This window comes from Sorghum bicolor, chromosome 8 (genome assembly GCF_000003195.3).
Source record: "Sorghum bicolor cultivar BTx623 chromosome 8, Sorghum_bicolor_NCBIv3, whole genome shotgun sequence".
Lineage (NCBI taxonomy): Eukaryota > Viridiplantae > Streptophyta > Magnoliopsida > Poales > Poaceae > Sorghum > Sorghum bicolor.
In genome coordinates this window covers 54,442,162-54,571,312 of record NC_012877.2, presented here as the reverse complement: position 1 = coordinate 54,571,312, position 129,151 = coordinate 54,442,162, and the positions used below count along the sequence as shown (strand labels likewise).

General features: G+C 43.4%; 6 protein-coding genes and 2 long non-coding RNA genes across 37 annotated transcripts; 2 read left to right on the top strand and 6 right to left on the bottom strand.

The window, feature by feature from the left end:
- On the top strand, positions 17,299–19,401 carry LOC8068807 (cytochrome P450 716B1). Of its 2 annotated transcripts, none has more exons than XM_021445840.1 (2): positions 17,299–18,616; positions 18,686–19,401. In XM_021445840.1, the coding sequence occupies exons 1-2, from the start codon at positions 17,620–17,622 to the stop codon at positions 19,216–19,218; spliced, it is 1,530 nt and encodes a 509-aa protein (XP_021301515.1). In that variant the 5' UTR covers positions 17,299–17,619; the 3' UTR covers positions 19,219–19,401. The 2 variants fall into 2 exon arrangements, with proteins under 2 accessions (XP_021301515.1, XP_002443327.1); XM_002443282.2 differs by having other exon boundaries at positions 17,311–18,616; positions 18,722–19,401.
- Positions 39,420–40,814, top strand: LOC110437611 (uncharacterized mitochondrial protein AtMg00810-like). Its single transcript, XM_021466092.1, has 2 exons — positions 39,420–39,737; positions 39,825–40,814. Exons 1-2 carry the CDS (start codon positions 39,420–39,422, stop codon positions 40,812–40,814), a joined length of 1,308 nt encoding a protein of 435 aa, XP_021321767.1.
- LOC8066334 lies at positions 50,835–57,637 on the bottom strand. The gene is made up of 9 exons (XM_021466091.1): positions 57,461–57,637; positions 56,053–56,533; positions 52,508–52,572; positions 52,306–52,378; positions 52,126–52,199; positions 51,941–52,010; positions 51,514–51,677; positions 51,370–51,442; positions 50,835–50,980 (listed from the first exon to the last, which is right to left on the bottom strand). The coding sequence occupies exons 1-9, from the start codon at positions 57,635–57,637 to the stop codon at positions 50,835–50,837; spliced, it is 1,323 nt and encodes a 440-aa protein (XP_021321766.1).
- LOC110429772 lies at positions 75,079–81,100 on the bottom strand. 28 transcript variants are annotated; one of them, XR_002446880.1, is made up of 7 exons: positions 80,665–81,099; positions 80,207–80,311; positions 79,839–80,076; positions 79,100–79,245; positions 75,967–78,790; positions 75,823–75,873; positions 75,079–75,322 (listed from the first exon to the last, which is right to left on the bottom strand). It is a non-coding gene; the product is annotated as an uncharacterized LOC110429772 (long non-coding RNA). The 28 variants fall into 28 exon arrangements; XR_002446881.1 differs by having other exon boundaries at positions 75,084–75,873; positions 75,967–76,056; positions 76,243–78,790; XR_002446873.1 differs by having other exon boundaries at positions 75,084–76,056; positions 76,243–76,351; positions 77,187–78,790.
- On the bottom strand, positions 92,052–94,641 carry LOC110429886. The gene is made up of 4 exons (XM_021446596.1): positions 92,582–94,641; positions 92,436–92,501; positions 92,289–92,362; positions 92,052–92,211 (listed from the first exon to the last, which is right to left on the bottom strand). Exon 1 carries the CDS (start codon positions 94,423–94,425, stop codon positions 92,764–92,766), a length of 1,662 nt encoding a protein of 553 aa, XP_021302271.1. The 5' UTR covers positions 94,426–94,641; the 3' UTR covers positions 92,052–92,211; positions 92,289–92,362; positions 92,436–92,501; positions 92,582–92,763.
- On the bottom strand, positions 97,491–102,349 carry LOC8066332. 2 transcript variants are annotated; one of them, XM_021446519.1, is made up of 9 exons: positions 101,933–102,105; positions 99,880–100,045; positions 99,715–99,785; positions 99,487–99,559; positions 99,315–99,379; positions 99,133–99,202; positions 98,566–98,729; positions 98,421–98,493; positions 97,491–97,885 (listed from the first exon to the last, which is right to left on the bottom strand). In XM_021446519.1, the coding sequence occupies exons 1-9, from the start codon at positions 102,086–102,088 to the stop codon at positions 97,740–97,742; spliced, it is 984 nt and encodes a 327-aa protein (XP_021302194.1). In that variant the 5' UTR covers positions 102,089–102,105; the 3' UTR covers positions 97,491–97,739. The 2 variants fall into 2 exon arrangements, with proteins under 2 accessions (XP_021302194.1, XP_002442288.2); XM_002442243.2 differs by having other exon boundaries at positions 97,495–97,885; positions 99,880–100,048; positions 101,933–102,349.
- Positions 120,306–121,350, bottom strand: LOC8068806. The gene is made up of 2 exons (XR_002455551.1): positions 121,275–121,350; positions 120,306–120,739 (listed from the first exon to the last, which is right to left on the bottom strand). It is a non-coding gene; the product is annotated as an uncharacterized LOC8068806 (long non-coding RNA).
- Positions 121,387–125,324, bottom strand: LOC110437610. Its single transcript, XM_021466090.1, has 7 exons — positions 125,078–125,324; positions 122,747–122,918; positions 122,582–122,652; positions 122,351–122,423; positions 122,169–122,242; positions 121,987–122,056; positions 121,387–121,583 (listed from the first exon to the last, which is right to left on the bottom strand). Exons 1-7 carry the CDS (start codon positions 125,234–125,236, stop codon positions 121,387–121,389), a joined length of 816 nt encoding a protein of 271 aa, XP_021321765.1. The 5' UTR covers positions 125,237–125,324.

Genomic DNA, 129,151 nt, shown 5'->3' with positions numbered 1-129,151 from the left:
ATATTCCTTTATTCTACTCTAAACCATTCTTTTGGGTATACCTTCCACCAATCGATCTTTTAAAACTTCTCGGGAATTTTTCCTGGTCTTTTCTGGAACTTGTTCCCACTTGACCGTGAGTATAATCTAATTTTTAGATGGTCTAAATCATCTTATCATGAGCTCCAAATACTTTATTTGATTTCCTCATATTCCATAATATCTCCAAGATTTTTCCCTTAATTTTCGGAGGCTTCGGAGTATTTTTGGTGACTCATATAGTAATTCTAAATTTCTTAGAATTATTTTTAGTCGTCAAATTCATTAACTCCGAAAATAATTAACCTTAATCCTAAATCAGCTTTGGCGAAGCATTTTTGCTATTTCATTAATGGATGGAAGAAAGCCTGTGGAATCTTCTTTACAATTGATGCTCGTCCGTTGTTCTCTGGGTTATGCTTTGACGACCTAATCCACGAAGCAAATAACGAGCTAGGCCAATGCTCATACCTCATCTTTGCGTGTCATGCGCAGGCCAAGAACTCCCGGCCGGCCCCTCACGTCGTATGTGTCCATTTATAAATAGCGAGCTCGTACCGCCCTAGACGTCCTTCAGATCATATATATGCGCCGCCGCCTTCATCTCTGCAATTAATGCCGAGCTGCATGCTGACCCTTCTTTGAGCCACGCTCACCAGATCTGCCAAGAGGAGAGCCACCGTCATAAGAAGAAGATAATAAAGTCATTGCCGCATCCTTCGTCATCTCCGGCAGAGCTGGTCATTAGTCTTTTCGGTTCCGTCGCTGTCCAGCCTGCAGCCAATCCTCTCGCTCGTCGCACTACACGCTGCTATGTGTATTTTATTAAGAGCCGTGGATCAATCAACAAGATTGAACAGTACAGAGAGAGAAGCAAGGATCGAAGCCAATGATGTGGTCGTTGGAGGCATCAACAAAGAAGGCATGCAAGCTCTGCGCATCGTGTAAATAAAACTGGAACAGACCGACCAATGCCGGCTCGCTCAAGTTCGGAACGGCGCAGATCGGATCGAGTCAGCCAGCTACATATATATAAGCCACAATCTATTGTCGTTCTCTTTATCCACAAAAACAGCAGCATGGAGCCCTAGCTCTCGTCATGTGCTGCCGTCTCAATCTGCCGCCGCCGCCGCTGAGTTCTTCGTCGATCTGCCATTGGAGTGTTCTCTGCCCACGCATAAAAGCCAAGCCTCTACGTTCTTTTCCTGATCAAGAATCGTATCCTCTTGCTCCCCGCCACAGAAACGTGCAGCGCCCAAGCCCTAGGCGCCGCTCAAATCTCCGCCGCCGCCTCACTTCGCATTGTCGTCCCCAGGAGAAATTTTGCCAAGCAGGTACAAAATTGATGTTGATCCATGGTTCAATCGTCATCTACTCGCCATGGGAGTTTATGGCTCAAGCGAAGATGCGTGGCCGCCTCAATTTTGTGGTGCCTCAGGTTTGCGTGGAGGTGAGATCACGCTAAGAAATCAGCAGCTGTTCCTCTCCCAATGGCGCACTTGATTTTTCTCCCTCTCACACGTGCTCTATTCCTTCAGGAATCACCGAGCGATTTCTGCCATCCACTGTCAGAGTGTGCAAAGCCAAAGTACCAGCCAGCCGTCCCTGGCCCCTCCCTTCCTTCGGCGCAACCAGTAGTAACCTCTATGGCTGCTATGGCCACGTTACAGAGAAGGAGATGAAGACGATCAAAGGTAGAAGACAACATATTAACGATTTTGCCACCCGATAGTATTTTTGTTGTCACTAATTTGTTTTACGTACTTTTTGAGTGATTCAAGTTGTGTTAGCTTCGTGTCGCCGTGCTCTACGCAGTAATGCCAATGCTTTTCATGTCACATATTTTCTATATATGGTTGATTATTAAATTAATTAATGTATGCGTCTAATTTTGTAATTAAAAGTGACTTAGGTTTATAATTTCAATCTTTATAAATAAATAAATAAATAAGTGTGAACCTAATTAATAAAAAAACTTAAATGTTTATTAATTAGTTGTTTAGTTAGATATACAAATGTGTAACTAATATGATTAATATTTATCTTCTGTCTTTTAATTTATCAAGAGCAACTTAAGTCTAGTATTTCATAAATAAATATTAATATGGTTAATATCAATAGAAAAACCTTTTATTTATGACCTACTAAATTCAATCTTGAATGATAAATGTTCTCGTTTAGCTTTTATTCATGTTCTAAGTTTTCTAAACTATAAATATTTATATCGCCTAAATGATATATAATTATTTATAATACAATGTAATTAAGTTTTAACTCTGACTTTACAAACAATCCAATTTGATTAATTCCACTTTAGAATATTTCTCTGAAGTATCCATCACTTTGTTTTAAAAATAAAATAAGTACACCCCGTAGTCTTCTATCTCTTTTTATAGCCAGTCACGATAGTCGCATCCTTTTTAACGGTAGTTTCGTTATGAGCGTTTCTTGTGATCTTGTAGCATTAGCTATCTATTAATACGCTCTTTTATATTGTATGGTGTATTGTTCTTAGTTGCTTTTATTTTTGCTTGTATGTTTGTCTATGTGTGGTGCTTGCTACGAGTAGACGAGAACTGATTGTGAGCGCTGAAGAAGGTCATGACCAAAAGCTGATGATGTGAGAATTGAGCAAGTGTTCAGGGCAAGTATAACTTGGGATCATCCTTGTTACCTATTCACTTATAAATACATATATATATATATCATATGCATGCTTTCACCTTGTCGACCTTAGCAAAATCATAGATGATTGTTACCTGGATTCCTTGCTACCTACTTGATATGCATTTGGTGTAGATGTGCTAGTGCTTGATATAATCTATGATCTTGTAAAATAATTAATAGCTGTGCCATGAACATAAAAGAATGACAAATAACTGTATGAGATCTTGTCTGTACGTGATCACCCGGGATAACAGTGCAACCATGGGGGCTATAATGGCTCTGGCTTTAGCTCAGTATGGAGACCTTTTCTAGCTTGTTAGAGGTTACCCGAAAGGGCGGAGGGGCTGAACCGACACGGGTATAGTGCGAGCCCCTGTCCCTATGTGTATAGGCTGCGCGTCATTGTGCCATTCGGAAGGGGGGTATCTATATCTGCTCGCAAAGGAAACCTTACGGCCCTAACATGTTAGACGAACTTTTGAAATGCTTCATAGTGATCCCTGCCGACCTTCCTTGGTAGTGGGTTAAGAGGCTGATCACCTCGGGCGAAAAGGTAAATCATGACTCATGGGTAAAGATGTACAACCTCTGCAGAGTGTTAAAACTAGTATACTAGCCGAGCTCACGGTCAGGAGCGGCCTTGGGGACATCTACATTAAGATGATGAGCTTATTATGTTATTATGTTCATTTGATTATCGTTTATGCTAATAATTAATTATACTTACATTTGATCATGAGATTATTGGATTATCTATGCTACCTTGACATTTGCTATCTAATTATGAACATGCTATCCACTATTAAAAGCTAAATGCAGTCAAACCAGTGTCAGCTATTTGAGCTTCATGAACCCCTAGTTATACTTGTTGAGTACGATATGTGCTCACTCTTGCTATTTTCCACCACTCCAGTCCACTAGAAAGAGTTGATTAGAAGGATGGAGTCATAAATGATGTTCTCAGGATACAAGAAGTGCTAGGCATATGTTAACCCCAGTCAACCGTCCCTGTGAAGATTGAGCCTGAAGAATAGTTACCGTTCCGCGATACTCTGATGTAAGTGTTAATTATAAGTATGTTTTCGCTATATAACATTGTTTTTGATACTATTGCTTCTGTTCTTGTATGTGTGGACTTCCTGGGCACACATATGGCTAGCCTGGTTTTGTTCTTTAAAACCAGGTGTGACATTAAATGACCTGAATATGAATCCTAATCCTAATTCAAATCTAAATAGATTATCTGGATCTTAAGTACCTGAATAGGGATCCTAATCAAAATATTGGTGTGTAAGTGTGAAGATAGAAATATTGCGTTGACCAAACAGAAATGAACAGGATTCTCATAGGGTTGATCAAACAGAAAAAGTAAAGATACGCACAGAATAACCAAACAAAAATAGGATGTACAAACATGGAAAAAAAATCCGAGTGAGACTCCTAGGGTACATGGATACATCTTTTTTTTATTTTCAATCCTAGGGTACACGAATACACCTCTTTTTATTTATTTATTTATTTATTACTTTCCAAATTCTCTTATAAAAGCCAAAAGATATCTAATCTATCTATATCTTCTTCTAGAAGTTTGTACTACAAGTGTCCTATGCTAGCAATGGCCATTTGCTTGGCATCACATGATCACGACGATGGCTCAAAGGGGAGTAGCAGGAATAAGAGAGCTCATGGAGAGCTAGCTCAAAAAAAAAAGATCAGGGAAGAGAAAGGCCTACATATCTTAGTATATCATTATTTTGTTTCTCCCTCCATGATATTATAATAATGTTTCAACTTTAGTCAATACTAGCCTATAAAATTTTATGTCATGAATTCATGATGAATCTTGGTCAGTAACTATAGCCCTTTTTACAATTAAAATTAATTTAAAAACTATGGTTGTATTCTTACTGAAATGGTTTACATAATAATAAATTTAAAAGAATAAATTTTTTTCTCCTATTGCAACTCACGAGCATATTTACTAGTATATCTATCTTTAATAATAAAAAGATAAAATTTTAGTTTTTTTCATCTAGGCCATTTTTCGTTCGGCCCATTCTACAAACCAAAAGCACATTCATAGTCATCCTGGCCCCATTCGCGTAGACTCCCTCCGCACGGCCCATCCTTACACAGAATGGCCATCAGCATCTCACGTGTGGATATGTTTTCTCCACCGTAAAAAAAAAAACCGCAGCCAAGCCGCAGCACAAAGCGCCGCCATTCGTCGCCCACACTACGTGCGCTCGCCGTCCGCTCGCCCAAGCTTTCGCCGTCCGCTCGCCAAGTTTTAGCCTATTTTTTTTGGTACGTACCCATTTTTTTGTATGGCTTCCTCGCTCACTCCATATAATTACATCTCAGATCGGAGTAGATACTCAGAGTATAGAATATGATTACGGGCTTATTTGGCATAGCTGTTTTTTTAGAAAAAATAGCTTCATAGATGAAGTTTTGTTTTGAAAAAAGTATTTGATAAAATATCTTCACCAACTACTTCATGCATAGTTGAGAGAGAGAAATGAGAGAGTTGTAATAAGCTATTTTTTTCAGCTTCATCCCAACTTATGTCTTTATAAGAGACACTACTATAGAATGAGACATTCGTCGACGCCTAAAATGGCCAAAAACCTCGGTCTTTTTGCGGCCCGGGGTTAAAGGCCCCTTTAACACGGGTTCATAACACGAACCGGTGCTAAAGGTCCTGCCCAACGGCTACTGACAGGTATGTCGGGGCAGGGACCCTTTAGCACCGGTCAGTGCCACGGGCCGAGGCAAAGCCTTTAGCACCGGTTTTTGCCCTGAACTAGTGCTAAAGGTCCGGTTTATAGGCCGGCTCCCTCCTCCCCTCTGCCCATTTGAAACCGAGAGCACCATTGTTGTTCTTGGAGCTTCTTCTTGCTTGTTCTTCATTTGTTCTTCATCTACAACGCCCATCGTTGATCTTCTTCGACTCCGTCATCGTTTCTTCGTGCTTGTAGGTGACTAACTTCAGCCTTTCTTGTCTTTTTCATGTTGTTTTTGGCTTGTGATGTTCCCATCATTTTTTAGCTCAAATCCACTTTGTTATTTTGAATCATTCACATGAATTAGTATCCATATATATATATATATCATATTTCATGGTTGACCTAGTATTAATGTAGTTTGCAAGAATGAATTATAGTATATTTTTATGATCTTAGACAGTAGAATAGTTCAAATTAATTGGTTTGTTAATATCACTTGATTTATTTTTATTACTACATAATGTCCATTGTATCATACATGTTTACTAGTAAATGTAGAATTTATAATTGTTTAAAAATTGAGTGTAGATAGTAGATGGCAACCGTGACCGGGTCTTCGGTCTCCCTCTCATTACTCGTGGCAAGTGTGGGCAGAAGATTTTGATGGAGTACAAAGTGTCGAAAGAGGGAGTAAACAAGGGTCGTATATTCTACAAGTGTCCGGATCGTAATGTAAGTTATTTCCAGACATTTGTTTATATATGTGCATATTTTTTTAAATGATATTAATTGAACTTTTGATTCTCTCTTTTAATTTCAGTTGGACGGTACCGGCGGATGTACAGGTTGGTACTGGGAGGAAGAATACATTGAACACATTAAGATATCTTTTGCACAGGTGGTTGAGGCTGAAGGTGGTGAGGCAGTGAGCCGACGAAAGGAGTTCAATGATGTTGATCAAGCGAATGATCTATCTATTATAGTTGGGATCGGACGCGAACTATTGCTTAAGTGCATTTTAGTTTTGGTTTTTTTAGTGCTAGTTACAATTGTATTTGTTGTAGCCAAGCTTTCCTGAATTAATCAACTATGTATCTTAGACATGTTGTGCAATAAGATGAGAAACTATATGTGTACATGGTTTTCATAATATATATGTTATATTTAATGCAGATGGTAACACGTAATTGGATGTATAATGCCGATCGGCGCTCCGAAGAGTTCATTAATGGCGTGCACTATTTCTTAAGTGTGGCCGAGACAAATAAGAGGGTCCCCCTTAACACCAGCGCGTACACCAGCCGGTGTTAAAGGCTCTTTAGCACCGGTTCTAGCCACGGACCGGTGCTAAAGGGTCCGCCCCTATTTAAGTCATGGGCGCCCTGGATCTGAGCAGTTCATCTTCGTCTTCGTCGAGTTCATCGTCTCCAGCGCCGCCGCCCGTTCATCTGCCCGCGCGCGACCTCGCCGATCTCCAGCGCCGCCGTCCCCAGCGCCGCCGCGGCCAGCTCCGGCCACCAGCGCCGCCGCGCCGTCTCCAGCGCCGGCCGCCACCATCTCCGGCTACCGATCGAACTCCGGCCACGTCGATCTACATCCTCTACGTATACTAAATCGATCTCCAACAGTTTATATATATAATCTGCACAATGATGAATGAATGTATATTAGTTTTTAGTATAATATATATATATATATATATATATATATATATATATATATATATATATATATATATATATATATATACTGCAGAATGAAATGTATATTAGTTTTTAGTATATTATATATATATATATATTAGTTGTTAATTAGTATATTAGTATAAGTGTAGTGTTGACCTGTTATTATAAATTATATTATGCTAGTATATATTTGTAATATATTAATATTATTCTTGTATTATTATGTAGTATTATTTTTTTAGTATATTATTTGTAGTATTATTTTTTAGTATATATTTGTAGTATATTATTCTTGTATCATATTTTATTTTCTAGTGTTTTGTATATATTATTGTTTGTACTATTATTCTAGTATTATTCTTTTAGTATATTATTCTATTGTATTACTTGGCTTAAAAGATTCTAGTATTATTTTTGGAGCACTCCAGCACTTTCATTTGTAGTAGTACTAGTAGTATATAAGTCTCTAATATATATTTTATTTTTTAGTGTTTTGTATATATTATTGTTTGTACTATTATTCTAGTATTATTCTTTTAGTATATTATTCTAGTGTATTACTAGGCTTAAGATTCTAGTATTATTTTTGGAGAACTCCAACACTTTCATTTGTAGTAGTACTAGTAGTATATAAGTCTCTAATATATATTTTATTTTCTAGTGTTTTGTATATATTATTGTTTGTACTATTATTTTTGTATTATTCTTTTAGTATATTATTCTAGTGTATTACTAGGCTTAAGATTCTAGTATTATTTTTTAGAGCACTCCAACACTTTTATTATTCTTGTAGTATTCTTGTAATATATATTCTTGTAGTATTTTTAGTATATATTTGTAGTATATTATTCTTGTATTATTCTTGTATCATATTTTATTTTCTAGTGTGTTGTATATATTATTGTTTGTACTATTATTCTAGTATTGTTTTTTGTACTATTATTCTAGTATTATTTTTTAGAGCACTCCAACATTTTCATTTGTAGTAGTATATAAGTCTCTAATATATATTCTAGTAGTGTTTACCCACCAAATTTATTCTAGTAGTGTTTTGTATATATTATTGTTTGTACCATTATTCTAGTATTGTTTTTTAGTATATTATTCTAGTGTATTTCTTATCTTATATAGAATATATATATATATATGTATGGTTGCAGATATAGAAATGGCTGACCGTCCTCATGATGATCATGATTATATGGAAGCTGCCATTCAAAATATGATCGACGACGGTAGTCAGTACTTTATTGATTACCACGAGATCATACAAGGCAGTCCGACTGAGCAACAAGAGGGCAATGCCCCTGAGCAACAAGAGAGGGCAATGCGCCTGAGCAACAACTTGTCGTGCAACAAGAAGAAAATACTGGCGAGGTATATGTAAATGTAAACATATATAATTAATGCATCTCTTACATTAGGTTTTAGACTTATTACTTGGTTATTAATTTAGTATTTTTGTTTCTATATCTACGTGTAGCCTTCTAGATCGACCTCTACGGGGAGAAGCGTAACTCCACGAGGGCCAAAGAAGCCGTTGGAGGGCCGCTATGTAATGTCTGAGTTTGAGATAGCTACAGGCAGACCACTTGGTGAACATGCAAATAAATATGTTAGTCACTGTAGATATCTTGTGAGAGATCAAATACCGATCAGTGCTCGTGAATGGAGAGAGAAGCGAGGTGCTCCTGAGATCAGTTTTGTCTCTGATCGTGACAAGGAGTTAGTTTAGAAAGCCGTCACAGACGTTTTCACCTTCGACACCAACGATGAAGAGTTGAAGGTGCGAATTTATGACTGGACTATGAAGAAGATGGCAGTACTCTTCAAGAATTGGAAGAAGACTTTGTACAATAAATATGTCAAGAAAAACGAGACTCCAAATTTCAACCTCAAGCAATACGTAAAGCTGAGGGACTTCTGGGATGACTTCATGCAGTACAAAACATCAGAAAGAGGGCGAGGAACGAGCCATTAGAAACAAAGAGAATGCAAGTAAAAAGACATACCACCATCATATGGGATCAGGTGGTTATAAGAGTGCTGTTCCCAAGTGGGACCGAATGGAACAGGAGATGCTTGCTAGGGGGTCACACCCGAGACAATAGCAAAGAATTGGAGCGAGCGCTCCAAGCATTGCTTCTACGGTCATGGGGGAAGCGTGGACCTAGACACCGGGGCGCTAGTTTGGGGCCAAGAAATCTCTAGAGCAGCAGAGAGACTAGTCCGTGCACGAGAGGCGGTTCAGTCTGGTGAGTTCAGGCCTAACAGGGAGAAGGATGAACTCACCTATGCGCTTGAAAATCCTGAGCACGGTGGGCGTACGAGAGGCTATGGGGCAGTTCTGTGGCTGCAATCATTCCAAGCCGATCAAGATACCTACAGAAGCCACCAGAGAAAGAAGGATGAGGAGGCAGAGCGGATCCGCCGCCTAGAAGCTTTTGTTCTGCTGTCAGAAGAGCGCGAGAAAGCTCATGAAGAATGGATGCAGGCAGAGATTCAAAGGCAAGTGCAAGCAGCACTTAGTCAAATGATGAAAGGGCAAGGTACATCACAGCCTGAGATCAATGTTAGCCCCCTAGGCCAGTTGAAAAGCAGCTGGGTATCCATGGAAGTACCAACCATTCAGGATGACACGAAGCTACACTTCCCCGTGGATGATGTCACAGAGGCTTTTACTACCTGTGAGCTGCATGTACCAGATGGGAATGCAAGCAAAAGGTGGCTATCGCTGTTGTCAACCCTATCGACCGAACGAGAACTCCAAGAATCCATAGTCGACCAGTACCTGGTGGATATGCTAGCGTCTCGGTTGATAGGGTTGAGAAAGGTTGTGGCAATGTGCCTCTAGACATAGAAGGGGGAGACGGAGAGAAGACCTTAGGTGAAGCTGAGAAGACATTTATTTGTTGGCGCAAGCGCTTCATAATTATTCCTCAACATAGGTTTGTGTGTGATTTTACTTTTTATATTATTTATTATTTATTGAAATTAAAAAAAAGTTTGCTCACAAAACTTGTAATTGTTTTCTTTGCAGGGACTCCTCCAACCTAAGTCCAGTTCTCTCCCCAGCGCATCATAGTGCTGCGGGCGGTGACAATGCTGGATCTCCTCCAATACCTGCGGCGGCCACACCGACCCCGCCACCGCCTCCACCACGGTCTCCACCTCCTCCACCGAGGTCTCCAACTCCTCCACCGCGTTCTCCAACGCCGAAAAGATCGGCCCCACCACCTCCACCGCCTGCACCGCCCTCTCCAAAGAGTGCACGGTCGGTCCCCTCGCCTCCAAAGCGAGGTAGTCAGAAGCGGTCCGCCCAAGAAGGACCGAAGTCATCGGTCCCACCTCCAAAGAAGGCTGCCTCAGCAAAGAGAGCTAAGACGCCAGAAAAATTACCTTACCAAAAGAGTGAAGAGGAGGTAATTGCTGCATCCAAAGCTGAGGTCAAATAATTTTTTGATAAATTGAAGGAGGATAGGAAAAAACAGCTTAACCCAGAAAAGCCGTACTTTTATGTAAAGCCATTGGAACTAAGGCAGAAGGTGGCGGACCATCAAAAGAAGCAACGCGAAGCTCAGAAAAAGCCAGCACTTTCGGACTATGAGCGGTCTCTGGTCAAGTCTTCACAGCCTAAGAAGAGAGTAGGAAAGGGGGTCCCACAGCTCGGAGAAGTATCAAAACCGGTGTCCCCTTTGATTGTGGCAAATCAATACGGCTCAAACAAAGACTTGATGCCAAAGAAATCCTTAGCGTTGTCTGAGCTAGACTCGCTTGAGCGTTACTTTGGACAGAGCGGTTTAAATATGGAAGAAACTACCGCCATTCTTGGATGCCAAACATTTGAAAAAGCCGAGGTAGTTGATCAATGGAGGGCAAGATATGAACCGGACAGGAGTCTATTCGACCCTAAGCATTTACACGAGCTCGGCACACAAATGTTTGCAATAAACAAATGGTGCATTGAGGCGTCTAAAAGGGAAGAGAATTGGATTTCTGTTCGTATTAGACAACATCACTACTTCCGTGGAGATGACCTTATATACGTGCAGTTCGAAGAATTGCACCAATTATGTCACCTCGACGCTCTCGACAAATCTCTTGTCAGCTGCTTTTGTCTGTAAGTATTTTTTTCTTTTTATTATACTTCTAACTTCTTTAATTACATGTATATAATCCTTACACACTTAGGATTTGTATGTATATATGCAGGCACCAAATGAGAGAGCTCAAAATGAGAAATGACAATAGTATTGGGTTCGTTGACCCTTATATTGTTTTCGGCTCCGCAGGCAGTGTGGACAGCAGCTCATGAGACAGAAGTTTGCACCAATCTTATGAGGTTCTTTGTGAACCAAAAAGAAAAATAAAAAATACTCTTCCCCTTCAACTTCGAGTGAGTTATATAGTTATTAAGTGCATGCATATTTTATTTTACATTATAGGACTGACTATATATATGTGTGTAAACAGCTTTCACTGGATACTCATGGTCATTGAAATTTCCAAGAACCGGTTGATAATCTTTGACTCAATGAGAAAACCACAAAAAAATTATAAAAAAATGGTAAACATTATTCAAAGGTACGTAATGTCGATCTCAGCTACAAAAATATCATAATTTGACTCTGTAATTATTAGTTCACGATCCATAATGGTTGTGTATAGGGTTTGGGAAAGATTCATTGACCGTGAACATCTCAGTGGATGTAAAGCGCCGCTTAACATAATACATCCACAAGTAAGTTCTACTAGCTAACAAACTTTCGCTAACTTTTAGCCTTCTTATTGTCGTGGTCGTGAATATTTTTATATATATATATATCGTACAATGGTGTTTAAGACAAGAAGGGGGGAACAATCTATGTGCATATTACGTGTGCAAATTCATGATGGCACAAGTCAATCAAACACCCACAGACGCTCAGAGTACGTTACATGTCTCTTTTCATTATCTCCTAAATTATATTGAATAACTTAGATAACTAATATCTTTTTTATTTATTTCAAATTAAAGACGGAATGGTTGAGGAAAAAGGTCCTACAACAAGACCGAATCAAAGCTATCCAAGAGACGATAGCAGAATTTCTCCGCGACCAAGGGATCAATCCAAACGGCGAGTTTCACTTCAACGGCAACGAAACTCTTATTCCAAACAACGATGATCATTTGTATCGTTTGTAGACATTGGGAGAAAAAACTCTATGTATATATGTGTTACGAATTTTGTACATATAAAACTATATATATATAAAGATTTTTACATATCTATTTAATTTTTGATGTGGCCTATTCATTTTATTATAGGCAAAGCTTAATTATTAAGCTAAGCCTATAATTTTCATTTATATATGCTTAATATGCGTGTAATATAAATATATTATTGTATCAGCAAAAACATATATTGAAAAATCTATTATTATATATTATATAAAAACAATAAACAAAACCGAAGAAGTGAAAAAAAGAAACTCTTTAACACCGGTTGGTAATATCAACCGGTGTTAAAAGGTCCTGCAACGTGGCAGTCCTGGCAGGATTACCAACCGGTGTTAAAGGGGGCTTTAGCCCCGGTTACCCGAACCGGGACTAAAGGGTGGGCCTTTAGTTCCGGAAGGGCAGCACCGGCTCGGGAACCGGGGCAACAGGCCCTTCCCGACCGGTGCTAATGCCCGAACGTGTGGCAGTGAGGAGGGGAAAAACAACTTCACCCATCAAACTATTTTGAAAATAAGTGTTTGTAAAAAAAAAACAGCTCTGTACTATGTAGGCGGTACGAATCCAAATCATAATCCATAGATCCTTTAAAACTTGAGTAAGCTGGGTCCTGATCCTATCCTACTTTTCTATACAGAACGAATCGTTTCTTCAAGCCGCTTTTTTCCCCGAATATACAATACCCTCGTTTTCATCGGTCTCCCTATGGTCCTAAACGAAAAAGAAATCCAAAACAAACAAAAAAAAATAGAAGCGAACGATGAAAAAAGGACCGACCAAAAAAATATAATAAACACGGAACCACCAGGCCTTGTTTAGTTGCTTGGATGAAAAGTTTTTGGATACTATAATACTTTCGTTTTATTTATTAATTATTGTTCAACCATAGACTAACTAGACTCAAAAAATTTGTCTTGCCAATTACAAATAAACTGTACAATTAGTTATGTTTTTATCTATATTAAATGCTTTATGCATGTGTCGTAAGATTTGATGTGATGAAAAATTTTAAAAAGTTTTTAAATTTTTAGGTGTAACTAAATAAGGCCTGAATGAAAAAAAAAAGATTGAGAAAAGAGATTGAAACAAACAATGGGCAAAAGAGGGACCCAACAAAAAACGGACACACGGACCTACCCAACAAAAAAAGTAGATGAAATTGCGCATCAAGCCTTGTTTAGTTCCAAAAAAATTTGTAAAATCTTATAGATTTTCTATCACATCGAATCTTGCGACACATACATAAAGTATTAAATATAGATAAAAAATAATCTGTAATTTGTGAGATGAATCTTTGAGTCTAATTAGTTTATAATTAGACAATATTTATCGAATACAAACGAAAGTGTTACAGTGTCTATTTTCTAAAAAAAAAAATTTAGAACTAAACAAGGGCCAAAGCAAAGTAGAAACTTGTTCCGCCGCCGAGGAGCTCAGCTTCGGCGCTACATGGCCATGTACGTGCTCACCATTGAGATGCGGCCAGCAACAATAGTGCAGCGTCAAGTTGAAGAAGTTCACCGATCGACCTTCAGCCATGGGCCGCCATTATACAACTCTTGTCCATGTTGTGGTACAAACGTACAGCAGATCGGCGACAAGCAAATGTCATACAAACTATTTATTTATTTAAGTTTATCTGCTAAATCTGTCAACCGTTCAGGCCTTATTAGCTAAGTGAACTCCGTTAGACATCTGTCCACACCTTCCATGGCGTTTATTGAAGCCGGTTTCCTATAAAAACAGTAGCGTATATAGGGATGTTGGTTTCTTGAAGAAAATCTAGAGGAGCACGTGTGTGGACTAGATGGAGAGACGTTGATCGAGATCGGAAGCAGGGGCGCTGGAGAGGATCGGAGAACCGAGGCGACAGACCAACGTGTAGGTATTTTGAGTTGAGAATAAAAAAAAAACGTCTTACGTTTACTAGTTGTAACTAGCAAAATATGCCCGTGCGTTGCAACGGGAGAAAAATATCAAATAGATGTTACATATCTATTTGTATTTATTTTTTTATAAAATTTAAAGTCTATAATTTATTTTATTAATAACCATGACATCTATGGTATTAGATAGTTAATATTTACAATAATATGTAAGTCGGAGACATATTTATTTAATAGTTAATAATAAAAATAGGAGTTAATCAATCCATATCTTACTCTAATATTACCTCTTAATATATCTTAGTATTATATGTATGTAGATTATGAACACATAGGCTTATGAAGTGTTCATATAACATAATAAAACATCGTGCAAAGGTAGCGGAAGCATCCTCAAGCATAAATTTAGGTAAATTAGTAAATCAGTGAGATATGCAGGAATGATGCTAAAATTTTTACGACAAATCAAGCATCACATTAAATAGACTACCATAAAATTTTGATAATAATCGGAGCAGATAACTACAATTTTAATTTTACACTAAAAAACGTAGACAAGCATCTCCAGCAAAAAAATGTACTAAAATTTATGATATTTTTTGTTTACTCCATGGATCTACATATGTGGAGCTGAAAAATTTGATTTGTAATTTTTACATTTTTCTATAAATTACTACGCATTTATCAATTTACAACCGATCAATTTTACACTAAAAAGCACAGGTAAGCATCTCCAATAAAAAATATACTAAAATTTATGATATTTTTTATTTACTACATGGATATATATATGTGGAGCTGAACAAAATTTGTTTTATAATTTTTAGATTTTTCTATAAATTACTACATATTTATCAATTTTCAACCGTAAAGAATAAAAGAAAAGTAAACTAATAGAGCAAATACTTATAAAAGATTTTGTATTTGAAATTCTAGAAAATTTTTTATTTTGTTTTTTCTCTTCCACGTTGCGGAAGGAGGGGAACGGTTCCAGCCCTTTGGATGCCGCTCGGACAGAAGCAGAGGAGGTTTTGCACCTAGGCCCTTATAGTTTTTTTATTTAATGTGTATTTAAGATTTTATATTAGAAACCCTAAAAAAAATTTATTTTATTTTTTTCTTCATGGAACGGAGGCGGATGAGGAGGCAGAAGATTCCTGCGACAGACTGAAACTTTGGTGATTTAGTAGTAGGGATAGATGATATGGTATTGCATGGGCCATGGTTGAGCTTTCTTCTGAAAATTGCTACTGGTTATGGGCTTGGCCACCTAGTATTTCTGGGCCTTTAGGCAGGCCAGCTCGTTAGAGCAAGTGTATGCATTCTTGGCTAGACATAGCCTACATGTTGAAGCAAAATTTGCAAATGGTCACCAGTATCATCTCAAATTAATTATCGTTATTGGTTTTTGTGCTACAAGTTTAACTTAATTTATAAAAATAGATGTAATATTTGTATCTTCAAATAATGTTAAAAAGTTAGATTCAAAGATTTTTCTAATGATACTAATTACATATCATAAATATTAATATTTTTTAATATATATTTAGGTAAAGTTGTTTCTCAGGAAGTGCAAATGATGATTATTTTGAGACGGAGAGAGTACCTCTAGTCATGATTCGATCACAATGCATGACCCCATATATAACTGCATGTCCTCCTACTAATTCCGCTGATGTACAAGTTCGTTTCAGGGTATAATTATGACATGTTCATTACCAAGGTTAGTGAACCAAAAACAAGCTTCTTCCTTTGTTTAAATTCACAACCAGACACCAAATATACTTACAGTCCTAGCGAGATGGATGTACAGTTCTCAGAGAAGCTGCTTCCTTTGTTTGAATTCACAATGGACACAAAATGTTACACGTTTCGAGAACGTCTACGTTCTGAAAACGCGAATGTTCCTATTCCCACGTTATAAAATGACACCCTAAGTTATCGTTTCCGGAGACAAGAACATGCATGGCTGATATGGGTCAAACCACACGATCCAATAAAGCTCCTAATCTAGTCTATTTCAGCAAAAGAATCGAGCGGTGCCCCTTATATCTTTGCATGGCTTGGTGGATAGTTTCTCCATGGATCAACCACTCCCATTTTGATTAGGCAGCCTCTCCCTTGACGTCTCGACGCGCCTCGCGGTCACGGCGTTAGGGCCCCTAGCCCCTTGCTTTGCGCATGCGCGGCTTGGGTCCCTAGCTAAGCCCTAGCGCCCTGCGCCCGGCAGCGGTAGCGGCGGTGACATTGCGATGGCCAAAACACAACACATTCATGAAAAACTTGCAAAAACGATTATTATGTTTAAATTTTCACTATCCTTGCGCACAAAGGCCTTGTTTAGTTCACCCCAAAAATCAAAAACTTTTCAAGATTTTCCGTCACATCGAATCTTGCGGCACATGCATGAAGCACAAAATATAGACGAAAATAAAAACTAATTACACAGTTTACCTATAAATCACGAGATGAATCTTTTAAGTCTAATTACTTTATGATTGGACAATGTTTATCAAATAAAAACAAAAGTGTTACGGTCTCGAAAATCAAAAAAATTTCGAAACTAAACAAGGCCAAAGACGTAGACTCATGCATACCACCGTACAAGTAATAATAATTTAGATTCTTATAAAGTCGTCCAGTTTGACGCAATTCATAATTAATTTCTAAGTCCTGACACGGAGCAAATACATGTTAAAAAATCATCTCATCCCATCTCCCAACTCGCAAATACAAGGTTTGTCTTATGCACCTGCGGCATCTGCGCATGGCGCATGCGATGATGCTCTTGACCTTTTTTTTTCTACACAAGATGCTCTTGACTTTCGTAATTAACGCATCCGACAGACAGCCAGCGTCAGCACTGAACTTTGTAAGCAGCTGTGGAAACCTGGCACCGACCAGGCATAAACAAACAGAGCAGGCGTGTTTGTTTGCCTGGACCTAGGCGCCGTTCCCTCCAACCAGGTCCCAAATAGCCAGACCCAGATGATGCAGTGCACTTTGTTTGTTTTCACTTCCCAATTAGGCCTGACTGAATTGAGCTAGATGTTTATTTGTCTGCATTGCGTGACAGTACAGCAAACTCCCTTCTAACCAGAGAGCCAAATGAAGCTTGTGCCTACACACGATTGGCCTGGGCTCGCCAGAAACGGTGGAAGTGACCTTTGCGGGTGCACCAACCGGGACTAAAGATGTTTTTGTCCCGGAAGCTGATTGGGCCGAGATTATTATTCGTTTTGGCCAAGTGACCAAAGACCTGTTTTGTAGTAGTGGTGTGTAGTAGTGGTGGTCCAGTTAAACAAAACATCTTTACCTGCATGCCCAGGACCCACCCCCTTGTTCAGACAAACAAACAAGCCCTATATCACCCTCCTGCACCTGTGGACTCCTGATGAGCTGAGCATGCATCCTCCATGCACATTCCTCTTGTTGAGGAGCTGAGGTTAGCATCACCAATGGATTCCTCTCTTATCCTAGCGCTGATACTCGCCGTCGCTTTGGCCCTGCTCCTCCATCTCCTAACGAGTGCAAATAATAAGCCACGGCGGGCCAAGCAGGTGCCCCCGGGCTCCCTGGGCCTGCCGGTGATCGGCCAGAGCCTGAGCCTTCTCCGCGCCATGCGCGCCAACTCCGGCGAGCGGTGGATCCAGGACCGGATCCACCGGTACGGCCCGGTGTCCAAGCTATCGCTGTTCGGTGCGCCGACGGTGCTCCTTGCGGGGCCCGCCGCCAACAAGTTCACCTTCTTCAGCAGGGCCCTAGCGATGCAGCAGCCCCGGTCGGTGCAGAGGATCCTCGGGGAGAAGAGCATCCTGGAGCTCGTCGGCGCCGACCACAAGCGGATCCGCGGCGCGCTGGCCGAGTTCCTCAAGCCGGACATGCTGAGGCTGTACGTGGGCAAGATCGACGGCGAGGTGCGGCGCCACCTCGACGAGCGCTGGGCCGGCCGCACCACCGTCACGGTGATGCCGCTCATGAAGCGGCTCACGTTCGACATCATCTCCCTGCTGCTCTTCGGCCTCCAGCGGGGCGCCCCGCTCCAGGACGCGCTCGCCGCCGACTTCGCGCGCGTCATGGATGGCATCTGGGCCGTCCCGGTGAACCTGCCCTTCACGGCCTTCAGCCGGAGCCTCAGGGCCAGCGCCAGGGCTCGCCGGCTCATCGCCGGGATCCTGCGGGAGACCAGGGCCAAGCTGGAAACCGGCGAGGCCTCCCGGAGCAGCGACCTCATCGCGTGCCTGCTCAGCCTGACCGACCACCACAGCGGCGCGCCGCTGCTGAGCGACAAGGAGATCGTCGACAACTCCGTCGTCGCCCTCGTCGCCGGCCACGACACGTCGTCCATCCTCATGACGTTCATGGTCCGCCAGCTCGCCAACGACCCGGACACCCTCGCCGCCATGGTCCAAGGTGAGAATTATATTCACCGTCACCGCCGCTTATATATATCCTTTATTTGCTCGGCGATCTGTTGATGAGGTGACGGCCGGTGTCGACGGCTCGATCGCGACGCAGAGCACGACGACATCGCAAAGAGCAAGGGCGACGGCGAGGCCCTGGACTGGGAGGACCTGGCGAAGATGAAGTACACGTGGCGCGTCGCGCTGGAGACGCTTCGCCTGGTGCCTCCCATGTTCGGCGACTTCCGGCGAGCGTTACAGGACGTCGAGTTCGACGGCTACCTGATCCCGAAAGGATGGCAGGTGTTCTGGGTGGCGAGCGTGACGCACATGGACCCGGGCATCTTCCCGGAGCCGGCCAGGTTTGAGCCGTCTCGGTTCGAGAACCAATCGCCGCCGTGCTCGTTCGTCGCGTTCGGCGGGGGTCCGAGGATCTGCGTCGGCATGGAGTTCGCCAGGATCGAGACGCTGGTGACGATGCATTACCTCGTCAGGCGATTTAGGTGGAAACTCTGCTGCAAGAAGGACACGTATGCCAGGGACCCCATGCCATTGCCGCTGCACGGACTGCCCATACAACTTGAGCACAAGGTATCGCCATGTGTCATGTGATTATTCTCTCGTACGTAGCAGATCAGATCCGCATATATATAACTACTGTGGTACGCTATAGCAATCAAATCAGTGAGTTCAACAGTGTACAAAAATAGTTTTTTCTTTTCTTGTGGCGTCTATGCTGTACAATTCAATAATTGATGGGCATCATCACCGCTATAATTAATCTTGTTTGGTACAGTGTTTGCCTCACTAAAATAAACCTGATAAAATTGATGATTTTGTTGTCTTCACATTTAATGTAACTAGGAGAATACCCGCGCGTTGCTGCGAGAATTTCAGATAATTTAAGAAGAAATTAGACTATTTATATTTATATTTATATTTATATTTATATTTATATTTATATTTATATTTATATTTATATTTATATTTATATTTATATTTATATTTATATTTATATGAATAAAATTATCTTAAATTAATTTTATTGAATGATTTGACACATCAATATGAACAGCTAAATGTATATTAGTAGATAAAGAGATGACTATCATAATTACATGTTCTAGTTCGCTATAATTGTAAGTTTTAGTGGATTGTTGATGTGGATAGCTTGCATGTTGAGAGAAATCTCTAGTAGGGTTTAGCTTTATAAGAGTATAAGATTGCTATAGAAACAGCATCTACGACCCAAGCTCCAGCAGACTCACTCGGCACGTCATTCAGTTAGAGAATGCGATAGGCGTATGCAATTGCTCATATATATTATATATAGTGAATTATTTAATTTGTCAATCGGACTTTTGTATTACCGAATCATCTCTCTCAGTCTATGCTTTTCGTTGCTTATATTTCTAAAAGCTTCTTTTTTATGCGTCCCTTTGTAGGCCAACGATTTCATGCTAATATAATACAAAAGGAACATATTTTTTTTTCAGTGAAGGAACATATTTTTTCAGTGAGAAGGGAACTCTGAATAGGCTATAGTCGAACTTTGCATACACCATCTTTTGGTCTCAAATTTGACAAAGAGACAAAAAAAGAGTGGTCTGGCCGCATCCAGAATGAGAATATGTTTTTGATGTAGTGTGGTCCAGAAAGAGTGGTCGGGCTCCCCTCTTTACTGACAGTCTGACACGCATCACAGGAACAGAGCTAATGTATGATCCCATTGGCAGGCACCATCTCTCCCCTAAATCATATCTGCATAAGCTCCACCTGAAAGAAAAATCTGAGGGTTATATACACAAATAGTATCTAAGATGGTACATTTGTGAATCAGAAGGAGCATTTGAGAACAGAGCGAGAAAATATAATCCAACACAGCAGACAAGAGAGCTCCCATGGTATGGCATTGAGATAAAAGCTTGTAATGCAGGCAGCCAGATCATGATAACCCCGCATTACACAAACTAAAATAAAATGGATTCTCTCACAGTCACAGATGAGATGCCAGGAAACTTTCACGACCAAAAAATCTGCAATGCATTACTCTGATTCCAAAGATACCTATCACTAGCATGGTTCACACATCACCTTATCCAGCTTGTAAGCTACTCCATCCATTCCAAACTGTTAGACGTTTTGGCTTTTCTAGATATATAGCTTTTGCTATGCACTTAGATATATATTGTCTAGATACATAGCAAAAGTAGAGCTCGGGTTGGTGGTACCTCTCGGTTCCGAAGCAATTAGCTAACACAAATTAATTTGTGAGTAGAAGGTTAATATGGTAATTGAGGCTCCCCCATACCCCCACCACCTGTCCCCACGTGCACCCAAACCCATGAGCGCCTGAAGGACGTATGCGAGCAGGTCTGCGATCACGAGGATGTCTTTTTTTTTTCGAAAGATCCGTTACCGACTTTCATTGAGATAGATAAGAGCAATTTACAACTTGGGACAGTGGCACAAGAGGCGCCACTATCACTGTTTTGCCCAGGACGCATAAGGTTGGTCCCAAGCCACCCCTGAGAAACTAATGATGATTTACATTAAAAGTAAAAGACAACAAAAACCACAATAAGTAAAAGGAAAGGACAGCGCCAGCACCGAGGTCGACCGCTTGTACGTGCCGGTGTCATAACAGCCGTTACACTAGGGCCTTGTTTAGATGCGATTTTTTTTTGGATTTCGCTAATGTAGCACTTTCGTTTGTTTGTGGCAAATATTTTCCAATCATAGACTAATAGGGTCAAAAGATTCGTCTCACGATTTACAGGCAAACTGTGTAATTAGTTTTTGTTTTCGTCTATATTTAGTGCTTCATGCATGTGCCGCAAGATTCGATGTGACGGGGAATCTTGAAAACTTTTTGGATTTTGGTGGGAACTAAACAAGGCCTAGGTGTGAGATACTTCCTGTCCTTGTTTGTCAGGGTTATTGCTAGTGCTTGCTGCTGTGTTCCTGTCAGTTGTCATGCTGTTGTAGGAGCACAAATATTGTTGCCCATTGTGTATTCCCCAAAATCATGATTGATACTTAGCTGTGTTTTGAATATTGATGTTTGCTAATGAAGAAGATACAGGTCTTATCTGCTTGGAGCTGCACTCCTTCTCTGTATGGTTAATGGCAAGATGGGTTTTATTTGTTATGATTCAACTGATCAATTTCTGCTTGGCATTGAGAATTTTCTGATTGACTTGCTACAGTCCAATATGATAGTTCTCTCTTGACAGTACTCATTGCAATCTGAACGTTGCGTGCCTTAAAGTGATCCTAAATCATGATGTGACACATGTGACTTGATGTGCCACTGCTAAAAATCTCTTGACAGCTCTCAATGTTTCTGGGTATTAACTCTGAAAATCTCACCCTAATGGGCCACTAGCAGCTGACAGTGACTGGTCATTAGAGTAATAGCCAACTACGATTTGAGTTTGGACTCTGAATAATTGCATGTACCTTTTAGTGAAAGCACTGCTTTATGGTGGTTGCCTGGTTGGTGATCGTGTGATACTCTTCCTAAGACCACAGCCTCATCAATCATAATTCTGTACTAATTAAATATATTTGAGCTTACTAAACATGTGGTGGTAACACATTATAGGTAGCCTATTTATGCCCTGACATATAAATCTACAACTTCATACGTGCAGTTTTACAAATAATTGATATTATTCTTGAAGCTGGTATATTTTTAAATCTACAACTTCATATGTGTAGTTTTACAAAGAATTGATATTATTCTTGAAGCTGATATATTTTTATATTTTTTTGGTAAGGGCAGTCCTTAAACTTGTACTTATTCTACAACATTAGTCCATATGCTTGATAGGAGCCATGTCTTTCTTCAATTAGTCTAATTTGTTGTGTGGAATTTTAATTTGTTTAATGTTATTGATGACACATGAGGAAATGCCTGATCTTGAGTCTTTGCTGGAGTACAAATGAAATTTTTAGGGAGATGTTTGCTAATGAAGAGGATGGATTTCAGTTCTACAACAACAATAGTTTTGAGAACAGATTTAGTGTGAGGAGAAGCTATCGTGAGTGGGGCAGTGGCCACAACGAGATGACCCTTCGAAACACTAGCACAATAAAGCTCTGTACTGGCGGTTCCAAACATATTTCTACAGCCGTATTTCAGACCCGCCAGCGTTGGAGGCCAGTGGAAATACTATCTGAGAACCGCCAGTGGAAATGGATTTGCACAGGCAGTTAACTAAGACAACCGCCTATGCAATGGCGGTTTTATTAAGAGTACCACCTGTGGAAATATATTTCCACTGGCAGTTTTCTTTATAAAACCGTTTATGGAAATTTTTCAAATATTCCCGCCCTTTTTCAAATATTCCTGCCCTTTTTCAAATGTTCCCCCCAAACCCTATTATCATCAACCACATGTCCTCGAAGGTAACAACGACCGTTTGACGGCCACTAACAAAAGTTGTTGGTGTTATAGACACGTTGATCGTGTCGATGCCAACAACAGAAGCTCTCATATACCAGTCATGCAACCTTTCTATACCAACTGGGATCATTTTCAGTTTATCCCAAGTGAGTAGAGGCCTGCCAGCACATACGTATTAGGCACATTTTGGTAATCCTCCCACGTTGGCTTCCTCATGTTTACGGTAATTGTCGCAGGCTTTTGCATTGACTTCTCGTGCTCACCCAAGTCAATGGTACGTACCGTGCGGTTCCGTGCAATTCCTGACAAAAATTTGACCGTGCCAGCACTCTTTTTCTTTGGCTTGAAAGGGGAAACCAATTATGGTACGAAAAATTTCTTCTTTGGCTGCGCGGGCAGCTGAGTCGTCTATTCAGGATCTTTATGTGGTGGGGAAGCTGGATAATTGAATGGCTGTGGTGGCGAAGATAGCGGGGTAGGTGATGATGGTGGGTCGAGAGGGGGCAAGATTGGTGATGATGGCAACGATGGTGGGGTAGGAAGCGACTGGGTAGGTGATGATGGTGGGTTAGGAACAGACTTGATTTGAGAGGGTGGTGGTGGCAGCTCACACAATTGGACGTCCCGTCGAGGCCAAAGGATGAAATTCTTGATAGCTTGTCCAAGTTTCTCAATACCCTCATGATGGGGGATTTCTAGCATGTCGTCCTCGTATCCTTGGACGACTGTCGACACATCCACAGCATGGTACTGACGTCCTAGGGTGGCAAAGCCTATGGCTACTTCCCTTGTATGAATATTGTTAATACCATATCTTATGACTAGGGAGCAAGGCACAGACATATCGATGTCGTCAATTGGATAGTGATCCTTGTGACCCATAGATGCGACACTACTAGGAACGACAATAGTCTGTGTGACCATTGTTGGAACTAGCTGTAGCTGGGGAGCCTGAGCAGTCATCTGTTGAACAGACATCGCACTCACCAATTGCTGCATCAATTCAGGTGGAGGATTCGATAGCATTTGAGACATCATGTCTTTGAAGTCTTTCTTAGCCTCCTCCTTAAAATAATCTACCATTGCTTCTTGTATCGATCGCGTTTCTTGTACATACCTACCCACTCTTCACCGAATCCTTCTTTCCATCCTTCTTTGGATGAGATGCCTCGTACACGACCAGGATGCTTGGGGTTACCCGACCAGCTGTAAGGATGTCTCTCTCCCTTTGTGGCTTGAACGATCCTTCGTGCTTCTTAGATGCCACTACAAAAATGTTCTTTGCAGCTTTTTCGACCATTGGGTCAGCAAAAGACACAACGGTCTCAGTTTCTCTTGGTTTTCATGCACAAATCCAATTTGTGGTCCTTTCGCTAAGTTCCTCAGACAACATAGGCAACCCTAACACCTTCTTCGCAGCCTCTTCTTCCCTCCATTTAGGAACCTGACGGTGGTAACCACCTGTGCCAGTTGTGGTACTTGTTCTTCTTTGCGAGCTGGGAATTGGCTTCACTTAGAGCTAAGAAGTCTGGGTCACTCCTCTGCTCCAGAAAAACCGCCCATTGACCTAGTGTAATTTTATATCTTTTTGTCGGGTCCAACCCTTTCTTTGCCCACTTGGTATTCATCTCAGACCTCTAGTTTCTAAACATGATTGCACACTGTTTTAGTGCATTTTCTTTTACGAGTTTCTCTGAACCCTAAGGCAAAACGAACCTCGTCTTCAGTAGATTCCACAAATTTAACTTGGCATCATCTGACACATCTTTCCACTGCCGGATTGTTAAGTCAAGATTGTCCCTAACTAAGAAACCTCTGAAACTTAGGTAGGGTCACTGCTGAAGCTAGGGGCTGTCGTTTCGGACTCACTTTTGTGACTCTATATATGTTATCGGGCCACTGGTTCAATCCTCTATCACCTCGTTTTCGATCACTCCGATTCCTTTTCCTTGAACTATGAGTGATCGTCATCTTGGTCGCTTCCGGTGTGTTTTCTTGTGGCACTTCTTCAGCTAATATCTCGCGCACCTGAGACTACACCTCCTATTCATGAAGAAAGGCACACATATATATGAAATCATGGATGAGTATATATAGACATTGTGAAATCATGTAATTAGATACAAACATGAAATCATGGATTTGTTACCTCATCTTCTTGTGGATTGTAATCAGGGTCACATCCCAATTCCCGACGAGTCTTCCTATCTATGCTAGGCGCAGGGTCGCTAGGGGTATGATATGAATGAGTGGATCCTTGTACTTGGTCCTATTGGTGGGACCTTAGTGATTGGTCCGTATGGTGGGACCCTAGTGCTTGGTCCGTGTAGTGAGACACTGGTGCTTTATCCTTACTTGGAGAACTCATCGCGGTAATAATCTGACATATACATATACATTGTACATTTGTACCAAAGAAATAAAAAACATATACATTATATACCCATTTACATAATTATACAAATATAATATACGAATACTTAATACAAATATATTACACAAAATAATACAAATAACTATACAAATAATTATTACAAATATAGTATATAACATAATTATACAAATAATAATTAACACATTTATAAAACATATAATTATATAAATAATTATTACATAAATATATTACACAACATAATTATACAAATATATTATAACATAATAAATAAAACATTTATACAACATATAATTATACAAATAAAAATATATAATTATTTTTAAAAACAACTAGATTACATATATTAATATATTTTTAGAAAACATAATAAAAAAAGAGTCTGGACCGGCCCATGAAGCCCCAGCATGCCCCCGCGCCGCCGCTGCCGCAACTGTCCACGCGTCAACGACGCCAACGCCATGGCGGTGCCCGCACGCGCTGCCCCACGCCACCATCGCTGGCGCTGCTGCCGCCGAGAGGAGAGAGAGAGAGAGGAGGGAGCGCCACACGCCACCGCTGCCGCTGCCGCGCTGAGAGCCACGACCGCCGCTGCCGTGCGTCACCGAAGGGAGAGAGAGAGAGGCTTACCCGCGTGCGGCAAAGCTCGGTGAAGACACGTGGGGAGGACGACGCGGCGGAAAAGAACCAGCAGCCTGACAGCGCTATGGGAGACAGTGGCGCCTTTGTCAAACTTAGAATATTTTCATCCAAAAACTTAGTGGGATATATAGGATATATTTCTACAGGCGGTGCTAGGAGCACCACGTGTAGAAACATTTCTACAAGTGATTGGCAAAGAGCATTTGCCTGTAGAAATCTATTTCTACTAGCGGTCAATATTAACTACCGCATGTAGACATATATTTCTACACGTGGTTGTCATTATGGGCCACGAGTAGAAATCTACAGGCGGTTGGCATTGGCCACCGTCTGTAGAATAATTTTTTATTTTCTGTTTTGATTTTCTTTGTTTATATATGTTGTATATAATTTATATCTTATTTTTATATTGCGTCTATCTTATTTTTATATATTGTTTCTATATTATTTGTGTATTGCATTTTGTGTATTTTGTGCATATTGTTTCTATACATTGTTTTATTATTATTTTTATATTGTTTCTATTATTTTGTTTATGAAAAATCCAAGATTTGACTTGGTCAAACTAGGTCAAACGAGGCACTAAACGACCTCAAATAAAAAGCTTTTGAATAAAAAGAGTTAGAGCTCATCAAGGTCTACCTTTGATACATAGTCCATTTTTGCATTTGGAAAAGTTTCAATAAACTCTAGTTGTATGTTTTAAAAATCTAAGGCGTGGCTTGGTCAAACCTGGTCAAACGAGGCACTAAATGACGTCAAATAAAAAACTTTGAATACAAGGGTGTTAGAGCTCATCAAGATACACATTTCATACATAGGTCATTTTTGTGTTTGAGAAAGTGTTGGTAAACTCTAGTCACAAAATCTTGAATCTCACAGACTTTATGAAACTATGTGTGAGACTTGTGGATTTAGAACTACACTTTCGTAACACTTTTGTCAAATGCAAAAATATCCTATGTATCAATGTAGATCTTGATGAGTGGAACAAACTTTCTATTTATGACTTTTCGAGTTGGGGCCGCCTAGAGTTTCGAAAACGTGCGTGTAGGTGTGAAAATTTGAAATTTCAAAATTTGAGTGGTCCAAACTCTCTCAGATGAGAAGTTGTCCATTACACCAAATATGTATCTTGATGAGTTGGACAAACTTTGTATTCATGACTCTTGTAGCTGAGACCATCTATGGTCCGGTTAAAGTGTCTTTTCTGAAAAATCCAAGATTTGACTTGGTCAAACGAGACACTAAATGACCTGAAATGAAAAAAATTTGAATACAAAGGAGTTAGAGCTCATTAAGGTCTACCTTTGATACATAGTCCATTTTTGCATTTGGAAAAGTTTCAGTAAACTCTAGTCACATGTTTTAAAAATCCAAGGCGTCACTTGGTCAAACCTGGTCAAACGAGGCACTAAATGACCTTAAATGAAAAACTTTTGAATACAAGGGTGTTAGGGCTCATCAAGATAAACATTCCATACATTTGACATTTTTGCGTTTGAAAATGTGTTGGTAAACTCTTGTCACATAGTCTTCAATCTCACACAGACTTTATGAAACTATATGTGAGACCTGTGGATTTAGAATTACACTTTCGTAACACTTTTGTCAAATGTCCTATATATAAAATTTAGATCTTGGTGAGTGGAACATACTTGCTATTCATGACTTTTTGAGTTGGGGCTGTCTAGGGTTTTGAAAACGTGCGTGTAGGTGTGAAAATTTGAAATTTCAAAATTTGAGTGGTCCAAACTCTCTCAAATGAAAACTTGACCATTACACCAAATGTGTATCTTGATGAGCTGGACAAACTTTGTATTCATGACTTTCGTAGCTGAGACCATCTAGGGTCCAGTCAAAATGTCTGTTGTGAAAAATCCAAGATTTAACTTGGTCAAACGAGGTCAAACGAGGTACTAAATGACCTCAAATGAGAAACTTTTGAATACAAAGGAGTTAGAGCTCATCAAGGTCTACCTCTGATACATATTCCATTTTTTCATTTGGAAAATTTTCGATAAACTCTAGTCACATGAGTAGGTACACATTACAACATGAATAGATTACATGAGAAATGACAAACATAATCTAGCCACCTACTATTCGTCCTTGTATATTTGGGCGGAACCAAAGTAAGGAATTGTGTGGGATTCTATGCTCAACATTCCTTATCTTCACTGGATGATCTATAAAGAGAGACATGCCACTGAACTAGTTAAAATCCTCTAGATAAGATACACCATCAATTCCTATAGCATGTTGCTTTCTAGGAAAAACCACATGCTTCGGCTTATCTGTACTTTTCTTCTCATTCTTAGAAAGGATCTATTTAGCATAGAAGACCTAAGCAATATAGTTAGCAAGGATCCACGAGTCATCTTTGTAATCTACCTTACTTAGATCAAGAACTCTGACCCCATAGTTATACACCGTGACATGTTTGTCTTCGACTGATTGACATCGAAACACGGGGATCTAAAATGCACCATAGTCTAGTTCCCATATGTCCTCAATGAAGCCAAAGTATGTACTGATCTCACTAGTTTCATCGTCTATGGCCTCGCACCGAACACCACTATTTTGTGCCATGCTCTTTTTGTCTTTGGACTTGGTACAAAACATGAAGCCACTAATGTCATAGGTCTGCCATGTCGAGACCTAGCATGATGGTCTAAATGCCAACACCTTGATGGTTTGTTCCTCAATTGTTTCCCGAGGTGGAATGTCCTGCTCCATTAGCCATGTGTTGAACCGAGTCTTATGTTCCTTCATTAACCAATTGTTCGTGTGCCCATGATTATGTTCACAAAGCTCATTCATGTGTTGCTCGATCAAAGGCTCCATTATCGAGAACTGATGTAGAATGCTGTGATGTGCCTCGAGGACTGTACTATAATCTGGCGGGATGAATGATTTGCGTCCCATTCTCCCACTTCCATGTAGCCTACCCTTGTGTCATAACGGAGACAGACCTTTTGCAACTTGGTCTTTTAGGACACTATTGCAGAATGGACCTCTGGACTCAATGGCCTCTTCAGTACAGTACCCCTCTACCATAGACGCCTTAGGATGAGCACGAGTTGATACATAGCTATTTAGTATTGACATGAAACACTCATACGCCCACATTTCATGCAAGTACATGGGACCCAATGTATGTTTTTGTGGAACCAAGTGCACCACAAGGTGCACCATGATGTCGAATAATGATGGGGGAAACATATCTCAAATTGTGACACTGTCTCCATAGACAATTCCTAAAGAGACACCAACTTATCTCTGTGAATTCCATAGCGAATTCCTAAAGTAGCACAACCGTGTGACTGCAATCTTTAAGAACACTAGATTTATAGCCCTGATGGCAATAGGGAGGAAAGTAGTCAGCATGACATGATAATCATGTGAGTTGTAGTTGGTGAGTGTAAGGTCTTTTATTGACACAATACTCCGTAGGTTGGAGCAGAATCCAGATGGGACTTTCAAATTCTTTAACCACACACACATTGCATGTTTCTCATCTATGTTGAGGTTGTAGCTTGCTGCCGGAAGATGGTAATTCCCATTTTCTAGAAGAACAGGGTGGAGCTCTTTTTTATGCCTAACTGTACCATGTCCATACATGAATTGAGTCCTTCCTTTGTCTTGCCCTTACGTGCATACCATCGATTGCGTGGCGTACATCTCACTCTTTCCAATATGGCAAATACTCAAAGAAAATAGACTACTTTTTGAATGTGTAGCCCCTGGAATTGGTTTCATATCTTTTCTTGGTTTTTCGTCTTTTGTCTTCTTCCCAAAAACAAATTTGATTTTGCTAACTATTTGGAAAGCTCTTTGTCCTTTACTATTACCTATGGTGTAGTAGAGTAGTTCTTCATTATTGTCGAAGTACTTATCCATCTTTTTCAGGTGGTACCTATGCATTTCGATAAGAAGTGTTTGTTCCTCATGTACATAACTTCATAGATGCATCAACGGACACATAAGCAGTTCGATCTATGCATACTACACAACCAACCTTTCCCTTAAATTATCTTGATAATGTGAAGAGAGCAGGGTAATCGTTGATTGTAACAAAAATAATTGCTCTTATCATGGATGAATCTTTGGAGTACTCGTTCAACATTTGAACACCTGTTTCCCACAGTATTTTTATGTCCTCCATCAACGGCTCCAAAAAAACATCCATGTCAACTCTAGGTTGTGTAGGTCTAGAAATAAGAGTGGTTAGCAAAGCTTTTGCATCAACCATGGAGGAAGGTTGTAGATGGTGAGGATCACTGGCTATGTGGTGTGCTTGCTGTTCTTCTCATCAAATGGATTCATTCCGTCAGTACTCAGTGTGAACCTAACATTCCTTGGTTCATCAGCAAAGTCTCGGTGGTTGTCATTAAAATCTTGCCACTGCTTGCCATCGACTGGATTCCTTAGCTTCGTATTATTTTTGTGCTCATCAGAAGCATGCTAGCTCATAAGTTTAACATCCTCTAGGCTAGCAAACAAACACCTCAATCGATTGACTAAAGGAAGGTACCACATCACCAAAGTAGGAATCTTTTTCTATGCATAACAGTCTACTTCTTTTTCTTTGCTGCTGGGTTTTGAACTCTATTGGTTGTTCTTTTGGGTCTTCTTTTGCGTCTTTCCAGAGGCAGCACAGTCTTTATTCGTCTTGTACCTACATGCACCACACTTTGGACAACTCTCCAAGTCCTTATAATCATCACCATGATATAGAATACAGTGATTTCTATACGTGTGGATCTTCTCGACACCCATAGTGAGCGGTCTGATTACTTTCTTTGCATAGTACGTGTTAGCAGGCACTTTGTTCTCTTTTGGAAGCATGTCAGTGATATTACTCAAGAAGGCATCAAAGCCAACATCAGACAGACCATATATAGCTTTCAATACCAACAACTTTAGCATAGACCGCACCGTCGTGAACTCTTTGGTACAACCCTTAGAGTCATCATATAAAGGCTCTTCTGCAGCCTTTATTAGGGCCTCCATACCTTTCATTAACAACATATCAGGATTAGTATGACGACGCAATATTGCCTCTAAGAATTCTACATCTTCCACAACCGTAACATTTGGCACAACATGTTTGCTATGGCGAAGAGGTTGTTGTGTCTCGTGTACGAATGAAAATATGTTAGCAATCATATTTGGACCATCAGCGTTGATGTTCTCAGGGTTTCCAGTAATATAAGGCGCAGAGCTACCCTCACCATGCTTTGTCCAAATCAAGTAATCCTTCATAATCCTTGACAGACCAGATGAGAAGTGATTTGTTCAGTATCGTCAAATACAACAATATTTTTGCAGTCTATGCTTGGACAATATATGTGCTTCATCTTTGTTCTCCAAGCATGGTTCTTAGCAGCATCAATAAACCTATGCACCTCAGATATATATGATGGATCTAGTCTTACATCCATAATAACCTCTCCATCATTAACTAAATAAATATAATGAATTAATTATAATCAATGCAAAACAAGTACGATCGTCCAGAGATATTTATTATGTAATCTTTTGATCACCATCCTCCTTCGAAGAAATCAAGATGAAAACCTCTCAACTGTATATTTTCCAATTTGAAGACCTGAAAGCAATGTTCGCTAAAAGGTAGATATTAACACAAAATCTCTTTCATATTTTTCATTAAATAAACACTAAATCTATTTCATACATAAATACATAGTGGATAATTAAATAATGGATAATTATATTAAAATGAGAAATGAAAACACAAACTACATAATTTTAAAAACATAAAAATTTTAAAATATAGATAAAAACTACATTTAAAAATTTAGATAAAAACAAAAAAATTTAAAAATTTAACAATGATAACAGCTATTTTTCTCTCCATATAAATACGCAAGAACACACAATCATGGAAATACCTACATTAATCTTGGATAAAATAAAGTGAGAAGCAAAAATGAAAAGGGAGAGGAGAGACATCATCTAACCATCTTAAGCAACCTCATTTGAGCAAATAAAGATATTAACCTAGCTACTCTTCTCTCTAACACATGGTGAAACCCTAGATCCAAAAGTGGCTCAAATTGAGCTACAATGAAAAAAAAGAGGCAAAAGAGACATAAACTAACCTTTCTTAGCAACATTCTTCTAAGAAATGAAGATCAAAATCTCTCCCCTTGTATTTAGTGAGAACTAGACCTCCAAATGGCCTCCTATGGAAGGTGGCTGTGAGAAACAGCTCTGCTCGTGGAGGAAGAAGGGATATTTATAATAAAGATTTCACTGGCGGCTTGCTTAAACAACCGCCTGTAGAAACCCTTTTAAACTGACTTTTCTTAACATAACCGCCAGTGGAAATGTGATTTCCACTAGTGGTTCAGCTAAGTCAACTGCCAGTGTAAATAAATTTCCACAGGGAGTTCACTTAACTAAACCGCCAGTGAAAATCAGGCCAATTTCCATTGGCAGTTATGTTAAGAAAACCTCCTGCAGAAAGTGATTTACACCGGCGGTTATGAGTCGGGCCGGTTGTTTTCTTTGCACTGGTGCATGATAACAGAAACCGCCTGTACAAATTAGACACAATCGCCACCGTTGAGCTTTTTTGTACTAGTCGAAGTTCGTTTGCAGCCGTCAAGGTTTCCATGAAGAGAAGCAGCTGAAGAGGGTGATTAAAAAGCGGAAGCCACATAATGTTACCTGTGATGGTTGCCTTGCTAAATTTGTGATTGCACTAGATCAGATCGTAGGACTGGTATGTGAAAGGTTTCATCGATGAACATAACCATCTCATGGCACCACCAGAGCTTACTTGTCTGATGCGTTCATATAGAAGAGTCAGTACAAGCACAAAGCTAAGATTGTGGAGATGGAGAGTTCTGGGATCCACAAGCACAAGATAATGGATGTTTTAAAAATGCAGTATGGTGGTATTTAAGGTTGGGTGTGCAATAAGGGATTGACTTGTATAATTTGTGCCATCGCTATAAGGTGGAGACAATTGCTGCCAGCGACGCTCAAATAGTCATAAGTTGCCTGACAAAACTTTGGCATAGAGATCCAGATTTCTTATTCTAGTACATGGTTGAAGGGGAAGGACACCTGGAGAGACTAACCTAGTGTGATAGTCAATGTCTACTTAATTATGAAGCATTTGGTGATGTCATTGTATTTGATAGCACCTACAAAACTAATTGGTACAACCTCCCCCTTCTTTTGTTGGGGTGAATCACCATCGAAGTATAGTTATTTTTGGATGTGAAATTATTTCTTATGATAACATTGAGTCATATGTGTGGATGCTGAGTACATTTTCTGAGGCGATGATTCAGGAGCATCTGGTCTCCATGATCACTGATGGAGACCTTGCTATGCAGAGAGCAATTAGGCTGGTATGAACAAATTCATCGCATAGGCTCTTCATATGGTATATTGAGCAGAACATTGTGCATAATCTTAAGGATGATGTTGTCGAAGATGAATTTAGGAGTTTCCTTTATGATTGTTGGTCCATAGAAGAGACTAAGGCAAAATGGCTGCATTTTTTGGATAAGCATAAGGTTACAAATAAGGAACCATGGTTGTATCAGATGTATGATGCGACGCGTCTCGTAAAATGACAGTGGTTGACATGGTAAAGCACGTGCAGCATTGCCTTTCAGGGCTGCACGCAAATAAGGCAAAGTTGGACCTTGATGCATTACAATCTAAGGCATGCATAGAACCAGATGCTTCAATTATTGAGATAGAAACCATGAAATCATTCACTCCAACAGTTCTTGTCACGTTGCAGTTCAGCATAAAAGCAGCGAAGAAGTGTTTTTCGGTTGACATTCTAAATGGCGATAATATGAGTGAGTATATTGTTGTTAGGAAGGATAAAGGAGACATAATGTATTTTGTCAAATTTGAATTTGGTGATGAAGGCAATCTCAAGGGAATTTCTTGTTCTTGTCATAAGTTACAACCCATTGGAACCCCATGTCACACATGTTCTTTGTATTGGGCTATCGGCATGTAGACAAACTTCTAGACTATTGTGTTTTGAAAAGGTGGACAACATATGGGGACGAAGAGTGCATTTCCTCCGAAAAGGAACAACACTATGTTTGACTACTCCGATAGCCTACATAGGTACCGTGAGCTACGCAATATTGGTCTTGCTCTGCATCCTTCGTAGCACTTCACTCACCTAAATCATATGAGCGGCTGAAGCGTGTTCTGGAAGACGAAGCTTTTATGAACTTACCAAATGGAGAAGATGATAGAGCCAAGAGGTATGGTCCAATGCTGCCACAAGCCCTGGATGTTGCCCTGGATGTTAATTCTATAGCGTTCAATAATATGCTGGATCCCTTGCATGTTCTTGGAAAATGGGTCCTGAAGAAAAATTTGAAGTCGATTTCAAATACGAAGAAATCTAAGGTGAAATGTAGCCTGTGTAAGGGTGAACGCCACAATCGGCGAACATGCTCCATGAGAAAAGAGGTAGTTCATTGAAGCTGAAAACACATGCCCTCTGTGAGGCATGTGTAGTATGACTGATGTTTGTCCTCTTTATTTGTGGAACCAAAGCTCCCTGAAGATGTGTTGGATATATGATTTGCCAATGATGAGTTTGTTGTTGCCTAATGTCTATAGATATGCTGGTGAACAACTTATCTTTTTCCATCATCTTTGGAAATTGACATGCTGCTATTTTGCACAGCTGAAAACTGATAGCTTTATTTGTAGTGCCTGCCTGATGTTCGGATATATGTAGAGATGTGCTTCGTAGTAGCCTGTGTTAATTATGTTGTGGTGGCAGGGTGAGGTAGCGGTTTATCATTTGTTTGGAACTTTAGATCTGCAATTTTGGAGTGGTAGTTTGTGCTGCTTGTGTAAACGAGATTTACAGTAGAGGTTTTCTGATCTGTCAGTAGACTTTGGGCGTCACAAGTTATTCTGCTCTACCCTTTGTGCGCTTAGTTTAATTACGTCTGATTTGCGGATTTTTAGCATTTTCTTGGTAGCAAATGGCTGTCTTTCTTTGCTGGAGCTGCACCTATGTAAAATTCCAGTGAATCCATGCTTGTGGAGGCTTAAAAAACCTCAACGTGCAGGTTATCCTGGTGATTTTTCTCCCTTTCTGCATAATTAGGAGAATGAACTGGAATGCCTTTGGTTTAACATATCTTGGACTGAATGCATCTTTCTGTTAGTAAACTGTGTACAGTACATGAAAGATGAAGCAAAACCTACAAGTTGTTATAAGGAAAGGATAGAAATATAGAACACTTTTATTGAATCCTGCAGCCGTTGATGTGCAATTTCATACCATATGACACTCTACTTTGACCAAGATTTAGTCGCCCCACATTAGTCGACATTGTCTGTGTTGCTGGGCTGGGCACAACAGAATTTTTTGAGCTGCACAATTATACAACTGAGTCAAATATATTGTTGCCATCTTGAGCACACCAAGGTTTTAGAATCATGTGATTTGCCATGTTGTGCCGGTAACTCAGGTAACTCAGTTTCTGCAAGAATCACCAAGAAGAGGTCCTTGTGTTTGCTTCATCTTGTGCCAGTGACTCAAGTCTTGATATGTGCCAACCCAAAGGTCTGGAATTGGAAGTGAATACCTATTTTGTTCAGTTTCTAGTGATATTCATGAAATGTTAGAGCTTATATGTCTGTGCACAAAATAGAAGCTCCTAACTGTTAGAATTAATTGTTTTCTACTTTAATTACCTAGTTACTTGTGCAATCTCCTAGCTTTAATCCCCTAGCTAGTTGTGCAGAGTTAATGCCCAGCTGGCCCCTTAGATGTGCAGAGTTAATGCCCAGCTGGCCCCTTGGGACTCGGCTGGCCCTTTGGGCCACCCTCATCCTCTCTATTTATATGTAAACTCACATGTAATCTCGTCCTTAAGCAATACAGAGCCTGTTTGGCTATTGTCTATCATGGTATCAGACTAAACTACGATCTATCTGCTTCCGCTCCCACTCCACCCGATACAGGCTGCGCGCGCGCCCTCTGCTGCTGCTGCTGCTGCGCGCGCCCATGGCCACCTCCAGCTCCTCCGCCATGGCTGCCGCGGCCAAGCTCCGTGATGAAGCCCTCTCTGCTGCCAAGCGCCTGGAGGATGAGGCCTCATCTCTGCGCTCCACCAACACCGAGCGCAGCCAGCAGCTCAAGGAAGAAGCTGCCCTTCTCAAGTCCGCTGCCGCTGCCCAGGAGCGTGTCCGCGTCGCTGCTGTTGCTCTTGACAAAGAGCGCGCAGAGGCGGATAGCCTGGAGCAGCAGGCTGCGGCCCTTCAGGATCGCCTCCGGACCGAGCTTCTGGATGATGACGCTGAGGACGACGACGTCCACTCCGCTTCCTCTGAAGCCGCGGCCATCGCCCACCTCCACAGTCAAGCTCCAGAACATCAAGAACTTAATCCCCATAGTTCTTGATCTTCAATCTTCCAACTACTCCAAGTGGCACGGCTACGTCCTCCTCATCCTCGGCCGCTTTGCCTTGAAGGATCACGTCCTCACCAAGGACTCCCGCCCCTATGATCCAGCGTGCTCGCGCATGGACTGCGTCGTCCTCTCTTGGCTCTTCAACACCATATCTGCCGATCTCCTGGACGTCATCCACGAGCACGACGGCCTCACCGCTCGGGCAGCATGGCTCGGGATTGAACAACAGTTCCTCAACAATCGCGAGTCCCGCGCCATGCTCCTCGACGCCGAGTTTCGCACTCTCAGCCAAGGTGCCCTCTCCATCGATGATTACTGCCGCAAGATGAAGAGCATGGCGGATGACCTTGCCGACCTCGGTGAGCCCATCCAGGACCGAACTCTGGTGCTGAACGTTCTACGGGGTCTCAATGAACGCTTCCAGTTCATGTCCCAGCTCGTCACCCGCCAGAGGCCATTCCCGTCCTTCGCCGATGTTCGTGCCGACCTCCGTTTGGCCGAGCTCAACATGGGGACACCCTCTCCTTCGGCTCTCGTCACTGCACCCTCCTTCATGCCGCCTTCAACACCTGCGCCGGCGCCTCCACGCCACCATCAGGCCACTGCTGGCCAACAGGCTGCTGCTGGACATCATGCTGCTGCTGGACAGCAATCCAGTAGCAACCGTGGCCGACGCCGCCGCGGTGGGCGCGGCTCTGGTGGCTCCCAAAGCAGTACACAGGGCAGTACTGCACCAGCCACACTACGGTGGCCATCGCTGCTCAACCCCTGGACTGGCTCTATCCACATGTGGCCAGGATCTACCGCCGGCGGTGCCCGTGGCCCTCCACCACGCGCAGCCCAGCCTGCACCTTTGCAGCAGGCTCTGGTGGCCGGCGTGCCACCGGCATACTTCACTCCACCGCCGGCTTCCGGGTCCTACTACCCGCAGCCCCCTCAAGCACCCCCTGCTTGGGCTCCCTGGACACCCGAGGGTCTCGCCAACGCCTTCAGCACCGTCTCCCTCACCCCACCACCGAGTTCCTCGGATTGGGTGATCGACTCAGGTGCCTCCTCCCACATCACCGCCAACCCTGGTATGGTCACCGCTACACCATCTTCTTCTTTTCCTTCCTCCATTGTCGTAGGAAACGGTGCCACCCTTCTTGTAATTGGCACTGGCTACTCCGTCCTTCCTGGACCCTTTCTCCTCGACAATGTCCTTGTCGCTCCTGATATTATCAGAAATCTGCTTTCAGTTCGAAAATTCACTACTGACAATTCTGTTTCTGTCGAATTTGACCCTCTTGGTGTTTCTGTGAAGGATCTACATACCCAGAACACCCTCCTCAGATGTAACAGCATGGGGCCTCTCTACACCCTTCAGCTACCTTCATCCACCACCGGCTCATGTGCCCTTGTCGCCACTCCTTCACCGACTACTTGGCACAGGCGCCTTGGTCACCCCGGCAAGGCCACTCTTCAGTCCCTCGCGCAGTCCTCCTCCATTGTCTGCAGCAAGCTTGAAGATGACTCCCTCTGCCACGCCTGTCAGCTTGGGCGTCATATTCGTCTCCCTTTTTCTACTTCGCTATCTAGAGCATCCAAGAATTTTGATCTAATCCATTGTGACCTCTGGACATCTCCTGTTGTTAGTGTCTCTGGTTTCAAATATTATTTAGTCATTCTTGATGATTGCTCTCATTTTCTTTGGACTTTTCCCCTCCGCGCTAAGTCTGATACATTTCCCACGATTTCTAATTTCTTCGCTCATGTGTCTACCCAATTTGGCTGCACCATTAAATCAGTCCAATGTGACAACGGCCGCGAGTTTGACAACTTTGCCTCTCGTACTTTCTTCCTTGCTCATGGCACCACCCTCCGCATGTCGTGCCCCTATACTTCCCAGCAAAATGGGAAAGCCGAGGGCATGATCCACACCATCAATAATGTCACACGCACCCTCCTCTTCCAAGTTTCCATGCCCCCCTCTTACTGGGCTGATGCTCTAGCCACTGCCACCTATCTCATCAATCGCCTTCCCACCAAAACTCTAAACATGAGCACCCCTTTTTTCGCCCTCCATGGCACCCTTCCCTCCTATCATGATCTTCGTGCTTTCAGGCGCACATGCTACCCCAACCTTTCTGCCACCAGCCCTCACAAACTTGCCCCCCGTTCCACCCTCTGTGCATTCCTTGGTTACTCACCAGATCACAAGGGCTATCGGTGTCTCGACCTCAACACCAACCGTGTCATCATTTCCCGCCACGTTGTCTTCGACGAAACGACGTTTCCCTTCTCCCTCCACCGGTCATCCCCACCTCCGCAGGACCTTGATTTTCTAACTGACGATGACACTATTCCAGTGTGTCCTCTTCCTGCAGGTACACCAGGCGCTGCTGCCCCCTACCAGCCGGTGCCTCTGGCACGCGCAGGCATGCCGGCGTCCAAGGCACCGGTGCTGGCAGCACCGTCCACTCCGGCGCCACTGGCTGTGTGCAGGGGGTCCCTCGACGTCCTCTGTCCATGAGCAGGCGTCCCCTGTGCAGGAATCCCCTGCACCGGTCTTCCTGGCTCCACCCGTCGTCCACGTCTACAGCAGGCACGCTCCCCTCCCTGTTATTGCGCTTCAGAAGCCTCCTATAATTCATGTCTACAACAGACGCGCTCTTGCTCCTGCCCCACCACTGGAGCGCCTGACAGGAGCCCCTCCTCGACGCTCCAGCATGGTCCCCTCTCCACCTCGCTATGTCAAGAGCGACCCTCCGGTCCCTGCTGGTGCTGTTTCCATTCCGCCGGTCGCCAACTCCCACGGCATGGCGACCCGTGGAAAAATAGGCTACCGGTAGCCTCGCCTCGCCTTGCATACCGAGGCCTTGTCACCACTACCGCGGTCCTGTCGTGATGCTCTTGCTGATCCTCATTGGCGCCAGGCCATGGAAGATGAATATGCAGCTCTTCAGGACAACCACACTTGGGACCTCATCCCCCGCCCTGCCAAGGCTAACGTTGTTACTGGAAAATGGATTTTCAAGCACAAGTTCCATGCAGATGGCTCATTGGAGAGATACAAGGCTCGTTGGGTACTTTGGGGATTCACTCAACGCCCCGGTGTTGACTACGATGAAACCTTCAGCCCGATTGTTAAGCCGGCCACTGTTCGCACAGTCATCACGGTGGCACACTCTAGGGATTGGCCGATTCATCAACTTGATGTGAAGAACGCTTTCCTCCATGGGACGCTCTCAGAAACAGTATACTGCTCTTAGCCTACTGGGTTCGCTGATCCTGCACTACCAGATCATGTCTGCAGACTCAACAAATCCCTCTACGGCTTGAAGCAAGCTCCGCGGGCCTTGTACAGTCGCTTTGCCTCTTTTCTGATCTCACTGGGATTCACTGAGGCCAAGTCGGACACTTCTCTCTTCATATTCAACCGTGGCACCGAGAAAGTCTACTTGCTGTTATATGTGGATGACATTGTGCTCACAGCCTCATCTCAGCAGCTCCTGCACCGTGTCATTGCTGCACTGAAAAAGGTGTTTGCCATGAAGGATCTTGGACCTCTACATCACTTTCTTGGCATTACTGTTCAGTGCCACAGGGATTCTATTCTTCTTTCACAGCGTCAGTACACTCTGGACATACTTGCTCGCCTTGGCATGAGTGACTGCAAGCCTTGCTCCACTCCAGTTGACACTTGTGCAAAAGTACCACCTGATGCCGGCCCATGTGTTGCTGATCCCACTACTTATCGCAGCCTTGTGGGTGCCCTCCAGTACCTCACCTTCACTCGGCCTGACATTGCTTACGCCGTCCAACAAGTATGCCTTCATATGCATGATCCGCGAGAGACTCACCTTGTCGCTGCCAAGCGGATCCTTCGCTATCTTCAGGGCACCCTCAGCCATGGTCTGGTCATTCCCCGAACAGCCCCAACACAGCTCCGTGTGTACACCGATGCTGATTGGGCCGGTTGTCCAGACACCCGCCGCTCCACCTCCGGCTACGCCGTCTACCTCGGGGGCAACCTGGTCTCCTGGTCATCCAAGCGGCAGCCCACTGTCTCCCAATCCAGTGCCGAAGCTGAATACCGGGCTGTTGCTAACGGCGTCGCTGAAGCCACTTGGCTGCGGCAACTGCTCCAGGAACTTCACCATCCCCTGGACTCCGCATGCCTCATCTACTGCGACAATGTCAGCGCCTGCTACCTCTCCACCAACCCCGTTCAACATCAGCGCACCAAGCATGTGGAAATCGATCTCCACTTCGTCCGTGAACGTGTCGCCATGGGTGCAGTCCGTGTCCTTCATGTGCCCACCACGTCGTAGTTCGCAGATGTCTTCACCAAGGGGCTCCCTTCCTCTATCTTCATGGATTTTCGCTCCAGTCTAAACGTCCGCTCCACCGACGATCAGACTGCGCGGGGGGGGGGGGGTTGTTAGAATTAATTGTTTTCTACTTTAATTACCTAGTTACTTGTGTAATCTCCTAGCTAGTTGTGCAGAGTTAATGCCCAGCTGGCCCCTTGGGACTTGGCTGACCCCTTAGATGTGCAGAGTTAATGCCCAGCTGGCCCCTTGGGACTTGGCTAGCCCCTTGGGACTCGGCTGGCCCTTTGGGCCACCCTCCTCCTCTCTATTTATATGTAAACTCACATGTAATATCGTCCTTAAGCAATACAGAGCCTGTTTGGCTATTGTCTATCACTAACATAGAAGAAATGTGTAGTGTGCTTAGTCCTTGTGGTTTTTTATTTTCTAGTTTTTGATAGTGCTCTAGACCATAGATGTGCTTTTGTTAATGAATCTGAAGGATAACTCATTTAGTTTCTGATAAAGGTGGTTGATGGTTCCCTTCCCATGGAGATTGTTGAAGATAAGCTGAGAGAAATAGCTACGAGCTGAGGAGTGCTGATGGAAGCATTTGTCTTTGCCATTCGCCCTATTTGTGTTCTATGTTCAATACATTTTTATAATTTCAAAGTATTTAGATAACATTTTGCATTTATTATTTTTTCTTGAACTAAGACAATTCGCATGGACAAATGTAACAGCTGGATGGAGAAACAACATGGATCTGGCTACATGATCTTTTTAAGTATTTATCATTTTCTTAAATCAAATCAAAATAACTTGGTTGTATGTGCGTCTTTGTGCTACTAGTAGCACTGGATTTCCCAGTGTATGAAGCATTGTACCTCTACAAGGACAGTGGCAGATTAATTACCAGCCTTTTTCAGTCGTTCTGCATTGTATTACCATTTGGCATACGGGCAACCATCTCGTAGATGTGAAGCTGCTGAAAGATTAGGCATATGACACGCAGTACTATCATATGTCTTGTGTGGACTGGTGGTGATGCTGGATTTCAAGTGGATGTGCCTCTGCAAAAACATGGACGTGCCTCTGCAAAAACCTGATCCACTTCACTTGGCCGTGGATCAGCATCAGGCCAAAGCAGCTCGCTAAAAAAAACACATGACCATGACCAACACATGGCTAAAATTACAAGCATGTGCTTGATCTGAAAAGAATAATTACAAGCAGACGTCAACTAGAACTGAAGGTATACATGGCTAAAATTTCCAAAGAAAATTTTCTAACTGCATGTGCTTGATCTGAAAATGTCACTCATCGTGATTCTGCGAGCTATAGAGCAACACATAACCATGACCAACACATAACCATGACCAACACATAACCATGACAGAATAACACCAAGCCGTAGCATTGCACAGCTCATTAGCTTCCTTAAGATTGCAACAGACGTAGAGTTCTAACACACACATCTTTAATTAATATAATCAAATTTCCAACCTAACTTTTAAAAAAATATAACACATTGAGTCTAACTTCGAACCAAAACATAATACAACCTAAAAGGACGAAGTGCAGAGGGACTGTCACCATGTTCTTCTTCCTTGGAGTATGGAGAGAACGTGTCTTCATGGCATGGGACTGTCGCCTTGTCCTTCTTCCTTATAGTAGCCTTTGTTCTTCTTCCTTACAGTAGTCTGTTTCCATGTCCGACATGTCCTGCATTAAGTTGATTCTATGTTATAACATCTATAGTTATTACTGAACATATCACTTACATATCTATGGTTATGATGGATTGCGTGCCCTAGCTGCCGCAGCCTGCCCTTGTGCTCGCCGGGCCCTCGCCCTAGCAGCCAGTGCCACCGCAGCACGGACTCGGTGAGAACCGAGAATAGAGAGACGAGAGAGTGGCTAGGTTGGTGTAGTCTGGATCTGAGAAATACATATCACAAACTATACTACTTCAATCGTCCCTAAAGTACTCAGACATTATTTTTCTATTATACATTTACCATTCTACCCTAAATTATATATATATTTTGAAAATATAATTATCCCATCTTTTCTAAGGGCTGATCCCACCAATTTTAGTACACAATTAGTGCATATGGTTCCACTTGCCTCTCCAATCGGTTCCTCTATCTTTTAGCCATTGGATTGGTCCTCATGAGCCGTCTATTTTTCCATAACCATTGTAAAAATTCTCGCAAAAGGAATATATCTATAACAACCAAAATTTCTTACAATTGGAACATGATAAAAAAGTTCACATTAGCATCAGAGAGTCCCCTAGACATAATCATCATTGTAACACCCTAAAAATTTGACCTAATTCAAATACAACTAAAAGTTTGAACTTTTTAAAACTTTGCATTGGAATTAGAATATGTAACCAATAACCTAGGTAATATTTGCAAATAAATTAACATAGGGAAACAAAACTTGATGCGTTAAACTTTGTGTGAATGCTTGCTTGACTTGTTCAACTTATGGTGGTACACTTTTGCACACTCATGCATTCGAATTTAAATTCAAAATCATGTAAACATTGGCATACATAATCTGGGAAATAGAAAAGAGAAAGGAAAATAAGAAAAGCCACGTGGGCTCAATCTCTTTCCCTCTCTCTCACTCGTCCCGCACCAGCAGCCCATCTCCCTCCCCTCTCCCCTTCCCTTCTCTCGCGTGGGCCAGCCTAGCTAGTGCTACAGCTCCCATGGCCTAGCGCCAGGCCTGGCCTAACCCACGCCTCTCCCTTCTCCCTCTCTCCTACACCAATGCCAGGGCCCTGCACGTCAGCTCAACTGGTAGCCGTACACGGCACAACGCCGTGTGTTAACGCTCCGTTAGCTCCCTGCTGCCAGCGGAGGTAAATGGCGACATGATGTGACCACGTGATCCGTGGTGCCCTCCTTTCCCCTCCTCACGCCCCTCTCCACCCTCACTATGAACTCGTCAACACTGACGCCATGGTCACCTCCGCATTGAGCCACCAAGGCGTTTCACCATGTGCATGGGCAAACGCCAACTGTTGCAAAGTGACCCGACAAGGTCAACCATAAGCACGCGTGGTGGACAAGAGCCCGGGGAAAATATTTCACCACGGGAGCCGACCTAATGGACCCATAAATAGGCCTGACCAGTGACACTTTCACCTTGCCATTTTCCCTCTCTATTCCACCTCTTCCCTCTTCCTCTCCACTGTCTTTCAATTTTCCACAAATCAGAGTTTGTCAGTGCCATGAGCGTCGCCACCTTTCTTCTTCTTCACTGTTGTGTCCTTGGCCAAAATTTGGGTTTCCAGTGGGTCCCCAAGCTTTTCCTCTTGCTGTTTCTATAGATGGTGAGTCACTAAGCTTCCTCCTCTTCCTTTTGCTATAGCTAGTTTGTAGTCTAGGCCACTATGTCATACTACAAATGAGCATTGTGCCCGCCGAGCCACCAGCCATGGTGGCCACCATTGACTACGGTTCGGTCGGGCACTCCACCACCACCCCTACACTCCCCACACACTCGCACACATGTACGCAAAGTTAGTTGTTTAAGTTAGGGCCTCTAGGGCTGAGTCCACCACATGGTGCCGTCGTAATCCCTTTGGCAAGCCGCCACCACCGCCGTGGGCACTCGCTGCCATCAGAGATCCTACCACCAGCTATGTCGTGACCCCATGAGCACTGTCCAGCACTCGTCCGACACCACTAGAGACTGACACAATCAGCTTAACCCACCTCGGCGAGCTTAGTGACTCCCTTATTTTTGTCACTAGCACGGCCACCACCATCATCGTTCTGCTCCCCCCATCCCTCTCACCATCATGTGGGGTCAGGTGGAAATGACATTGTTGTCACCACTAGAAATGACATTGCCGTCACCACTCTGTCCCCATCCATCACCTCCTTCCCCCTTTCCTTCTCTATCGTGTGGGCCCAAGGCCAGAACATCGACACTGCCATCGTGCTCCTCTAATGACATGTGGTGTATATGGATGCCATGCCATTTAAAAATATGTCTTCCTTCACCTGGTCCAATATTTCTCCACATGGTTAATACAATGTGCACACATGCAAGGGATGTTTTGGCGCCCTGGGTATCTTTGTTTCACTGCATACATGAAGTCTTCAACTCCTCTGATGAACATCTGTGAGAAAATCGTGTCCCATTAGCAATCCAGGATCTTTCCATACGTTGCAGCAAAAGTATGCAAAGTCCTTTAGAGTTTTGACCATTGGGTGGACAATGGCAAAACTAGCATTAGAACAAGCATACAGTGTTTGAGAGGTCTACTCTATGCATTTGTTCATATCATACTATGTGTAACACCCTAAATTATGCAAGTCTTTAGAATAGAAGGATTTGATTTAAATCTGTATTTTGTGCTCATGAAACATAGGAAAATAATATTTTTATTAAAATAAAACTCATCATAGAATTTTGCAACATGGATGTGCATTCATGCTGGAGCATGTATTTTATTGTATTGTGTGAATTTAATCAAATTTAGGATAATTCAAACTGGTTTTGAAATGGTTTCAAATTTGGTTTTGAAAATGTTTTGAAATAGGTTTTTAAAAGAAAGGGAAAACAAAAAAAAAATGAAAAGAGAAAATCCCTCCTTCCCGAAACTTTGGCCCGAAGGCCCAGCTCATTTTCCCTCTCCCTCCTCGCGGTCTGGGCCCAGCAAGCGGCCTCGGCCCAAGCCAGCGCACGCGCCCAGCCCAGCTAGAACCGCGGCCCAGCCTACCCCGCGTTCTCCCCCTTTCTCTAGTAGTCACTGCCAAGTGGACCCCGCACGTCAGCGACACTCCCTCCCCTCCTTTCACCTTCCTCACGTGTGTCCGAGAAGGACTTCTCCCCCAACCAACCCAATCCCGATTTAGGCAGGATTTGCTTTCCCCGACCCCTATAAAGTCCTAAGCATCGTACCCCGCGCGCTTGCTTTCCGTTTCCGCCACAAAATCGAGCCTTAGCCGCCACGAACGCTGAAGTTCGGATCTCGCCGAGGCCGCACTCGTCCCCCACCGCGGCGCTAGCTCTCTGCCCACTCATAGGCCGAAACGATCCCCTAGGTGCGTTCGCGTGAAGCTCCTCTACATTTCGGTGTACTCGGTTTTGTTTTTGGTGGACGGCAGCGGGAGTTCTTGAACTCCGGTGACGTGCTCCAATGGCGCCACCGCGCTGGTGCTCTGCTCCGGCGAGCCGGTCGGCCGTTTTCCCCTACAGCGATCCAAGCCGTTAGATCAAAATCCAGCTGCTAGAAATAGAAGGTAACGGTTCGGTGTCAATTTTACTAAAGAGTTCCTGGAGTATTTAAGAATCAAACCCGCGGTCCCCTGGCGCCTTTTGAAAATATGCTTTTTGGTTTTAAAAGCGTAACTCAGTTCGGTCTAAATCCAAAATACGCTATCTGACTTGAAAAACGTAATTCACCTCGGGTTTGGTTCAAAATACGTTTTCAGCAAATTACAAGTTTGCCACTGATTTTCTTTGGCCATAAAACATTCATTTTAACTCCGAATTGACCCATTCAAATTGCATTGGTTTCGTAATCACGAGCTCTACATGTTAGTAGTATTGTTCTCTCAGTTTGAAACTTTTTATTTTCATGATATTATTTAATTAATTACTTTTCTATATAAAATCTTAGAAAATTCGTAACTTCTCCGTTTTAACTCCGATTTTCGTGATTTTATGTCTGTGAGTTCGTAGGGATGCGTAGAATCATTTTATAAACTTTTCATACTGTTTTTATATGATTGGTGTACTGTTCTAATAGTAGTCTTGTTTGCTTCGTGTATGTTGTCTCTGATGTTTGTGTTGGTGATCGATGATCGGATTTAGACGGTGAGAAACTCGTGGTGATCAAGAGTGCTTCAGTGATCAAGATTAGAGCCTTGGACAACTAGTAAGACCAGCAAAATCAACAAGGACATTTAGATTAAGGCAAGTATAACATTTGGGTTTTAACTCTGTGACCATGATCCTGTGACTAGATTAATGTTAAGTAATGAATGATAAAAATGACTTTTTAGCCACTTGATGATTTATCTGTAAGTGATAACCGGGACAATAGTGCAAACATGAAGGCTATAATGGCTCTGGCTTTAGCTCAGTATGAAGACCTTTTCTAGCTTGTTAGCGGTTATCCGAAAGGGCGCTAGAGGGGCTTGCTGTTATGGGTATAGTGCGAGCCTTTGTCCTTATGTGTATAGGTTGCGTGTTATTATGCCATTTGGAAGGGGGGCATCTATATCTGCGCGCCCGGGAAATCTTGTGGCCCTAACATGTTAGACGAACTTTTGAAAGGCTTTATAGTGATCCGTGCCGGCCTCCCTAGGAAGGGGGTTAAGAGACTCGCGACCTCGAGCAAAAGGATCAATCATGACTCATGGGTAAAGATGTGCAACCTCTGTAGAGTGTTAAAACTGGTATACTAGCCGTGCTCACGGTCAAGAGCGGCCTTCGGGATTCTTACGCTAAGGGTGATGATTCTTGTTGTGTTAATATACTCATTAATTATTGTTTAATGCTTTACATTATTTATGTCGCATTGATCATGAGATTGTGGGATCTATACAATCTAGTTGCTATACTTGTTGAGTTCGACATGGACTTACTCTTGCTATTTCCCCTATACTTCAGGAGGAGTGTTAGGCTTGTGATCAACCAGTTAGTTGGGTCCTGTAGATAGATGTTAATACCCAAAGTTTGGAGTTATCTATCCGCTATTTGCTATCAAAGGTTATCTCTTTTATATTATGTACGTATTGTATTTATGCATTGTCTTTTGATATTACGCTTTATTTGTAGCTATATGTGAGATTTGACTTCTAAGACTCACATATGGTGCATATCTGATTTTGTCCTTAAAATCGGGTATTACACTATGGGACAGTCTGGTTTTCTATTTTTGTGTGACAAAACCATTGATTTCAATTGAAATTTGCCTTGCTTTATGTGTTCTTTACTTTATGGTGTACATAAAATTGAGTCCTACAATCACAGAAGAAGGTAATCATACCTTTGTTCTATGAACTAGCACGATACCCATATTTTGCGGACTTGTTAGCTTCATTGTATAATACATGTTAGCAGGTACTTTGTTCTCCTTTGGAAGCATGGCTACGGTAACACTCAAGAACATGTCGAAGCCAACATTAGACAGACCATGTCTAGCTTTTAACATCAACAACTTTAGCACAGACCGGAACGTCGTGAACTCTTTGGTACAACCCTTAGACTTATCATAGAAAGGCTCTTTTCCAGCCTTCATCAGGGTCTCCATACCTCTCATAAAGAACATTGATGGATCCATATAACGACACAATATTGCCTCTAAGAATTCTTCATCTTCCTCATCTGTAACATTTGGCAGAATATGAGTTCTGACACCTTCATTTCCTCCAACGAAACCATGATCAGTAACATTTGGCACAATAGGTTCACTCTGGGAAAAAGGTTGTTGTGTCTTGTGTACGAATTGAAATCCGTCAACAAGCATATCGATGTTCACAGGGTTTCTAGTTGTATAAGGTGCAGAGCTACCCTCTCCATGCTTTGTCCAAATCAAGTAATTCTTCATAAATCCTCGGCATACTAGATGAGAAATGATTGATTCTGTGTCATAAAAACAACAATATTTTTGCAGTCCATGCATGGACACTATATATGCTTCATCTTTGTTCTCCAAGAATGGTTCTTAGCGGCATCAATAACCCTATGAACCTCGGGTATGTATGATGGATCTAGTCTTGATAAGTTATACATCTAGAATGACCTCTCCATCGTTACCTATAAAAAATATAATGCATTGATTGTAATCAATGTAAAACAAATATGATTGTCTAAAGATATTAATTAACTAACCTTTGAAGGAATGAAAATGAAAACCTCCTAGCCACTTGTATATTTTCTCCAATTTGTAGACCTCGAAGCTAAGTTTGCTAAAAGTTAGAAGAATAAAACCATACTAAGTAACCTTAGTCAATATCATAATGGTGAACAAACAAAATCTCTTTCATATTTTGCAATTAATAAACATAAAATCTTAAGTAAGATACGTATCTTTCTCTCTCCATATAAAAACACCATTCATGAAACATAAATACATAGTGGATACTTAAATCAAATTGGAAAATAAATACAAAAACCTAAGTAACATAATTTAAAAAACTAACAAAAAACCTATATTTATCTCTCTACATAAATACACAAGAACACACCATTCATGGAAACAACTAAATAAATCTTGGATAAACTAAATTGAGAAGCAAACATGAAAAGGGAGAGTGGAGAGATATCATCTAGCCATCTTAAGCAACCTCATTTGAGGAAATAAAGACAATGACCTAGCTACCCTTCTCTCTAACATATGGTGAAACCCGAGATCCAAAAAATGGCTCAAATTGAGTAAGAATGAACAAAAAGAGGCAAGAGAGACATAAACTAACCATTCTTAGCAACCTTCTTCCAAAAAATAAAGATCAAAACCTCTCCCCTTGTATTTTGTGAAATCTAGACCTCCAAAATAGTCTCGAATGGAAGGTGGTTGCAAGAAACAGTTCTGGTCGGGGAGGAAGAAGGGGTATTTATATCATGAAGTGGCTTGCTTAAGTGAACTGCCAGTGTAAATTTATTTTGGTGGTTTTATTAAGGAAACCACCAGTGCAAATGGTGCATTTGTACTGATGGTTTTCTTAAGTGAACCGTTAGTGTAAATCCATTTACACTAGCGGTTCACTTAAGAGAATCACCAGTGCAAATGCACGATAAGAAAACCGCCAGTGCAAATGTGTTTCCACTGGCGGCTCTAGAGTTAGGCCAACCGTTTTCTTTATACTGGAGCTCAATAACTGAAACTACCTATATAAATTGGATCCCACCCCCTGCATAGAGCTTTTTCGTACTAGTGTCTTGAGGATGTCTGGCACTCCACGACACCATTGGTTTACTGGTTTGTTGGCTAGGTAAAAGGAGGACAAGCATGAGATGAAGAAAATTAATCATGCTTCTTTAGTTACTGAGTTCTCTCATTCCACCCAATCAAGCAAATCTATGTACCACACGTCTCAAAATAACACCTTGAACCATCAGCTTTAGTTTTTTATTCATGCAAATAGACAAGATATGATTGGAGTGAGTTGCTTCCCCATGGTGAGCAAATTCATATGCATGTGTTGTGCCAACATATATATTGTTTCCCCATTGAATAATTGAAGACTATTATAGCCTTTTCTCGATCTGTACCCTTACTTTATAAATAATAATATCTTCTTTTTGTACCTAAGATCACAGCATTTTCTCTGTATCTACTTTAATGTCCAAAAGGGATTAAGCGTAGATAACATATATCATGTATTCCAAAGATGATGCATGTGGAAAGGATGAGCAATACCAACACCCTTAATATAAAATATGAACACCTAAAATCCTGGCTCGTCTATCTCTCAGTTAATGATCTAACTCATGTCGTCCACATAAGTATGGTTTATAATGAAGAAAATGAATTTAATGGCACTGCTCTCTTGCCTGACTTTCTGTGGATGGCATGTTCTTTTTTTCACGACCATGCTTATGCACTTATTTTATGAGGAAAATAATCACAATGCATTGGGAAGCCTACACTTACCAAAGCATTTATGATAAACCACAGAGAAAACACGAAAACAAAATGTAGAAGCACCAAAATAAACTGGAACAAGAGCATCATTAAGGCTACATTATGAACAAGACTTGCGACCACAACTAGAAGCCTGCCAGCATGCCATACAATGGCACTAGAGACAACAACAGCATGTAGCGAGTCAGAACCCACCACATTGTAGCTGTCCAGATCAAATTACATCTGCTCCTCCATATACAACCATATGAAATCCACACATGGACATGCCCATATATGGACACCACAAGTGTGCTGAATGCCTCTGTTTGTAGCAACGCTCGACTAAACAATCTGAATGAAATTGTTCTGGTCAAATGATCAGGGTGATTTGGATCAGCAGAGCAGGGGTCGTGTGGAGACATGCTGCTCTCCTAGTCTTCCATTGCCTTCTGTTGAAGCTGACAGAGCATGTTGGATGCTGCTGAGTCCCGTGCCTCATGAGGGGTGACCCTCATATCACCATTTACACTCATGTTGAAATCTGGGCCCATAAGGTGGACATTGGCCTGGTACATATCTGCCAATATAGGAGTACAAACTATAAAAGATCGAACATGTAGGAATTAAAATCTATGAGAAAGTTTGCCCAAGCAGCCGAGCTAGAGCAAAAAGAGATTCCGATTATATTTACCAGCGGACATTTGACTAATTGAATTGTGATTAGGACGTATGAGCTAAGATCATGCATATAGTATGATATAACTTGTGTAAGCACCTATCAAAGTCTGAGTTTAAGGTAGGTTTAATGATAAATGTCGCCCACTATATGCATGTCAGTTTCCCAGTGCAAGAAGAGCAGACTGTTAAGCCTAAATCTGACTGCATTATTCTGATGCCTGTTTGGTCCATGGACTCCATGCTACGGCACGCAGGAACTTGAAAAATCAGTGAGTTTCAACCACATACCACCGGTAACTGAAGGAAGTACTTTGTATCTTGGAAGAATCCAGTTGCTCTCACGACATATGTCACCCAGTTGCTGCAATGACTACTGTGAGATAGAGGATTGTAGAGGCTGTCATGACAATAATTTACATGATGTAATCTTACCTGGCATTTATTGCGTAGAAGTATGGCTTCTTTGAGTTTCTTCCTCTTTATGTCCATGGTTTTACATCCTTCTTCAGAGCTAATTGGATTGTCAACTTCCATCATCTTCCAACTATTCTCATATTTCTTTATGATTGACGTTACTTTAGGCGTCATCTCCGTTTCTGCACATGGTTTGAGAACGATATATATGCACTGGTTTGATATAACTTGATGGCAAAAAATTAAGGTTCATAAGAAACAATCACACAATTGAAAAGTTATGTTTATGTATATAGGTCTACAATTATTCTGCACCAATTGAAGTTATCTTGCGATGTTTAATAACATTGTGGAATGGAAAGACAAGTTGTTTGCCACAAAATCATCTGATTTCACACTATTATTGTCCATTTTATCTAGATTTAGATGTGAAATGGTAAAATACCTGTCAAGATTGTTTGAATGTCCATTTCGTACTCAGCGCTTCGATCTCCAAGCTCAAGATGCTCATGGAGCTGAAACGTAGATAGACAAAGATGAGTACACATTAGCTTATCAATAAGGAAAAGAAGAAATATGATCAACAGGCATCACTGTAACTTCAGAAATGAATTGCAATATGTAACATACTGTATCATCTCGCATCTTCTGAAGTAATTGCAGTGTCACATATATTTGAACGTTCATGTTACTTGTGATGCCACCTGAATGCAATTTGATGTATACAAGTTAAGATTTGGGAGCATCATTATGGAAGTTATATACAATAGGGAAAAGAAATTCTTTTTTCTTGGATAGGATTGTCCTTACCAGACTTTTGAATGACTTTCTCCTTTTGGATTTTCAAGGCATGGTTGTTAGTTACAGGATCAATATCTGGTCCCTGGAATATAAATAATTCTTTAAGTTGAAGCTTAACACATAAACTTGCATATACTAATTATTATTGAACTAGAAACATCACGCCTGATTTCAATGCATCTTTCTCTCAAGCTCATACAGAGTTCTTTACCAGAATGATATCTTGGGGCACATTTCTAGAGTTGTTGTCTGTTATGTTCTTGTCCATTTGGACACCTGAAATTAAGTGACTTTATCATAATGATGTGGAGAAACACCAATGGATCAGTAAAATCAAAGTAGTGAGATACTATAAGATTGATAAACTCACTGCCTTGTAAGTCTTTTGTGGGGCTCTGACCATCCCTGTGCTCTGCATAGTTAGCAACTTCAGTCATGAAGGCTTCAGATTTTCTTTTGCAGTTCATGTTGCTGTCCTTACTGTTTTTGCTGCTGCTACAGTTTTGTGTGCCACTATCATGAACTTCTTTTACTACATGCTTATTTTCCTTTGGAGTTGAAACGTTTGTGTTTATTTTTTTCATTTTAGACTTGCTTTCTTTCATCTGTGAAGAACCCAAAGGCCTGCCCCTACAACATGTCAAGAGTAATCTTTTGTCATTAACCTAAAAGAGTTGTAAGAAGACACATTTTGATATCAATGGTGTCATGCGTAATCAGCTGAAATAAATCTTTATGTATACCTATTCATGATGTTTAACAGGACCTCCTTATATGGCAGTAAATGATAGCAGTCAACAACAGATGTCGTTATTGGGTATGGACCACATTCAAATATAGGACCACTCATCCTGTCAGAGGAAAGGAAGAAATATAATAGGAAAACTTTTATAAATTACTAAGAATAAAAAATTGTGTATTAACACTAAGCAATGGAACTCGTTTAGGAGGGACAGTCAGTAATATTATACCATATACACATGAAACAGAGTATCTTGAAACAGGTGGAATGTGATTTTGCAAAGTAACAAATGCTGACATTATCTGTTATGATGGTTATTGTCGTTGCGAGGGCTAGAGAGGGGGCGGACCAAGGGCCTTGGCCATGGCCGAGCAAGAGAAGGTGGTTAATGAAGGCGGGCAATATGCTACCGCTCCAATCAAAGGTCATGGTCAAACCAGACCTGCGGAAGTGGTTGCTTTGCCTGCCTCGGTTAACCTATCAACGGAGGCAGGCGTCTTAAGGCATCCTCCTAAGAGGTGGTTGCCCTAAAGTGCTTGCCTCTGTTAATATAATAGGTAGTTGCCTTATTAATTAAAGTGCACTGTCATGCAAAATTAATCATGTAGTAGTGTGTAGAGAGGCTTAATTGACCCCTAAGCAAGTGATCCTTATAGATAGGCCCATGACATAGCTGAGTCACCCCTTAGTTCCCTTTCAATGACTCCTGCTAAGGTTCTATATTAGCACCTCCTAATGGTGCGCCTAGGATTCACCTCAATTGGGCGCCATTCTAGCAACTTTCCTGATTTGCTGTGTCTAAACTACACCCCTTGTGGACAAGCAGCTCTTCCTCGAGCTGCAACCTAACTTGCTGCCTCCGGAACATAAGGTGAACATCATCCACACACCAGATAGCTGCACTTGTACAGCCACCTAGATCCCATGGCCTGGTTTGGCGGGTGTTGAGACTTGGGCGTGGTCACAACAGCAGACAGCAGAGGTACCCTCGTGGTGACGGGTGGTAGAATGCGTTGACGCTACGCGGTGCTTGCCTACCTATGACACCATGCCTTCTCCCTACCAATTGGCTGTAGGTCCGTGTGGCACAGGGATGAGACGATGAGGAGGGCTGCACCTCCCCAACCCTCTACCACAAACTCTAGTTCACCGCCCGCAGGCAAAATAGCATGTCCACTGCCTAGGGGGGAAAAACATGCCCAAGATCCCCGACGCAACAGACAAGATCAAGGTCCTCCATGCGGTGATGCACAGCTTGGAGTTGCTACAAAGGGGTGCGGGGCTGAATCAGCTATAGATCACGCATCTCCCACACCCACCCACATGCTAGGAGCCATGCGTAGCAGCCTGCAGCCATACCGCTGCTTCCCTGCCGGTTCCGTCATGATGACGGTCAGTTGCTCGATTTGATTCAACGTCTTGCCCTAGGCTTGTATCTGTTGGGTGCCGGTTATGGTGGTAGTGGTGGTTGTCAGTTGTTAGGAGTCCAGGTCTTCTAGACACACCTAGAAAGATGCCACCTGCTGGGACACACGGTCGTTATTAGTGCCTTGTCGATAGGATCCGGCGGCGGCTCACTGAACCTGGCATCTCCAATATACGAGATGTTTTGGTGGCTATTACGGTTGCGATGGCAAGAGGGGGTCAGCCGGGGGGCTTGCCCACGGCCGAGCAAGAGAGAAGGCCTTTTTCTTCTAATTCTTGCTTGATTAGATTGACACATATCCTCTCCTTATATAGAGGCTTTAATTGGTCCCTAAATAAGCCATCCTCATCGATAGGCCTACGACGTAGCACAATCACCCCTTAATTCTCTCCCAGTCACTACTCATAAGTTTCTATATTAGTATCTGCTTATGGTGTGCCCAGAATTCCTTAAATTGGGCATCAATCTAGCCACTTTCTTGATATGCTGCCTCTATCGACATTGATCTTAGATATTAATCTATGAAATTGGGTGCCAATCTAGCCACTTTCTTGATATTTTGTACACATTTGACTAGTTCTACATCATGCAACGTTACAAAGTAGGCACAGTGTTAAAGCAAACCTTTTGATCAGGGCTTCTAAAGGCATTTCCTTAAGCTTGCTGTCGACAGTCTGATCATAGTGCAGAATGAACAACATGGTTGATGTCCCTTTATTACTCAGTGAGTACACCCGATGTTCTTCGATAAAACGCAACTGTGTACGCTTCATACCTATTAAAACAAACTGTGTGAGACATAGCTAAGACATACAAAAGATACGAGCACATGCACAGAATTTGCAAAATCAATAAAATCAAGCACACAATTCCTCTTCCCGAGCAACTTGTGTATGGAGTACACAATCAGGTGTAATTAATTTAAAGAATAACATTGATTGCCAGCAGCTCATGTACATAATCTAAGTTACTCTAGGACGCCATTGGTTGGCCTCCCGTCTAAGCTTGGCTCGCTCAGCATCCAGGGCCTCAGCATCGATGCTGGATCCATGCAGGGAGGGTTATCTACTTATCTTTGGCTGCTCACGTGGAAACAATCTTTTTTTTTTCACACTGGGCGGGTAACCCCCATTTCCATTATAGCATAACAGAAATACATTGCGCGGGAACAACCTGGACCAGAGTTTTTAATTTGTTTGGTTTGATGCATATATTAATAAAGAAATGCACAGAAAAAGAAAATGCAGCCAGTCTTTAAGCAAATATGCTCCGCCCGCTCGCCCATGCATGCGGCCATGAAAACAAGATTTTTTTGTCATGGGGCGAGCCAGGCCAGGGGCAGCTTTTGCATGGAGCAAAACCTGGCTGACACCCTAGACTAAACCAAACACGTGTATATGTTGACCCTATAACTCCACAAAATGACCATACTCTTGTGGCCCTGTGCTTGTGGGCGAACTACAATTAATTCTACTTAAAATTGGGGCAGCATCCAAGTGCCCTAGTTATTAAAAAAGGAATAAGGGTGCATACATAAAATACACTATAAGTTCAAGACGAAAGCCGTACAAGTGTATATAGCACCAACCTGTTTTTAGCTCGACCTCTGAATATGCAATCTGCTGAAGCATGTATGGTACAGAAGGAAGAGGTATGGGTTTATTACTCAACCCCTGCACTGGCCTTTCATTGTTGAGCGAAGCATCAAATGCAGTCTCGATATCTTTCTCCAACATAGACCAGACGCCCTTGGTTTGGGATCCATGCTCGAGCAAGCAGACATTCTTTGTCTGATTGATAAGCAGAACAGCAACCTTGGAGATCGGCCACATCATCATATCAGGGGAGTCCTTGGTGGCGTCAAGCGCCTCGGCAATGTCGCAGGCATCGATGATTGCCTTATCGGTAACCGAGAGCCCCGCCTCCCCTACTCCATTCAGGTACATGAGCAGATTCTTGTTGGTGACGGTGAGGGAAGCGGACTTGGAGAACTGGTCTGGACTGGCAAATTGAAGCTGCGGGAACTGCTTCCGGTGGTAGTAATTGTACAGGAGAACTACCGCGTGCACCTGCACAACCACAAAAACAATCGCAGACGGGTTAATGAAAAAAAAAACAAAAGCGAATCGCAAAAGCCCCAAGCATGAACTAAATAAGCTACAGTAAGCTCCATATGATATGATGCAGCCATGAGGAAAGCCACAGCTCGATGGGCAATTGAAAAAACGAAACGAAAGACAAAAAAAAAAGAGTGCAGCCAACGCTAGCTAAGGCCCTGTTCAGGTGCTTTGAAATTTTATGCACCTGAAAAGACAATATACATATGTATTTTGATGTGCACATGAATACCCCAGGAAAAACAAATGAATTTTACAACCATGGAACTGTTTTTTTTTGGATAAAGATTGCAGTTCCTGGTGCCGCCTGCCTGCTCGAGATCTCCGGCTTTCCATCCTCGACCCTCTGTCTGTGGCATGCCATGGCATCCCGGCAACCAGGCACAGACGCCATGGACACTGCCACATCGTTAGCCTTGACCCTCAGTGCCGGCCTCTACCGCTACATTCTCCACACCAGTACACCACACGCACGCTCGAGTACACCTCAGCCTCCAGAGGGTGAGGCCGCGAGGGGCCGACCCGCCAAACGCCGAACAGCGGCTGCCGAGCACCCGAGCCGGCCTGCCCAGTGCGACGGTGGTGCCCCCGTTGGCCATGGTCGTCAGTCGTTGGAAGTACGCCGCCGCCATGCTCGACTGAGGCCGCCGGATCGGGAGATCGAGAGAGCGTTGAGCTTTGCATCTATTCGGCGGGGACGGATCGGATCGCAGATTCGCAGCCCCGGAACACGAATCGCACTCGCACACGGGGAGGAAAGCCGGGAGCTCGCCGAACCAAATACGAATCATCGCACGCCCGGAAACCAAAAAAAAAAAAACATACGAATCATCGCACGGGGAGGATCGGAGGCGCAACGCAAGCGAGCTTGTTCCTCACCTGACGCGCCACGGCCTCCTGAGTCTCAGGCGACAGGGCGTCCTCCCGGTCGACGACCTGGCCGAGCGGCAGCACCGGATCCACCAGGTGCTCCACCAGCAGCCCCACCGCGTCCTCCAGCTGCAACACCTCCTCGGCCTCGCTGCTACTGCCGCTGCCGACTTCTTCTTGCTCCATCGCCTCGCCGGAACCCAAGCAGCTAGCTAGCTAGCGTCCTGATCGAGCCGCCTCTAGGGTTTTGCGCCGCTTGGGGCTAGGGTTTTTTTTTTCTTCCGACGAGAGCTGGGGCTGGCTGGGGGATGTCTGGACAGGGTTTTGCGCCGTGCTCGAGAAGGGCAGGGACGCGCGGCCGCTGTTCTCTGACGAGGGCTGGGACTGGGAGAATGAGAGCTGTGGCTGGCTGGGACTGGCAGCCGTGGGGGTGGAAAGGGGAAACGCGGTGTGGTGCGCGTGGCGAGATCTGGCCGCCGTCCAACACGGGACCAGCAGGTGGAGCGGGCCGTCGTCACAGGCGCGCGTCTCGTGACGATCGAGGAGTGGAGTTGGCCGGCCGCGGCGGAACGCTGCCTGCTGCCTGGGCTGGCCTGCTTGTGCCTTGAGACCGGAGTACGTTGATCCTTGCTGGATTCTACTGGGAACAGGTCATCATTGGTCGGGCTCAGGACAGGTAGGTAACGGCCAACGGGCTACGACGCCGCAACGCTGCCTCCTTCTTCTTCTTCTTCTTCTTCTTCTTCTTCTTCTTCTTCTTCTTCTTCTTCTTCTTCTTCTTCTTCTTATTATTATTATTATTATTATTATTATTATTATTATTATTATTATTATTATTATTATTATTATTATTATTATTATTATTATTATTATTATTATTATTATTATTATTATTATTATTATTATTATTATTATTATTATTATTATTATTATTATTATTATTATTATTGTTATTGTTGTTATTGTTGTTATTGTTATTGTTATTGTTATTGTTATTGTTATTATTATTCTTATTATTATTATTGTTGTTGTTGTTATTATTATTATTATTATTATTATTATTATTATTATTATTATTATTATTATTATTATTATTATTATTATTTTATTTTTTTTGCGGTAGCCTGCCTTCTGAGTTTTGAGGGCACCTACAACGGGGGCCAGGTTGAGCCGTCTGTGTCCCACGTGACATTTGCAAAAAGCACCCTCGTGAACAAGAAACGAGGCGAGCACACTACTGGATACTGTTAGTTGGCCGAGGGGCTAAAGCGCTCGGTGAAGGCACTAAAGCCGTCGGCGAATGTTCACCGAGCGTAGCCATCGGCGAACGTTGCTCGGAGAATAAGTTCTCGGCGTAGAGCTCTTCGCCGAGAGCCAAAACACGGGTGTCCGCCCACCGCTCGGCAACACTTTGACGCCGTCACGGCGTAGTTTGACGGGGACGGCGCCTTCGCCGAGCGCCCTGTCCACCACGCTCGGCGAATGGAGGAACGTGCCGACTTTTTTTCTTTTATTTTTTTCTTTTGCCAAAAATGGTTGCCGAGAGCCCTGTTGACCAGCTCTCGGCGACGCTATATCTTCGCCGAGCGCCCTGTTGACCCCCTCTCGGCGAACCTAACGCCTGCGCCGAGCGCAGTGGCCATAGCTCTCGGCGAAGCTGGAAACCTAGGAATTTTTGGTTCGGTAGCCTCCAGCTTTGCCGAGAGCTATGACCATTGCTCTTGGCGAAGCATGCCTTTGCCGAGCGCAGCTCTCGGCAAAGCTGGGAACCTGATTTTTTTTGTTTGTTTTGCTTATATATATCACAGTTACATAGCCCAGATCACATATATCAGCACAAGCACAATCCCAGATCACATATATAGCCGAAATCACATATATTAGCACACGATATATCACAAGCACATATAAAATCCATAAGTTCATCACGATATATCACAAGCACATAAGTTCATCACGTCCATCACATCACGACATAAGGTCCACACATAAGTTCATCATGACAGAAGCTCCACACATGTCCACACAAGTTCATCACAACATGTCCATAATACAAACCACAACTACAAAAGCAAGACAAAGACCAACTCACTGCTACTGTGGCCACGACGACGGTGAAGGGTTCCTTGGACCAGGCTGCTGCGGCGGGTTATTAGAACCCGCGGACTGAGGCTGCACAAAGTAGGAGATTGTCCGTGAGATAATGGAAACGGAATCGAAACTGAGATTACATGTCTATAAGAACCATGTTACTCACACGAGTGCCAAAGTGGAGCTGAAGCTGAGGCCGAGGCGGCGGTGGTGCCGGCGAAGGAGTAGGTTGGACGAGCAGATCATCCACCGATATCCCACACTGAGGCCCCATCTTGGAGACGATCTTGATCAACTGCGCCACCCGCCTATCCTGGGCCTCCCGCTCGACCCTCTCGGCTGCTAGCTGGGCCTCGATCTCCAAGGCTCGCTGATCCGCTGCCAACACCCGCGCCTAAAGAGTAGATGTCAGTATATACGTCGGTATATATCAATGTACAAAGAATGTAACAGAAATAACCTCGAGTGCGTCGACCCGCTGCTGTGAAGGAGTCGGCGTGGGTGTATGGGGACGCTGCCGTCCGTGCTAGCTGCTCGGATCTGGGAGAGAGTGGGAGTGGAGGCGGTGTCGATGACGGAGTCCGCCATCCAGTACCATCCGTGCTTCTTGCCTCCGCCTAGCCTCATCACGAGCTCGGTGTCGATCTCGTTCCTGGCCGGATCCCACTCTGGCCCATGGACGAACCATCCCGCCTCCGCGTGCCCGGACAGGCGGGAGTGCACACTCGCGTTGGTGTACGCCTCGGGCGGGTCGCTCGGGTTGTAGGAGACAGAGGACGAGGCCTTCCCATTGTGGGACATGGTGTATGCCGTGAACTGGTTCACCTCCACGCCTGGGTGTGCAGCCGCTTGCAAGGAAGACATCAAGAAGGTTAAAAGTAATATAGAATTAAGGGTTAGAATAAAAAAATAAGTTCTCATACATATGCTTGCGCGTAGCCGGCGAGGTTGCGGCTGCCTTGGTGGTGCGAGACGCCTTGCATCATCATACGTCGGTCGCGTGCCTCCTGGTGCTGCGCGGCCCAATCCTCAGATAGCCACTAGTCCACGATCCTCTCCCAGCAATCAGGGAAGGCCTGACACCAAGGTAGGATCATCTGCACATGAACAACACACAAACACCAAGGTAAGATCAAATTTTAGTAACTCATTATAAAAAAGGTTCGATGGCGACCTGTATGTACTCGTCCCGGGTCAGCTGCGGGGTCCTAGCGTCGTCCTTGGTGATCTTCTCTCGAAGGATGGCACGGTGCCAGTTGATTATGCACTGGAGACGCCCCTCGTAGTGCAAGTCCACGACTAGTTTTGTGCAGGCTTTGGTGATCACCAACTCCGCCACCGCCTTCATTCCCTCCTCCAATTTGTAGTAGTTCTGCACACATAGGCAAGGAAGGCATTAATTATTTCAATTACAATATAATGCATCGATGTGACTTAGTTCCAAGAAGACTTACCAAGAGCTCGGTCCTCACCCGCTGGGCCTTGTTGCCATACTCTGTGTCAGAGGCCGTGGCGTAGTGGTCAAACGTGTAGGCTGGCTCCCTCACACTAGCCATCTGCACTAGGCCAGGGTAGTGCTTGCAGACGAGAAGACCCAGGATGTGGTTCACGGGCCACCCTTGCCCCTGCACAACCTGCCAGTTCCTACAAAAACGATCCACAACACATATTATAATTTGTAAGGTCAATTTTGAACATATCATACGAATTAGTTTTGAGAAGTAAACTTACTTGGCCCCTAGAGGGCGGATCGTCGGGCGTCGATCCTGAGCTACCGCGTGCCACGGGAGGCTCAAGGGACCTCTCAAGTAGGGCCACTGCTGTGGACCAGAGGCACCGGAACCAGAGGCACCGGACCCCTGGCCCACGTCGGCCCCGCCCCCTGGTCGCCGTCCTCCCCGCATCCCACGTCGTTGTCCTGGTCGGGGTCCTCGCCCCCTCGTCGTCGTCCTCGTCCTCGTCGTCGTCCTAGGGGAGGAGGATGAACAGGCTGCCTCCTCGCCCCCTGGTCCTCCGGGTGCTCCTCCCCGTCCTTGGCCGCTTTCCCGACAGGTCCACGTCCTCGCCCGCCACAGGACCTGAAGCCTGGTACAGCGTGTTCAGCGACCTTTGTCGCACGCCACCCGACATCTTCCTTCGATCACCTGCAGAAACAAACAACAAACAAATATTGTATTAGAAATAACATAATGGAAAAATGAATAAAACATAATTACATAGAAGCAAAATGAATTACATAGTATTACATGTACTAGAAATATTGTTCAGGATCAGGATTAGCTGGATTATAAGACTCGTCATCACTATCAACCATGTCGAATGCTTCATCGTAAACCAAAGGAATGTTCTCTGAGTTGTCATTTTCTAAACTTAATCGATTAAGCATTTGTAGGTCCCTCTGGTCTTGCATCTCATCTCCCGCATCCTCGTCAACAACCACAACTTGCATCTCATCTTCCGTTCCCATTGATTGGGTTATGTCTACCACGAGGGTCCCTTGCAGCCCGTCTTCTTGAAAGAACTCTCTGGCATATGTGTTTGGGTTAAAGTTGTAATCTTCAGCGAACTCTGCTTGGTGATAGTCATCTATCATGTCTGGTACCCGGCCATCACCATCAAAAGCCTCCACCTGTGCTCTCACCACCTCCTCTCTCATAATATGACCTTCACCATGGTAGATCCACCGGGTATAGCCCAGCGTGAATCCATGCTTAACAAGATGTCTGCCCATTTTGTCCTTAGTTATCCTTTTTCTGTTGTCACAGTAGCTACAGGGACACCTGACTAGAGTCTCTCCTCTAGCAGCCGGGCCAAATGCATGCTCCAAGAATTCATTTGTTTTGAACACCCATGCCTCATCAAAATCTCTCATACTTCTCCATTGTGTGTACATCCACTTACGGTCTTCCATCCTCTAATATAGACTACTAAGACAAGTAACTTAAGCCTCAGATGCATCTACATGGTGTTCCTACTCTCTAATAGGTAAGGATAGGTCCTAAACCCACCCGTATATGCGCAAATGGATTAGTCTCCATGCTCCGCTCTGATCCGAGACGAAATTTCGACAGCACCTCCCCGCTGTTCTCCAGATACACGTCCTAGAAGGGAGAGTGTGTATCCGAAGAACAAGTGGGAGGTGGTGCCAAAAGTTCATCCCGGATCAGAGCAGAACAAGGAGACTAACACATCTACGCATATACGGGCTGTCCAAATACGTGGACAATTTGAAACAGATAAGGTTATTGATATGCAAACATGTGCATACCGATAACCATATCTCTTCTGAACGGGTGACGACTAACGGGGTTATGTGAGGTGAGACCAAGACGGGCTATACCTTAGGTGGTGGTGGAGTAAGGCTACTGGGGCAGTGGTGGGTCGGTGCAGTGTCGAGGTGACACGGTGCAGGCAGAAACTCCCCGACTCGCCTCCTCCGCACGTCTCACTACAAAAAGAAAACATATACTATTAATTCAAATTTTCGGCAGCACCCCCCTATACATAGAAGTATCCATAACCTGTAAGAAACAACGACACAATGGCCAACAACCACATTTACCAAGCATCGCGTTAACCGCCGACATATATCACCACACCACCACCACAAACTAGCATCCATGGGGATTATACCTTCGTAGACGGCGAAGTGAAGGTTGACGTGTGGGACGGGCCAGTTCGGGAAGTGGCTTTAGTGGTCTTCTCCTCCCTCTCGTCGTCCTGCCCTCCTCGTCCAATCCGTCTTCCTGCTTGAAGGCCGGGGAGGAGGTACGACGCGGCCGGGGCGTGGACCTAGGGTTAGAGCGGCACACAGGTGGGTGGGGCTACTGCCGAGCGGGCGGGCGGTCACAGGGGCACATGCGGCCGGCAGCTAGGGCGCGCACGAGGGCCGGCGGCGAGGGGGCGCATGCAGCCGACAGCGTGGGCGCGCGCGGCAGGAGGGGCGGGGAGGCGGTGCAGAGGAGCGGAGGAGTGGGTCGGCGCGGGGCGATGGCGCGGCCGCGGGGAGGGAGCTAGGGGAGGCGCGCGGTGGTGGGCGAGAGCGGCGGCGCGGCCGCGCAGGGTGCGGTCAGCCAGGGAGGGGCGCGCGGGTTGCGGGGCAGCAGCTGTGGAGGCGGAGGCGGCGAGCTGTGGAGGCGGCGGCGGCGTGCTGTGGAGGCGGCGGCGGGCTGTGGAGGCGAGTGCGGGGTGTGTCTGTGTGTGTGCCACACACACAGACACAATCAGGATAAGGTTAGGGTTAGGCCCTTTGCCGAGCGCCAGATCTTGGAGCGCTCGGCAAAGGTTAGATACTGATTTTGAAACAGCAAATGCACTTCGCCGAGAGCACTGGTTAGCTCTCGGCAACGGCGCTTCACTGAGCGGCAGCCTAAACGCTCTCGGCAAAGAGCTCCTTCGCCGAGAGCTAACCCTAGCTCTCGGCAAACTAGTTTTTAATTTTTTTTCCTTTTGCCTTGAGATTTTTTGTTAGTTTTCCCACTTATATTTGGTCACAATAATGAAAGTTGAGCCATTTCTAATAAATATAGCTATATTTCTTGCATTTCTTTCGTTTCATTGAATTTTTCTGATAAATGCATATTTGAACTGCACGTGCATGAAATAATGGAATTCTATGCATGGGAAGTTGACGTTGTTATTATTTAGTGTGAAATAAGGCCGTGTGGATGTACAGGCCCGAACTCTCGCACCTCGGGTTGACGGAACACGACTTCAAATTTGGAGGTCAATCGTTTTTAAATTATATTAATTGCAAACTAATTCCAAAAAAACATGAAACTTGGTGTGGTGTCATGATATCACATGCGGAGCCTATGGTAAAAATTTGAGAACGTTTTGTGCACGGCGTCACACAACATGCTCACAAACCTAGAGATCCAACTTATGATCATGCACGTGCTGTTCAAATATGCATTTATCGAAAAAATTCAATGAAACGAAAGAAATGCATGAAATATAGCTATATTTATTAGAAATGGCTCAACTTTCATTATTGTGACCAAATATAAGTGGGAAAACTAACAAAAAAATCTCAGGGCAAAAGGAAAAAAAAATAAAAATTAGTTTGCCGAGAGAAGGAGCTCTTTGCCGAGCGGCGCCGTGAAGCTCTCGGCAAACCATGCTTGTTTGACGAGCGCGTTCTATAGCTCTTGGCAAAGAAAACGGCGGGGGACGGTTTCAGACCACGGCGTCAAATTTTGCCGAGAGCGTTTGTTGCCGAGGGCTCGACCGTTGGCGAAACCTATTTTGCCGAGTGTTCCACTTTGCCGAGGGCTAGGCGCTCGGCGAAGAGTAGCTGCACCGAGCGTTGTTCTTTGCTGAGAGTTGCTCTCGGCGAACTCCCTCATTGCCGAGTGCCCGAGAAAGAGCTCTCGGCGAACTAACGGCGCTCGGCATCCTTAATGTTTCCGGTAGTGGAGGTTGTCATCTCACGACGCCTGGCTTTTGTGTTCTGACTCCGTGTTGTATGGGGTCGTCTTCACCGAGCGCTGAGGCACGGGATCCACCGGCCGCATGCGGGAGAAGCAAACATGCGCCAATACGCGCCAAAATCACCGAGGCCTAGGATGTTTGCTGCGGGAGGTGTCGAGCTCGACGGTGCTAGTGGAGTGCGCCAGAGGATGGCAAGTCTGTGCCACCGGAGAATGGCCGGCTCTAGCTCAGAGCGCAAGGAGGCGAGATCCGCCGTCCTAGGCGACGTCTCGACCAAATTCCATTTGAGTGGTTGTTCGCTCATTTTCATCCGACTGCTACAGCCATTCCCACTTGCTCACATGATGGGTCCAGCTTACCTCGTTGGGCGAACGCTGGGCGGAGCCTCAACGGGTCCAAGGAGAGGTGTTGTAGAGGACAAAGAGGTGATAACAACATTGGGGAAGACGAGATTCGCAACGGCAGCTGCTACTTAAATACAACAAGTGGCTAGGGTTTTGCATCGCTAATTCGATGCCTGTGCCTTCCGATGGGATGGCCAAGGCACGTGGTGGTCAGAAAGCGGTAGCACACGGAAGTTGGGGCATGGTAGTAGGGCGCTAGTGTTGGTGGCACCAGAGGGCTGCTGCTTCCCTACTGTTTCTAGGGGGTGGGGTCATGGTTGGGCAGGTGGGTCGTGAGTTGGGCCTTCGCATCACACATGTGAGGTAGGCTAACTGGGAGCGAGGGCTAGGCGGGTGCGGGAGTGAAGCGGCTCAAGGGTGAGCTAGCCTCAGCCTAGTGTGCATGTTGGGCCCAGGTGCCGAGCTTGCCTTGTGTTGGAGGAGAGGTGGAGAGGGAGCAGAACTGTGCCAAGGTGAGGGGTTTAGGCCTAAGGCAGGGTTAGGTACAGGAAGGAGGTTTCCTATTTATCTAGAGGGTCAAAGAAGAGACTAAACACCAAGCAAAACCAAATCAAAACCCAAGGACTTATCCATGCAAGTAAATTATATGCGGTGCACAAAATTATTTGTTGTCTCTTTGCATTTGTGAATGGAATGGGAGGGAGGGTTTCGTTTTTTGGAAATAATAGAAATCATGTACGAGGGTCATAGGCTGAATTTGGGTGGCTAGATTCAACTCAACTTTTATTTTGTTCAAAAACATTTTATTTTGGAAAAAATCCTCTTGTTATGTGTTGACTTGGCCAACTTCATGACAAGTGTCTTGATGCAAAAATGCGAAGTTGTTATTTTGAGTTAGGTCAAGAAAGGGAAACATTTAAGTTAGTTTTGACCGAGAAATACATGCTTCTTTCATTGTAGGAAAAAATTAAAAAGGTCATATTTTTGTGTTACAATAACCCATTTTGTTAGAGAGGCCTACCTTGAAAATCAAATTTTAGGGGCGGCTAGATTAAGATTTATTTCTAGGAGTGTTCCGCTAGCTATAGTGTCCCCATCCTAGGGATGGTTTTCTTCTCGCAACTGCTCATGAAAATTGATTTATAGGAGAGTACTGTGAGCTATAATATTCTTGGCCCAAGTTAGAGGTGGTCTCTTATGTGGACAGTCTCTATGAGAAGTGAGTTGTATAAAAAAAGATCTGTATAGTGGTGCAAGTTAAAGATTTAGTCCCCTCATCTTTCACACCTATCACCATACTACTCCCACTGCCGCAGCAGCCTTTGCCCCCCTCCAAAGGTCTATTTGCTCGGCACCCACCCACTTCACTGGTCTATTCGCAGGGGCCTTTATTCTTGTAATGACTACAAGTACAGTGGCAAGCAGAGTCATTTGCAAACTTTCTTGGAACTTTCTCGTTTCTAGAATGATTGTTATTCTTGGACAGAGGGAGCAAAGGCTACCAATAAGGTCGCTGGTCAAAGGAGCAATGAATGGTGCAGTTTTCTTTGCTTTGACTAGGCCCACCATCCTTGCTCTTAATTTCATTTCTTAAATACTGTAGATGCTAGTTGGCCCATTTGGAATGTACTCCCTACATCCTAAAATAAGTGATGTTTTTACTTCTAGACTTCTTGTTTGATCATTCATCTTATTCAAAAATTTTATATAAATATTATTTATTTTCTTATGACATATTCTATCATTATAGATACTTTAACAATGACTTATTTATTTTATTATTTGCACAAAAAATTGAATAAGATGAATGGTCAAATAAGAAGTTTATAAAAGTAAAAAACGTCACTTGTTTTAGGGTGGAGAGAGTAGTTGTTCACCAGAATATTTGAGCATCAATTTTGTGTTCACTTCCAGAGTACTCCCCCAACTTAAAGAAACGATTTTATTGGACAAAGGGAGTAAACGCTACCAACAAGGTCTGTGGTCAAAGGAGTAATGAATGTTGTAGTTTTTCTTTGCTTTGACCAAGCACACCGTGCACACATCATAACTCTTAATTTCACTCAAATGCGGTAGATGCCGGTTGTCCAGTTAAAGATCACACCATTCCAAAAATAAGTGACAATTTTTATCTCTAGACTTCTTGTCTTACAATCCATCTTATTAATTATATTAATTTTTTATATAAATATTATTTATTTTGTTATGACCTTTTCTATCATTAGAGGTTTAGTCAACCAATTTTATTTTTGTTATAATAATATTTCTTTCAGCTTTGGGCAAAAAAAATTTAACGGGCACATGAGTTAATTAGTTACTATAGAAGCCATATATATGGTCATAACTATGATATGGAAAGAGGTTTAGCGTGGTTTGATTATGTAGCCATCATGAATATTGTTAATTATATCTTCTGGTTGGCTTTCATCTATTTGAACCTATGGAAATATTAGAAAAAACCATAGCTATTAGTATTGTGGGTTAAACCATAGCTAAGAAAAATAATGGACCTGCACTAATGGCAAGGAGAAAGAAAAGGGCAGCTAGCTGAAAATGCAATAAATTGAATACCTCTTCTCAATTGTGAGAGAGATCTCCAAGAGGTAGGGTAAACTCTAAGTTCGATATAGCCAATTGGTTCATTCATATGTTTGGAAATTTTTGAGACTATTTTTTTTGCATGAACTAACTATAGTTAAAGATTATTTGATAAATCTCATTTGAATATTTATGATATTTAATATCAATATTTTGGAAACAATAAATTTATTTTCCATAGAACCAAATGCACATTAGTACAACACTTTCAATTAATTACTACAAACTATAATTTGAGTATATACGACATAAGGTAGGGGGTGGCTAGCTGCTATTAATAGATACAAAATAACTACGAGGAATCTAGCTACAGTTAATTTGGATTGGTTTTTGAAATGTTTTGAAAATTCAAGGACTAATTTACTACACTAGAAAGATACTTTCAACGGTAGCCCAATGAGTGCAACACAATGTTATGTGAATAATTATGATATCTTCTGTCAATATTAAGAAAATAAAAAATATTTCTTTATGGACATAAAGCACATGAGTTCTGTAAATTTAACTAATTTCATGGAACTATATATGTATTGATTATTGTGATATTGCAAGAGGCTTGGCATGATTTTACTCTATACATAAGCCACCATGAATATTGATGACTATAGGTGGGGTTTACAAACTTCTATGTATAGCTTCAAAATTAATACAAAAATCTTACATGGATTAAGGTTGGATTTCGTGATTAGAAATGTGGTGACGAGACTATATATTTTATTACCTGAGACAAATGTAGTTGATGTTTACTCCATGAATGCAGTAGAGTCCTTTGCTTATATTTATTACATTTCTTATCAATATCTGGGAAACAATAAAACTTTTTTAACTAGTAAAATGCACATGAGTTCTGTAAGTTTAATTAATTAGTATGAACCATATGTTGATAGTTGAGATTTTGAAAGGGACAATTAGATAGATTCGGTTCTATACATACCATCACGAATATTAATGATTATAGGTTGGGATGGCCAGCTTCTATTAATTGCTTCAAAATTACTATGAAGTAGAATGACTAGAGTTAGAATGGGGTTGGTTCTTTGAAATGCTTTGAAAATTTTTCAAACTACTTATGATAAAATTATTGTTGACGGTTATTGAATGAATACAACATAATCTTCTGTGAATACATATAATACTTTCTATCAATATGAGAAACTAACAAGTATTTTTAAATGGTCACAAATGCACATATGTTCTATAAATTCAACTAATTACTAGGAACATATGTTGTCAAAATCTGATTATGTAGATATGCCATCACAGATATTGATGTTTATAGGTCAGGTGGACCATTTCTATTAAAAGCTTTAAAATCACTATGGGCTTGTTTGGTGTCGAGCCACACCACGCCACACCTAAGTTGCGGCTGCCGCACCAACTTTGGCTACTGTTTGGTTCTCATCTAAGCTAGGGCTACCACAGTCTTGTCTCCCTATCGTTTTCTCCCTACTGCTTGTCTTCTAGGTGTGGCATGTGTGGCGAGCGTGGCGGAGAATCTAGACGCCACCACACTGTGGCAGCGCCACACTGCGCCACACTGCGGCATGGCGGACATTGGCTGCGAAACAAACAGCCCCTATGAGCGAGGGATCTTAGATGGTGATGATACTTTCTATAATATTCGTGATGTAATAAATACTAGATGCTAATATTCACGATGTAATAAACACTCATGATGATATTTTCCAGTAATTTGTCGGCTTATGTATGCGACTAATCTTTGGGTGCACATAAGTTGTTGCATTCAGTTTTATCCTTAAAATTGGGTATGACATAGCTAGGCTAGCAACGGCTTCGGTTAACCATTAACCTAGGCGGGCATTATAAGAGAACCCTCTCGGTTAATAGGCATTAACCGAAGTGATTATTATAGCACACAACTGCCTCGATTAATCATTAACTAAGACGGGCATCACCTAAAAGACATTGATCGAGGCGGTTATCTTAACATAGCCACCTTTTGGTTAATTGATTATCTGAGGCAGTTGCCTATAAGGCCCGCCTCCATAAAGGTCGAGGCCCGATAAGCTCAGGCAAGGCCCGCTAGCCTCCTTGGAGTATAAAGACAAACCCTTAAGTTTTTTCTTCTCATTTACTCTCCTCTCCTAGATCGAGCCGAGTGGCACTGCCTCCCCTCATCGTTGCCACTTTGTCGCACGACCAAGCTGAGTGTGCTGCTCCATCATCAGCGCTCGACCCGAGTAGCTCACATCTTCTGGTAGCATGACACCTCCCTTCCCCTCCCTCTCCCTCACCCTTATCGTTGGATCTAGAGGCTAGAAGGAAGAGCTCGTGGACGCAGTGGCCTGGTCATCTAGCATCGTGGCCTTCAGATCCAATGGTGCTCATGCGGCAGTGACATATCCAGTGAGGAGCTTAGATGTGGCAGTGCTCATCCGCAACAGTAGATCCGACGAGGATGAGCCCGGATCTGGCGAGGAGGAGCTTCCATCCAGTAGTGTTCATGTGGCGGCGGCAGATCCAGTGAGAACGAGCTTGGATCCGGTGGTGCTCACACGGTGGCAGCAGATCTAGTGACCCCTAGCAAGCGCTCCGACAGTAGCACGAGCGCTATGGCAATTAGAGCGATGGCCCATATGGGATCAATGGGCCCCTGGGTGTGCTCATTGGGATTGTCAACGTGTTTCATTTTTTTATTTTTATTTGATTAACTGAGGCAGGCAAGACAACTGCCTCGGCTAAGGCCACGATTAACCGTGACCTTTCATCCGAGATGGTTGCGAAAACCGCCTCGGTTAATCCTTCTTGCCAATCACAGTTTACATTTTTCTAGCAGTGAATTGGGGCTTAAGCATAACTCATTGCTATTTAATGCTAAAATTGTGACTCACTAAAATTCTAACCACAATAAACCAGTGTCATGTTTTTGAGCTTCATAACCTCATGCTATTCTTGTTGAGTATGAGATGTAATTATGCTTGTTTACTTTTATTATGTGGATAAAAATTCTAGATGGGTATGGCAATAGTTATGTTGAATAGACTTGCGATCTACCAGTTGACGCGCCATTAGAGTTTAGCTTATTATTTCTGCGTTGTTAGAACTTTGATATTTATGTAATGAGTTAAATACTCATGACATAAAGCATTGTGCTTGGTATTCCCCTATAATTTTTCTCTATATGTATGTGATTGAGTTTTAGTCACACATATGATTTTATTCTAGGTTTTGTCTTTAAAACTAGGTATGCCATGCAATGAGAAACCACCCAAAACAAAATGGATCAACCAAAGACATACAAATTAGAACATGAATGGGGTAGAGCGGCTCTAGGGTTCCATGAAATAAGATATATATGGAGTCAAATATTAAGTCACCAAATGCATTGGTCTCGCTTAAGGTTTGGCACTCGTCAAGATATATAGAAAGACTACATAGGGCTACTGGTGTCAATGGAGTAAGACCGCCGAATGTCGATGGACAACATCTTTGGAGGATCATCTACTTTGTGTTGCACCAGATAAAGGTGCTTTTAGAAAAGGCCTAGACTTCTCAGTCCTAGTTCATTTCTACCACATAATATATATATAAACTTGATACACCTAATAGTAAATAAATAAATAAATGGTAGAAGTAGATCTACCCATCAATGAGTCCATCTGCACATGGGTTTCTCAAGGAGCAAAATAATGTTCACCCCTGGCCCTTGCATATTCTTAGTCAACATTATTAGAACCATTATTAGAAATGCTCACATCCATGACTTTTTGTTGACACAATTCCTGCCTTTCATCACTAAACAGTGTCTAGCTGTGAATAAATTTTGGGTTCGTCATGGGACAAAGCTTGGCCACTAGTGCATCATGATGAAATCATAAAAGCATCGTTGAACAACACAATCATCATAGATCATGCACACAACTAGCATTACTGACCAGTCACGCTCTATTTTATAATTGCAATGAAGCACTTGAATAATTAAACCAGTAAGCATTGCTTATGATCATACTTTCTTCATACATCTCTGGCCACTCTTTGTTCATGTCCGGTATTACTATCGACCTCGGGTGAAATGAACAAGGATTATCTTAATAAAAATCTCAACAATATGGTGATCGATAGTCTAGGATTAAAAGCTATCACATTCGTTCTCATTTTCAACAAATTTCATATCTATACAAAGTGTTACAAATCACTTCATTACATAAATCCAAGTACATTTGGAGAATAGGCTACTATAAACTATAAGATTAGACCCACGAGGATGGATTCAAAAGACAGGAAAATAATGTCAAATGAAGCATAGCAACGAAGATTGATGATGTCCACAACCACAGGCATCCTTGAGCACGTCCATGACCATTTACTATTTCCAAGAATCCTGCAAGTTCATCATGCTGCCAAGCGTGTAGGCCATGGTCAGCACATATGAGCTTTAAGTGGTCAAGAATGGTGTTACATCCTAATATGCGACAAATAACAATGAGTAAAGAATTGTGCTCCATCCATTAAAAGACCTTCTCCTAGCCCTGAATTCACACCAGAATATAGGTTCCTACTGCCATTGTCATACATGACCCCAAGTCATCTGACCCATTACCACCCTTCCCCCCACATTCACACCTCTGCCTCGCTCTCTAGGCAATGAGTAATGCTCATGCCTCAATCGTCTTATCTAACACCCCAAAATGGATGTTAGATCACCAAAGGGGAGAACAGAAGGGAATAACTAACAAAAGGCAAGGTAATAGAAAATAGTAGATTGAAGATACAATGGAGCATGGGGTAAACATCTCGATGATGAGTATGTTAGCATAAGTCCAAGATGAACTCTTGAAGTTCTAATCAACAGAGTCCAAGTGTAACAACCCTGAAAATCCTGAAGCCAAAAATCCCAACCTTAAAAAAACTTTTTCTAATACATTGCAAGGTGAGTAATGCTCATGTGAACCCTAACTAGCAAGGTTGAGCATTTGCATTTATCAACTTGTGATTTGCCTGTTTTTGCACTGGTTCTTATGCTTGGTTAATAAATAGTTATTCCACCTTATAAATTAAACTTTTTCTAAAACCTTGCATGGTGAGTAATGCTCATGTGAACCCTAACTAGCAAGGTTGAGCATTTGCATTAATCAACTTGTGATTTTCCTGTTTTTGCACGGGGTCTTATGCTTGGTTAATAAATAGTTATTCCACCTTATAAATTAAGATGTCTTGTATGTGTGTGTGGTTGATACCCTAGTATGGCAAACTACATATGCATGGTTGACCTATTGGACCTACCATAGTAGTGAATACATTTATACAAGTGTAGACTTGGTGAAAAAGAAAAAAGAAATAAAAATAGATATGAAAATAGAGAAGGGAAAAAACCCATACAGCAGCCCGGCCCAGCCAGCTGCCGCCCCTCTATGTTTGCCAATGGCCTAGCGCAACCAAGAACGCACCACCCCTCCTTCCCTTCTCCGCCGCGTGCACCGGCCCAAGCCCACCAATCCCCGCTCACACCCTCTGCATGAGGTCCAAGCACAGGTGGCGTACTACTTGTTTTATGCCAGTACAAGCCGAACTTGCCCGCACCCCACTCCCTTCCCCTCACACAGAGACTGACGAGTGGGCCAGATGGCCCCGCCTGTCATCCTCTTCCTGTCCCCTCCTACTTTTTCCCCTTCCTTGCTGTCGTAACTGTAGGCAAGGATCCGAGGAATCCTTTGCCCATCGCCACCGTCTGCCACCAGCCCTTCCTCGTGCACCTCCTTTGAGGCCACCACACCTATGATCCATGGCAGAGGCACGCCGATACCAGCAGGAGTGTGTACTGTCCTCACCGCCTTTGACTGGACGCCACTCCAATTTTCTGAGAATTGGGACGTGTGCAAAGTTTTCTGTGTTCTCTTGCTCTGTTCGCGTGCAATTTTCTCCGTTGGTCTCCGATTTTGGTTGTGACCTTTTCTCAACTCTCTAGTCATCCAATGGCTTTGAGCGTTGAGTCAGGGGGCTCTTGCTTCTCCATGATAGATGCGGAGAGCACCGTTCGGGGTTTTCGGTGTTAGGTTGGTTCTTTGTGTGTTGTGGTGTCCTGCTGTGTTCCTAGTGAACACCCAGCCGCAGTGGGCTCAATGGCACCATGTTTGGAGGTTTGCTGCTTTTGGAGGGTGATCTTGAGAAAAATTTTGGATTGGCTCCCATTCACTCCCCTGTGATCACCTTTCTTGGTCCTTCATGATGGAAGGAGATATAACCAAGATAATCGGGCCGTGGATAAGATGGACACAATTTGAAATAAAAGGATATGTTCAGATGTAATGGAAATATTGTTTTTAGTGCCTTGTGCTGATATTGTTCTTGCTCACTGGAATCTGCACAGATTTGTAAAACTCTTATTGGCTTGCTTAAAAGCTGAAATAATCCACCTCTAAAGAAACGACAAGCGAGGTGCTTGTGAACATCTGATTGAAATTAATTAACTAACAATTGTGGTTGTTCATGAATTTTGAGGCTAGTAAACTTATGGAGGAGATATTGCATCCCATAAAATCCTGGGCCCTTCCATCCCAAAAGATTATTTAGGTACGGGAAAATCACGAAATCTAGATGGAAACTAGAGTAGCAACATTGTCTCTCTACACATACTTTGTACTGAACTGATCAGCACCCTGATAGCATAAACTGTGTCCTCTGTTCTAATTGGTTTCTGAAGGGAATATATATATATATATATATATATATATATAGGACTGCGCTATTGGGTACCCTGGGTACTGATTATTATTCAGTACCCGAGCCCCAGACCAGGTCGGCGTTTTCCACTGCCTGCGCCCGCGGCAGGACCAAGTTTTTCCAATTTTCTTACGGCTGATTATTTTTCATTTTTCTTTCATTCATTTCTCAATTTTTTTCCAATAGTTTTCTTGGGCTGGATTTTTTTTTCCTTTTTTCTATCTCATGTGGAGCAGTGGTCGGTTTTGTATTAGTCTGATGCCTTTTTTTGCGTTTTTCTTAGGGTTGATTTTTTTTCGTTATACCTATCTCGTGGAGTTATGGTCGGTACATAGCTTGATCGTGTATTATACTTATAAATTTTTGGAAGGTAAATTTTATATTGAGATAGGTGAGACAACGAAAAAAGTCTCCAACAATAAATGAATCATACAAAGCATATTTCAATCTGTAAACCTTTTTTTTCACCAAAAACATATCTTGAGTAAATGAATCATGAAAGATTGAAATACACTTTGTGGTTGAATACACATAGTTTTGTTCCACAAAATCACAGTACAATTTATGGCAACTAAATAACCTTTCATTGAGATCATAAATATTGAGGTTGCAACAACTCACACCAAATTATATTACTTTTTTATCTGAATGAAAGAAAAACAAAACAAAACAAATGCATCCCTCTCTTCTTATGCCCCTCTCTAATGAGGGCCAATTGCTTCACCTGTCAAAAAAAGTGAAACAAAAGAAAACATTACAAAGGAGCTTTCATGCATAGATCTTAATAAGATAGTACGCGAAGGGGACAACATCCACTAATCATTCAGATATGATACAACTATAGGCCCTTCAAGCCAACATAAATAGGAAATAAGTATGCAAAAATAATTCAGTAAGCCAAGAATACATTATAGATGCTCCAAAAATGGTGAAAAATAAACATAGTTACTGAATTAATAATTATATACTAATATAATAAATGGATCCAATGGAAGTCTGGAACCATCGTTAGTGACTTGCAAAAACCCGAATCAAAACAAAAAAAGGCCAAGTATAATTAGGCATCTAGGCGCACACACAGCTCTTGTCTGGACGCCTAGTCCCCTTTGAAACCATGATTATTAGTAGAGAATCCATAAATAATTCCAAATCAATCTTTTATAGCACATGTAATGGAGGATATCAGAATTCCAATAGTTTATTAGAGGTAGGCCATGGGGTGACCTATGTTTGTGGTAATCAATTGAAAGCATCCATCCACATTAGGGTTGTTGCCTGTAAAAAAGGAAAACATAAAATTGGATTGAAAGAGAATTTAGAATGCTAGATGAAGATAATCAAACCAAATAAGCGACAAAAGTTACTCACTAGAACATCCAATTCTGCAGTAGTCCATAGTGGACAAAACAAGTTTTCCTATGAACTCGATCAAGTACTGATTTGTGCTTTCTTAAATAACTGGGAAAACATCAATGGATCAACATTTTTTAATGGGAAAAGGAAATATGAAATCTACCAAAGAAAAGCAACTAAAGCTGGGAGGCACCACCAAATAGCCCATGGAATGGACACTAGGATTCTCTGAACCAGATGTTACTGCATAATTAGAATTTGAACTACAGCCGAATGCATTAAAAGACTAACCCAGCCATGAATGCCGCATTATTTAGGATCACTTCTTTCCTTTAAGGCAATGACGTGTGTGTTCGCCAGGAGAAAATGAACTGCAGCATTGGTAAACGTCCAAAATGAACTGCAGCATTGTTAGTGCATAATTAAAATTTGAAAAAGATCAAACCAGCAACATTGGTACACGTCCAAAATCCTAGAGAACATTAGCGAACTTTCAAATGAAGGAATCTACACAAATGAAGTCAACGAAATTTTATTCTAAAGTACCAAAATCTAAGCTCATCTATATATTGAGCCTAAAAAATTGCAAAAATCATGCACCCAAGGAAAACAAACAAGATAACAGTGAAACACACTTTCCAAACAATCGAAGGGAGAAGCTTGCATAAGTGCTTCCAATTGATTTTTGTCAGGAAGAAGAGCTTCCATAATGGAACAGATTGTGCTACATCAGCCACGAGTGTGAAATGATGATGCATTGCTACCATAGCTACATATGCTCCGCAATCAGAAGCTATTAGACTTGGTTTGCTATAATATATTTATTATGGACTCGAAAGCAATAGTATTAATAGTCAATTATCACTTAATTTGGCCTTTAAATTCAACATAGCTAACTGGACCTTCTCTATGGTTCTTGCTAGGTAAATAAGACAAATAGTGCAAATTCAATTCAAAAGGGAAATTGTTACCGAGGTAGAAATGAAATGGCTCAATTTTCATAAGGAGAAAGTGCCAGTGATCTGCTATGGAAAGTGGGAGCTATTTTCAGAGGTACAATATAGTGCAGTCTTTTTTTTCGAGTGCACTATAGGACTTTGTTTCATTACTAATGCTAGTTTAGTTGTTCAATTCAAAAGGGAAATTATTACCTAGGTACAAATCAAAATAGAGAGCACAAACAACTAAACAAATTATTATAGCAAAGATGTAAGAAGGCAGTAAATGAATGGAACCTCTCTTTTTCCCTGCAGCAAGTACCAGTTCAAATATAAGCCTCTCCTGTTGCCAAGTTCTGCTACATCCTGCGGCTTGCAACAAGAAATGTGTAAAAAATCTCATGAACTCATTCTACAAAAAAGAATAATTTTCCTCAAGCTGGAACATAAACATTACTGGACCAGGGACCTGTCAGACCTGGTATTGTGCATGTAAATGTGATCATTGGAACCATAATTTTTTTCTAAAACTACGAGGGAGAGCAGCGTGTCATTTCATTGAGATCATGTCCAAACAAGCCGAGCAAAGCAAACAAAAGGGAAGACAATCTGGAGGGCCTGGAGGACTGGATGAAGGAGATCAGCACTTTCTAGGCCTACTACGCTAGATCGGTCGCTAGCATAGTGATGAAGGCTCAAGTCGACAAACACAGGAAAGCAGGACATGGCAGAGGATCTGTGCAGAGGAGGTAGGTGGAGCTGGACGTCGCCGCTTCGACGCCACTTGCAAAGGGGGGCAGAGGGCACTGTCACACCACTGAGCAGAGTAGGAACTGCCGTTGCCCACAATGGCAAAAAAGGATGGAACACCCCAAAAAAACCGGCAGGCACGTAGGGGAAAATGAAGTTGGGGTGAATACAAACATGTTATGCTTCATGTAATATAGAGAAAAGAGTTTTGATAGTAAACGAAGCACACAAATTAGTGTGCGGGCACATGGGTCGTTGGCACCGTAAATATTCTTTTTCCAAGTAATGTTCTGCAAAAATTTAAATCATGGAGGCCTCAAGATATGTGTTGGTTTACTCTTATTCATTCATAAACATGGCAAGGTTTTTGCCCAATTATATGCAAAATATAGGATCAATACAAACCCCGAGGCACATAGAGCAACAGTTACACGAAGAACATACCAAAAGATCTATAATAATATCCTCACCTCCGGATGACATGAAGCAAAGTCATCCCGATTAATCTAACGGTTCATTAAATGAGATTTCAAGACTGCAACAAAAATATTCCCATTGAGATACCAATAGAAAGCTTCTCTACCAAAATCAATGGCCAGTGCTGCATATTAGTCTAGATGAAATGATAGATCTTCATGAATCAGGCTTCAACTAAATATAAGACTTCAGATAGCTGACCGCGCATTCAAAACTCAAAAACAGATTTCAAGGAGAAGTAGATCACACATTAGGCTCTAATAATTACCAGCACACTCATAGCAAAGTAGCAATATCTCTATCATTTAGTATTTGTTAAAACCTGAAACTAGGAAACTACATAATAGTTTGTATAAAGCATTCTGACAAAACACATGAAGGACACTCAATATTGCTAAATAAATGTTTCCATGTTTGTACTTTGTGTGAACATTTTACAAACAAAGTTCCTTTAAGTGTTTGCTCTGTCTAATATTGGTTGGACTAGAGTTTGTAATAACAGAGTTTAAACCTGAACATAAACAGGTAGCTTGAACAGAGAAGAACAAACAATGAAACAAAGGGCTTACCAATAAATTGTAGCCTGTAATAAAGCCAACCTGGAGACGCCAATGAATTTCCGCAGCAGGAAGAAGCACCCAACCTCCACAATGACGGGCTCATCAGTGAGTCATCTGAACCGCAAGATACTACTCAGTAGCTGATAGACAGTGGATAACTACTGCCACTATGCCACATGTAATTGACAACACAATTTCAATAGTACTAACAATGATTTTTTATTCAGTAAGAGTATATATAAGCCATAAAACATCTAAATCAAGTGCCTAAACAAATTAGAAATCATGTATAAAATCTATTCAGGTACACATAGTTAAACCAAACTGAATACAAAATTAAATTGCTTATTTTTTCCAAATGGCCGAAGTCCATAATTTGCTGGAGTTGAAGCAAACCAAAATAATGTAGTGGGTCAGACTTACTAGTGACCGCTGGATCCACTGGATCCACTGGAGATGGAAAATCAATGATCAACACCAAACCTGCAGAGAGTGTCCAATAGCCTTGCAGATAGATACCAAGACATATCTAGCTTCACTGGTTGAAAAAGAGTCCTAATTTTAGGCTCCTGTAGTAGATGAAAAAAAAAAGGAAACTTATCATAATTTTGTGTTTTGACATCGGTCAGACTAATGATACCTACTTCAACTTGCTCTAAACAGAAAAAAAAAAGCTGCAGCTTCTGCTTTTGTTAGAAGATTAATGATAAAATAACTAATTCTCCTCTAAATTGAATTGTCAACTGTTGCATATAAAAAATAATGCACACAAACAATGTAACAAAAGGTTGGTTTTAATATGAGGCACGACCATAAATCACAGGCAAGTAAAAATGATGTGCCAACATAAAAAGAAGTTGATTTGATTCTACAAACTCTAATGAAACAAAAATACAAACAAAGCCCATAATCAATTTTCTTAACTCAAAAATCCTATGAGCATACAGTTTGCTTCGTGACGTGGAGCAGCTAGCTAGGTAAGTTGAAATTGCCTACGATATCTTCAAAGTGAATATGAAAGGTAAATCCAATTTGGTCAAAAGTAACCTCTGGGCTAGAATTGGAAGATGTGAATTAACTAAGTTAGTTTTAGTCACATAAATTTAGTGGAAAAAACACACGACAATTTTAGTGGAAGAAACCAGAGGCAGAAGAAAACTACCTGCAGGGTTGACGTGGACTATCAGGCATTCGGGTTCTTGCCATGACTATTAGACACAGCTAGCGTGGGCGGGTTGACGTGGAGCGGGCCAGCATCTAATGATGCCTGGTAGTGCCCAAGCTTTGCCAACACCCAGCACCTGCTGACATGGACCGTGTCCGGCAACGACAAGGCAAGGTGCCACCATCATCTTCATTGAGGAGGATGCAAAGCATGGCGGAATTCAGCCAAAATTTAGCTGTTGCAGAACGTGAACACATAACTAACATTATAAAAAATCACATACACATCACATTCTCATTGATATCCCACATGAACGGATAAGATATGACAAATTTAATCTCTTAAAGAATAAAGATGGTACCTACTATTAAAAAGCAGTCGTTCATAGCAAGCTAGCAGCGCCTTCATAGAATTCGTTAATTCAACATACACCAATAGATTAAGATTCAACTATCCAAGAGCTAATAAATCTGTAAATTAAAGAAAAAAATCAATTACTGTATGATATGTGATAATACATTTACACAGCTATGAAAAGACAGCACTAGTGCATTTCGATAACAGATTGTAACACTCAACCGGTAAATCATGAAATCAGCTGTCATTAGCTATTCTATACCAATATGGAAATTTTCTATTTTGACATTTTCCCCTACACAGAGGAAGACAAAAATTCTCTGATAAATCCAATCTAGTCACTATGTTGCCTATGCGAACCCTAGTTTCGACACACTAGGTCATCCGGAGCCAGAGCTTTCCCATCCCAACAGATTCGGAGCAAAAAGAGAGTAGCAGGGTGGGAGGGGGGATCGAGCTAGCGGACCTGGTACATGGGTTTGGGAAAGCTGAAAAAATCATGGATGATGTCGTTGCTGCAGCAGAAGACGCTGACCGCCGGCGTGGCCGTCTCCAAGTCTCTCAACATGAGGAAGATGGCATGTGGTGACTGGTCGCCCCTGACCGACGCCAGTAACGACGACCCACGGCGCTACGGCGAGCGGCGGCGCGACGCCCTGATGTGGCGCCGAAGGGGTGGGGAGTGGCGCCGGTGGGATGGGAGCGGTGCCAGAGGGGTGGGGTCGTGAGGAGTGGCGGTGGGATGGGGCAGCGCCGACGGGGCCAGAGGCTCGGAGTAGAACGGTGGTGGGGAACCGCCGCTTGTAGGCAGGATAAGCGACGGTGATGGTGGCGAGCTGAGAGCTCGTAACCGGTGTCTTCATAGCTTCTCCCACGATCTAGTCGAGATCTTTTTTTATTTGATTGCCGATCTAATAAATAAATAAATAAACAGAAAAAAAAAGGAAAACTAGGCTGGGTGCATCGGGTTGGCTCAGGTGTTTATTATTATTCAGTACCCAGGGTATAATATAGAGAAGATATATATATATATATATATATATATATATATATATATATATATAAAGAGAGAGAGAGAGAGAGAGATGCCAACCTCAGCTGAAGTGAAGCAAATTGACTCATGATGCAGATCTGCAGGCTGCAACCGTACTTACAATAACTTAGCAGGAAAAATAGGCACAATATATATTATTATACATGTTCAAAGTAAATTGACGTGAAGATATAAATGTTCATAAACTCCTACTGCGGCCGCAGGCTCTTATTTGTCTGTTTTCTACAACACACGAGATTTTATAAAATCAAACATTTATGAACACAGGTATTGGCACTCCAATACTTTAATTTTTTGCTTTCATTCACGACCATCAGGTGAAAACGTGTAGTAAAAGAACAGGGCTGCCTTCGATGGCAACTGTGCATGCTCAACTGTACAGAAGAGCCTATACTTAATGTAACAAAATTGCGAAATAGATCCAATTGTTTGCTCAACAACGTACCTTCAGCTAGCTTCTTCTTTATGAAGTCATGACTTTATTAACACACGACCATTACATTGAGTTGATAAAATAATTCAGAACTTACTTCAGTCCTGTCGAGAGAACAGAAATCCAATAACGCTAGAGAAACAAAAGATAGAGCATGGTGAACATTGTGTTGCTCCGTTACCTAACCAAGGGTCTGTATGGAATTATTACCTGGATGTAGTAGTTGCCCTTCCATCCCTTGGGTGCGAACAACCGCGCCCTTCAAAAGAAAAATAGCCTCGTTTTCATGTAAGTTGGCAAATTTTCTAAATTGACCCAAGGGATATGTAGACGTTCCAAATTATTTGCCCAGCTACGTTGACATATACCTCCGACTAGCTAAATTGCATTTTGTATGGTGCTAAGCTAATCATTGGATATCCTTTTCATTTCAGCAGGTCAACCATTTAAATTCACCGAATCTGAGGTTCAAAAAAACTGAAATGCAGCAGAGGGCTACAACAATAATAGATCCAAATTGGATATATCTGTTGCTGTTGGGGAAAAGCTGCATCCTTCCCCCTGGTAGCGCCGGAGGTTATCCTTCACCTGAGGAACCTCCGACGCCTGAAACGTCGGAGGATATCCTTCGACGGGTAATGCTAATGTTGACGACTCGTCTGGTCGTGCAGAGTGTGTGCAGGGACTGAAGCGCCGGCGGAGGTCCACGGGTGAGGAAAAGGTTGGAACCTCCGACCCTCCCGAGTCCGAGGATGGCAGGAGAACGCAGCCAGGCCAAGGAACCTCCGACTGGACCAGACCAAGGAGGAACTCCCGGGGTGGCCGGGTGAAGCAACCTCCGACCAGCCGGGCTGCGGAACCTCCGACACCAAAGCGTCGGAGGATCCACAACTGGGCGGAGGATCCGAGCCTCCGACCTGCTGAGGCCCCAGTCAAAGGATGAACGAAGGGTTTGCGACGTGAAATTACGCGAGTACATTGGGGTCAGTAGACTGCGATGAAAGAATATGCTGGAATATTCCCCCACCGTCACGGGGCATTTATGTAAATGTCGTTGGGTCGGTTTCCGGGCCCTATATAAGGGGCGTGATGCCGCCATTAATAGACAGAGAGCATTCACTGCATTCACCTACTGTTGAGCCCACTGTCCGTTACTGCTCAAGCCTCTCACGGCACCGAGTGAGAAGGTTCTCGATCTACTGTACTGCTGGGGTGTGCGAAGAGCATTTTCCCAACATTGGCGCCCACCGCGGGGCCCGAACTATAACCTGCGATGGCTGGAAAGAGAACAAGCACCACAAGACCTCGGGGAGAGCCCTCCAGGAGAGGAAGGCCAAGGAGGGCCGTGCGGAGCACGTACGCGACCGTGGAGGGAGAAGGTTCTGAGGGCGAGCAGCCAGAGAACGAGCAGCCGGAAACACGCCAGGAACCTCCTCCCGCCGCAGACCCGGCGCAGCCCTCGGCCACGCAAGAGCTCCAGCAGCTTCAAGCACAATTGCGGAACCTTCAGCAAGAGCGAGACCGGATCGCTGCTGCCTACGCCGCCAGCCAAGAGGCAGCGGTAGCCGCGACGCAAGCGGCTGAGATCAGGCAGCAGCTTTCACTCCTGCAGGCAGAAATCCTTAGCATGCAACCTCCAGCTCAGCCGACAATTCAGCCCGCTGTTCTGAACAGCGCCGGCCCAACATTAGATGTGCAACCGACGAACTACGGCGGCATGTTGCGGGGCACGTTGGACCTTCGTTCCCCTCTGTCCGAAGGATTGCAGACCTCGCCTTGGCCAACAACCTACAAACCAATCACGCTCCCTAAATTCAGCGGAAAGGCCGATCCGCGCCAATTCCTGATGAGTTTCGAGGCAGCCGTGGCCTCAGCTGGAGGGAACGAGACTGTGATGGCAAAATCCTTCGTGATCGCAGCCGAGGGAGATGCCTTAGCGTGGTACTCGATGCTCAGACCCGGGTCGATCTATTCATGGGAGAACCTTCGAGACAAGATTTTAGCGAACTTCCAGGGATTCGCGGTTGAATCACTAACCTCCACGGACCTGTTCCAGTGTCGCCAGAATCAGGGAGAGGCACTGCGGGAATACTTCCAGAGGTTCGTGCAGACTAAGGCGAGAGCACCCGGTGTGCCGGAGGAGGTTGCCATCGAAGCGGCCATCAAGGGTCTTCGCATAGGACCCTTCGCGGCTCATTTGGCCAGAGAAAAGCCAGCATCCATGCACGAGCTGTACCACGAGTTTGAGAAGTATTGCAGGTCAGACAACGACTACCGCAAAAGGTTGGAAGACCAAAACTCTCAGAAGAGGCAGAGCAATGATAGAAATTCACAGAAGAAGAACCTCAGCCGGGATGAACGCCGGCCACAGCGAGAGGGTGGTGGACAGATGATGAATATCGAGCAACCGAAAAATGACAGGCCGGAAAATAACCGTCCACCAGTGGAGGCGCGGAGCTCGGAACGCATACCCAATCAAGCCGGAAGAGGGGGTCGAAATGCGGGATGGCGAAAAAATCAAAGTCAGCGACCACGGAAACAGTATTGTTTCTTCCATGGAGAAGAGAAGGGTCACTCCACCAGAGATTGCCCAGATGCAAAAGAAACTCAGGAGAGGATCAAGAGCAGGTCGGCTCCGCAACCTCCGATACCAGTTGCTCAGCCTCGGGAAGTAAACCACACATTCCCTCAAACCTTCTACCATTCATATGTCGGAGGTTCAAGCCAGCAGCACCCAGCTCCACTTCAACCCAGCGCGCTAGCCTCCGCTTACTATCCCAGCTTCCTACCAGCTTGGCGCCCAGCCCAGCAAACCGCGGACCACAACCTTCCACCAAACTATGTTCCTCCACGACCTCCACATATTACGTACATCGAAACCCCGCAACCCCACCAGCAGTCACTACCTCCTCCCCCAAACCAGCTACAGCTACTCCAAGCCCCACCACCACCAAAAACCGAACCCCACCCCGATAATCAGATCGGCCCCCATACACCCCTGCCCACAATTGGAATGATCTTACCAATAGCCGGGGGGTCCTCAATGGAGTTCCAGACAAAGAAACAGAAGAAGGATCACCTCAGGCTCGTCAACAACGTTGCAGTTCAAGGGCCAGTGAGATGCACTGATTGGTCCAGAACCCCAATAACCTTCACCGAGGAAGACCTAAGATTGGAAAGCTACCCTCACACAGACGCCTTGGTCATAACAACAAATGTTGCGGGTTGGGGAGTAAGCAGGATCTTAGTGGATTCAGGGAGTTCCGCAGACATAATATTTGCTGGAACCTTCGACCAAATGAAGCTCAGCAGAAGCCAACTCCAACCTTCGGAGTCACCTTTGATCGGGTTCGGAGGAAAACAGATACATGCTCTGGGAAAGGTCGCATTGCCCGTATCCTTCGGCACAACAGAGAACGCAAGAACAGAGTACGTCACCTTCGATGTGGTAGACTTGCACTACCCATATAATGCCATATTCGGGCGAGGATTCTTGAACAAGTTCAATGCGGCCGCTCATATGGGATACCTGTGCATGAAAATCCCGGCTCTGCACGGAGTGATAACGGTTCACGGAAGTCAAAAGGAGGCAAGGAACATAGAGAAAGCAATCTACAAGTCCTTCCGGAACATAAACTCCGTAGACTCTACGCAACATGAAGCTTCCCAGCCACCAGACATGCCAAGGGGGAAAACAAACCTGGCTGATCAGGAGGAAACGAAGTGTATCCCTCTGCAGGAAGCTGTTCCAGATAAGAAGGTCACCATCTCCGCCACCCTTAGTAGAGAGGAGGAACTCGAATTGCTAGACGTATTGCAAAAGAACCAAGATATCTTCGCTTGGAGTGCCGCTGACCTACAAGGAGTCAGCAGAGACATAATAGAGCATTCGCTGGACATTGATCCGAGAATGAGGCCGAAGAAGCAGAGACAGAGAAAAATGTCTGAAGAAAGAACCTTAGCCGCAAAGGCAGAGGTACAAAGACTCCTGGACGCAAAGGTCATTAGAGAAGTCATATACCCGGAATGGTTGGCAAATGTGGTCTTGGTCCCCAAGAAAAATGGCAAAATGAGAATGTGCATAGATTTTACGGATCTTAACAAGGCTTGTGTCAAAGACTCCTTCCCCTTGCCAAGGATAGATACCTCTGTGGACAAAGCAGCTGGTTGTCAGAGATTCTCACTGCTGGACTGTTTCTCTGGTTACCACCAAATTTGGCTCAAAAAAGAAGACGAAGGAAAGGCAAGCTTCACAACCCCATTCGGCACATATTGCTATACCAGAATGCCAGAAGGTCTCAAAAACTCTGGAGCAACCTTCTCCAGAATGATGGGGAAGGTTCTAGGAAGTCAGCTACAGAGAAACATCATAGCCTACGTCGACGATGTTGTCGTCATGAGCAAGCGCAAGGAAGATCATATCAAGGACCTACAGGAAACCTTCGTCAATCTTAGATCTGCCGGGCTGAAACTTAACCCGGAGAAGTGTGTGTTCGGGGTCAGCAAGGGAAAAATGCTGGGATATATCATCAGTTCTGAAGGAATTAGAGCTAACCCAGACAAAACAAAAGCAATCATGTCAATGGCAGAACCTTCAAACAAGAAAGAAGTGCAAAGGCTGACTGGCCGAATAGCAGCACTCAACAGATTCATCTCGAGATCGGCAGAACGAAGCCTCCCATTCTTCAAAGTGCTGAGAGGAGAAGGTAAAACAGAATGGGGTCCGGAACAATCAGAGGCCTTCAGGCATCTCAAAAATTACATTGCAACCAACCTGGTGGTGACAGTGCCTGAGCCGGACACCCCACTACTACTGTATGTGGCTGCCTCCAATCACGCTGTCAGTGGTGTCCTGGTGCACGAGACAGGCGACAGTAAGGGAACGGTGCAAAGACCCGTCTACTACGTATCTGAAGCTCTATCAGGGGCAAAACTGAACTACACGGAGATAGAAAAAATCGCATACGCGGTCCTGTGTGCATCAAGGAAGCTCAAGCATTACTTCCAAAGCCATGAGATTAAAGTGCCCACTTCACAGCCACTGGGTGATATCCTTAGGAACAAAGAGGCTTCCGGACGTATAGGAAAATGGGCGGCCGAACTATCACAGTTTGATATCACCTATGTCCCCAGAACCTCCATCAAATCTCAAGCCCTGGCTGACTTCATGGCAGATTGGACACCTTCGAACAAAAACGAGGAGAAGGTAGTCGATCAGCCGTGGACGCTGTATACAGATGGTGCCTGGGGCCAAGCGGGAGCAGGAGCAGCAGCTGTCCTAATCGCACCATCTGGACTCAAACTAAAGTTTGCTATACGACTCGAATTCAAAGCAACAAACAACATAGCCGAGTATGAAGGTCTCATCCTCGGACTGAACAAAGCTAAGGCTTCGGGAGCAAAAACCCTACTCATCAAAACAGACTCCCAGGTGGTGGCAGGGCAAGTGGAGAAGGAATACCTAACACACAACCCGGAGCTGGCAAGGTATCTGGCCGTCGTAAGAGGCCTGGAGAGAAGGTTCAAGGGATTCACTCTGCAGTACATTCCAAGAGCCGAAAACTACGAGGCAGACGAGCTAGCGAAAGCAGCAGCCAACAACACCCCCTTGCCAGAAGGAACCTTCCACCAGATTGTTACAACACCCGCAACCGAATCATTGCCAAAAGCCTTTCGCTCAGTCCTGCTGACAGAAAGCGAAGATTGGAGGCAGGCAATAGCTGATTGCCTCAAAGGCGAGACAGCTGTAGATGACGAAGCAACATCCAAGAGAATGGAGGCAAGAGCAAGGAATTACACCTCCATTGACGGAATCCTGTACAAGAAAGGCGTAGTCCAACCTTTGCTGAGATGCATATCACAAAGCGAGGGCAGAGAACTCCTACAAGAGATACACTCAGGAATGTGCGGGTCTCACATTGGACCCCGCGCGTTGTCTGCTAAAGGACTAAGACAAGGTTTCTACTGGCCAACTCACATTAAAGACGCTGAAGAAATAGTGAGAACATGCAAAGCCTGCCAAACCTTCTCACCAATTCAGTCAAGACCCTCAGCACTAACTCAGCTCACACCAGCATCATGGCCGTTGCAGAGATGGGGAATGGACCTGGTAGGACCAATGCCAACTGCCCAGGGGGGAAACAAATTCGCAGTCGTGGCCATCGAATACTTCACAAGATGGATCGAAGCTAAGCCACTGGCAACCATAACCTCTGAAACAATCAGGAAATTTTTCTGGCAGAACATAGTCTGCAGATTCGGAGTCCCACGCTTGCTCACAGTAGACAACGGGAAGCAGTTTGATTCAGACAATTTCAAGGAATTCTGCCATCACATAGGAACCAAAATTGCTTTCGCATCTGTGTATCACCCAGAGTCAAACGGGGCCGTGGAGAGAGCAAACAGAACAATATTCTCCGCAATCTCCAAGACCTTACTCAACCTACGCAAGGGGAAATGGGTTGAAGAACTACCAAGAGTTGTATGGTCACATAACACAACAGTTTCAAGAACAACTGGGTTCACTCCATTCAAGCTCTTGTATGGGGAAGAGGCAATGTTGCCCGAAGAAATCAAACACCAAAGCCTGCGTTCCATGAAACAGCAGTTGGCTGAAGATGAAGAGTACTGCAAGGAAACCTTAGAATCAATAAGACTTGAGGCAGTGGAGAATATTACCAGGTATCAACAAGAAACCAAGAATTGGAGAGACCGCAAGGTAGTACGAAAAGACATACAAAACGGGGACCTGGTGCTCAGGAAAAAAGGAGATCACCCAAACGCTGGTAAATTGCAACCCAAGTGGGAAGGACCTTACACAGCAATACAAGCGGGAAGGTCGGGATCCTTCTACCTGAAAGACCTCGAAGGAAGAACCTCCACCCACACGTGGAACGTCGACAACCTACGTAGATTTTACATTTGAGTGTAAGGATGACCCCTGCAAAATAAGCGGCGGCATCCACATCCCTAAATACGCTTTTTTCTCTTTTTCTCTACTTTTTCGCATTCCAAGGTCTGCACTCTTTTCCTCACAGGGGTACTCCTACCAGGAGGTGAGGTTTTTAACGAGGCAGAACCTATGTAAAAACCTCTGAAATATAAAGAGGAATCCACCCCAGAACCAAAGCCCAAAAAGTCGAAAAACAGCCAGCAACGAGGCTGCAGCATTCGACAAAACATCACGTGATTACAAGGACCCTCCGCAGCTTTCATCCAAAAGCTAAGAAAGCTCGGAACGTCCTCAAAGGTGAAAGAAAACACCAAATCCTTAGCAAAAGACCTAGCCAAGAGCCGGGCAGCAAGGTTAACATGGCCAAAAAGTGAAAAAGTCCTGTCCTTCTCAGGCATCACAACATGGCCGGAAGGAGCAAAACCTTCAAACCTGACAAAGACCTGAGGAGAATCAGGCATCAGGAACTATATTATTTTCGCCAAAAGGCAGCGGAGGTTTAACATTCACAAGACAGACCTCAACAAAATTCACATAACCTTCACCAAAATAAGGTCGAAGGTATCCTGCTACTCTAAGCAGACCCCCAACAAACAAACCGTAAAATTCAAACGAAACTACAAAAACCCTCTGTCAGATACAACAAAACCAACTACCACAACAACCATCAATAACCCGACAATAAATTTTAACCTAACGGAGTACATAATATAAATGCGTAAAAGCCTATAAAACCAGGCTCACCTTACCACCACCCTCAATCAGGATCAGCATACAAAGACCCGAGCATCGAGTGCAAACCTAACAGTCAAAAAGCAAAATCCTAGGGCACCATGGAAGCAGGAGTTAGCCTCACAACACCAACAAAACTTTGTATCGCACGAAGCTTCGTAATACTAGAACTACGGCGTTGTGATGAACATCGACCACAAAGTCGCGTACAGCCATAGCAGAAACAATGGAAGTCAGACTCAGAGGTCTCTGAAGGGTATCGCACGAAGTCTCGTAACATCCCTTCAGAACCTCCGACTTAAACAGCCGAAGGTTCTCCTCGACAACACTCCACGGGAGTCGAGCAAAGGAAAAAAATAGCAGAATTCAGCGAAGGATCCTTCGCGTCAAAAAGCTCGAAGGTTCCAAGCCTAAGAAGCAACGATCCTCCGCGCAAGAAAAAATCAAGAACTCCTTCGCAACAACAAACATCAAGAACAAGCAAGCCCCAGCAACACAAATATCCTTAGGATCAACACCACCGTAACGTTGCAATATATAAGTGCTGTAGCGCGAAGGTTGTAATAAAAATGAGATCGAAGGTTGTAGCAAACTTAAAAACTTTATTATCGATGAAGAAATCATTACAAAAGTTCGTTTACCAAAAAATGAATAAAATCATCCTTCGACCCATAAAAAGTCGAAGGTTATGGGTAGCTTGTACAAGTTCAACTTTCAAACCCTCCCTCAACTAAACAACCGAAGGATCTATGAGTCACGTACAAACTATAGCGCGAAGGCTGTCAAAGTTAAAAGGTGCGAAGGCCATGTGGTAAAAATATCTGATCTTTATTAACGGTATACAATGTACATAACACAAGCTTACAACAAAAAATGAAAAACATCCTCCGACCGTAAAACTCCGAAGGTTCTAAGACCCTCGCACAATTCTAACATACGAATCTGGAAAAAGCCTAAGATCATCACAGTAATCACGTACAAGGAAATCAACTAAGTCATCTATACTACGCGTAGGATACTTGTGGCGCCACCAGTCAATTAGATAACCCCTCGCATACAAATCTCCACGCTTGAACGTCACCGGGGTAACGTAACTTCCTTCGACAAAGTTCGAAGGAAGATCTCCCAACGGAGAGGAATTGACAACCTGCGCGCAGAAAATAATAACTTCAAATCCAACAAAAACGAAGGATAAAACTAAAAAGCCAAACGAAGCTTTCGAACCTCCGGAAAACCTTGAAGAAAAGGCTCAGCAACATCCTCAGAAGCCTCCGCCACCCAGCGTACCCTATCTCTCTCACCAAAGATGCGAAGGATAGGATATGGCAACTACATAAACACATCAAATCATGTCATAAAAAATATATAACCAAAACCTACGATAAACGAAAAGAAAAACAAAATCATCCACCTAAGCCGGAGGCCATGAACCTCGGCGCGCAAGCGACTGGATAAATCCAGATCCTTCGCCATCAATATCATATCCAACAAACTCGAACATATCCACCAATCTCATATTAGGGAAGGCAACTTGCCAATACTCCCACAATTCACCAGAAACATAAATCCCTTTGTAAAAAAAACGAAAGGGGAGTAATGAAACGATCCTGCGCAGGTCCTCCGCCAGAGACCTGCGCAGGATCAAAGTGTAAAACAAAGGCTTATCTGAAAACAACTCAATATATTATATTTTCAACAGTCTTTACAAAATAAAACACAACCTCCGGCCTTACTTACAAAAAAAGCGTCACACACTTGGACGCAAAAAAGACTAAGAAAAACCTAAAAACTAAAAAGCCTCACACCTGAGGCGGAGGAGGAGCAGGAGCCTCGGGCGTCTCTGAAACCTTGGCACCAGATCCCTCCGGAGCTTTGGCACCAGTATCACGAGCCTCCGCTTCAGGCTGGGTCGGAGGACACACCTCACTCGGGGGACGCGAAGGTCCGGCCTTGACAACCTTAGCCTTCTTCTTCGCAATCTCCTACAAAATACCCATCTTAATTAACATTGCAAAGCAGCGAAGCAAAGTACAAAAAGAAATAACCAAATAATACAAACCTCAGCTCGACGATCCTCCGCCATTTTCTTCGCCTCATCCCGCCCAAACCTAATCCAGAACGAACTGATGAAGTTCCGGACAGATTTGCGCAGGGAAGGGGTCCCTTCGCCAACGTCCTCCGCCGAGGTAAAATCCTCCTTGGCGACTCCCTCCGCGTGAGAGCAACCTCCGCGGCGCAAAAGCCTAGCGAAGGAGCTAACCGCGGCCAAAGCCCCAAAATCAACAGCACCTCCGACAAAGTCGGGGAGCATGCGGATATGAGACTTCAGCCACGCGAGGGCAGCCCCAACATCGCCGCCGGGCGGAGGAGCAGAGGTGCTTCCCCCAAACTTCGCAAGCGAGTCGGCATAGAGCTCGACAATAGCTGCAGCCTCCGCTTCCGCCTTCTGTATGCGAGTCTGCAGCTCAGCCGCAGACGTCCGCTCAGCGTCAAGCTCTTTGCGAAGGCGTTCAGCAATGTCCTCCGCCTTCTCAGCTCGCTGCAGGGCTACGTCCCTAACTCTCCCCGCCTCAGCAACACTTGTGCGGAGGACCGCCACCGAAGCTTCGGCATCCTCTTTCTCCTTCTTTAAAGCCTCCGACCCAGCCTTGTAGTCATCCCTCTTCTTCTTCAGGGAGTCAACCTCCCTCCTGACGGAGGAAAACTCCCTAACCTCCTCCGACAGACGAGCCTTCTCAGCCTCCAAGGTCTCGTTCTCCTTCTTCAGAACACCAATTGCCTCATCACGGCAGATAACCTCCCGAGAGCAACGCTCCTCTAAGGCGGCAGCCATGTGATGACCCTGCGCAAAAATAAATAGTTACAACAAACCTCCGAGTGAAAAACCGCGAAGGAAGATACAACAAAGCGCAAACTTACAAGGCTATGGTGCTCATATTGCACGCGAAGGAGCGTGTCAAAGTCCATGCCGCGAAGCTTCTGACGAAAACGATCTGTAAACCAAAAACAATTAAGAAAAACCATCGTAAGAAACAAAAAACCTTTGGCGGAGGCCTGAACACTAACCTCCGACCAAGGAATGAACCTCGCGCAAGGCATCAGTCCAACCTGTGATCGAAGGTTCAGAAGCACCTGCACATAACAAAAACGAACCTTAGAATAAAATGCCAAAAACAAACCAAACCGTTGAAACCAAAAAAGAGGAAACTCACCGGGACCAAGAACATCAGCAGGCGAAGGCCTGTTGGCCAACGCAGAAGGCGCAGGCTCACGCGGCGGAGGAACGGCAAGCCCCTCCTGCGCGACGCTGGCGCCTTTAGCCATCTCCTCCGCGGTAGCCAGCCCAGCAAAAACCTCCGCTGAAAGATAAACAAAAAACATGAGAACAAGTCAATCAAAACTTGCATAAAAACAAAATAATCAATAAAAAATCATTACCCATGTATAACGAGTTAATACCGTCACCAGCCGGACGAAGGGGAGCCTCCGCCCTCCTGATCCTCCGAACGGAGGCGGACTCAGCTTCGTCGCTGGACTCCACCTGAACCTCCTTAGGCGGAGACCCTCCGCCAACCGAAGCAACGCGCGGACCCTCAGACTCTGCAGGATTCGCCTCCCGCGCAGGGCTCGCCACAGGGGCCTCCGCGTCGGAGGACTCCTCCCCAAGCAGAGACGCGAAAGGCGCGCGCACAGAGGAGACCGCACGCGAAGCTTCAGCTTCAGGAGCTCCACCAGCAGCAGCGGCCTCCGCAGGCGCAGAAGCTACCGAGTTCGACTCGGCACCAGATGAGCGGGCGGAGGAAGACTCCACAGGAGTCTCTAGCACAACCTCCGCCCTCCGCTTCTTCGCAAGCTGCTTGACTGCGCCACCCCCTCTCCTCTTCTTCGACTCCGCCAAGGCGACAGCCTTCGAGGAGTCCTTCTTCTTCTCCAACCCAAGCAAAACATCCGGAGGAATAACATAATCCTCATACTCAATCCCCAATTCCTCAAAAACGCGGTTAAACCGGGGCATCGTCCCGAGCGCAGACCTCCGCTGGAGATACTCCTTCTCCGAGATCTTCCCGACGATCCTCCGCGCAGAAACCTCCACGCGATCAAGGAAGGACTCCTTGGTCTCATCCTCCGGAATACCCGCGCCGAACCGGGGAAACGGCAACCCCTCCGGAGGACCAAACACAGGAACTTGCACCATCTCAATGGTGAACTCATCGGTCCTGCGGCCAAGTGGCCAGTAGTCAGCAGCGACCATTTCCTCAACCAAATCCCGGCCTCCGGAGTATCGGCATGCCAACGCAAATGCCTTGTCACAAGCAAGTCGTTCCTCCGACATCTCCTGCGAAGGATCAACCTTCGAGAAAGGCTTCAGCTCCTTCATCAGCGACGCGTAAGGATAAACTTTATCAACGCTGCCGTCATCCAAAGTCTTCGACGCAGCGGGGGTCCTCACGTAGAACCAGGCTCTCATCCAATCCTTCTCCCACTTCCCCTTTTGGCAGTAGGAGATCTCGCACCTTGGCCCAGGCATTGTGCGGCGCGGCATGAACGCGCAGCTTCCGAACTGCGCAATGCACTCGACACCTTCGGCATCCTTCACCTTCTTAGGCTGGCGCTGGAGCTCAAAGTACGAGCAGAAGGTGTCGATGTGGGGCATGGCTCCGTAGGATTCGCACGCCCATGCGAATTTGCTAAGGGTCAGTATCCCATTGGGGCTGAAATGCTGCAGCTCCACGTTGAAGCTCTCCATCACTTCGCGAAGGAAATGATACGGAGGCATCCGAAGTCCGCAGGTGAAGAAGTCCCTGAATACCACCGCATACCCCTCTTCGGGCGCAGGCACCGTCTGACCAGCAGGAGGAGCCTCCGCACGACCTTCCTTGAAAAATCTAGCCTCAACCATGTCAGCGATATCCTCCGCCCTCACAGTCGACTGCCCGAATTCAAAAGTAATCGCCGCCATCCCCTCAAACTCCTTCGCACTTATCAGATCACCGACAGAAGCTTCGACGTCAGACAACGTCTCCTCCAGATCTTGAGCTGCAGCCACCTCAAGCATCCACTCCTCAAACCTCCGCAGCCAACCTCCGGACCTAACGCTAAGAAAATTGCGCAAAGGACCAGAAAAATCTGACCTCGAAGGACGCGGTGAAGGAAGCTGAGCCACCGTAAAACCTCCGACAACACTTTAGAACTAAACGCACGCGAGCAGCTCAGAGAGAAAGACGTAGCGAAGGAAGGTGTGCAGGCAATGAGCAGCAGGGGTGAGAGCTCAAAGCTCCCCAGCACCTCCTTTTATAGGGGAGGGCCTGCGACCGCGCGGCCGTTGCGATTCCCCGCGCCCAACGGCTATAAGCGGAGGAATCGGCCAGACCGTTGCGCTTCATCAATGCCAACGGCTAACTCCAACGGCAATAAAATCCTCCGCAATCCTCCGCAATCTAACGCGCGTAGGATACTTAGCAGCAATGATCGGAGGATCCCGGCAAAATAAAGAAACAAGAAAAATTACGACTAAGTAAAAGAAACAGTTATCCAACATTTGCTAACAAACACATCCTGCGCACCAGGGGGGAAGGCAGCAACCATGCTCGTGACCTCCGCAGCGTAGCATGTTTTTGAGCACATGGACCGCAGGAGTGCCATTAGCCCAAAAAGGGGGGAACTGTTGGGGAAAAGCTGCATCCTTCCCCCTGGTAGCGCCGGAGGTTATCCTTCACCTGAGGAACCTCCGACGCCTGAAACGTCGGAGGATATCCTTCGACGGGTAATGCTAATGTTGACGACTCGTCTGGTCGTGCAGAGTGTGTGCAGGGACTGAAGCGCCGGCGGAGGTCCACGGGTGAGGAAAAGGTTGGAACCTCCGACCCTCCCGAGTCCGAGGATGGCAGGAGAACGCAGCCAGGCCAAGGAACCTCCGACTGGACCAGACCAAGGAGGAACTCCCGGGGTGGCCGGGTGAAGCAACCTCCGACCAGCCGGGCTGCGGAACCTCCGACACCAAAGCGTCGGAGGATCCACAACTGGGCGGAGGATCCGAGCCTCCGACCTGCTGAGGCCCCAGTCAAAGGATGAACGAAGGGTTTGCGACGTGAAATTACGCGAGTACATTGGGGTCAGTAGACTGCGATGAAAGAATATGCTGGAATATTCCCCCACCGTCACGGGGCATTTATGTAAATGTCGTTGGGTCGGTTTCCGGGCCCTATATAAGGGGCGTGATGCCGCCATTAATAGACAGAGAGCATTCACTGCATTCACCTACTGTTGAGCCCACTGTCCGTTACTGCTCAAGCCTCTCACGGCACCGAGTGAGAAGGTTCTCGATCTACTGTACTGCTGGGGTGTGCGAAGAGCATTTTCCCAACAGTTGCCTAGATTATCTGCACCTGTCACTGGAGATGAGGAAGAACTCCTGCAAATGAACAAATGGAAAAACATGATTTTCTGCAAATCAGTGGCTTTTTTTTGACTATTTGACTGCACATATGCTGGACTCAGCAAACCCGGATATTCCATGACCTGCCAGATCTGTGGCATTTCCACCGCTTGACAAAGCCGTGCATGACCAAGAGTCACTTTACAACACATTCCTGCGTGAATGCAGTTGTCTAACCATAGGGATGGTCCCCAGTGGTGAGAGGGCAGTCGGAGGCTGTTAATAAAATTGGATTAAATTTGAATTATCTAGCAATCTCACATCATGTCGGCATACCGGGATGAATACCCCAGCATCTTTGAATGGAATGGTAGCTGTTATATATATATCTCGTGCCTCTCATTTCCATTTGGCAGGAAACAAATAATCTATGCCAAACTGGTCTGTTTAATTTTGTGCATTTTAGTGCAGAACACACAAACACAAGCATACTTTGCTAATGTTGAGCATTTTATTACACCACACAACATACCATCAGATATCAATTTTAATACAGTTTATGTTTCTATTTCCCATGGATGTATAGAAATATGACAAACTAATCTATAACAGATGACCTAGTTGCTCCTGATCATAGAGGGGAGACTGTAATAATCCAACCATTCAACTAGAATCCTATTATCTCACTGGAACATACGTGCTTAATTGTTTTTGAACTACATATACATTTTCTAGCACATCACCGTGACTCCATTCCCAAGTGAAGCTGTCAATGGGTTGGGCAGTAATGGGCAGATCCCTGATACGATGCATGACTCACAAAATAACTAATGGAACTATTTCTTTATTTAAATACAAACACTTGAGGATGTCTGATACTCCACGACGCCATTGGTTGGTTTGTTTGTTAACAAGAGGAGAAGGATGAGATGAAGGAAATTAATCGTTCTTCTTTTGTTTTTGAGTTCTTGCATTCCGACAAAAGCAATCAAATCTAGGTGCCACATGTCTCACAATCTCACGCATCCTTGAACTCTTTGCTCTAGTTTTTTATTCATGGAAATAGCACAAGATACGATTGCAGTGAGTTGCTTCCCTGCCGGTTAGCAAATTTATATGGATGTGTTGTGCCAACATATCCCCCTTGAATAAATGAAGACTATTATAGCCTTTTCTTGATCTGTACCCTTTCTTTATAAATGATGATATCTATTTATTTACCTCTCATTTATTTATAAATGAAGGTTATATCTGTATCTACTTTAGTGTCCAAAAGAGCTTAAGTGTATATATCATATATCATGTATTCCAAAGATGAAGCAAGTGGAAAGGATAACCAATTTATTTCCATGACTCTTAAAATATGAACACCTAAAATCTTGCCTCATTTATCTCACAGATAATGACCTAATTCATGTTGTCCTCACAAGTATATATGGTTTAGAAAAATGATGTTAATGGCACTGCACTCTTGCTTGACCTTCTGTGTATGGCATGTTTCTACACAACCGTGCATATTATGCACTTATTTTATGAGTAAAACAATCACAATACATTGGTAAGCCTACACTTACCAAAGAACTAGTTATAAACCACAGAGAAAAATATGAAATCAAACACAGAAGCACCAAAATAACTAGCTAGAACAAGATAATCACATACTTACGTTACGAACAAGACTTGCGACCACATCTAGAAGCTTGACCTCATGCCATACAATCGCGCTAGACACAAAGAGGTAGTGAGTCAGAAACCAACACGTTTGTAGCTATGCATTTCAAATTATATCTGCTCCTCCACGTACAAGTCACAAACAACCATGAAATCCACACATGGACATGCCCATGGACACCCCACAAAGTGTGCTTAATGCCTCTGTTTAGAATAATGCTAGACTAAATAATCTGAATGCCATCATTTCTAGTCAAATGATCCAGATGATTTATATCAGCAGGGATGCAACATCAGGGGTTGTGTGCAGACATGCTGTTCTCCTAGTCTTCCCTTGCCTTCTGTTGAAGCTGAGACAACATGTTGGATGCCGCTGAGTCTCGTGCATCATGAGGGGTGACCTTCATGTCACCATCTGCACTCAAGTTGAAATCTGGGCCTGTAAGGTGGACACTGGCCTGGTACATATCTGCCAATATAGGAGTACAACTGTAAAAGTTCAAAGATGTAGGAATTAAAAGCAACGAGAAAGTTTGCCCAAGCAGCCGAGCAAAGATGGAGCAGTCAGCATGGGAAACATACTAACCTATTTTTTATAATTTTTTATTACAGTCTTGTTGAATTCGCTCCCACAGGGAGTTGAACCTAGGTCTGCTAGATGCTACTGCTCTAACCACTTGTCTAGTGGCCCTTCCGCAAGAGATTCAATTTATAATTACCAGCAGACTTTTGACTTATTCAAATTGTGATTATTAGGAGGTATACGTTCTAGGATCATGCATATAGTATGGTATAAGAACAACTTGTGTAAGCACCTATTAGAGTTTGACTTTAACGTTAGCTTTGTATGATAATTGTCACCCACTATATGCCTCAGTTTTACAGTGCAAGAACTGCAGACCGTGAAGCCTAAATCTGACTGGATTATTCTAATGCCTATCTGGTCCATGGACCATGCTAGGGCATGTAGGAACATGTAAAATAAGTGATTATCAACCACATACCACCGGTAACTGAAGGAAGTACATTGTATCTTGGAAGAATCCAGTTGCTCTCATGGCATATGTCATCCAGTTCCTGCAATTACTACAGTCAAGCAGAGGATTGTGGTGGCAGTCATAACAATTTACAACAGGTGATGTTTCTTGCCTGGCATTTGTTCCGTAGAAGTATGGCTTCTTTCAATTTCTTCCTCTTTATCTTCATAGTTTGGCATCCTTCTCCAAAGCTAATTGGATTGGCAGCTTCCATCATCTTCCAAATATTCTCATGTTTCTTTAGGATTGACGTTAATTTTGGTGTCATCTCTGTTTCTGCACATTGTTTCAAAATGATAGGTACTGGTTTCATATAACTTGAAGGTAAAAGATTGAGGTTGATTAGCAACAATCACACAACTGAAAAGATATGTGATATATGTAGGCCTACAATTATTCTACAGTAATTGAAATTACCTTGCTAGTTGTCCTTGGGAGGCTAAATAATGTTATGCACTTGTATTGTACAGCTTTGTTTGGATGGGATGGTGACGCCCAACTCCATCATTCGGAACTAAGGATCACATATAATACGAATCGTAGCCTAAAAGTACTATGCTCTCGTGCTATGTTTAGTAACATTATGCAACGGAAAGGCAAGTTGTTGGCCACAAGATCATTTGATTTCACGTTGTTATTGTACATTGTATCCAGATTTAGTTGTGAAAAGGTAAAATACCTGTTAAGAGAGTTTGGATGTCCATTTCGTACTCAGCACTTCGATCTCCAAGCACACGGTGCTCGTGGAGCTGAAACATAGATAGACTAAGATGAGTGCACATTAGGTTATCAAGGAAAAGAAGAATTATGATCAACAAGCACTGCTGTAACTTCAAAAATAAATTGTATTATGTAACATACTGTATCATCTCGCATCTTCTGAAGTAATCGCAGTGTTGCATACCTCTGAAAATACATGATGCCATCTGAAATGCAATTTGAAGTATACAGATTTAGGTTTGGGGCATCCATATGGAAGTAATCAATAACAGCAAAAATAAATTTCTTTTTTCTTTGATAGCATTGTCCTTACCAGACTTTTCAGTGACTTTTCCCTGTTGGCTTTTCAAGGCTTGATCGTTAATTACAGGATCATCATCTGGTATCTGAAAGATAATTAATTTCTTAGGTTATTGTTTTTTTAAATAAGTCTTTAAGTTGAAGACTGACACAAACTTGCATATATTAATTATTATTGAACTCGAAACATCATGATTGATTTCAATGCCTCTTTTTCTCAAACTTATATAGAGTTCTTTACCACAATGGTATCTTGGGGAATGTTTCTACTTTTAGAGTTGTTCTCTGTTCTGTTCTTATCCATCTGGACACCTGAAATTAAGTGAATTTATCATAATGTTGAGGAGAAACAACAGTGGATCAGTAAAATCGAAGTAGTGAAGTACTATAAGATTGATAGACTTACTAGCTTGTAAGTCTTCTGTGGGGCTCTGACCGTCCCCATGTTCTGTGCTGGTAGCAATATTAGTCTCCAAGGCTTCAAATTTTCTTTTGTGGTTCATGTTGTTGTCTTTTGTGTTTTTGCTGGTTCCATAGTTGTTGGTGCCACTATCATCAAAGGCTTTTACTACCTGCTGTTGTCATTGGAGTAGAAACATCTGTGGTTATTTTTTTCATTTCAGAGGAGAGTCATAGCTCGATCGTCAATTGCAAAAAAAAAAGAAAAAAATGTGTGATCAACGCTAAGTGGAAAAATGTTATATATGGATCAGCCGTCGGGAATTCTGAATGCCCCAAGGATGCAAGCAATGTAGGCCTGCCCCAAAACTATGTAGCCCGCGCCACAAAAAAGACGTGCTGGCCACGGGCCACTTGTTTTTGTACATATTGCAGATTGGAGAGGGCCATCATGCTAACAAAATTGGGCAATCGATCAGCAAAGCACGTGAAATCGTCCACTTGCCTACCATCATGGCCCCGCCCACCCCTGCGCTCCACATGCGACCATGACCGTGGTGCCCGCTGGTGCCAGCACTCGAGACCAAGCCCACTTTTGCCCCTGCCACCGCACCTCACTACTACAAAAAAAATTTTGCAAGGTGTTTTGGAATTAGCCTCGGAGGCGGGTAACACTTTGAATCGCCTCAGTTAATGCCTATGATTAACCGAGGTAGTCATTTTTTATTAACCCTCCCACTCTCTCCTGCATCGGTCTCCCTCCCACTCTCTCCTGCATGGGTCTCCCTCCCACTCTCTCTAAAAACGGTGGTGGGCTAGGCAGTGGAGCCCTAGGATGGCAGCGGTGACCTACGCGGCGGCGCCCTAAGCCAGTGGTGGCATGCCTCACGCTGGCGCCCATGGTTGGCGTGCGGCGTGGGGAATAGCGTGTTGGAGGCAGGCGACGACCTTCCCCTTCTACCCGACAGTGAGGTGGAGGCTGCGGCCTTCCCCTTGTTCCCCACGGACGGCGCACCTTCACTATCACAGATCTGATGCCATCACCATGGATCCGGCATCCCTTTGCCTTTTACCCCAGCATCGAGTGCAGATCTGGTGGCTGGTGACTGTGGGGCGGTGCCACCTCCTCCTTGCACCCCAGATCCGGTGGTATGGCCCAACCCTCTACCGACATCGAGCATCCACATGATGAGCAATGGATTTGGTGCGGCGGCCTCCCCAACGGCGGATCTGGGCCCACGGGTGGCAATGCTTCGATAGAGAGGCCTCACTTGCAGCTGATCTGGGCAGCGGTGCGGGCACGACTAGGATAACGGCGGACGGTTTCGACCTGTCCTGGATGAGCTTGCGATTGGGGTCGTCGTTTTTTTTGGATTTTTTTAACGGAGGCGGGCAGTTGGTCCGCCTCGGTAATAAATAGATGATTTAATTACCGTGACCTTAGATCGGAGGCGGATGGGTTACCCGCCTTGGAAAACTAGTTTTCCCTGCCTCCATGAAAATTCATGTAGTAGTGCCACCTAAGGTGAAATCGTGGTCTACTCCGGCTACCGAGGCCCCCCCATGGCTGCTAGAAGAAGAAGAAGGGCGCATCTACCCCTGCTCCGGCTGCCGAGAATGTGCTATAGCGGGTTGATGTGGGCTTTGCAGAGGCTAATCTGGCTCCAGATCGGAACGAGGATGATGCAGCTTGCAAGCGTACGTGTAGCAGAGCCTAGCAGGCACCCGGCGAAGACCCTCCAAAAAATATCGCCACGCAGCCCGTCCCGCTTGCAGCCGTAGCACCAAGCATCCAAATCCACCCCCGCGAGGTGCCGAGCCGGCCGCCACGAACACGCCATGGACTGCTCGTGCTTGCCCGTGTTCGGATCGGGAGACGTACTCTTGCGACCCAAATCCACCCATGCCCCGTTCCACCTGTACCCATGCCACGGCAAGCACAGCACGTAGCGACCACGAGGTGTTCCACCGCCGCGGGACGTAAATCCATGACCGGATCGACGACGCAGGAAACCCGCGAAAAGGAGCCATATATGGGGGTAAAGCACGAGCTTCCTCACCTGATGATTCGCCACGGCCTCCTGTGTCCCAGGCGACAGCAGGGCCTCGTCCCGGTCGATCGGGCCGAGCGGCAGCACCACCGGCACCGCGTCCTCCGGCTTGACCACCGGCACCTCGCTGCCACTGGCGCCGCGGATTTGTTGCTCCATCACCATCAGCAGATCACTGGGTCTACTAGGGTTTTGCGCCGCGGGGGGTTGGTGGGGCTTTCTGGGCGGCCGCTGTTTCCGACGAGCGCTGGGATGGGATGGGATGGGATGGGACTGGGGGATGGGAGGAACTCTGGGTGCCGTGTGGGGGCGGAGAATTATAGGGCAAACGGTCGTCGGTGCTTGGAGAGCGCAGGCGAGGCGAGGAGATCGTGGCGAGGCGACGTCACGAGGAGTTGGCAGCGGCGGCGAACGGCTGGCTGCCTGCCTGGTTGGCCTTGTGCTTGCGACTTTGAGAGTTGTCAGTCCTACTCCTGACTGGATTCTCTACTGGGAACAGGCTTTTGTCTGAGTTGCCTCTCCAGGTTCATTCCACACAGCTCATCATTGGACAGGCTCCACAGCTCATTATTGGACAGGTTCCACAGCTCATCATTGGACGAGCTCAGGTAGTCAGGCTTTTGAGTTTTGATTGCACGTACAAGACAGGCCTGGTTGAGCCGTCTGTATCCGTGACATTTTCAGAAAGCCACCTCACGAGAACAGGAACCGTGACATTTGCAAGGCATGTAATCCTGAGATCGTTATGCTTTTGTTACAGATAGCGTAGATCCAGCTTGACAGAGAAATTCTCCTACCGAGCACGTCCTTGTATGACATATATACGCATATATGTGCATGAACAGCACACTAGTAGAAAAGAGTACAACGCCGACACCCCTTTTTTATACTACAGACGGTTGTAATTATCACGCGCCTGTGGTGTAAAAAGGGCGGTGTCAGAATTACGAACCGCCTCTGAAGATGCATTTTCACAGGCGGTTTTCCTAACTGAACCGCCTGTAGAAATCATACATTTCTACAGGCGGTTGTCCTAAGGAACCGCCACTAGAAATCATATTTATACAGGCGGTTTTTCTAACCTGTAGAAATCATGTATTTCTACAGGCGGTTCTCCTAAGAAACCGCCTGTAAAAATCATATTTCTACATTTCTACAGGCGGTTTGTTAAGAAAGCCGCCTGTAGAAATAATTTGAAATTTAATTTTTTGAGTTTTTCAAATGACCTTGTTTGAAAAAACTGTCAAAATGAAAGTTCTAGATCTCAAAAAGTTATGAAACTTTGTAGTTGATAATTTTTTCATTTGACATCATCTTGTCGTCGAAAACTACGTTTGAATTTCTTAAATTTAAAATTCAAATTTTGTAAATGACCTCGGATGGAAAAACTTCCAATGTAAAAGTTGTAGATCTTAAAAAGTTATGAAACTTTGTAGTTGATAACTTTTCCATTGGAATCCGTTTATGGCCTCAAATAATCAATATATGCTCGGTTTATGATAATATGTGGGGAACTAAACTCTAATATAGACATAAGTGAGTGATAGGTGGAGTGGTAGAGGAGGCTACGCGCAAGGGCAAGGTCTTTGGTTCGAATCCCACCGGCCACGAAGCACGCGATTTTACAAAAAAACGTATTAAAATTTTTTTTCCTATTTTTAGAAACCGATTTCCTATTTTCTGTAAAAAGATTTCTACATGCGGTTGGCATAACTGAACCGCCTGTAGAAATGCATTTCCACAGGCGGTTCTTTGTTACCGCCTGTAGAAATGTCCTATTTCTACTGGCCTCCAGCGCAAGCGGTGCTGAAAAACGCCAGTAGAAATGGGTTTTCAGCCGCCTGTACAGTATGCGTCTGTACTAGTGGCAAGATTAGTTTTGCTTGTTCATCACGTATGCGTCGCGGTATTTCCTTTTTCTCGCTTTCCTATTGTAGCGTTGAGATGTATATAACTAGCAGGCTAATACATTGAGAATAAGCTGTAGCAGCTTGCCTTGTGTTGGAGGAGAGGTGGATCGGAGAGGGACCAGAACTGCCCCAAGGTGAGGGGTTTAGGCCTAAGGCAGGGTTAGGTACAGGAAGGAGGTTTCCTATTTATCTCTAGAGGGTCAAAGAAGAGACTTAACACACCAAGCAAAACCAAATTAAAACCCAAATCCATGCAAGTAAATTATATGTGGTGCACAAATTTTTTTGTTGTCTCTTTGTGAAGGGAATGAGAGGGTGGGTTTCGTTTTTTGGAAATAATAGAAATCGTGTATGAGGGTCATAGGCTGGCTTGATTCAACTAAACTTTTATTTTATTCAAAAACATTTAGTTTTGGAAAAATTCCTCTTGTTATGTGTTGACTTGGCCAACTTCATGACAAGTGTCTTATTGCAAAAATGATTTTGAAGTTGTTATTTTGAGTTAGGTCAAGAAAGGGAAACATTTAAGTTAGTTTTGACTGAGAAATACATGCTTCTTTCATTGTAGGAAAAAATTTAGAAAGTTCATATTTTGTGTTGCAATAACCCATTTTGTTATAGAGGCCTACCCTGAAAATCAAATTTTAGGGGCGGCTAGATTAAGATTGATTTTTAGGAGTGTTCCACTAGCTAAAGTGTTCCCATCCTAGGGGTGGTTTTCTTATCGCAACTGCTCATGAAAATTGATTTATAGGAGAGTTTTGTGAGCTATAGTATTCTTGGCCCAAGTTAGAGGTGGTCTCTTATGTGGACAGTCTCTATGAGAAGCAGTGGCGGAGCCAGAAATTATACATATGGGGGGGCGGGTGGTCAACCAAAAAATTCAATTTGTCAAAACTGAGCACACTAGTAACTGCCTAGCTTAATTCATCGACTTGACGTAGGTGCTCACATTTTCTATATATATTTTAGGATCAAATGTGTTATTCTTTTGGTGGTAGACGATAAACCCTTAACAACAACATGTTTGAGATGATTTTGTAAACCTTAAGATTTGCTTCTCAGTTTTTCTAAGATGCTTCATAGTATTATCTAGTTATTATTTGTACTTCGTCCATCTCAAATTATAAATCATTCTAAAAATTTTGGAGAGTCAAAGTATCTTAAGTTTGACTAAAATTATAGAAAGAATTGTAAAGATTTATATCATCAAATAGATATACTGTGAAAATATAATTAAATGACTAACCTATTGGTATCATAAATATTATTATCTTTTATCAAATAAATTTGGTCGAATTTGGGACGCTTTGAGTCTCTAAAATTCTTGGAATGATTTATAATTTAGAATGAAGGGAGTACAATTTTATTATCTAGATGATATATATTAATAAGTATATTTGTCATATTTCTCTCTGAATATAAATAAAAATCATAAATTTATACTAGTAAAAAATTTTGTTGACACATGTTGGGGGGGGCCATGGCCCCTGCCAGCCCCCCTTGGCTCCACGACAGTTGAGAAGTGAGTTGTCTAAAAGAGATCTGTATGGTGGTGCAGTTAAAGATTTAGTCCCCTCATCCTAGATTAATAGTTATTTTAAGTTTAAAATTTTTCCCTTAAAAAGTGTCCCTGCCTACTTTCACACCTATCACCATACTACTCCCACTGCCGCAGCAGCCTTTGCCCCCTCCAAAGGTCTATTTGCTCCACACCCACCTACTTCACTATCTATTCGCAGCAGCCTTTGTTCTTGTAATGATTACAAGTATAGGGGCAAGCAGAGTCATTTGCTCACTTCCTTAGAACTCCCTCAGTTTCTAGAACGATTTTATTCATGGACAGAGGGAGCAAAGGCTACCAATAAAGTCGCGGGTCAAAGGAGCAATGAATGGTGCAGTTTTTCTTTGCTTTGACCAGCGCCACCATCCTTGCTCTTAATTTCACTTCTTAAATACAGTAGATGGCCCGTTTGAAATGTACTCCCTACATCAAATAAGTGACGTTTTTACTTCTAGACTTCTTGTTTGACCATTTATCTTATTTAAAAATTTTATATAAATATTATTTATTTTGTTATGACATGTTATATCATTATAGATTCTTTAACAATGACTTATTTATTTTATTATTTGTACAAAAAATTGAATAAGATGAATGGTCAAACAAGAAGTTGAAAAGTAAAAAACTTCACTTGTTTTGGGATGGAGAGAGTAGTTGTTCACCAGAATATTTGAGCATCAATTTTGTGTTCACTTCCAAAGGACTCCCCCAACATGAAGAAACCGTTGTTACTAGAAATACTGGCGCGGCTTTGCCGCGCCCTTGATGAGAACCAGCCTATCGTATAAGAAAGGATGGCTATGGTGTGGAGACGTGGATAAGGTGGAGCGAGAAATAGTGCAGATCAAACTCCTATTAAAACATTGTTAAAAAAGCATATGCGCTTAAGTTTGTATCACAAAACAGATAATCTGAATAGTGATAGTACCTCGGCATACAAGACAGAATCTTAGCTTGAGGTTTATCTTGCAAATTTTGTAAATGGAAATTCACAATAATATCTTTCTAATTTATGATGTTTGTTGCATTCCTCACACCAAAATATTGCATTGCAATATTGGCAACTGTACTTAGGTATTCCCAAGTATGATCTTTGCTCATATATTTCTTTTAGGTATTTAATTTGCTCGAGAGAGAAGTATATCATGCCATAACGTAAAGATAAGTATGTATGTTTCTTATTTGTTTGTATGCATCTTCGTTTTACAGCTTCTTGTATAATCTGGTTGTTCGTGTGTATCTTTTTTTTGTCAACCGAATAGGTTTGTTTCTATTCTTTATAGTTACTACTATAAAGTTGATCAGATTGAGATGCTCTTTTTTTCATTTCTATAACGAAAATTGTATTTGCCGTTGTATAACAGGACAAGAAGAGTTAGTAAATGAATAAAATAATACCAAAAAAATCTTAATAAGATCTAACAAATTATCAAAAAGGTGCTATATATAAATGAATTAAAAGGTGGAGAAAATAGTTTGTTTTGGTGCTTGTTATTAAAATTACTATGTCATTATATTATAATGTTTTTACCTTATTATTATTTTTCTTCTTTCTTTTTTTTCCATAGGAGATTGGGGTGGCAGCAGACAGTAGTTAAGGATATTGAAGGTTGCTGCTACAAAAATTAAGAGAAAAGTGGTTATTACCTTGCGATCCCAGATGGGGATCCCCAGTTTGTTATTGATGTTGAAAGTTGGTGATGTTGGCGTTCACCAATTAAGACTTTCAACTGATGAAAAGTAATTGCGAAGGTGATGACCAGAAAGAGTTTGAGGGATGAGTGACTAGTTATACACTTGAACTATCCCAGGTGTCTAGTTGGAAGATGGGAGAGTTATCTAGAATGTATTGTTTTTGGAGAGTTCTAGAATATGTTTGCTGGAACAAAAGCCAGTTTAGAACTTATTGCAACTTGCAAGGGTGTTGCTGCATGAAACGTGGCTTGGTAGCATCCTAGAAACGTGGCTGTTTTTCTGCTTGACATGTGGCCAAATGAGAGGCAAGATATCATGGTGCAGGATTCGTCTTTTAAAGATTCTTGGACAAAGGGAGTAAACGCTACCAACAAGGTCCCTGATCAAAGGAGAAATGAATGCTGTAGTTTTTCTTTTCTTTCACTAGGCACACCGTCCACACGTCATAACTCTTAATTTCACTCAAATGCAGTAGATGCCAGTTGGCCAGTTAAAGATAGCACCATCCCAAAAATAAGTGACAATTTTTATCTCTAGACTTCTTGTCTAACCATCCATCTTATTCATTTTTATATAAATATTATTTATTTTGTTATGACCTTTTCTATCATTAGAGGTTTAGTGAATGAATGCAATATTATTTTTGTTATAATGATATTTCTTTAAGCTTTGGGCAAAAAAATTTTTTTAATGGGCACATGAGTCCTATACATTTAACTAGTTACTAGAAGTCATATGTATGGTCATAACTATGATATGGAAAGAGGTTTAGCGTTGTTTGATTATGTAGTCATCATGAATATTGTTAAATATATCTTCTGGTTGGCTTTCATCTATTGAAACCTATGGAAATATTAGAAATTAAAAACCCATAGCTATTAGTATGTTGGGTTAAACCATACCTAAGAAAAATAATGGACCTGCATTAATGGCAAGGAGAAAGAAAAAGGCTGCTAACTGAAAATGCTATAAATTGAATACCTCTCCAAGGCAGGATAAACTCTATGGGAGAGATCTCCAAGGCAGGATAAACTCTATGTTCGATATGGCCAATTGGTTCATTGATATGTTTGGAAATATTTGAGACTATTTTTTTGCATGAGCTAACTATAGTTAAAGATTATTTGATAAATGCAATAGAATCTCAAGTGAACATTTATGATATTTAATATCAATATTTTGGAAACAATAATTTTTTTCCATAAAACCAAATGCACATTAGTTCAACACTTTCAATTAATTACTACAAATTATAATTTGATAATTGTGATATGGAAAAAGATGTAGCAATATTTGAGTATATACGACATAAACATTATGTGGTAGGGGTTGGCTAGCTGCTACTAATAAATACAAAATAACTACGAAGAATCTAGCTACAGTTAATTTGGATTTGGTCTTTGAAATATTTTGAAAATTCAAGGAATAATTTACTACAATAGAAAGATACTTTCAACGGTAGCCCAATGAGTGCAACACAAGTTATGTGAATAATTATGATATCTTCTGTCAATATTAGGAAAAGAAAAAATATTTCTTCACAGACATAAAGCACATGAGTTCTGTAAATTTAACTAATTTCATGGAACTATGTGTTAATTATTGTGATATTGCAAGAGGCTTGGCATGATTTTATTCTATACATAAGCCACCATGAATATTGATGACTATAGGTGGGGTTTACAAACTTCTATAAATAGCTTAATTCGAAATTAATATAAATGTCTTACATGGATTAAGGTTGCATTTCGTAATTAGAAATGTGGTGACGAAACTATATTTTATTACCTGAGTGTAACACCCTAAAAATTCTATTCTTTTAAATAGTTGAATTAGATTTATTGAGTCAATTTTGTGAGCATTTTCAATATAGGAAAATAAATAAATTTGGGGGAAATTAAAATTTAATATAAGTTTAGAGAAATATTTTTGATGCATACATGCTGGTGCATTTCTTTTATGTGATGATTGTTTTAAAAACCAAAATATCTTGTGCAAGAAAATATTTGAAGAAAAAGAAATGCATTTGGAAAATATGTTTAAAAAAAAGAAATGGAATCCCCTCCCCCTTCCCCCCTTTTCGGCCTTTGGGCCCAGAAACCTCTCCCCCCGGCGCCTCTCCCTCTTTCTCTTGGGCCTGGCCCAGTCGGCTCCCCCCTTTTTTCCCCCTCTCTCTCTCTGGCGGCTGACGGGTGGGGCCCACCCGTCAGGTCCTTCCCCCAACCGCTGCCCTGCTCCCTCCCTCTCTCGCTGCTGGAACCGCAAGCCGAGCCGGCCCCGCTCCCCCACGACCCTCCTCTCTCCCCCGCGCCTCGGGTTGAAGTGGGCAGAGCCGCGCCGAACCGTCCTCCCCCTCCCATTCCTTTCCCCTCGCTCCTTCTCCACTCGCGCGGGCTCTGAGAAGCATCGCAAAAGCGCCGCCGGCGACCTCCTCGCGAAATCCGTCGAATCGAGCCATTTCCGCTCCAATTCTTTGCGCTGGTGAGCTCCCCTCTTCCTCCGCTTCGTCTTCGTCTAATTTCCTCGCGAAACGAAGCGCTCATCCGTGCTAGCCGCGTGCTCCAGCGAGCTCCATGGCCGCCGGCCATGGAGCGTGCCGCTCGAGCGCCCCCCGGCCGCGCTAGGGCCTTAGTTGGACTCGCCTTCGCTTCCTCTTTCGCCCGATGCATTTGGAAGTGGAAACCGAGCCCTCTAGCGCTCGGGAGACCTACTCCGGCGAGCTCCTCGCCACCGGCAATGGAGCTCCACCGCGTCCTCTCCCTGCTCCGGCAGCCGCGCTTCTCTCCCCCTCTCTCATCTCTACGTCTTAATCTCGGCCGTCCATCGCAAGATCAACGGCCTAGAGTGCTCCGTACCCCTTCGCGGGCCATTTTGCTAAAGAGTCCCCCAAAGATCTTGATTTTGCCCAGCAGTCCTCGGCCAGGGAGAAAATCCAGGAATTTATGTATTTATTTAAATTTGTTTAAATCATGCTTTATTTATAGAATTGCCACTGCATTGTTTTGGCCATAAAGTATTCGTTTTAGCTCCGATTTGACCCGTTCAAATTGAGTTAGATTCGTTTTCGTGAGATCTACATGTTAGTAATATTGGTTCATCAGTTTGAAATATTTTAATTTTGTAACCCTATTTAATTAATTACTTCTCTATATAAAATCTTAGAAAATTAATATCTTCTCCGTTTTAGCTCCGATTCGATCCGTTCAAGTTGCGTTAGTTTCATAATTTCATAAGCTTCGCGTTGGTACCTTTGTTGGCTAGATTCACCACTGTTAGATTCCCTAGTTAATTACAAGTCCGTAAACTGCTCTTGAAATCCCGTTTAATGCGTAGATTTCACGTCGTAACTCCGTTTTCCGTGAATTTCCTATTGACGTGATCGTAGCAGCGTGTAGATGATTTTGGAAAACTTTTATTAAATTTATTTACTGCTGGTGTACTGTTCTAATTGTAATCTTGTTTGCTTCGTGTATATTTGTCTCCGATTATTTGTGTGTTGATGATCGATGATCGAGAGTAGACGGTGAGCTTTATTTCGGTGATCAAGATCAGAGCTCTGGAAGCAAGTAAGATCAGCAGGACCAGCAAGAGCAATTGGATTAAGGCAAGTATAGCATTTGGGTTTTAATTCTATGACCATGATCTTGTGACTAGATTGATATAAAGTAACAAATGATAATAATGACTTGTTAACAACTTGAGGATTTATTCGTAAGTGATAACCGGGATGAAAGTGCAACCATGAGGGCTATAATGGCTCTGGCTTTAGTCAAGTATGAGTAACTTTTCTAGCTTGTTAGAGGTTACCCGTGTGGCGCAAATGGGGGATAGCAGACCGTGGATTCCCTGCGAGTGGTAGAATCACACGGACTGACTACCGAAACCAAGCGGCCCTAACTTGCTAGACGAACCTTTGAAAGACTTCATAGTGATCCCTGCCGACCTACCTTGGTAGTGGGTTACGAGGCTGATCACCTCAGGCGAAAGGGTAAATCATGACTCATGGGTAAAGATGTACAACCTCTGCAGAGTGTTAAAAATTGGTATACCAGCCGTGCTCACGGTCACGAGCGGCCTTAGGAACTCTTACATTAAGGGTGATGAATCTTGTTGTGTAAATATGATCATGATTATTGTTTAATGCTCTATATTATTTATGTCACATTGATCATGAAATTGTGGAATCTATACAATCTAGTTGTCATACTTGCGGAGTTCATCTTGAACTCACTCTTGCTATCTCCCCCACACCTCAGGAGAAGTATTGGGCTTGTGATCAACCAGTCAGTTGGATCCTGTAGAGTGAAGTTAACACCCGAAGTTCGGAGTTCTCTTCCATGGTTTGCTGCCTAAGGTTGTTTCTGATTTATTATCTACGCTATATAATTTATGCGTTGTCTTTTGATATTACCCCTTATTTGTAGCTATATGTGAGGTTTGTCTTCTAAAACTCACATATGGTGCATATCTGATTTTGTTCTTAAAATCGGGTGTTACACTGAGACAAATGTAGTTGATGTTTACTCCTTGAATGCAGTAGAGTCCTTTGCTTATACTTATTACATTTCTTATCAATACCTGGGAAAGAATAAAACTTTTTTAACTAGCAAAATGCACATGAGTTCGGTAAATTTAATTAATTAGTATGAACCTTATGTTGGTAGTTGAGATTTTGAAAGGGACAATTAGATAGATTTGGTTCTATACATACCAACACAAATATTAATGATTATAGGTTGGGATGGCCAGCTTCTATTAATTGCTTGAAACTTACTTTGAAGAAGAATGACTAGACTTAGAATGGGGTTGGTTCTTTGAAATGCTTTGAAATTTTTCAAACTACTTATGATAAAATTATTGTTGATGGTTATCAAATGAATGTAACATAATCTTATGTGAATACATATAATACTTTCTATCAATATAAGAAACTATGAAATTTTTTAAATGGTCACAAATGCATATTGTTCTATAAATTCAACTAATTACTAGGAATAATAATTGTGATTTTGAAAGATATTTATCAAAATCTAATTATGTAGATATGCCATCACGGATATTAATGATTATAGGTCAGGTGGACCATTTCTATTAAAAGCTATCAAATCACTATGGACTTGTTTGGTTTCAAGCCACACCACGCCACACCTAAGATGCAGCTGCCACACCAACTTTGGCTACCGTTTTGTTCTCATCTAAGCTTGGGCTACCACAGTCTTGTCTCCCCATCGCTTTCTCCCTACTGCTTGTCTTCTAGTGTGTGGCATGTGTGGTGGAGAATCTAGACGCCACCAGACTATGGCAGCGCCACATTGCGCCACACTGCGGCATGACGGACATTGGCTGCAAAACAAACAGCCCCTATGAGGGATCTTAGATGGCGATGATACTTTCTTTAATATTCGTGATGTAATAAATACTATGTGATAATATTCATGATGTAATAAACACTCATGATGATATTTTCCAGTAATTTGTCGGTTTATATATGCAACTAATCTCTGGGTGCACATAAGTTAATGCATTCAGATTTATCCTTAAAATTGGGTATGACACAGCTAGGCTAGCAACCACTTCGGTTAATCATTAACCAAGGCAGGCATTGTAAGAGGGGCAACGTATCTTGTGGAAACCACAACCTTCGTGAAAACCCATGCAAACCGCAGCAAAAAGTTTGTTTAAATTCACCAAAAAAATCACACATGTGGATGATATGATGATACATAACCTTGTAAAATATCTTATCCAAACTAGAATTTATTTGTGAGATATAGAAATAACAAATTTCTAACGGATCCTGGCTTGAAATTTGTTATTTTTATATCTCACAATAGAATACGAATTTAGACAAGATATTTTGCAAGAATGTGTATAATCATATCATCTACATGTGTGATATTTTTGGTGAATTTAGATAATTTTTTTGCTATGGTTTGCATGAGTTTTCACGAAGGTTGTGGTTCCCATTAGATATATTCCCTTCTAAGGGAACCCTCTTGGTTAATAGGCATTAACCAAGGCCATTATTATAGCACACAACTGTCTCGGTTAATCATAACTAAGACAGGCATCAGCTAAAAGACAATGATCGAGGCGGTTATCTTAACATAACCACCTTTTGGTTAATCGATTAACCGAGGCAGTTGCCTATAAGGCTCGCCTCCATTAAGGCGAAGGCCTGATAAGCCCAGGTGAGGCCCGATAGCCTCCTTGGAATATAAATACATAGCCTTAAGGTTTTTCTTCTCATTTACTCCTCTCCTAGATCGAGCCGAGCGGCACTGCCTCCCCTCATCGTCGCAACTTCGTCACGTGACCGAGCTGAGTGCGTCACTCCCCTCCCGGTGCCCCCTCCACTCTCTCCCTCCCTCCACTCTCTCTCCCTCCATCATCAGCACTCAGCCCGAGTAGCTCGCATCTTCCGGTAGATGTGGATAGCACTAGCAGATCCGACGAGGATGAGCCCGGATCTGGCGAGGAGGAGCTTGGATCCAGTAGTGTTCATGTGGCAGTGGCGGATCCAGTGAGGATGAGCTTGGATTGGGCGTTGCTCATGTGGTGGCAGCAGATCTATTGACCCCTAGCGAGTGCGCGGGTGCTCCATCGGCCGCTCTGGCAAGCAGAGCGATGCCCATGAATGGGCTTAATGTTCCCTTGGGTGTGCTCATTGGGATTGTCAACGTGTTTCATTTTTTTACTTTTTTATTTGATTAACCGGGGCAGGCAAGGCAACCGTCTCGGTTAAGGCCATGATTACCATGACCTTTCATCCGAGGCGGTTGCAAAAACCGCCTCGGTTAATCCTTTTTGTCCATCACAATTTACATTTTTCTAGCAGTGAAATTAGGGCTTAAGCATAACTCATTGCTATTCAATGCTAAAATTGTGATTAACTAAAATTCTAACCACAATAAACCAGTGTCATGTTTTTGAGCTTCATAACCTCATGTTATTCTTGTTGAGTACGAGATGTAGCTATGCTTGTTTACTTTTATCATGTGGATAAAAATTATAGATGGGTAACAGATGGCAATAGCTATGTTGACTAGACTTGCTATCAAATAGTTGACCATCCCTGTGGCTATGGAGGCGCCATTAGAGTTTAGCTTATTATTTCCTTGTTGCTGGAACTTTGATATTTATGTAATGGGTTAGATACTCATAATATAAAGCATTGTGCTTGGTATTCCCCTATAAATTTTATCTAAATGTATGTGATTGATTTCTAGGCACACATATGATCTTATACTAGGTTTTGTCTTTAAAACTGGGTATGACATGCAATGAGAAACCACCCAAAATGAAGTGGATCAACCAAAGACATACAAATTAGAACATGAATGGAGTAGAGCGGCTCTAGGGTTCCATGAAATAAGATATGGAGTCAAATATTAAGTCACCAAATGCATTGGCCTCGCTTAATAAGGTTTGGCACTTGTCAAGATATATAGAAAGACTACATAGGGCTACTAGTGTCAATGGAGGAAGACCGTCGAATGTCGGTGGACAACATCTTTGGAGGATCATCTACTTTGTGTTGCACCAGATAAAGGTGCTTTTAGAAAAGGGCTGTACTTCTCAGTCCTAGTTCATTTCTACCACATCATATATATACGTGATACACCTAATAGTAAATAAATAAATAAATGGTAGAAGTAGATCTACCCATCAATGAGCTCATCTGCACATGGGTTTCTCGAGGATCAAAATAATGTTCACCCCTGACCCATGCATATTCTCAGTCAACATTATTAGAACCATTAAATGCTCATATCCATGACTTTTTCTTGACACACTTCCTACCTTTCATCACTAAACAGTGTCTAGCTATGAAGAAATTTTTGGGTTCATCATGGGAAGCATCGTTGAACAACACAATCGTCATAGATCATGCACACAACTAGCATTACTCACCTGTCACGCTCTATTTTATAATTGCAATGAAACACTTGAATCATTAAACCAGTAAGCATTGCTTATGATAATACTTTATTCATAAATCTCTGGCTACTCTTTGTTCATCTTCGGTATTACTATCGGGCTCGGGTGAAATGAACAAGGATTCTCTTAACAAAGATCTCAATATTAAGGCGATCGATAGTCTAGGATTAAAAGCTATCCCATTTGTTCTCATTTTCAACAAACTTCATATCTATACAAAGTGTTACAAATCACTTTAGTACATAAATCCAAGTACATTTGGAGAATAGGCTACTACAAACTATAAGATTAGACCACGAGGATTGATTCAAAAGACAGGAAAATAATGTCAAATGAAGCATAGCAATGAAGATTGATGATGTCCACAACCACAGGCATCCTTGAGCACGTCCATGACCTTTTACTATTTCCAAGAATCCATGCAATGCTGCCAAAAGTGTGTAGGCCATGGTCAACACCTATGAGCTTTAAGTGGTCAAGAATGGTGTTACATCCTATATGCGACAAATAACAGTGAATAAAGAATTGTGCTACATCCATTAAAAGACCTTCTCCTAGCCCTGAATTCACATACATGACCCCAAGTCATCTGACCCATTACCACCCTTCATTGCCCCATAGTCACACCTTTGCCTCGCTCTCTAGGCAATGAGTAATACTCATGCCTCAATCGGCTTATCTCAACACCTCAAAATGGACGTTAGATCCCCAAAGGGGAGAACAGAAGGGAATAACTAACAAAAGGCAGGGTAATAGAACATAGTAGATTGAAGATTCAATGGAGCATGGGGTAAACATCTCGATGATGAGTATGTTAGCATAAGTCCTAGATGAACTATTGAAGTTCTAATCAACAAAGTCCAAGTGTAACGACCCTGAAAATAATGAAGCCACAAATCCCAACCTTAAAAAACTTTTTTCTAAAACTTTGCAAGGTGAGTAATGCTCATGTGAACCCTAACTAGCAAGGTTGAGCATTTGCATTGATCAACTTGTGATTTGCCTGTTTTTGCACTGGTTCTTATGCTTGGTTAATAAATAGTTATTCCACCTTATAAATTAAGATGTCTTGTATGTGTGTGTGGTTCATACCCTAGTATGGCAAACTACATATGCATGGTTGACCTATTGGACCTACCATAGTAGTGAATACATTTATACAAGTGTAGACTTGGGGAAAAAGAATTAAGAAATAGAAATGGATATGAAAATAGAACCCATCCAGCAACCCAGCCCAGCCAGCTGCCGCCCCTCCACGTGTGCCTATGGCCTAGCGCAACCAGGAACGCAGCACCCCTCCTTCCCTTCTCCACCGCGTGCACCGGCCTAAGCTCACCAATCCCCGCTCACACCCTCCGCATGAGCTCCGAGCACAGGTGGCGTACTACTTGTTTTATGCCACTACAAGTCGAACATGCCCGCACCCCACTGCCTTCCTCTCACACAGAGACTGACGAGTGGGCCCAATGGGCCTGCCTGTCATCCTCTTCCGCCCCCTCTTACTTTTTCCCCTTCCTTGCTGTCGCAATTGCAGGCAAGGATCCAAGGAATCCCTCGCCCATCGCCACCGTCTGCCACCAGCCCTTCCTCGTGCACCTCCTCTAAGGCCACCACACCTATGACCAGCAGGAGTGTGTACTGTCATCACCGCCTTTGACTGGCCGCCACTCCAATTTTCAGAGAATTGGGACGTGTGCAATGTTTTCTGTGTTCTCTTGCTCTGTTCGCGTGCAATTTTCTCCGCTGGTCTCTGATTTTGGTTGTGACCTTTTCTCTACTCTCTAGTCACCAATTGGCTTTGAGGGTTTTGAGTCGAGGGCTCTTGCTTCTCCATGATAGATGTGGATAGCACCGTTCGGGGTTTTCGGTGTTATATTGGTTCCTTATGTGTTGTGGTTTCCTGCTGTGTTCCTAGTGAACACCCAGCCGCAGTTGAGCAATGGCACCATGTTTGGAGGTTTGCTGCTTTTGGAGGGTGATCTTGAGACAAATTTTGGATTGGCTCCCATTCACTCCCCTCCGATCACCTTTCTTGGTCCTTCATGATGGAAGGTGATATAACAAGATAATCGGGCCGTAGATAAGATGGACACAATTTAAAATAAAAGGATATGTTCAGATGTAATGGAACTATTGTTTGTAGTGCCTTGTGCTGATGTTGTTCTTGCTCACTGGAATCTGCACAGTTTCGTAAAACTCTTATTGGCTTGCTTAAAAGCTAAGATAATTCACCTCTAAGGAAATGACAAGACAGGTCCTTGTGAACATCTGATTGAAATTAATTAATTGACAATTGTGGTTGTTCATGAATTTTGAGGCTAGTAAACTTATGAAGGAGATATTGCATCCCATAGAATCCTGGGCCCTTCCATCCCAAAAAAATATTTAGGGAGGGGAAAATCACGAAATCTAGATGGAAACTAGAGTAGCAACATTCTCTCTGTCTACACATACTTTGTACTGAACTGATCAGCATCCTGATAGCATAAACTGTGTCCTCTGTTCTAATTGATTTCTGAAAGTAACTTGACGTCCCCAAAGCAGTGAAGATATAAATGTTCATGAACTCCTACACTGGGTCCCGCAGGCTCTTATTTGTCTGTTTTCTACAACACACGAGATTTTATAAAATCAAACATTTATGAACATAGGTATTGGCACTCCAACACTTTAATTTGTTGCTTTTTCATTCACGACCATCAGGTGAAAACGTGTAGTACAAGGGACAGGGCTGCCTTCGATGGCAACTGTGCTTGCTCAACTGTACAGAAGAGCCAAATAGATCCGATTGTTTGCTCAACAACGTACCTCCAGCTAGCTTCTTCTTTATGAAGTCATGACTTTATTAACACACGACCATTACATTTAGTTGATAAAATAATTCAGAACTTACTTCAGTCCTGTCGAGAGAAGACAAAGCCTATAAAGCTAGAGAAACAAAAGACAGAGCATGGTGAACATGATGTTGCTCCGTTACCTAACCAAGGGTCTGTATGGACTCCAAGTTATTACCTTGGGTGCAAACAACCGCACCTTGCTTCAAAAGAAAAATAGCCTCGTTTTCATGTAAGTGGGCAAATTTTCTAAATTGACCCAATTATTTGGTTGGATATGTAGACGTTACAAATTATTTGCCCAGCTACGTTTACGTTACCTCCGACTAGCTAAATTGCATTTTGTATGGTGCCAAGCTAATCATTGGATATCCTATTCATTTCAGTAGGTCAACCATTTAATTTCACCGAATCTGAGGTTCAAAAATACTGAAATGCAGCAGAGAGCTACAACAATAATAGATCCAAATTGGATATATCTGTTGCCTAGATTATCTGCACCTGTTGCTGGAGGTGAGGAAGAACTCCTGCAAATGAACAAATGGAAAAACACAATTTGCTGCAAATCAGTGGCTTTTTTTGACTATTTGACTGCACATATGCTGGACTCAGCAAACCCGGATATTCCATGACCTGCCAGATCTGTGGCATTCCACCGTTTGACAAAGCCGTGCATGACCAAGAGTCACTTTACAACACATTCCTGCGTGAATGCAGTTGTCACTACTACAGAACAGGCCTTTGGTCACTTGTCCAAAATGAACAATAATATCGGCCCAATCAGAGTCCGGGACAACAACATCTTTAGTCCCAGTTGGTCCCCTGTCCAATGGCGATGGTGTCAGAGATCGGCAGAAGGGACCTTTAGTCCCGGTTGGTCTCCCGAACCGGGACTAAAGCCCAGCCTTTAGTCCCGGTTGGTGTTACCATAGGGATGGTCTCCCATGGTGAGAGGGCAGTCGGAGGCTGTAAATAAAACTGGATTAAATTTGAATTATCTAACAATTCTCACATCATGTCGGCATGCTGGGATGAATTAATACCCTAGCATCTTTAAATGGAATGGTAGCTGTTATATATACCTCCTTGTGCCTCCCATTTCCATTTGGCAGGAAACAAATAATCTGTCACACCGGTCTGTTTCATTTTGTGCTTTTTAGTGCAGAACACACAAACACAAGCATACTTTGCTATCTCCTTTCAGAATGTTGAGCATTTATTACACCACACAACATACCATCAGATATCAATTTTAATACAGTTTATGTTTCCTATGGATGTATAGAAAATTGACAAAACTAATCTATAACAGATGACCTAGTTGCTCCTGATCATAGAGGGGAGACTATAATAATAATGAATAATCCAACCATTCAACTAGAATCCTATTATCTCACTGGAACATACGTGCTTAATTGTTTTGAACTACATATACATTTTCTACCACACACATCACCGTGACTCCATTCCCAAGTGAAGCTGTCAATGGGTTGGGCAGTAATGGGAGATCCCTGATATGATGCGTGACTTACAAAATAACTAATTAATGGAACTACTCTTTTATTTAAATACAAACTCTTGAGGATGTCTGGTACTCCACGATGCCACTGGTTGGTTTGTTTGTTAACAAGAGGAGAAGGATGAGATGAAGGAAATTAATCGTGCTTCTTTTGTATTTGAGTTCTTGCATTCCGACAAAAGCAATCATTCGCCACATGTCTCACAATCTCACGCATCCTTGAACTCCCTGCTCTAGTTTTTTATTCATGGAAATAGCACAAGATACGATTGCAGTGAGTTGCTTCCCTACCGGTTAGCAAATTTATATGGATGTGTTGTGCCAACATATCCCCTTGAATTAATGAAGACTATTATATCCTTTTCTTGATCTGTACCCTTTCTTTATAAATGATGATATCTATTTATTTACCTCTCATTTATATTTATAAATGAAGGTTATATATGTATATATATATATATATATATATATATATATATCATATATCATATATCATATATCATGTATTCCAAAGATGATGCATGTGGAAAGGATGATGACCAATTTATTTCCAGGACTCTTAAAATATGAACACCTAAAATCTTGCCTCATCTATCTCACAGATAATGACCTAATAATTCATGTTGTCCACACAAGTATATATGGTTTAGAAAATGATGTTAATGGCACTGCCCTCTTGCTTGACCTTCTGTGTATGGCATGTTTCTACATAACCGTGCATATTATGCACTTATTTTATGAGTAAAGCAATCACAATGCATTGGTAAGCCTACACTTACCAAAGCACTAGTTACAAACTAACCACAAAGAAAAATATGAAATGAAACACAGAAGCACCAAAATAACTAGAACAAGATAATCACATGCTGAGGCTACATTACGAACAAGACTTGTGAGCACATCTAGAAGCCTGACCTCATGCCATACAATCGCGCTAGAGACAAATTAAACAGGTAGCGAGTCAGAACCCAGCACATTGTAGCTATGCATTTCAAATTACATCTGCACCTCCACGTACAAGTCACAAACAACCATGAAATCCACACATGGACATGCCCATGGACACCCCACAAAGTGTGCTTAATGCCTCTGTTTAGAAGAATGCTAGACTAAATAATCTGAATGCTATCATTCTAGTCAAATGATCCAGATGATTTATATCAGCAGGGATGAAGCATCAGGGGTTGTGTGCAGACATGCTGTTCTCCAAGTCTTCCCTTGCCTTCTGTTGAAGCTGAGACAACATGTTGGATGCCGCTGAGTCTCGTGCATCATGAGGGGTGACCTTCATGTCACCATCTGCACTCAAGTTGAAATCTGGGCCTGTAAGGTGGACACTGGCCTGGTACATATCTGCCAATATAGGAGTACAACTGTAAAAGTTCAAAGATGTAGGTATTAAAAGCTACGAGAAAGTTTGCACAAGCAGCCGAGTGAAGATGGAGCAGTTAGCATGGGAAACATACTAACCTATTTTTTATAATTTTTTATTACAGTCTTGTTGAATTTGCTCCCACAGGGAGTCGAACCTAGGTCTGCTAGATGCTACTGCTCTAACCACTTGTCTAGTGGCCCTTCCGCAAGAGATTCAATTTATAATTACCAGCAGACTTTTGACTTATTCAAATTGTGATTATTAGGAGGTATACGTTCTAGGATCATGCATATAGTATGGTATAAGAACAACTTGTGTAAGCACCTATTAGAGTTTGACTTTAAAGTTAGCTTTGTATGATAATTGTCGCCCACTGTATGCCTCAGTTTTACAGTGCAAGAACTGCAGACCGTGAAGCCTAAATCTCACTGGATTATTCTAATGCCTATCTGGTCCATGGACCATGCTAGGGCATTTAGGAACATGTAAAATAAGTGATTATCAACCACATACCACCGGTAACTGAAGGAAGTACACTGTATCTTGGAAGAATCCAGTTGCTCTCATGGCATATGTCATCCAGTTCCTGCAACTACTACAGTCAAGCAGAGGATTGTGGTGGCAGTCATAACAATTTACAATAGGTGATGTTTCTTGCCTGGCAATTGTTCCGTAGAAGTAAGGCTTCTTTCAACTTCTTCCTCTTTATGTTCATAGTTTGGCATCCTTCTCCAGAGCTGATTGGATTGGCAGCTTCCATCGTCTTCCAAATATTCTCATGTTTCTTTAGGATTGACGTTAATTTTGGTGTCATCTCTGTTTCTGCACATTGTTTGAAAATCATAGGCACTGGTTTCATATAACTTGAAGGTAAAAGATTGAGGTTGATTAGCAACAATGACACAACTGAAAAGATATGTGATATATGTAGGCCTACTATTATTCTACGTTAATTGAAATTATCTTGCTAGTTGTCCTTGGGAGGCTAAATAATGTTATGCACTTGTATTGTACAGCTTTGTTTGGATGGGATGGTGATGCCCAACTCCATCATTCGGAACTAAGGATCACATATGATACAAATCGAAGCCTAAAAGTACTATGCTCTTGTGCTATGTTTAGTAACGTTATGGAATGGAAAGGCAAGTTGTTGGCCACAAGATCATTTGATTTCACATTGTTATTGTCCATTGTATCCAGATTTAGTTGTGAAAAGGTAAAATACCTGTTAAGAGAGTTTGGATGTCCATTTCGTACTCAGCATTTCGATCTCCAAGAACATGATGCTCGTGGAGCTGAAACATAGATAGACTAAGATGAGTACACATTAGGTTATCAAAGAAAAGAAGAATTATGATCAACAAGCACTGCTTTAACTTCAAAAATAAATTGTATTATGTAACATACTGTATCATCTCGCATCTTCTGAAGTAATCGCAGTGTTGCATACCTCTGAAAATACATGTTACATGTGATGCCATCTGAAATGCAATTTGAAGTATACAGATTTAGGTTTGGGAGCATCAATACGGAAGTAATCAGTGACAGCAAAAATAAATTTCTTTTTTCTTTGGTAGCATTGTCCTTACCAGACTTTTCAGTGACTTTCCCCTTTTGGCTTTTCAAGGCTTGATCGTTAATTACAGGATCAACATCTGGTATCTGAAAGATAATTAATTTCTTAGGTTATTGTTTTTTTTCAAAATAAGTCTTTAAGTTGAAGATTGACACAAACTTGCATATATTAATTATTATTGAATTCGAAACATCATGATTGATTTCAATGCCTCTTTTTCTCAAGCTTATATAGAGTTCTTTACCACAATGATATCTTGGGGAATGTTTCTACTTTTAGAGTTGTTCTCTGTTCTGTTCTTATCCATCTGGACACCTGAAATTAAGTGAATTTATCATAATGTTGAGGAGAAACAACAGTGGATCAGTAAAATCGAAGTAGTGAAGTACTATAAGATTGATAGACTTACTAGCTTGTATGTCTTCTGTGGGGCTCTGACCATCCCCATGTTCTGTGTTGGTATTGGTAGCAACATTAGTCTCCAAGGCTTCAAATTTTCTTTTGTGGATCGTGTTGTTGTCTTTTGTGTTTTTGCTGGTTCCATAGTTGTTGGTGCCACTATCATCAACTTCTTTTACTACCTGCTTTTGTCATTGGAGTTGAAACATCTGTGGTTATTTTTTTCATTTCAGAGGAGAGCCGTAGCTCGATCATCAATTGCAAAAAAAAAAAGAAAAAGAAAAAAAATGTGTGATCAATGCTAAGTGGAAAAATGTTATATATGGATCGGCCGCCGGGAATTCCGAATGCCCCAAGGATGCAAGCAATGTGGACTTGCCGCAAAACTATGTAGCCCGCGCCACAAAAAAAGACCTGCTGGCCACGGGCCACTTGGTTTTATACGTATTGCAGATTGGAGGGGGCCATCATGCTAACAAAAGTGGGCAATCGATCAGCAAAGCACGTGAAATCGTCCGTTTGCCCGCCATTATGGCCCCGGCCACCCCTGCGCTCCACCTGCGACCATGACCATGGTGCCCGCTGGTGCCCGCGCTTGAGACCAAGCCCAGTTTTGCCCCTGCCACTGCACCTCACTACTACAAAAACTATTTTGCGAGACATTTTGGAATTGGTCTCGGAGGCGGGTAACACTTTGAACCACCTCAATTAATGCTTGTGATTAACCGAGGCAGTCATTTTTTATTAACCGAGGCAATTACAATTAACTGAAAATAAGATACTTTTGGAGGTGGGCCACTTATATAGTCCCGCCTCGGTTAATTGGCTACGAACTAGCATGCCCATGAAATCCTTTGGCCCATTCCACCTTATCGGGCTAGTATATATTCAGCACTTAGGGTTTAATCCTCCACTTACTCCCTCTCACTCTCAACCGTCTCTCTCAGCGGCGCCACGGCCGTCTCCCTGTCGCTCTCCCTCTCTCCCGCACGGCTCGGTCTCCCTCCCACTCTCTCTCATTGGTATCCCTCCCACTCTCTCTACAAGCGGTGGCGAGCTGGGCGGTGGAGCCCTGGGATGGCAGCGTCGACCTACGCTGTGGCGCTCTGAGCCAGTGGTGGCACCCATGGTTGGCATGCGGCGCGGGGAGTAGCATGGTGGAGGCAAGCGACAGCCTTCCCCTTCTACCCAACAGTGAGGTGGAGGCTGCGGCCTTCCCCTTCTTTCCCATCGACGGCGCACCTCCACCATCATGGATCCGACGCCATCACCACGGATCCGGCATCCCTTTGCCTTTTACCCCATCATCGAGTGCAGATCCGGTGCTAGTGACAGTGGGGCGGCACCACCTCCACCTTGCTCGCCAGATCCGGTGGTATGGCCTGGCCCTCTACCAGCAGTGAGCATCCACATGAGACGAGCAACGGATCTGGTGGGGCGGCCTCCCCAACGGCGGATCTAGGCCCACGGTGGCAAATCCGTGATAGAGAGGCCTCACCTTTGGATGATCTGGGCAGCGGTGCGGGCACGTCGAGGGTAGCGGCGGACGGGCTCGACAACGTGTCCTGGATGGGCTTGCGATTGGGCTCGTCATTTTTTTATTTTTTTAACAGAGGCGGGCAATTGGTCCGTCTTAGTAAATAGATGATTTACCATGACCTTATAGCCGGCCTCAATAGAAATTCATGTAGTAGTGCCGCCTAATTAAGAAGAAATCGTTCGTCTACTCTGGCTACCGAGGCCCCTGTGGATAGCAAGAAGAAGGGCGCATCCACTCCACCCCTGTTTCCAGCTGCCGAGAATGTGCTATAGCGGGTTGATGTGGGCTTTGCAGGCTGATCTGGCTCCAGATCTGATCCAGGATGACGCAGTTTGGAAGCGTACGTGTAGCAGAGACTAGCAGCAGGCACCCGCAGAGCCAGCAAAAAATATTGGCACGCAGCCCTAGCCCCAAGAATCCAAATACACCCGGCCGGCCGGCCCGGATCCAAGGCAGGGCGACGGCGAGGGCGAGCCCCGGCACACTCCTCGTCCTCGCACAGGCAGGGGCGACGCCGTGACGTGCGGTGCCGGCCGAAGTAGGGCGAACTGGCGAGCAGGCCGGCCGAGCCGCCATAGACGACTGCTCGTCCTCGCCCGTGTCCGGATCGGGAGACTCTTGCGACCCAAATCTACCCATCATGCCCAAATCCACCACCCGGATCCACCCCACGGCAAGCACGCACGTAGCGACCAAGTTCCACCGCCGCGCGACGCAAATCCACGACCCGATCGACCCTCCCCCTCGAGGAAACTCGGGAAAAGGAGCCATATAATATGGGTGAAGCACAAGCTTGCTCACCTGATGCGCCACGGCTTCCTGTGTCGCAGGCAACAGGGCCTCCTCCCGGTCGATCGGGCCGAGCGGCAGCACCACCGGCACCGCGTCCTCTGGCTTATTGACCACCGGTACCTCGCTGCCAGTGCCACTGGCGCCGCGGATTTGTTGCTCCATCACCATCAGCAGATCACTGGGTCTGCTAGGGTTTTGCGCCGCGGGGGGTTGGTGGGGCTTTCTGGGCGGCCGCTGTTTCCGACGAGCGCTGGGATGGGATGGGACTGGGGGATGGCAGGAACTGGAAGGCGAGACCGCTAGCTGTTTCGTACTGGGCTCTGAGTGGCATGGGGGCGGAGAATTATAGGGCAAACGGTCACGAGGAGATCCGCCGTCCAACACGGGGGGACACCGGGCCTGTCTGTGGCAGGCGACGTCACGAGGAGTTGGCCGCGGCGGCGAACGGCTGGCTGCCTGGCTGGCGGCTGGCCTTGCGCTTGCGACTTTGAGAGTTGCATTGTGAGTCCTACTCCTCCTGACTCCTGAGTCCTGACTGGATTCTACTGGGAACAGGGTTTTGTCTGAGTTGCCGCTCCAGGTTCCACAGCTCATTATTGGAGGTTTCACAGCGCATCATTGGACGAGCTCAGGTACGGTAGTCAGGCAAGTTTTGATTGCACGTACAATGGTTTGAGCCGTCTGTATCCTTGACATTAGCAAAAAGCCACCCCATGTGATCCTGACATCCTTAGAGCATCTCCAATAGACTTTATTTATTTAGGAATAGCAATTTTGGTGAAAAACTACCTTACAACAGCTTCTCTAAATGGTCATCCAAATATAGCCATTGTCTATTTTGGGTTTTTCGCTAGCCAAATATAGAAGACGAGAATTTGTCTATTTTGAGTTTTTCGCTAGCCAAATATAGAAGACGAGAATGACTTTCTAGAGTGTGCATGAGATTCAGCAAAAATCACTACAACATATCTATTAATAGAAGGCATTTTGTCAAAGGCAATTTTTTCAAAATGCCTTAGCTTCTTATTCTATAAAGGCATTCCTCTAAAAATGCCTCTAAAAGTATTTTTTAAAGGCTAAACTAAAAAATGCCTTAAATAGCTGCAATATCTAGAGGCGTTTTTATCAAAAATGCCTTAGTTACCTACGACATTTTGAGGCGTTTTCTGAGAGTGCCTTCCTTGTGCTATATGCGTAACAGCCAGTCTTCTTTCAAGCCCCATTATCCTCCAGCGCCTTCTCAAGCCGTCAAGCGTTACTTTTTTTTTAAAAAAAAAACACGACCTCCCCCTGTTGCGATAGGGTTCGAGGGACTGCGCAACTATGGAAAGTCTGATCCAGCTCGGGCCTTTGTGGGGAGGCAGCTCGCTTGCGCCGGGCAGCACGGGGACCGGCGAGGACGGCGCAGCTGCGGGGAGGCAGCGCGGGGAGGACGAAGCGGCTACAGGATGGCACAACTGTGGATAGGTGGCATGACTGCGTCAGGCTCAGGCGGTGCGGGGAGGACGGCGTAGCTGTGGGTAGGCGGTGTGACTGCGTCAGGCTCAGGCGACGCGAGGAGGACGACACAGCTGCGGGGGAGGCGACGCGAAGAAGACGGCACAACTGCGTCAGGCGTCATGGGGAGCACGGCGCAACTGCGGCGGCGCGGGGAGATTGCTGGATTCATCGAGATTCTGAAGCGTCGGCTTCGTCAGGTACGCCGTATCCTCAAGTGCTACTCCATGAAAACCACTGCGTAATACGGAATCGGGCATGATGACGGTGTCTGCATCGACATGGATTCCGCCCAACATGTGTTCGATAAAATGCGCTCACCATTTGCAGCGTGTAAATAGCAGCGACACATGAGCGTTATAGTCGGATGAGATATCCCAGCCTAAGGTTATTTGATCCCTTCATTTTTTTTTTTTTGCGGAAACAAGAGGGGTCAAGGACCCCAGGTCACTGTAAGGAAGATATGAAGTCTACTTTTTCTCCAGGCCACTCATGTTTTTCTCCAGGTCAGAGCTCTTTCGTCATTGGGAATGTCTATGATCATTCTGGTCCATCTCTAATGGAGCTTCTTTATCCTGAATCTAGCAAGCAAGCATTCAACACACACAAAGGCACTAAATACTGGTTCACAATATGCCAGAAGAAAAAGATTGTTATTACTGATTTTATCTATTAATCTGCTTGTAGTACGGTAATTCACAAGTTTCACTACCAAAGATTTTATCTATTAACCTGCTGACAAGTTTATATGTCAATACGGATTCTCCAATGTTTTGAAAACTTTTAGGTCTGAATATGCTTCCTTCAGTATTTTCTCAACTTGCTTTCCGATACCCTGTGCTTTCCTTTTCCAACCATTTCCTTCTCTGCAGTTTATATTGGCAGGGGAAAACCATTCTAAGACAGGGGGAAGAAGCTTGTTGGTGGTGGTGTCGCCATTCTCTTTCTGGTACCAGTAGTTATATAGTATGAGACTGTGAGTTATGTCTTTTGTCATTTGAGCATGTTATTGTCAAGAGCTTGAAAGGCTTGTCAGCTGGACTCGAGAAACAACACCCAGGAGAATTTTATGACTGCACAAGAGTAGTTCAGTACCAAAGTCTGTATGAAAGATTGGAGATATGACTATGGATTGGAGATGTTTTGTTCTCTTGACTAAATATTTGAATCGTTGCAGTGAAGTCGTAGTGGTCTTCCACTGCTGAATCCATAGTTGTTTAGATTTCTGTACGAATGCTTGTGTCTGTACGAAAGATTTTAAGTTTGGATGCATCCAACGTTGATGTATGCTCTCATTGTTAATGTGCTAATTTGATATTGGTCAAAAGGGTTGCATGGATACCTTGGTTTTGGAGGTATTTCTAATAATGCCTCCATCAATATTTGAAGGCAAATTCCAGAGTGCCTCTAAAAACTTTTCTAGGCAGCTAGAAAATGCCTTTAAAGGTTGATATTAAAAGGCATTACAAAAAAACGCCTTAAAAGACCTTTTACTTCCATGTTATAGACGGCATTCTAAAAAATGCCTCAAAAGGTTTTTAAAGGCGATTTGATCACTTTTGGAGGCATTTTTAAACGCCTTGTATAATGAGTCATGTTGTAGTGCACTTGCTGCTATCATGCGATCCATACCACCTGACATGCTTGCAGGTCTTCGCAAGAGAAGGATGGCAGCAATAGCATGGGCAGCCTATGCAGCACGGATACGGATACACGTATTGGTAACGGAAGGATACGGGTACGCGGATATGACAATTTCTCAAAAAACATGATATGTGGATACGTTTTACTATTTTCAATAAAATAAATAATGATGCAAATAGAAATTGTGGAAGTATAAAATTTGAGTAATCACTAATTATTAGTTAGTACATACAATCATATATGATACATCACTAGATCACTTTGTAGGTTTCTTAGTTTTCACTAGAGATCCAAGTCCAGCTAAATTGGATGAATGCGCAATTACCAAGTCTATCTATAACGAGGAAGTCAGAAACAGGATTTTCTCTGTTATGGTTGTGGGCCGGTGGATCCTATTCCTATGCTACGACTACCTCTAGCAGTAGCAAGCAACAAGTGCAGAAGTAGAGTACATCAAGAATGAAAAGGTGTGTACTCATGGAGGCGGACGAACGCTAGCTTTGCTGTTGAGTGCTGAATCATCCTCTTCCCTGCATCTCTCCCGGAGCTAGCGGCGTCCTTAGCAGACTGGTGGATGTGCTCTCTGCTGTGGTGACTTGGAGGATGAGAGGTCGATTGATGGCATACAGGGGACGGAGGCTCTTTGCCGGTGGCCGGCGAGCAGTGGCGCATCTCCTGCGCGGGAGGCAGCGCATGTGCAGGATGCGACGCGAGGGGGCGGGGGCTCGTCGCTGATGACCGGAGAGTTGCAGCGCATCTCTTGCACGGGGGGCAGCGCGCGAGAGCAGGGGCTCTTGCGCGTGGATGACTGGATGTGTTGTGGCGGATTTGTAGGGTCATGCATGGGACAAGAGAGGAAGTGGGTGTGGGGATTGGCCGAGACGCCGAGTGGTCGCGTATCGAACGAGAGTATCCGAATTATAGTTGATTTATTTTTTTATG

Excerpts from the sequence above, each read along its gene's own strand:
- LOC8066332 (XM_002442243.2), bottom strand. The coding sequence starts at position 102,088 with ATGGTGATGGAGCAACAAATCCGCGGCGCCAGTGGCAGCGAGGTGCCG. Across the intron at positions 98,730-99,132 it reads CATCCAAACTCTCTTAACAG|AAACAGAGATGACACCAAAA; the intron begins GTATTTTACCTT and ends AACAATGTGCAG. Across the intron at positions 97,886-98,420 it reads ACTTCCTTCAGTTACCGGTG|ATATGTACCAGGCCAGTGTC; the intron begins GTATGTGGTTGA and ends CTATATTGGCAG.
- LOC110437611 (XM_021466092.1), top strand. The coding sequence starts at position 39,420 with ATGGAAGATGAATATGCAGCTCTTCAGGACAACCACACTTGGGACCTC. Across the intron at positions 39,738-39,824 it reads ATGGGACGCTCTCAGAAACA|CAAGCTCCGCGGGCCTTGTA; the intron begins GTATACTGCTCT and ends TACGGCTTGAAG.
- LOC110437610 (XM_021466090.1), bottom strand. The coding sequence starts at position 125,236 with ATGGTGATGGAGCAACAAATCCGCGGCGCCAGTGGCACTGGCAGCGAG. Across the intron at positions 122,919-125,077 it reads AGGAAGCCGTGGCGCATCAG|GTAGTAAAAGAAGTTGATGA; the intron begins GTGAGCAAGCTT and ends TGACAAAAGCAG. Across the intron at positions 121,584-121,986 it reads CATCCAAACTCTCTTAACAG|AAACAGAGATGACACCAAAA; the intron begins GTATTTTACCTT and ends AACAATGTGCAG.
- LOC8066334 (XM_021466091.1), bottom strand. The coding sequence starts at position 57,637 with ATGGAGCAAGAAGAAGTCGGCAGCGGCAGTAGCAGCGAGGCCGAGGAG. Across the intron at positions 52,573-56,052 it reads AGAGGTCGAGCTAAAAACAG|GTGTCCAAATGGACAAGAAC; the intron begins GTTGGTGCTATA and ends ACTTAATTTCAG. Across the intron at positions 51,443-51,513 it reads TTCTACGCAATAAATGCCAG|CAACTGGGTGACATATGTCG; the intron begins GTAAGATTACAT and ends TAGTCATTGCAG.
- LOC110429886 (XM_021446596.1), bottom strand. The coding sequence starts at position 94,425 with ATGCTTGAGGTGGCTGCAGCTCAAGATCTGGAGGAGACGTTGTCTGAC.
- LOC8068807 (XM_021445840.1), top strand. The coding sequence starts at position 17,620 with ATGCACATTCCTCTTGTTGAGGAGCTGAGGTTAGCATCACCAATGGAT. Across the intron at positions 18,617-18,685 it reads CCTCGCCGCCATGGTCCAAG|GTGACGGCCGGTGTCGACGG; the intron begins GTGAGAATTATA and ends TCTGTTGATGAG.